General features: G+C 39.8%; 11 protein-coding genes across 24 annotated transcripts; 3 read left to right on the top strand and 8 right to left on the bottom strand.

Annotated features, from left to right (window-relative positions):
• Window positions 1-24,813: 24,813 nt before the first annotated feature.
• On the top strand, window positions 24,814-38,301 carry snx15 (sorting nexin 15). The gene is made up of 8 exons (XM_057345540.1): window positions 24,814-25,019; window positions 25,467-25,502; window positions 25,579-25,699; window positions 26,122-26,237; window positions 27,259-27,604; window positions 27,697-27,852; window positions 27,979-28,188; window positions 34,797-38,301. The coding sequence occupies exons 1-8, from the start codon at window positions 24,918-24,920 to the stop codon at window positions 34,907-34,909; spliced, it is 1,200 nt and encodes a 399-aa protein (XP_057201523.1). The 5' UTR covers window positions 24,814-24,917; the 3' UTR covers window positions 34,910-38,301.
• Window positions 38,302-39,292: 991 nt separating this feature from the next.
• Window positions 39,293-43,880, top strand: prox3 (prospero homeobox 3). Of its 4 annotated transcripts, none has more exons than XM_057345312.1 (5): window positions 39,293-39,566; window positions 40,368-41,925; window positions 42,179-42,286; window positions 42,660-42,860; window positions 43,009-43,880. In XM_057345312.1, exons 2-5 carry the CDS (start codon window positions 40,396-40,398, stop codon window positions 43,195-43,197), a joined length of 2,028 nt encoding a protein of 675 aa, XP_057201295.1. In that variant the 5' UTR covers window positions 39,293-39,566; window positions 40,368-40,395; the 3' UTR covers window positions 43,198-43,880. The 4 variants fall into 4 exon arrangements, with proteins under 4 accessions (XP_057201295.1, XP_057201306.1, XP_057201287.1 ...); XM_057345323.1 differs by having other exon boundaries at window positions 39,294-39,465; XM_057345304.1 differs by having other exon boundaries at window positions 39,294-39,541.
• A 97-nt stretch (window positions 43,881-43,977) lies between these two features.
• On the top strand, window positions 43,978-51,020 carry tmem179ba (transmembrane protein 179Ba). Its single transcript, XM_057345584.1, has 5 exons — window positions 43,978-44,257; window positions 44,953-45,143; window positions 45,513-45,650; window positions 45,810-45,888; window positions 46,451-51,020. The coding sequence occupies exons 1-5, from the start codon at window positions 44,084-44,086 to the stop codon at window positions 46,604-46,606; spliced, it is 738 nt and encodes a 245-aa protein (XP_057201567.1). The 5' UTR covers window positions 43,978-44,083; the 3' UTR covers window positions 46,607-51,020.
• Window positions 51,021-54,045: 3,025 nt separating this feature from the next.
• Window positions 54,046-61,932, bottom strand: LOC130561217 (transmembrane protein 151A). 2 transcript variants are annotated; one of them, XM_057345406.1, is made up of 2 exons: window positions 61,830-61,932; window positions 54,046-57,957 (listed from the first exon to the last, which is right to left on the bottom strand). In XM_057345406.1, exons 1-2 carry the CDS (start codon window positions 61,902-61,904, stop codon window positions 56,188-56,190), a joined length of 1,845 nt encoding a protein of 614 aa, XP_057201389.1. In that variant the 5' UTR covers window positions 61,905-61,932; the 3' UTR covers window positions 54,046-56,187. The 2 variants fall into 2 exon arrangements, with proteins under 2 accessions (XP_057201389.1, XP_057201398.1); XM_057345415.1 differs by lacking the exon at window positions 61,830-61,932 and adding an exon at window positions 61,218-61,821 and having other exon boundaries at window positions 54,047-57,957.
• A 155-nt stretch (window positions 61,933-62,087) lies between these two features.
• Window positions 62,088-67,540, bottom strand: LOC130561228 (crossover junction endonuclease MUS81-like). Of its 3 annotated transcripts, none has more exons than XM_057345442.1 (17): window positions 67,449-67,540; window positions 67,035-67,226; window positions 66,807-66,936; window positions 66,617-66,696; window positions 66,413-66,529; window positions 66,258-66,338; window positions 66,069-66,157; window positions 65,524-65,700; window positions 65,247-65,432; window positions 65,013-65,140; window positions 64,609-64,721; window positions 64,314-64,433; window positions 63,870-63,965; window positions 63,040-63,168; window positions 62,849-62,952; window positions 62,450-62,533; window positions 62,088-62,284 (listed from the first exon to the last, which is right to left on the bottom strand). In XM_057345442.1, the coding sequence occupies exons 2-17, from the start codon at window positions 67,170-67,172 to the stop codon at window positions 62,218-62,220; spliced, it is 1,839 nt and encodes a 612-aa protein (XP_057201425.1). In that variant the 5' UTR covers window positions 67,173-67,226; window positions 67,449-67,540; the 3' UTR covers window positions 62,088-62,217. The 3 variants fall into 3 exon arrangements, with proteins under 3 accessions (XP_057201425.1, XP_057201418.1, XP_057201407.1); XM_057345435.1 differs by having other exon boundaries at window positions 67,035-67,184; window positions 67,449-67,523; XM_057345424.1 differs by having other exon boundaries at window positions 67,035-67,503.
• Window positions 67,541-68,338: 798 nt separating this feature from the next.
• On the bottom strand, window positions 68,339-71,681 carry LOC130561331 (putative transcription factor Ovo-like 1). The gene is made up of 4 exons (XM_057345573.1): window positions 70,192-71,681; window positions 69,796-70,028; window positions 69,299-69,590; window positions 68,339-69,168 (listed from the first exon to the last, which is right to left on the bottom strand). Exons 1-4 carry the CDS (start codon window positions 70,208-70,210, stop codon window positions 68,831-68,833), a joined length of 882 nt encoding a protein of 293 aa, XP_057201556.1. The 5' UTR covers window positions 70,211-71,681; the 3' UTR covers window positions 68,339-68,830.
• An 879-nt stretch (window positions 71,682-72,560) lies between these two features.
• On the bottom strand, window positions 72,561-75,795 carry LOC130558075 (crossover junction endonuclease MUS81-like; the record flags this gene model as incomplete). Its single annotated transcript, XM_057340339.1, has 11 exons — window positions 75,327-75,795; window positions 75,099-75,228; window positions 74,909-74,988; window positions 74,705-74,821; window positions 74,550-74,630; window positions 74,361-74,449; window positions 73,816-73,992; window positions 73,539-73,724; window positions 73,305-73,432; window positions 72,901-73,013; window positions 72,561-72,725 (listed from the first exon to the last, which is right to left on the bottom strand). Coding segments are annotated over exons 1-11 (1,404 nt in total), but the record flags the coding sequence as incomplete, so codon positions are not given.
• Window positions 75,796-76,630: 835 nt separating this feature from the next.
• Window positions 76,631-81,630, bottom strand: ovol1a (ovo-like zinc finger 1a). Of its 2 annotated transcripts, none has more exons than XM_057345545.1 (4): window positions 81,369-81,630; window positions 78,088-78,320; window positions 77,591-77,882; window positions 76,631-77,460 (listed from the first exon to the last, which is right to left on the bottom strand). In XM_057345545.1, exons 1-4 carry the CDS (start codon window positions 81,487-81,489, stop codon window positions 77,123-77,125), a joined length of 984 nt encoding a protein of 327 aa, XP_057201528.1. In that variant the 5' UTR covers window positions 81,490-81,630; the 3' UTR covers window positions 76,631-77,122. The 2 variants fall into 2 exon arrangements, with proteins under 2 accessions (XP_057201528.1, XP_057201536.1); XM_057345553.1 differs by having other exon boundaries at window positions 81,077-81,486.
• Window positions 81,631-83,761: 2,131 nt separating this feature from the next.
• On the bottom strand, window positions 83,762-91,526 carry LOC130561192 (zinc finger protein RFP). 5 transcript variants are annotated; one of them, XM_057345369.1, is made up of 9 exons: window positions 91,414-91,524; window positions 89,866-90,113; window positions 89,072-89,740; window positions 88,567-88,662; window positions 86,903-87,136; window positions 86,650-86,797; window positions 86,470-86,514; window positions 86,332-86,358; window positions 83,762-85,920 (listed from the first exon to the last, which is right to left on the bottom strand). In XM_057345369.1, exons 2-9 carry the CDS (start codon window positions 89,956-89,958, stop codon window positions 85,382-85,384), a joined length of 1,851 nt encoding a protein of 616 aa, XP_057201352.1. In that variant the 5' UTR covers window positions 89,959-90,113; window positions 91,414-91,524; the 3' UTR covers window positions 83,762-85,381. The 5 variants fall into 5 exon arrangements, with proteins under 5 accessions (XP_057201352.1, XP_057201342.1, XP_057201361.1 ...); XM_057345359.1 differs by having other exon boundaries at window positions 90,720-91,518; XM_057345378.1 differs by lacking the exon at window positions 89,866-90,113 and having other exon boundaries at window positions 91,414-91,526.
• A 692-nt stretch (window positions 91,527-92,218) lies between these two features.
• On the bottom strand, window positions 92,219-102,068 carry si:dkey-9k7.3 (circularly permutated Ras protein 1). Of its 3 annotated transcripts, none has more exons than XM_057345340.1 (20): window positions 101,462-102,068; window positions 100,980-101,082; window positions 100,459-100,551; window positions 100,149-100,241; window positions 99,913-99,999; window positions 99,728-99,825; window positions 99,427-99,627; window positions 99,278-99,328; window positions 99,101-99,190; window positions 97,665-97,816; window positions 96,858-96,939; window positions 96,478-96,602; window positions 96,239-96,323; window positions 95,337-95,443; window positions 95,027-95,136; window positions 94,646-94,757; window positions 94,218-94,358; window positions 94,037-94,130; window positions 93,664-93,696; window positions 92,219-92,577 (listed from the first exon to the last, which is right to left on the bottom strand). In XM_057345340.1, the coding sequence occupies exons 2-20, from the start codon at window positions 101,059-101,061 to the stop codon at window positions 92,482-92,484; spliced, it is 1,932 nt and encodes a 643-aa protein (XP_057201323.1). In that variant the 5' UTR covers window positions 101,062-101,082; window positions 101,462-102,068; the 3' UTR covers window positions 92,219-92,481. The 3 variants fall into 3 exon arrangements, with proteins under 3 accessions (XP_057201323.1, XP_057201329.1, XP_057201336.1); XM_057345346.1 differs by having other exon boundaries at window positions 100,980-101,069; XM_057345353.1 differs by lacking the exons at window positions 100,149-100,241; window positions 100,459-100,551; window positions 100,980-101,082; window positions 101,462-102,068 and having other exon boundaries at window positions 92,220-92,577; window positions 99,728-99,809.
• Window positions 102,069-102,242: 174 nt separating this feature from the next.
• On the bottom strand, window positions 102,243-110,325 carry tkfc (triokinase/FMN cyclase). Its single transcript, XM_057345463.1, has 16 exons — window positions 110,236-110,325; window positions 109,833-110,022; window positions 106,300-106,592; window positions 106,075-106,153; window positions 105,912-106,001; window positions 105,788-105,822; window positions 105,609-105,693; window positions 105,454-105,543; window positions 104,995-105,111; window positions 104,701-104,817; window positions 104,015-104,152; window positions 103,819-103,925; window positions 103,593-103,696; window positions 103,402-103,435; window positions 102,810-102,902; window positions 102,243-102,735 (listed from the first exon to the last, which is right to left on the bottom strand). The coding sequence occupies exons 1-16, from the start codon at window positions 110,242-110,244 to the stop codon at window positions 102,562-102,564; spliced, it is 1,755 nt and encodes a 584-aa protein (XP_057201446.1). The 5' UTR covers window positions 110,245-110,325; the 3' UTR covers window positions 102,243-102,561.
• Window positions 110,326-117,700: the final 7,375 nt, after the last annotated feature.

The following is a 117,700-nucleotide window of genomic DNA, read 5'->3' as shown; positions in this document are numbered from 1 at the left end:
CCACCAGTAAAGACACTGATAGAGTCACCATAACCACCTGCAACTGGGAGAATATCTCAGCAGAGCAATTTTCCAGTATATGTTCACGAAAACAATGGATCAGAGTGATAGACAAGCTTATATAGCCACCAAACGTGGGAACTTGGGGTCAATTAGAGAGGACTTAATTGGTTCAAAGTCGTATCCATGAAGGTTGAAGGAGGTGCTAGGTGTTAGTGTGTGGGTGTAGAGAAGTGTGGGTGAAGGACATTCTGTTGATTTGTGAGTGTGAGGATTCCCAGTAGGAAATATGTTTGATAAGGTCACACCAAGGTATTATTTTTTGCGTCAGAATCCTTATCAATTTTGTATGATTCACTGTAGGTCAGCTGGAGTATAAATTTATAACTGAAGTTCTAATGTTGGTGAGGTGGTGGTAGTTTATTTTAAAGTCGAAAGGCACTGATGAACTAGAAGAATGTCAGTTGTGTCGGGGATGCTTATAGTGCTCTGGTGGTAAGACATTTTGTCACTAGAAAATCTCACTATGAGGTCACATTAGGCAGAAGACTTAATGATGCGAAGTGACTCAAATGTTAATTGGTCTGCTTGGCCATTGTTTTACTCCATCTTTTATCTCTCGTGATATATTGTCAAGATCATTACATGTATACAATTTAAAAATTAAATCTAATCCGCCACACTAGCAGAACCATCTAAAGAACCTCTTGGTATCTTTAAGAGTCTCAAATATCATACTTTTCATACAGTATTTGAGCAACTTGAAAATACATATTAAGTGCCCTTTAAGACTTTACATTTTGATACATTTACTGGAGAATCTCTTGACCATCGTTAGAGTTCTTGCAAGGTATCTCTGATGACATGAATAGGATTTTGTGAGACTAAGCCCCACCCTCTCTGAGCTCATATATGAAGCCGAGACTTTAAGACTGAAAAGTGCAATTACTCAGACTTTGTCATCTCAATGGGTGGCCATTAACATTTACAGGCAAGAGGTGGCATTGGCATCATGCTGGACACATAAATGAGTCATATCTTACCCACTATGGTTTAAATTGTGTTAAATAGGGGAGGTTTCCCAGACAGGGATTCATTTAAACCAGGACTAGGCCCAAGTTAAATTAGGACAGTATTAGTATGCAGTTTTTTTTACAAACATGTCTTACAAAAAAACATTACTTGTGTGTATTTTGAGACAACACAATGGGACTGATATATTTTAAATAGGCCTAAGTGACAGTGCAAGTTGTTTTCAGTTTGGAAAGCTCTAACATTTAATTTAGTCTAGAGGACTAGTCTTAAAGGTCTAGTCAGTAATATCTAGTGGCAAGGTTGCGAATTACAACCAACCGCTCACTGCACCCCTCCCCTCCCTTTCGAAACACTACGACGGTTGACAGAACATGGCGAATTACATGCAAGGGGACCCGCTGTGTATGTAGATAGAAATAGCTCATTCTAAAGTAATAAAAACAATGCTTTATTGTGTAAACTCTTTATACACCTCTGAAGACATAGCTATGTTGTGTTTCTATCAATAGATCATCCCAAAAAATTACACACTGGACCTATAATCCATGTCCGGGAAACCGCCCCATAAGGTTGTTCAGACTGTAGTGCACTTGCTGTTTTTGGTTCATAGCAAAAAAAAGAGATAAGACCTATCCAATGCAGTTTTTTGAGTTTATGGCCCATCTCTGATAAGATAATCAGAGTGACACAACAAAATGCTGGATTTATGGATGCTGCAAAATAAAAAATGGTATGGTAACATAAAAATAAAGATGAAAAACAGCTTTTTTTCTCAATTTTTTTCTCAATCATCTTTTTTTCTGGAAATGATTCCCAGCAGAACAGGGACCTTAGCACTGAACTGCAGTTATAATGAGTAACTGTCATTAGAATAATATTGCATTGCACTCTTTGGCTAGCCATAACTACAGAATGAGTCAATGCATTTTAAATGCAGAATGGTTTTGAAAAAAGAACAGATGGTTGTGGTTAATGACTTACAATCACGTCATGAGAGGGCATTGGCATTACCATGACAAGGTCCGGGCCTGTGAATGACAGAGAAATTAAATGCTTGGAGACTCAAGAACCATCGAGTTACCCTTCTATTGGTCTCCTTATTTCTTGCCATCCACTGTAATGGAGCATGGTCTGTTACTAGGACAAACTTCCGCGCTAGAAGGTAGTAGCAAAGGGTCTCCAATGCCCATTTGACTCCCAAACATTCTTTTTCCAGTGTCTAAGAGCCCTCTGGGCTTGTGTGGGTAAAGCAATTCAAAAGGGGAGAACCCTGTAGAGGCCTGGGGTACCTCCCTCACCGAAAACAGAAGGTAGGGTAGGAGCTGATCCCAGTTGTGTCCATCTTGATCAATGACTTTTCGTAGCATGTGCATCAACATTTTATTAAAGCGCTCTACAAGCCCCTCTGTTTGTGGATGGTAAACTGAGGTTCTGAGCTGCTTAATTCTCAACAGGTTACACATCTCCTTGACAACTCTAAACATAAAGGGTGTCCCTTGATCTGTTAAGATCTCCTTTGGGATCCCTACCCTAGTACTGAGGAGGAAAAGTTCTTTGGCTACCTGTTTGGCTGTGGCTTTCCACAGAGGGACAGCTTCAGGATATCGAGTAGCATAGTCTAACATCACTAAAATTTATTGATAACCCTTAGCACTCTTTGGAAGGGGCCCCACTATATCCATCCCAATTCTTTCGAATGGGGTCTCAATGATTGGCAGGGGAATTAGGGGGTTTCGCCCGGTGGGTCTCGGTGCTACTTGTTGACATTCCGGACAGCTACGGCAGTAGTTTTCTACTTCTTTGTGAATGCCGGGCCAAAAAAACTGCTGTAAAAGTATTTCCTTAGTTTTATCTATTCCTAAGTGGGCTCCAAGGATGTGTGTATGAACTGGATACAACACTGTTGATGTATGAGTCTTAGCTACCAATAACTGTTCATGAATGTCTTCTCCACTTTTGTTTACCCTATAAAAGAGGCCATTTTTTACTGCAAAATAAGGATATATTAGCTGACCCTGCTTCATATCCACCCCCTCCACCACTCTGACATTCCTCAGTGCATTAGTCAATGTTTGATCATTTAGCTGTGCCGTACCATATTGTCCTGTTAACATCATGGCCTGTGCTTCGATTCTGGGCTCACCCTAACTCTCCTGTGACGACTCTTTCTCAGAAGCTGTCTCGGTCTCCTCTGGATCATTCCTTGTTTCTGCACGAGTCTGAACTGGGAAACAACATTTGGTTATGTATTTTACACACATATTTCCTTGGTCAGTGTCCCTCCTGTCTTTGGATTTACCTCTTGGTTTATGGGCCCCCTTCATCTTTTTCCCCAATATGTCTTTGGGCAGTCCCTGCCAATGAGCACATTTACTGGCAATGTGTCCACTACTCCTGCTTTTACCTCACATTTCCCTTTGGTGGTGATGAGGGTAAGTGCAGCTGTTGGGTATGTCTGGGTGTCTCCATGCACACAAGACACAGACATTGTATTTTCCTGAGAAATTTCTGCTGGGGTGACCAGTGACTTGTGAATCAAGGTAACCATGCTTCCTGAATATAAGAAGGTCTCCACATCCTGGCTATTTATTGTCACAGGGCAGGCCATAGCTGGGAAGTTTGTGGTTCCTAACAGTGCAGCAAAGAGATTAGACTGTTGGCTCCCTGAAATATCTGGCGTTGGCATCGGTTCATCTGGTTTGTCACACTGCCAAGAAATATGACCCAGTTCTCCACATTTGTAACATGTTCTAGGGCTGGAGTCTGACCCTCTCTTTTGTTGTTCACAGGGAGTACTGTTCCCTTTTTCTTGCTAAACCATTGTGTTGGCTGACTTTTGGGAGTTTTCCTTGTCTGTAGATGAGAGCTTACTTGTGTCTGGTGATTTAACATTTGCACATTAGCTTGATATCGTTCAACTGCCTCTATTAACTCCTGTGCTGTTGCTGGATTGCTCTGGCTAACGTTTTTTTTTTTTTGCTTCATATGGAAGTGCTCTTAAGTATTTATCTACTACCACCTTCTCCACAACAGCCGCCGCTGTGTTCTTTCCAGGTTCTAGCTATTTCTTTGTCAGCCGCATCAGTTCATGAAATTGTGCCCAGGGGGGTTGGTCTTTTTGGAAACCCCATGCATGTAATCGCTGGGCCATCCCAAATGTGGTGAGACCGTTTCTGCTGAGGATTTCTTTTTTCAAACAGTCATAATCATTTGCAGTTGCAGTGTCCATATCTAAAAAAGCCTTTTGTGATTCCCCTGATAAAAATGGTGCCAACATCCTGGCCCACTGTTCTTTTGGCCATTTTTCCCTATGTGCTGTTATCTCAAAGGCGTGTAGGTATGCCTCCACATCATATGTGACCCCCATTTTTGGAATAAAGTCACTAGCTCTTATTTTGTTGCCACCTTGGCTCATTTTTAAATAGAGCTCCTTTGCTTTTAAGTCATTTGCACGTCTGTGTTCTTCTATTAATGCAGTATTAGCTTCTTGGATTCTGTTAGTTTCTGTTATCTACTGAAAGAGATGCTCCCAGAAATTATAGATCCTCTTCTTAGTATTATTAACTCATCTCTGACATTAGGACATGTGCCTAAAGCATATAAGGTGGCTATTATAAGGCCCCTTGTAAAAAAAACCCCCAACTCAACCCTAGAGAACTAGGGAACTACAGGCCTATATGGAATCTACCTTTCATATCTAAAGTTCTGGAAAAAGTTTCAACTCAATTATGCTCCCTCCTCCAAAGGAATGACATCAATGAAGAATTCCAGTCTGGATTTAGAGCATGTCACAGTACAGAGACTGCTTTGATCAGAGTTACAAATGATCTGCTATTGGCGTCTGACCGAGGTTGTATCTCGTTATTGGTGCTGCTAGACCTTAGTGCTGCATTCGACACCATTGACCACAGCACACTCCTAAATAGACTCGAAAATTACGTCGGCATTAAGGGAATAGCTTTGAAATGGTTTAAATCTTATTTATCCGACCGTTTTCAATTTGTAACAATAAACAATGAGGTGTCACGTAAATCGCAAGTCCAGTACGGTGTACCACAGGGCTCAGTCTTAGGGCCTCTGCTCTTCGCATTATACATGCTACCTCTAGGAGATATAATAAAGCGACACAGAGTTAGCTGTGTAACTTTTTATTACTGAACTCGGACAAAACAGAAGTGTTACTTATTGGACCAAAAACCGCCATATGTAACAACCAAGAATACTGCTCAACTATTGATGGATGTTCCATAAAACCCTCGTCGTCAGCTAAGAATCTTGGCGTTCTATTCGATAGTAATCTGTCATTTGAGAGCCACGTCGCCAACACCTGTAAAATTGTGTTTTTCCAACTTAAGAATATAACTAAACTACGTCATATGCTGTCAATGTCATGAACGGGTGGTGAGACAAGGAGAGAGGACCCAAACGCAGACAGTGGGTAAGGGGTATTAACAAGACATTTATTAACAAAAATACAAAACAAAGACCCACGTGGGGGTAACATTACAAAACAGGGGAATCTACAACAGGACAGGACTAAGACTAATTACAAGACTAAGATTAACATAAACATGAACTACAAATGACTAGACTAGACTAGACTAGACTACACTAGACTAGACAAGACTGACATGGAACAGGCACTCACCATACAAATGACACATACACGCACAATGAACCAGCACAGGACAGAGAACAAAGGGGCATTAAATAAGGGATCAAATCAAGAGGGGACAGGTGTGGGGCATGAAACCAATAACAAGCAATAATGAGGAGATGAGAGGGCAGGAACAGAGACGAGACCGAAGAGAGTATGGCAAGCTGAAAGGGCCAAAACACCTCTCTCCACATGAAACAAGAGGTTCTGTCATGCTTCTGCCACTAAATCAAGAAAACCAAGACAAGATGGGGCAGAACCATGACAGTCAATGTCAGATGCAGAGAAGTTAATTCATGCATTCATGACATAAAGACTAGATTACTGTAATGCACTGTTAGGTGGTTGCCCTGCAGACTTATTACAAAAACTACAACTGGTCCAAAACGCAGCAGCTCGAGTTCTTACACGTACAAAAAAGTATGAACGTATTAGCCCGGTTCTGTCAACCTTGCACTGGTTACCTATAAAGCATCGCTTTAACTTTAAAATCTTGCTTATTACCTATAAAGCCCTACATGGTTTACCTCCGCAGTACTTGAGTGAACTCCTCTTGTATTACAGTCCTTCACGTGCATTACGCTCTCAGGCGTCCTGTCAGTTGGTAATACCTAGAATTTCAAAATCAAGTGCAGGTGGTAGATCCTTTTCCTATCTAACGCCTAAACTTTGGAATAGTCTTCCCTGCACTGTCCGGGAGGCAGACACACTCTGTCAGTTTAAATCTAGACTAAAGACTCATCTTTTTAATCTTGCATACACTACACTTCCATAATATAAATCCTCTGAGGGTTTAGGCTGCATTAGTTAGATCAACCGGAACCAAAAACACAACTGATGTACTTGTGGCATAAAAGAGTGCAGAACAGGACTCTACTCTCAGCCAGTCTTGTCTCATTGTTCCAAGATTACCTCAGCGAGCAGGATGCAGTTCATGCCCAGACCTGATGGTAGAGCGGAGAATGGGAAGCGGTGACCTGACAAGAGCTGAGATGATAGAGCTGGATAAATAAGGACGCGGTGACTTGACACGTCTTCACTACAAAATTTCAAATGCTATTAGATTATTACAGTTTTTTTCAACTGCTAACTGCATTGTTCAATACTGAAGCCACATTTTCAAAACTCTTCACACATTCAGCAAAACAGAAGTCTGTGCAGACCAAACTGTGAATAATTTTTCATTGCTTTCAGACAAAATGCATTCAGTGACCACATTTTTCAAAATTCACAAACACTTTTGTCATTCATACTCCACAATCTGCAAAACACTATGAATTTACATCACATTTTTCAAATGCTAACACACTGCTTTCAAAATTGTTAAAAACACTTTTAAAACAGAATGATGACAAATGCTATGTGTTTCTGCAGTCATTATTTTATGTAAAGTATAGACAATTTTAGCTGAAATCCTACTCAGGTGATCTGCTTTAATCTTATTACCATGATTTACTGTTTTTATAAAGGGGATAGCTTGGAACTTTTGTTAGGAAATATGGATCAAAGAAGAGTGGTTCAGAGAGGGAGAGTGCATGGAAGACAAAGGAAAGGAAGACTGAGACCAAGAGCCGTAATCTCTGATGAGATTATTGAGCATGTAGTAAATCATGATCTCTCTTTGAGAGAGGCCGGTCTAAGGGTGCAACCAAATCTGCCACGTTCAACAGTTGCATCAATACTGTAATAAACATTTTCTGACAAAACAACAGGTGAGACAAGCATCCTTTGATGATACTGTAACTGAATTAGACATTCCAGACGGTATTTTCCACTATGCATGGCCAGAGAAGACATCAGATTGATGAGAATTTGTGGCCAAATGCAAGAGAGAGGGACGACTAGAACCCTCACTATACTTTTGTTGATGTGTTGAATTTATTTTTATTCTTTATTTTTTTATCATCATTGCAGCCCTGGAACTTTTTCCCTCTTTTTTCACCTTTGTACTGTAACTTTCAAAGATGAAGTACTACTGTATAAACAAAGAAAGAAAACTTACTGTATGCATATGTAACAAGACTGATTAAAAATGCTGTAGTACATTCATTAAAGTGAAAATGAATTATTCTATTTGAAAGACTGATTTATGAGACAAATAATTCAACATATACTAATAAAGTTCATAATTTCTGTAATGCTCCTTGTTGTTAATGTTTTTTAGGTCAGTATGTTATGAATGAAATGTATGTTTTCTGAATGAGAATTGTTGTCTGTGTTATGTTGGAATGAGCTCATTTTGAGACATAGATGTTGTGTTTACTTAGGCAAGTTATATTAACAACAAGTGGAGGTCACACACACGGCTTGAGCGGATCACCTCAGTTTACTATATTGTGTCACTCACTCTCACAACGCATGCGCACATCAGATAACCACATAACCTAGTGGCCGAAAACAGGACATGCAGGATATAACATCCCCCCCCTTTTTATTCAATTCAATTCAGTTTTATTTATATAGCGCTTTTCACAATGTGCATTGTTCCAAAGCAGCTTTACAGGAGCAAATAAGAAAAACACAGAAAGGTAAAACACAGCACAGTGCATGGTGTTTATAGACCAAGCAAGATCATTATAATAAATAATATCTAATAAATAAATGAATAAATAAATAAATAAATGCAGTCTCCCGGTGAGCATGCCAACACTGCACTGCTGTGGCGAGGAACCCAAACTCCAATGATGAATAAATGGAGAAAAAAAAACCTCGGAAGAAACCAGGCTCAGCCGGGAGGTCCAGATCTCCTCTGACGTGTCATAGCTGCACTCAGTGACCCCGACCAAAGCCACCGAGCAACGTCCAAGAAGAAAAGGGAGAGCCCACGAGCCGCGACCCAGGAAGCCCCACCCGCCGAAACCGTGCAGGTCCAACCCCATTCCGCGATCAACAACAGACAACAGAGGAACAGCCAGGGAAAAATAGTAATGGCATAATTAACTTTATTCCTCTGTTGTCCGACATCGACCACAAAACAAGACCAACCAGACCAGACCCACACAGTCCCAACAAATGAAACGCCCCGAACCACAACCAACAAGCCCCCCCACTCCCTACAAACACCCACCCAGCAACCTCCAATCAAAGTCACTGAGTGCAGCCATAACTTCTAACTGCTGTCATGTGATGTAAATTTAGCATTAAATACCAAGTATTGTAAATTTAGCATTAATGTGACAAGTAGTCCGTCTTTGCTCTCGGTTGGGGATGGAATTGACTGAGCTGGGCCGGTCAGATGGTCGCCTTTTTCTTGGGTGGTGATGGAATTGCCTTGGATGGAGCTGAGATGGTCAGTCAGTCCGCAGGCTCTCGCAGGAGGATGGCACGGGATTTTCCGATGTAGCTGGCATAATCTCTAGTTGGGGATGGGCATATGACGTTCATCTGGGCCTGGCGGAATCTCTCCCTACCTCGGGATGGGCATCCCAAGGCGAGGGCAGAAAGAGAATAACTAGCGTAGCTGCTGTTCATTAGCTATGTATTAGTGAATGCTTAGCTGAAAAGATGTGTCTTTAATCTAGATTTTAATTGGGAGAGTGTGTCTGACCCTCGAATAGTATCGGGGAGGCTATTCCAGAGTTTAGGTGCTACGTATGAGAAAGCTCTACCCCCTTTGGTGGATTTAGTTATTCTAGGTGTTATCAAAAGTCCGGAGTTTTGAGATCTTAGAGAGCGTGATGGGTTGTAGTGTGGTAGAAGCTCTGTTATGTAGGTAGGGGCTAAACCGTTTAAGGCTTTATAAGTAATTACGTAAAATAACTTTAAAGTCAATACGATACTTAATGGCAGAGTCGGCGCCAGGGTGCACAAAGTGAGGGGGTTGCTATGTTTAGTGGGGGGGGGCAGAGTTTAGAATGGGCTGGTGTCCCGAAATTTCATTCTACCGTTAGATTATCCTTCCAGGCATGCGCACATCAATGTTACGTCACTTTCTTGCTCTATAAAATCATCCTACTTGTTTATTTTATACTGCTAAGGGACCCTGATTATGTATTTTCGTTGTTAAATCATTCTAGGCCTACATATTTATTTAGTACTGGTAGTACAATTATAGGGTATTGCGCTGTAAATTAATCATACATGTTTCTTTTATGCTGGTAGGATAATCTGACAGGGTATTTACAATGTAAATTTATTTAATGTGTTCATTTTAAACTATTTGACAGGGTATTTTGCCTTGTAAAATCATCCTACCTGTTTATTTTGTCGATGTGGTTTAGATTATAGCCTAAATTTTGTCCTGCGGTAGTAAAAGCTGACAAGTAGGACAATTCGAGGTTGAGACACGGCACATAGGCTGAGGTCTCGCTCTGTTCTGTTTCAGTGTGCGCTCTTCTGGTGTTAAGAAGCGGCACTCCGCCATGCCCCAGTTTTCTTCTCAAGTTTAAGTTTTAACAATTTACTTTTTTATCAGAGATAATCGCGGAAAACCTGATCTATATGCAACGTGGTAGGCTAACCAAATCACACTTGTAAAAGCTGCACATTCGCACATAACGAGTGCGCGAAGAAATCCATGTCCGCACACGTCAGCCGCGCACTGCCTTTTTCATTGAGAGCCAGACATTTTTAACTATAACACAATAAAAAATCTAGTTAAATCCTGCCTATGGGTGCGCAATACCTGCGAGTTGTAGATACAAAGCTTTTCATCCAATGCGCGCTGCCGTTTTCAAGTTTAATAATTCTAAATGTCCATTTCGAGGACAGCATTGCATGTTTCACATAGCTTTTTCAAAGCTAATAAATTGAACTGAACTAAAAGACATGAAAGACACTGAAACTGAAAGGCCAATTTTTTTATATGAACTTTGAGGACAGCAAATGTTGTATGACATTTTGACAAAAGGAACTGGAAATACACCGATCATAGCCTACATAAATTCAGCGGAAGTTAATAAATGAAGATTATTAATTTAGACGCATATATAGAAAAAATATATAGAAAAATGTCAAAAGCAGGCAAAAGGTGACAGAAAAAGTATACAGGGGACTGTTCCCAAGTAGAGCTTTATGTCTAACAAAACGATCGCATCATTATAACAACACTAAAGAGCGAGCTCTTGCTTTCTGATAGACGGCCTGTATCTCCACTTCTCACAGTCTACATAATAATGCCCGTTTCTTGTTAAGCAATGCATACAGAAATGTTGCAGCTGGACGCAAGCAGCCCTTTAGCTTGTGTTTTTAACAACACATGAAAGTACAGCACAAGACAATGTCTTTAAAATCCGTTAACGAATAAATGAATTATTTTTTACCCTCTACTCTTGATGTTTCTTTAATAAATATAAACCAAATTCATTCTCCAAATGCTTTTTTTAAATGATTTCGTCTTTTATCATTTTAAAAATTGAAGGGGTACAGTGACTGAAGTGGCCGGGCCATGCCCCCTAGTGCCCCCTCGTGGCGCCGACTCTGCTTAATGGGTAACCAGTGAAGGGTTGATAACATTGGGGTTATGTGATTGTATTTTCTGGACCTGGTTAGAACTCTGGCAGCTGCATTCTGAACTAACTGTAGTTTGTTTATTGATGATGCAGGACAACCACTAAGTAGTGCATTACAGTAGTCAAGTCTTGAGGTCACAAATGCATGAATAAGCTTCTCTGCATCAGCCACACATAAAATATTTCGCAATTTGGTAACATTTCTAAGGTGGAAGAAGGCTGTTTTTGTGACATTTGAGATGTGATTTTTAAATGACAGGTTGCTGTCTAATATAATGCCGAGGTCTTTAACTGTATTTGTTGGAGTAACAGTGCAGCCTTCAATTTGCAGGTTATAATCCGAAATATTCTGCTCACGTGTCTTTGGTCCGATAAGTAATATTTCTGTTGTATTAGAATTTAAAAGAAGGAAATTACAAGTCATCCAATGCTTTATATCGTCAATGCACTCTGCCAATTTGGATAGTAGGAAGGAATCATCTGGTCTTGATGAGATATATAGCTGAGTATCATCTGCATAACAGTGGAAGCTAAACTGCATAACCTTTTTAGAACTAAACAAACTCTGTGTACAGGAACTATAAGTAGACAGAGATGGCTAGCACCTAAGCATGAAAGTAAGTAACAAAGTCCTTCAGGTATGCAGGATGAGCCCTTGCTCGGACCGGCCGACCCTCTGATGGTACCGACTGTGGCACATCCTGGGCATCCTGAGTATCAGCAATCAGTGGCCGAAGGGATCGAGACCCTACTGCTGGCGGAGATAGTTGTAGGACCTCCCTGACAGGGGAACCTTGAAACGCCCGGCCTGGCCATGGCTGCACTGCCATTGGTAATGGCGAAAGAGCTCCGCTGTGTGCGGCTCCAGCACTAGGCTCCCTCGCCTGTGAGCACGTAGATGGGGTGAAAGGGGTTGCCACCTTCCGTAGTCTACTAGCATGCCAGCGGGAGCCATCGCTCAACAAGAATGTAGCTGACGCTAATTGACGAGCCACCTGGAGGGGTTTGGACCAAAATTATGACATTTTGTTACTACGGCAGGGCCTCCGGACCCGAACCCAGTCCAGAACTGTTATCTTACTCCGCTTGACCTTATGTCTCTTGTCAAAGTTGTCCTTAATTTGTCTCTGGTTTGAAGTTACAGCAGCTTTGGCTGCTGCCCAGATGCTGCCTGCCTCTGCTGGTAATAGTTCTTGTGGTCTGAGTCTGTCCAATGGCAATTCCATCTCTCGGCCAAGCATGAGCAAAGCAGGAGAAGCCTGGGTGGTGGTGTGCTGACTAGCTCTGTAATGCATCAACGTTAGATTGAGTGCTGCTTGAAACGTGTACCCCTGGACCATGTGTGCACGAATGCCGTTCTTGAGACTCTGATTGAACCTTTCAACCCCGCCGTTTGCCTGGGGATGGTAAAATGCAGCTCGGATATGCTTAATTCCTCTACTGCAGAGGAAGGCTGAGAAGCCAGCAGAAGTAAACTGCGGGCCATTGTCCATAGTGATGGCACGGGGCATGCCCCAGCGAGTAAACAGACTCTCCAGTGTCGGTGTGATGGTCTGTGATGTCACCGTTCCAGCTGGTACTACCTCCGGCCATTTAGAGTGGAGATCATACACAACCACCAGAAAACGCTGGTGATGGGGAATGCCACGACCATGAATTTCCCCACAAATGTCTAGTTGAAGGTGCTCCCATGGATTAGATGGCCATGGAACAGGCTGCAAAGGGGTAGGAACAGGTTGTCCAGACTTTCCACTAAGGAGGCACGGTTCATAGTCTCTGACCAGTCCTTCAATGTCGCGATCAATTCCCGGCCACCAGACCAGGTCCCGGCATCTTTGCTTAAGCTTTACAATGCCTAAATGCCCCTCGTGTGCCATTGATAGGACTCGTACACGCAGGCTCCCAGGCACAATGGTACAACAGCCTCTTGAGACACAGACATCGGCCCAACATGACAGTTCATTTTGAATTTTAGCAAAAGATTTTAACTCCTCAGACAAACGCTGGCCAGCCCGAGCGTATATATTTGCGGAGTGTTGTTAGTGTGGGGTCACACTCAGACTCCCTTTGCAGCTCCTCCAGGGACTGACGCCCGCAGAGGTGCGTGGAGCATTTGAATGAGCTCTGGCTCCATTTCCTCACTGCCTGGTGAGGCTACTGGTGTGGGTGCATCAATTGATCGAGAAAGGAGATCAGCAACCACGTTGTCCCTCCCTGGCATGAATTTGAGTTGATAGTCATACTGCCTCAGACGCTCACTCCATCTGTGCAGACGCAAGGGCTTATGTCCTGAGCCAGAGGCTGACAAGAGCGTGGTCAGAGCGGAGGGTGAAACATCGACCATATAGGAAGAGATGCCATCTTTCTGTCGCTCACACACATGCGAGGGCCTCACGTTCACCCACAGAGTAGCGCTGTTCTGTGGGGGTCAAAGCTCTGGAGGCGAATGCTATTGGTCTCTCCACCCCGTCCTGCTCCTACGACAACACTGCTCCCAGGGCCTGTGTGGAAGCATCACAGGTGACAATAAACAGACTGTCAGGGTCGAAGTGGGCCAGGACAGGAGGTGTGGTCAGCTGGGATTTCAGTGTTCGAATAGCCTCAGAGCATGCTGCATTCCAGTTCCATGTCTCCTCTTGCTTCAGTAACTGGCGAAGTGGCGCTGTGGTTTGGGAGTACTGAGGCAGGAACCGGAGGCCACTTGGGAGGCAGAGGTGGGCTCTGGGATCCTATGTATCGCCTCGATGTTTGACTGAAGAGGGGTGATACCCCTAGAGGTGAGGCAGTACCCAACAAAGTCTATGGCTGAAGCTGCAAATGTGCATTTCTCTCCATCAAACGTAAGGTTATGCGCCATGAGAGCACTGGTTACCCTGCTGAGACGGTCGTTATGGGTCTGTACGTTCGATGCATGGACCACTATGTCATCCAGATATATTGCCACTCCAGGAATGCCAGCCAAGATGGTGGTCATCACCATTTGAAAACAACTGGGAGCAGAGCTTAGACCAAACGGCATGCGTGTATAATGAAATACCCCAGCATGTGTGACGAATGCTGTAAGGTCCCTGCTAGAAGGGTGAAGCGGCACTTGGAGATAACCTTGGCGCAGATCCAGTTTCGTAAAAACCGTCGAACCATAAAAGTGAGCTGTCAGTTCCTCGACTGTACTTGTAAGGGGTACTTGTCAGGGATAACAGCCTTATTTACGGAGCGCAGATCCACACAAACTCGTATCCCTCTTGATTTCTATTTCGCAATTACCAGGTTAGAGATCCAGGGAGATGCATCGATTGGCTCGATAATCCCCTTGTCCAGCATCACTTCAAGCTCTGTTGTAACTTCCTCCTGCAGAGCTAGAGGAATTCGGTGCAGTGGTTGTATAACTGGCGGCACACCGGGGTCCACCAAGGGCCTGTGGGTAAAAGTGTTGAGGCAGCACAGTCCGTTGAACAGCGATGGCCACCTCTTTTGCCAGGTGGATGTGACATGGTGGATATCAGAGCCCTTATCTTGAAGTGTAAACCCCAAGCTGGTAAATAAATCAAGTCCCAGGAGGTTTGCTCCCCGCTCGGTAATATAGAATGGGAATGATGGCAGGTGTTTAGAGCCGTAGCGTACTGAGACCCGGAGAATGCCACGCATTGCAATCTTGGAGTTGTCATAGCCACAGAGGGATGTGCAGGGCTGCTGTAGTGGCAGATGTGAGAAAAACTTGTGATACGTACTGGCATTAAGCAGTGATGCAGCTGCGCCCGTGTCCATCAGAAGTGGCAGGCTTACCTCATCCAGCAGCACAGTGCATGTCCTAAAAGCCACCTGACCAGCTGACACATGCCTGATCTCGGTGTAATCATTATGGACGGGCAGAGGTCTCCCCCGTGTTGCTTGTGTAGTAGGAGCTGACCGGCAAACTTTTGCGAAGTGTTTTTTTTAAGACACTTCCTGCATGTCTGCCCACATGCAGGACAATTTTGAGCTCTTGAATTGTGTGAACTGGACCCACAATTACCGCAACAGCTGAACTGGTTTCTCTGTGATTGTAGCGAAGGGCTACTCTGAGAGGAGAGGGGCTACTTTCAGATAAGTATAGCAGTGAACCAGGGTGTCGGTCAGAACACAGCAGAGAGCATTGGATCAACTTAAGCCGTTTATTGGGCACACATGAACAATCATCAGAGGGGAGAGCCAGCGTTAACAAGATCACGAGGAGTACGATCAGTGTTCCTTTACTGAACCCAGAGCCATGCACAAACTGAGTGCTGTTCCGTTCCTCACTCAGACTGGTACTCTCTGAATTATCCAGGTAAATTTCGCTGGCGGTTAAGATTGGCAGTATTTGCAACCGGGCCAGGTAAGATGCAGGTGGAGAGGTTAAGATGTACAATGTGCAGATGTGGTTTCCCTGGAACAGATAACAACAGAACTTCTAAGCATGCAGAGCTACACAAGGAACACAATTCCAAGCTAACACATATAACTCTATCTGTACTCACTCTTATGGGCGACACATCAGCACACTACATTATAACCTGGCTCGAAGATTCAGTTACAGCCTGATTTACGAGCCTGTGTATGCCGCACCACTGTCCCCCACGCTGTTCCATACAACTAGCGCTCTTCCGCAATCGCTCCGGATGAGCGGTGCTCGCTTTCATAATAAAAGCTCCTCTAGGAACAGTGAATATCCCCACATCATTCCGCGTGTTAACTCCTCAGCTTGGGTCTTTTGCACAGCCGCCCCAAATTGCTTGCAATTTGCCCCTGCAAAGACTCGCCTCTTAATCTGAAAAGGCCGGGGTCCCGTGCGCATCATCTCTGTGATCTGGGATAGCAGGAGTGTAATCAGCTCTGGCACTGGCGAGTGTAGATCTTGTCTTGATTCTCACGTCTGCAGATCTAACGTGACCATCTGCGCTCTGATGCACTTTAACCACTCTACCCACCGGCCAGAGGGCCCTGGGAAACTGAGGGTCCATTAGCAACACCACTGAATTGACTGTCAAATCTGTAGGGGTGTCATGCCACTTTTGTCTGCGTTGTAGGGCTGGCAAGTAATCCCTAATAAATCTTCCCCAGAAATGATCCGCCATCACCTGACAGTGCCTCCACCTTCGCTTGCTTAATCCCTCGCTCTTCTGATATACCACCGGCGGCAGTGATCCATCCAGCCGCCCCATCAGAAGTACATTTGGGGTTACTGCATCCAAGTCGGCCACATTGGATGAGGTGTAGCCCAGCGGTTTCGCGTTGAGGATGGCCTCTACCTCCAGAAGAGTAGTATGGAGCACCTCTTCAGAGACAGGTTGAGCCCCTATGACTGTATACAGAGCGGACTTCACAGACTTGATCTCTCTTTCCCACGTCCCCCCGAAGTGAGGAGCTGCAGGGGGGTTGAAGCGGAAATCAATTTTCTGTCCAGCCAGTAATCGTTGTAGATCTGAGGACATGCTATTGAAGGACTCGCGGAGCTCCTTCTCTCCAGCCGTAAAGTTTGTACCTCGGTCTGAATAGAGCTCTGCGGGAGTTCCTCGGCGAGCGATAAATCGTCTGAGGCTCATAAGAAAGGAATCCACATCCATACTGTGCAAGAGATCCATGTGCACCGCTCGGGTGGTAAGGCACTTATAGATGATCCCCCATCTCTTCTCTGAGCGCCGTCCCAACTTTACATGGAAAGGTCCAAAGCAATCGACATCTGTAGAGAATAACGGGGGCTTGTGTAGACGCAGACGGGCTTCAGGTAAGTCGGACATCTTCGGGATCAGTGGCTTGGACTTCCATCTTCGGCACTCCTCACATTGATGTTGCACCTTCCGGATGGCCTCTCTGCCACGAAGAACCCAGAAGGTACGGCGCAACTCCGCTAATACTCGCTCAGGGCCTGGATGACAGAGGCGGGCATCGTAGTCCCGGATAAGGAGCTTTGTGACCAAATGAGTGGGGTCCAATACAATGGGGTGCTTGAAAACTGAATCTAACCCCTCAGCACGTCTGAGTCGTCCTCCCACCCGTATAATATCCTCCTCAGGGTCTAACTCCGGTGAGAGGCTAAGTATGCGACTACTCTTAAGCAGTGCCTTCCCGGCTCTCAGGGAAGCACTCAGATTGGACTCTTTTGAAAACCGTCATCTCTGCCTGCTGGTAGTCGGCTGCACTCAACGGTTCTCTTCCTGCCGTCCCATGCAGCTCCTGAGCCACGGACTTCACCATATCCCCCCATGACAGTGAGTGCATTGGCAAGGTTTCTGGTCCTTCCGCGCGGTTAATCACCCCGCATGTTGTCATCTTCTTATACTCTGCCGTGTCGTGCTTGGGTTCCACGCCCGGCCAGGTGGGCCATTCATCGGGTCCTTTGAGGAGGAAAGTCGGCCCTTGGCTCCAACGATTAGACATGGCTAACTCTGTCAAGGTCTTCCCGCGTGTGACGTCATCAGCTGGGTTCTGCGCGGAGTAGGGATGTAACGATTCACTCAGCTCACGATGCGATGCGATTCACGATTCTGATCTCACGATGCGATTTATTCACGATTTACTCACGATTTATTTTTAAAAAATGAGTTGAAACAAATTAGAAATGAACAACTTCCCTTGCATTATTTCTTAAATGCTTTACGTTTCTTTGCATAATAAAATAATGTTTTATTTCAAATAACAAAAGTAAACTGCGATTTTATAACAAATTAATAATAGAAAAAGTCTCTTTAATATAAACAAACTAATACTGTCTGTGCTTTTCTTGGATTTTTTTGCATTTAAGAAATATCAACATCCACGTTTAGGTTTGCAGTGAAAATAGCTGCCCCTGCTGTTCAAAGAATGTATTGCGATTCAGTTCAAGCCTCAACCGAATTGAATCGTCACTCATTATAACCGATTTTCAACCGGCTCACGGTGAATCGTTACATCCCTAGCGCGGAGTCCACATAACGTCATGTACTCTGCTCTGTAAGCTCTTGGATTTTGGCTATGCGTGTGCCGACAAAGACCTTGAAGCGGCACGACTCTGACTTTAGCCATGTGAGCACTGTAGTGGAATCACTCCAGAGAATCGTCCCATCTGTCCTGATGCTCAGTTCCTCCTTTATCGTCTGGGCAAGCTGGGCGGCTGACAAGGCACCACAAAGCTCGAGGCGGGGAATCGAGTGTTGCCGGCGGGGGGGCCACCCTGGATCTTGCCGCTAGGAACGCCAGGTAGATTTGTCCCTGTGCATCTTCGGTTCTCAGGTAAGAGACTGCCCCGTAAGCCCTTTCGGAGGCATCACTGAATACATGAATGTGTCTGGAGACCACACTCCGATCTGCATGAGCGGGAACATATGCACGTGGTAAGGAGATGCGTGATAGCAAAGGCAACTCTGATTCCCATTCCTTCCATGCCTTCTGCAGGTCAGAGGGAAGAATCGGGTCATCCCAATCCCGGGGCTTTTCCCACATGCGCTGGATGATCAGTTTAGCTCGAGTAGTGTAGGGTGAGATGAACCCTAGGGGATCGTACTGTCGGGCTAGCACCTTATACACGTTCCTCATGGTCAGCGATCCATAGTCCAAAGGTCGGCTCTTGTATCCTAAGGTGTCTGTTTCCCAGTGCCAGCTGAGTCCCAGAGTTGGCTCTGTCAGGCCGGACTCATTGTGTGACTGCCACCTCTCCATACCATCGGACCTTGCTTCTCCGGGTAGGTGCTTAAGGACATCAGGCACGTTGCAGGCCCATTGACGAATCTCGAATCCATCCGTGGCTAAGACTTCTCTGAGTCGCTCCACCAGCCCCTTGGCCTCCTCGGCCGTGGGCACACTCTGGAGACAGTTATCCACGTAAAAACACTGCTCCACTGAATGCCTGACGCTTCCGTCTGGTCCACCATGGTCTCTTGCATGCCTCTGGAGAGCAAAAGTAACACAGCACGGTGAGCATGCAGTGCCAAACGGCAGAACTTGCCACTCAAAGATGTCTGGGGGTTCGTTGCGCTTCATGTCCCTCCAAAGGAACCTGAGGAGTGCTCGATCCTCCGGAGGGAGCCGAACTTGGTGAAACATGCTGCGGATGTCTCCACTGACCACTACTGCATGTTCCCTGAAGCGCAGCAGAACGCCGAGCAGGGATGGACCTAGCGTAGGTCCGGGAAGGAGAGCATCATTTAGGCTTCGACCCTGGAACTGATACGAACAGTTGAAGACCAGGCGTCTCTTCTCATTGTGACTCACTAGGTGGTGGGGTATGTACCACGATTCCTCGGTGAGTTAGGCTTCCTGTGGGTTTATCTTCCTGACAGCACCTGCTTCCACCAGCTTGTGGATTGCTGCACAGTACTCGTTAGCCAGTCGGGGGTCCCTGTCTAGGCGCCTCTCCAGACTTCTGAGACTTGGTAGGACGGCCTCTTTAGGTGCTCTGAGGGAGGGAACACCGCGTTTCCGCAGCAGTGGGGTGGCATACCTGAGTACACCGTCGACCCTTGTTCGCCTTGTTTTTGTCTCGAGGAGCTCAATCGCTTCCTGATCCTGCTTTGATCGTACCACCAGTTTGCTGGTCTGGTAGGGCAACACGTCCATCTTCCAGAGCTTCTCTACATCCTGTGCTAGCTCTGTCTGAGGGGAAACACTGGTGAAGAGACACTGCCTTGCACCCATTGTCCACTGTATGGGATGAGCAGGTCCTTGGAGGGCCCATCCCAACCTAGTGCAGACAGCTGCTGGTCCTCCTGGTGGTCCCAGTCTCACCGGCTCGATCGGGGTGAGTAGATGGGGGTAATCAGCACCGATCAGCAAGAGTGGTTTCACATGCTCGAAGGGCTCAAGGGGAATGTCTGCCAGATGCCTGTACTTCTTCTTCAGACAGACAATGGGGTAGGTGTAATCTGCCAAAGCCAAGTACCGAGAAGTAAAAGCTTCTGTTATTCGAAAGGTCCTCTTGGGACAAGAGGGGGAGGATATGCTGAATGAGACTGATGATCCCTTCAAGGTTTGAACCTCCTGACGGATTGTGCGGAGTGCTAGGTCCTCAGGCTTCTTGGGCAGGCCCAGTTGATCGGCAGCCTCGGCGAGGAGCATCGTCCGCTCAGAACCATCGTCGAGGACAGCGTACGTTTCTAGTGTCTTGTCCCTATTGCGCAGAAGTACCCTGACGACTTTCAGTAGGACACGGGAATGCACCGATGGTCTGTCCAAGTAGAGTATTTCCGTTCCGGAGCTCACTAGTCAACTCTCCGTCTTTGGCGGTTCGACCTTTGGGCGAGCATTGGCATCATGCAGGATCCGGAGGTGCCTCTCGTGGCACAAATCGCAGAGCTTTTTGAGGTCACATTGTACGGCTTGATGTCCTCGTCCACATTTCCAGCATCTCTTGTTCACTCTTATCCACTCTCTGATCTCCTCTCTGGTGAGTTTCTGAATGTCGGGACACTTATTCAGGAAGTGGTCGTTGTTCTCACAATAAGGGCAGTACGGTTTCACATTGCCTCTTTTGGTCGGATTGAAAGAGCTGTGACTCCCTTGGTTTCCCGCCTGACTCGGCAGACGGCCTTCTGCTCCGTGAAGCACTGTAGCTGCAGGTCGGCTGCGTCGCTTTTCCGCTCGGTAGCCTGTTGACCCTTGGGTATGGACATCTGAGATGTTGTCGTAGCCTTGACACCAAGACTCATATCTGAGCCATTCTGCCAGGTCACGCAAGGTGTGAGTATGCCCATGACCGTAGAACATCTGTCGTCTGAAGTTCGCTCTCATCTCGGTCGGAAGCTTGGAGAGGATCCGAGCTACATGAGAACCACATCTAAGCTCCACATCACCATCCGGACCCAATGTCTGTAGCATGCCCACTAGTGACTGTACATGCAGTGAGAATCTTTCAAAGGCCGCTATATCTCCTCGTTTGATCTCAGGTGAATCCATGATGGTCGCAATCCTCTTTAAGGCTACTTGATGAGGCTGTCCGAACTTCTCCGTCAGGGCGGCCATTGTGTCCATGTAAGGCCTGGGTGAGTTAATAAAGGAATCAGCTATGAGACAGGCTTCCTCGAGCTTCACATGATCCACAAGGATCTGGTACTTAAAGAGCTCAGGGGCATCCGCAGGTAACAGGTTGGTTAAAGCTAGCTTCAGCCTGGAGAACTCCATCGGGTCTTTATGAACGAAAAGAGGGATTCTTGGGGCTGGTCCCTGATATTCTCCTCTTCCCAGTGACATTGCTCCTGGCGACTGAGGTAGCCCTCGAGCACGGTGCAGATAACTCATGTCGACTCTGGTTGGGAACTGCTCCGCGTGAGACATTGGTGAGAAAGATCCTGACCTCTGGGGTCGAGGCCGAGCATCCCAATGTTCATTACGTAGTCTGTACGAAGAAGGATGGATTGGTGAGAGTGCTGGATATCATTAGCGGGTGCTTCAGACACCGCTTGGTCTCTCATGAGCTGTAGCTCCTTCATCATCCTATCTATGACGGTAATCACTCTGTGCTCCTCCACCCTCGTGGGCATAGGATGGTACTCAAATGGGGGCCACGGCGGTGGCGGTAACTCTTCAGGCTCCTCCTCTTCCCCTAATTGGAAGTCATCGGGCCTGGAGGGCGGAGGTCTCGGCCATGGTTCTGTGGGCTGTGTCCGTCTCTCTAGTCTCGGCTCCCGGGTAGAGGTAGTTGGTGGTTGTGACCATGCTATGTTCGTGTCTTGGAGGCTATCATCCCAGTCAGCGGAGGACTCATCCCTCGTGCAAGGGGTCTTATTCCATGGAACGTGAGAACGTGGGATCCACACAGCTGCTCCGGGCGGAAAGGAGGGCGTACTGTGACGTGTTGGGCTAGACCTCCTCGGTGGAGCTGCTCCAACCACGTAATCCTGTAAATATTCCGGTTGTCTCATTCGGCGCTTGGGCCGGGCTGGCATGGCCCACGCTGCTCCCTCGCTCGGCTGCATATTCCCAGCACAGCTGCTATCTGGCTCGAAGGACCACAAATGTAGCGAAGGGCTACTCTGAGAGGAGAGGGGCTAGTTTCAGATAAGTATAGCAGTGAACCAGGGTGTCGGTCAGAACACAGCAGAGAGCATTGGATCAACTTTAGCCGTTTATTGGGCACACATGAACAATCATCAGAGGGGAGAGCCAGCGTTAACAAGATCACGAGGAGTACGATCAGTGTTCCTTTACTGAACCCAGAGCCATGCACAAACTGAGTGCTGTTCCGTTCCTCACTCAGACTGGTACTCTCTGAATTATCCAGGTAAATTTCGCTGGCGGTTAAGATTGGCAGTATTTGCAACCGGGCCAGGTAAGATGCAGGTGGAGAGGTTAAGATGTAAAGATGTACAGATGTGCAGATGTGGTTTCCCTGGAACAGATAACAACAGAACTCCTAAGCATGCAGAGCTATTGTGCATAACATCCATGCAGTTAACGCATTAACAGATAACTATGGCTTCTCCCCTCATACATCTTCATAATAATATGTACTACACTCATTTCTTCACTGTTACCAAATACACCATTGACATAATGAAACAACACTCTTCATTAGCAACACGCTGACAAACAGTAACATGAGTGATTATCACAGCTATGAACAGCTGTGCAGCTAATAGCATGTTAGCACTAACAATAAGGAACACAATCCAAGCGAACACATATAACTCTATCTGTACTCACTCTTATTGGACGCACATCAGCACACTACATTATAACCTGGCTCGGAAGACTGTGTATGCCGCACCACTGTCCCCCACGCTGTTCCAACAACTAGCGCTCTTCCGCAATCGCTCCGGATGAGCGGTGCTCGCTTTCATAATAAAAGCTCCTCTAGGAACAGTGAATATCCCCACATCATTCCGGCGTGTTAACTCCTCAGCTTGGGTCTTTTGCACAGTGATTGTGCAAGTTGCACTGGAAAACCTGCATCATTATTTTCAGTCTGGTCTGTGGGTAAAGAACTGTGGTATGCGTAGCAGGACGGTCGTAGCTGCTGCGTGGGAACGTCCACAGGTGGGCGCGAATCAGCTGGTAGTGTGGAGCATTCGAGAGCTGCCACCACCTGCAGTGCGATGACAACAGCTTGGTTCAGTGTTAGCTCGTCGGGTTCTAGCAACAGTTTTTCCCGAGTCTTTTCACACAGTATCCCTTCAATAAGCTGATCACGAACGATCTGACCCTGAAGTGATCCGTAGTTGCAAGAGCGCGCCATGTCACGCAAATCAGTCACATAATTTTGCACTGACTCACCCGGTCGCTGAAGCCGTTTGCGTAGCTTGTATCGTCGGAGTATGACTCCCTGCTGGCCCGTAAAGTGATTAGCGAGAGACGCGACAGCTTCCTCATAAGTCTGCGCTTCCGCGAGAGCACGATATATCCTCTGTCCCTCCGTCCCGAGGCAGTGACGAAGCAGAGCGATTTTTCTCCGATCGGAGATATCATTATAGTCCATGGCCTCGAGATACACGGTGAAGCCATCAATCCAGTTTGCCCATGGAATCGGCGGTTCACCAGGCACGGGAAGAAAAGGTGTCGGCGGTGGTAAGCTAAACTCAGCCATCCTCGTCGCCAAATGTTGTGTTTGCAAGGCAAGTTATATTAACAACAAGTGGAGGTCACACACACGGCTTGAGTGGATCACCTCAGTTTACTATATTGTGTCACTCATTCTCAGAACGCATGCGCTAATCAGATAACCACATAACCTAGTGGCCGAAAACAGGACATGCAGGATATAACAATAGATGAAGTTTGTTGGTCTGAGTGAGTTTTGGAGGTGAGATGAACTGTTTGGCTGACAGTCATGTTGGTAATGCAGACTGTGTGAAGAGTTTTGAAAATGTGGCGTTAGTATTGAACAATGCTTGTTAGCAGTTGAAAAAAACTGTAATGATAATCTTAAAACTATAATTTACCTTATTAGTAAGTTTATTTATTTTTATTTAGCCTTGTTGTGCAAGCACTGTCGAGCTTGTGCAGAGGCAGCAGCTTTTGCCAGAGGGGAACTGGAATCCCCTGGTTGGGCCTGGGTTCTCCTGAGGTTTTTTTTCTCGATTGGAGTTTTGGGTTCCTCGCACAAGTTTGCATACAGTTTTACAGTGTGTGTGTGTGTGTGCTTGTGCGTCCGTGTGTCTCCGCGTCCGCGTGTGTGTCTATGTCTATGTGTGTTAGTACATGTGCATATTGTGTGTGTGGAGTGTTTTGTATGTGGAGTGTGTTCATCCCCCGCCGAGGCATCTGGTATTTGTAGTCCTGGACCAAGCAGCCGTCTTGGTTTGTAGTCTCCATGCTGCAACCACCGAGCTGGCACATCTTCCTTCTATAACATACCCTCTCAGGATGCCACAGTACATAGCTTTTTTATTTTCTTTATTATTCTTATTCTTTATTTTCTTTATTATTATTATTGTTGTTGTTGTTGTCAGTCATATGAACAATCACCTTATTATTTATTTATTCATTATTTTTGTTTGTAGTAGTGTAGGCAATGGGCGTCATGTTATCTATACTGTGAAGTTTCTAGGTCTACAATCTAATTCATTGGTGCGTGTCACGTTTATGCAAAAGTTCTTGGAGAATAAATAAACATATTACTCCTTGTAAAGCGACCAATGCGCGATCCTTGCATTGAGCTAACGAGACTTTAATTTTGAAGGGATTAAAAAGACTTTTGTTTTTACTCAAGATGCGCATGCGTTTGTCTGAAAGCAGGAAGTAAGTGTGCAAACTGTCAACAGTCTAATCCAGTACCAGTCACGGTCACGTGATTGTGTGTCTGTATTTATGTTAATTTATCTTTCAACACATTTGTTTCAGTAATAGTGATGTCTCGGAAGACCAAGACCGAGGAATATTACCGCTTTTTTACTGTAACAGATTCACGCACACACGAGAAAGGACACACGGAATATAAAGTAACAGCCAGGGTTGGTAGTACTATGTACATATCCTTTAAACAGAGAGAATTAATAGATACTACATGGTTATTATAGGTTCGCACTCCTAGGCGTACTATCTGACTGTGTTGACTTGGATTGGAACGGTTTGATCTTTTCACTAAATAGTCTGTTCATTAAATCTCCCCAATATTTATTTAAAACATCGACTGTAATGTACTTAGAACGAAAGTAATCTCTGTGCAAATATTAAAGACACTAAACTGCGTATCCCTAATAGAGGGTAATTGCCATTGGTATGAGGCATTCTTTATGTGGTTTGATCTGGGCAACTCGTGATATAACGCCTGTCATAAGAGACCCTTTGACTTTAGTGTCACATGCACTAATCTCCCTCATTCCTAGTAACAATCATTAGATCTTTAAAGGCTTCCATATGAAACAATAACTTGTCTGCACTTGTCTCTTTTTGCATAGTTTGTGTCAAAGACGCAGCCAGAGAACGTTAAAGAGGTGAGATAATCATTGTATATATGTATATGTGCATTTATATTGAGTGGTTTTAAGTCATTATTGGGTTTACTGACAGGTAGTGGTGTGGCAAAGGTACTCAGAACTCAAGAAGTTACATGGAGAACTGGCATACACTCATAGGAATCTATTCAGGCGACAAGAAGAGTTTCCTCCTTTTCCACGAGCACAGGTTTTTGGTAAGACCAAGAGAACTTGAAAATCGACTTGAGAATTTATCTTATGTTTATTGTATTGTATTTCTTAATTTTTTATACCCATAGGCCCTTATTTAAATCATTGTGTACTGTATTCTATTGTGTTTTGGTCTCTTCGTACTGTTGTTGCTGTTTCTGTGTTCTGGATGCTCCTGTCACCAAAACAAATTCCTTGTATGTGCAAACATACTTGGCAATAAAGCTCTTTCTGATTCTGAATTGCTGAGGTATAAATAAAGGTATAAATAAACAAAAAAGGAAATTTATCTATTACAAAGAGCAGTTTGACTTTTTTATGATGCTGAAGTTGTAAAAAATGTTGATATACTTATGAAAGTATTTTTATAAATTCCCCCACATCTGTCTCTCTCAATTTTGTTTTGTGTTTTTTATAACTCTTCCAGGGCGTTTTGATGAGGCAGTGATTGAAGAGAGAAGGAAAGCAGCTGAGACCATGCTGCTCTTTACAATTAATATTCCTGCACTCTACAACAGCCCTCAGCTCAAAGAATTTTTCAGGGTGAGACACTAAATGTTTGAGAAAGTTAACAAATATGTAAAGCTCTGGAAAAAATAACGGAGCACTCCAAGTTTGCCTTTAATAAGCATTTCTACATGTATTGGGTCCTGTGGCTCAGTGGTAGAGCATTGCGTTAGCAGCACAAAAGGTTGTGGGTTCAATTCCTAGGGAACACACATACTGATAAAATGTATAGGCTGGATGCTATGTAAGTCACTTTGGATAAAAGCTTCTTCTAAATGCATAAATGTATTGTGGCCATTTCATTCCAGTGTCTGTTGAATTGCAACAAGAGCACAACTCAGGAGAGAAATAATGTCACCCAACAGTAATGTGAACGAATGACAGCAAGACAGCAAATCAGGGTTATTTAATCAAATACACATTTTTAAACTATCCTCAAATACATGTAAAAACTTTTTTTATGACTTACATTGAGATTTATTCCTTTAGCAGACGCTTTTACCTAAAGCAACTTAGAGTTGAGGAATGTATGCGATTCATCTTAAGAAGACAATAATCACGAGAAGTGCCAGTAATAACATTTTTCAGTGACAACCTTTTGATAGTATGAGCCAAAACACAGAGAAATTTAGGAATACAATAGAGAAATTACGAGATATAGTTATTTGTAAGTTTTCTTTGTAATGTTTGTGGTCTGAAAACTCTGCATATTTTTTTGACCAGTTTTCACTTTCTACAAATAAATTAAAATAAAAACTATATTTATTATTTGGAATTTGGGCGGTAGTTGTCATTAGTTCACAGTATGAAACAAAAACGTCATTTTATCTTAACACATACGTACCTATAAATATTACATTCAGAAAAAAACTAAATGATTGGGGTGTAGTCTTTTAATATTTTTAAAAGCTGTCTTTTAAAAAGGCAGCTATAATTATTATTATGCAGGGTTTTTTTACAAAATAAAAAGTGGAATGTATCAATAACGCCACAAAACAAAAGTATTTATGGGTATACTGACCATTAGTGTCCATAAATTCCCTTTACCTTCTCACAGGGAGGAGAGGTGAGAAAACCCTTGGATACAGCCGCCATTGCCACCTCTCTGCCACCTCCTCTTATTCCCTTACCTGAGAAGGACACTGCACTACTGGCTGAAGAAGAGATGGGGAGAGAAGCTCCTATCCAGACCCAGGAACTAGAGTCCAATCAAAGACTGACAGATATAGCCAGGCCTGAGATGGCAGTCGAGGCCCTCAGTGACACGGAAAGCAGCTTAACACAAGAGACTCCATCAAATTCAAAAATACAAGAACAGAAAGAAAATGAGAGAGAGGAGGAGATTAAAGCACATCTGAACAATGACACAGATCAGTCCTCTGCTGCTAAAGACACTACAACACGTTAGTATTAGTTATAGTAATCTTTATTATGTCCAGTTTTAGTTTGAGTTTAATCATGGCTGATAGCTTCTGTCATCCTCTTTATGTTTCAGATGTCCTTTCATTTCCAGAAATCCAAGATTGTCCAGTTGATGAATCAGAGGAGTTTGATTTGCTCTTTGATTCAGGATTGGATGAACCTACAGACAAGTCCCTTCCTGTGCTATCAGATACAGACCTCGCTATTTTTGATCCATGTACCAAAGAAGGTTGGGCAATCTGCACAGTATGACTTATCCAAATATCAACATTTCAACATATACTGTAACTGTTTTTCTGTGAGATTCAGTAATGCATCAAACCTCACCTCACAAACCTCACCTCACGTCTCTCAGAACAACAGTATGGATCGCCAAGCCATGCTGAACTTCTGTCAGTCCCTCTGACCGGGACAAATGGCGCCGAGCCTGATAGAGATGGAAGCTATGTGTCCCAGGCCAATGAAGAGCTGAATGCTGCCCAGGAGCGAGAGAAAGAGGCCGATTACAGTGCAGCAGTTCAACGATACAGAGCAGCTGTTGATATACTTATGAAGGGAGTTCAAGGTAAGAGAAGAGGGCTATGTTACTAACTACTTATATTGTCATACTAATATTTCTGCATGAAGTACCTTTATGCTACATTTGTCAAAATGTGCTTTTTTCAACAAAGCATGTATATAATACTGTTTATTAGGATTGCAAAAACAACATTTGTGCACAGAATAATGTGTAGCATACTACTGTAAACTGCGTAATGCCTAACTTACAAAACATACTAGGGAGAGTGCATGTGATCCTGTGCAGTGTCTTCAGAAGTTAGTAAATAAATAGTCCATTCTAATCCAACAATGGATGAAACTTTCCACATAGTATAATAAGAGCGTAATAATAAAAGCGTCTGCTAAATGACTAAATGTAAATGTTACGCACTCACCATCTGCAGAGCTCTGGGTGGTATGTAGGAGCATAAAAGAGAGTGGTGGCATTTTGCAGTTCTTTATGCCCGTTGAAGACTGATCATGTATCATCATATACATACACATACACACACACTCAACTCAACTCAACTTTATTTATATAGTGCTTTTACAATTTTCATTGTTACAAAGCAGCTGTACATGAGACATATTGACTATAAGCAAAATAATTAAAGTTGTACCTGCAAAAACAAGAAAAGGTTGAAAACACAGAAGACAGACATACCCACATACAAAACACTCCACACACACAATATGCACACGTACTAACACACATAGACATAGAGACACACACACACACGGATGCGCACGCACACACACACAACACACGGATGCGCACGCACACACACACAACACACACACACACGTACGTACACAGACAAGTACGCACACACACACATACGCTCAGTGAGAGCACACATTTAGGATAAAGGAGAGAGAAGCACAGGTCAAATATAACAGACTATAAATTCCTATATATTAATTAAGTAAAACTTTAAAATTCTAAAGCAGCCCCCCCGGCCAGGCAAATAGTGCAAAAACAGTATGCAAACGGTGGCGAGGAACCCAAAACTCTAATCGAGAAAAAAAACCTCAGGAGAACCCAGGCCCAACCAGGGGATTCCAGTTCCCCTCTGGCAAAAGCTGCTGCCTCTGCACAAGCTCCAGAGAGCTTGCACAACAAGGCTAAATAAAATAAATAAACTTAATAATAAAATAAATTATAGTTTAAGATTATCATTAATAATCTAATAGCATTTGAAATTTTGTGGTGAAGACATGTCAAGAGACCGCGTCCTTCTTTATCCAGCTCTATCATCTCAGCTCTTGTCAGGTCCCCACTTCCCATTCTCCGCTCTACCATCAGGTCAGGCCATGAACTGCATCCTGCTCGCTGTGGTAACCTTGGAACAATGAGACAAGACTGGCTGAGAGTAGAGTACTGTTCTGTACTCTTTGATGCAACAAGTACATCAGTTGTGTTTTTGGTTCCGGTTGATCTAACTAATGCAGCCTAAACCCTCAGAAGATTTATATTATGGAAGAGTAGTGTATGCAAGATTAAAAAGATGCGTCTTTAGTCTAGATTTAAACTGACAGAGTGTGTCTGCCTCCCGGACAGTGCAGGGAAGACTATTCCAAAGTTTAGGCGCTAGATAGGAAAAGGATCTACCACCTGCACTTGATTTTGAAATTCTAGGTATTACCAACTGACAGGACGCCTGAGAGCGTAATGCACGTGAAGGACTGTAATACAAAAGGAGTTCATTCAAGTACTGAGGAGCTAAACCATGTAAGGCTTTATAGGTAATAAGCAAGATTTTAAAGTTAACGCGATGCTTTATAGGTAACCAGTGCAAGGTTGACAGAACCGGGCTAATATGTTCATACTTTTTTGTACGTGTAAGAACTCGAGCTGCCGCGTTTTGGACCAATTGGAGTTTTTGTAATAAGCCTGCAGGGCAACCACCTAACAGTGCATTACAGTAATCTAGTCTTGATGTCATGAATGCATGAATTAACTTCTCTGCATCTGAGATTGACAGCATATGACGTAGTTTAGATATATTCTTAAGATGGAAAAACGCAATTTTACAGGTGTTGGCGACGTGGCTCTCAAATGACAGATTACTATCGAATAGAACGCCAAGATTCTTTGCTGACGACGAGGGTTTTATGGAACATCCGTCAATAGTTAAACAGTATTCTTGGTTGTTACTTATAGCAGTTTTCGGTCCAATAAGTAACACTTCCGTTTTGTCCGAGTTCAGTAATAAAAAGTTGTTACTCATCCAGTTTTTTATATCGACTATGCATTCCATTATTCGATGGAACTGCTGTGTTTCATGAGGCTTCGAGGAAATATAAAGTTGAGTATCATCAGCATAACAGTGAAAGCTAACTCCGTGTCGCTTTATTATATCTCCTAGAGGTAGCATGTATAATGCGAAGAGCAGAGGCCCTAAGACTGAGCCCTGTGGTACACCGTACTGGACTTGCGATTTGCGTGACACCTCATTGTTTATTGCTACAAATTGAAAACGGTCGGATAAATAAGATTTAAACCATTTCAAAGCTATTCCCTTAATGCCGACATAATTTTCGAGTCTATGTAGGAGTGTGCTGTGGTCAATGGTATCGAATGCAGCACTAAGGTCTAGCAGCACCAATAACGAGATACAACCTCGGTCAGACGCCAATAGCAGATCATTTGTAACTCTGATCAAAGCAGTCTCTGTACTGTGACATGCTCTAAATCCAGACTGGAATTCTTCATTGATGTCATTCCTTTGGAGGAAGGAGCATAATTGAGTTGAAACTACTTTTTCCAGAACTTTAGATATGAAAGGTAGATTCGATATAGGCCTGTAGTTCCTTAGTTCTCTAGGGTCGAGTTGGGGTTTTTTGACAAGGGGCCTTATAACAGCCACCTTATATGCTTTAGGCACATGTCCTAATGTCAGAGATGAGTTAATAATACCAAGAAGAGGATCTATAATTTCTGGGAGCATCTCTTTCAGTAGATTTGTAGGTATAGGGTCTAGTATGCATGTTGTTGATTTAGATGATCTAATAATTTTAGACAGCTCATCTTGATCTACGGTATAAAATAATTGCATTTTCTCCTTAAGGGCGCTGTAGTTAGTTTGTTCAGCGGGTTTCACTTCTGATTGCATTGTTATAATTTTTTCTCTAATATCTTGGATTTTATATGTGAAGTAGTTCATAAATTCATCACTGCTATGCTGATATACAGGATCAGAAGTCACTGACGATTTATTTTTTGTTAATTTAGCCACCGTGTTAAATAAAAACCTAGGGTTGTGCTGGTTTTCTTCTATTAGTGATGAAAAGTAGGCGGATCTAGAAGTTTTTAGGGCTTTCCTGTATTTTCGAATACTATCCTTCCATGCTGTACGAAATACCTCTAATTTAGTTTTCTTAAAGTTGCGCTCCATTTTTCGGGCCGCTTTCTTTAGAGCCTGAGTGTGTTCATTATACCACGGTGTGGGGCTGCCATTTTTAATCTTCTTTAAACGTAGTGGAGCAACTTTGTCTAGCGTTACCGAGAAGGTGGAATTAAAATTTTCAGTGGTAATGTCAAGATCTTCAACGTTATTTCTCATGATTTGAGACAATTCGGGCAGATTATCGAGAAACGCATCTTTGGTAGTTGAAGTTATTGTTCTACCATATTTGTAACAATGAGTTTTATTTGCAGCCGTAGGCCAGTGAAGCAAACATAATACCAGATAATGATCCGAAATGTCTTCACTCTGCTGAAGGATTTTAACGTCGTCCACATTTATACCGTAAGACAGTATTAAATCTAAAGTATGATTACGAAGGTGAGTGGGTCCTGACACATGTTGACTAATGCCCATGGAGTTAAGAGTGTCTTTGAAAGCCATTCCTAAGGCATCTGTAACGTTATCTACGTGGATGTTAAAGTCACCAACGACAAGGAGTCTATCTGCGGCCAGTACTAGTTCTGATAAGAACCCACCAAATTCTTTAATAAAATCTGTGTGGTGCCCTGGAGGCCTATATACAATAGCTAGAATCAATTTAAAAAGTGTTTTATCTTTAGTATTAGGTGTTGAAACATGAAGAACCATGACTTCAAAAGAATTATATTTAGAGTTCGACTTCTGGGAAATGCTAAGAGAGTTATTGTAAAGTGCTGCGACACCTCCCCCTCTGCCTTTTAGACGAGGCTCGTGTTTATAATAATAATCTTGGGGGACAGATTCATTTAAAGCAATATAATCATCTGGTTTTAGCCATGTTTCTGTCAAACAGAGCATGTCTATTTTATGATCTGTTATCATATCGTTAACAAAAAGTGCTTTATTAGAGAGAGAGAGATCTAATATTTAGCAATCCGAGTCGTAACAGTTGATTATCTGTATTTTGTTACACACATACAGACGTGCTCAAATTTGATGGTACCCCTCCACAAAAAACAAAGAATGCACAATTTTCTCTGAAATAACTTGAAACTGACAAAAGTAATTGGCATCCACCATTGTTTATTCCATATTTAATAGAAATCTTTGCTTTTGCTTTTTTATTCAACATAATATTGTAAATAATAAAACAAATGAAAATGTCATGGACAAAAATGATGGGGCCCCTAACCTAATATTTTGTTGCACAACCTTTAGAGGCAATCACTGCAAGCAAACGTTTCTGTAGCTCTCAATGAGACTTCTGCACCCGTGAACAGGTAGTTTGGCCCACTCTTCCTGAGCAAACTGCTCCAGCTGTCTCAGGTTTGATGGGTGCCTTCTCCAGACTGCAAGTTTCAGCTCTTTCCATAGATGTTCGATAGGATTCAGATCAGGACTCATAGAAGGCCACTTCAGAATAGTCCAATGTTTTGTTCTTATCCATTCCTGGGTGATTTTAGATGTGTGCTTTGGGTCATTATCCTGTTGGAGGACCCATGACCTGCGACTGACACTAGGCAGTGCGTTTTGCTCCAGAATGCCTTGATAGTCTTGAGATTCAAGGCACCCTGTGCCAGATGCAGCAAAGCAGCCCCTAAACATAACCGAGCCTCCTCCATGTTTCACTGTAGGTATGGTGTTTACTTTGAAAGCTTGATTTTTTCGTCTGTGAACATGACGAAAAAAGCTGATGTGACTTTCCAAAAAGCTCCAGTTTTGACTCATCTGTTCAAAGGACATTCTCCCAGTAGGATTTTGGCTTGTCAATATGAATTTTAGCTAGCTTTTTTATGTTTTTCTTTCAAAAGTGGAGTCCTCCTGGGTCTTCTTCTTGCTCAAAAAGCAACGGATGGTGCAATCAGAAACTGACGTACCTTCACCTTGGAGTTCAGCTTGTATCTCTTTGGCAGTTATCCTTGGTTCTTTTTCTACCATTCGCACTATCCTTCTGTTCAATCTGGGGTCGATTTTCCTCTTGCGGCCGCCAGGGAGGTTGGCTACAATTCCATGGACCTTAAACTTCTTAATAATATTTGCAACTGTTGTCACAGGAACATCGAGCTGCTTGGAGATGGTCTTGTAGCCTTTACCTTTACCATGCTTGTCTATTATTTTCTTTCTGAGCTCCTCAGACACCTCTATCCTTTGCTTTCTCTGGTCCATGTTCAGTGTGGTGCACACAATGATACCAAACAGCACAGTGACTACTTTTCTCCGTTTAAATAGGCTGAATGACTGATTACAAGATTGGATGCATGTGTGATACTAATTAAAGAAACTAATTAGTTTGAAATATCACTATAATCCAATTATGTATTATCTTTTCTAAGGGGTACCAACAAATGTGTCCAGGCCATTTTAGAATATCTTTTTAGAATAAGCAATAATTCATCTCTTTCCACAGCTTCTTTGCTTTATTCTATGAAATACCAAAGGCATGCAAGTATACATGATACAATAGCTTTTAATTTCATCACTCTTCAGGAGGAATGAAGCATTATTTCAATGAGCTGTAAGGGTACCAACAAATTTGAGCATGTCTGTACATACATACTTGTACATATACTGTATATACAGTAAATTGGGTGCATGCTTGACCTTGCTGTCATAAGGACCACCCAAGGTTCCTGGGTAATCTGTTATAGTTGTGTAGCCTGGTTGGATGATACTGTTGGGGTAAACAGTTTGGTGGGCTTTGAAAATTCTATCATAGCTAGGTTGTTCTCTCATCCAGTCTTATACAGTGGTATTGTCTGGTTAGAGTAAAGAAAACATCTGTTGTCATCTTTGTGGCAATGTTAAGAAAAAAGGTGCCTAGAAAACCTAGCGATGTTGTGTATATGGACAGGAGAAGGGATCCCAGCACTGACCCCTGAGGTACGCCAGTGACCACGTGATTTAGATTTAGAGACATCGCTTCCTTCCACGATACCCCTAGGGATAAATTCACCAGGAAGAGAATCAATGATTTGGAGTCCACTTTTTCTAATGCAGAGAGCAGAGACTGGTGGTAGTAAGCCCTTGTTGAATCTAAATTAAAACAATAAACAACATTGGCATGGTTACATTATTGGAGAGGCAAGAACTTTGAATGGAATGTTTTTTCATGTAGCAGGAAATTAACTTTGTTTAGATGCAATGCAAAATATTCAAATATTCAAAAACAGGGAAGAAATTTCAAATCAACCTTTTGTTTGACACAGTTTCTTTTCTCCCTGTGTTACTCTTTCCCTCTATCTAGGAGATGTGGATTTGAAGAGGAGAGATTCTGTGAAGAGGAAGATTGCTGAAGTCCTAGAGCATGCAGAGAGACTTCTTTCCATACAGACTCCCACTCACAACCGCAATACATAGAGAACCAATTGAAACGCACACACACACACTAACTCAAGCTTCATCAAACCTCATACTCAAGCACACTCCCACTTACACACTTTGGACTTAGTTTTAGTTAACATACACATTCAAACAATTCCGCCACACTTTTAAGTGTAACTCGCCACCCACACAGTCAACATACACACATACACTTGACTCCCACACTTACATTCCAGTTTACTCAAATAGTTACTCTTGTAACACCATCCAGCAGGATGTGCCCAATTCTTGTTATGCATTGGACTACCTGCACTGCACGATCATAACTGCAGATTTTTAAATTAGTTTATTCCGACTTTAAATGATTTGTGACACTTCTTGACATGTGTAAGCAACTGGAATAATATTTCTTATTTCTTAGATTTCGATACTGTTGTGTAAATTAAACATTTGTGTAAATGATTGTCTAAACGAAGAAAGGAAGTGTTTCAATTAAATCTGTCTGTTAATCATATTTGTTAATGATATGCACTTATAAATGCACAACAGACCAGGACTGTGTGTATAAAGAAACAATTTAACTTTAAAGGGGTCGTATGGGGCGAATACGTGTTTTTCTGTGTCTTTGATGTTATAAGTTGCCTGTGCATGTATTAGACACGTAAAATTGCAAAAATTAAAGCGTCGTAACAAAAGATGCATTCTATCTAAAAGCGAATGCTCACCCAGACCTGCCTGAAACGCCTCGTGTAACCACACCCCCACAAATCTACGTCAGTTCGTGGTATGATTTCACTAAGACCGCCCAAATGTACGCAAGTAAGGTGGCCGTACCTGTCAGTACAATTGCTTTGGAACCTGATGTTCCAAATATGGTAAGAGGCGTTTCATTTCCGTCACACGCTTGCAGTATTCGACCAATCACTACGCACTGGCTAACTGGCCAATCATAGCACACCTCGCTTTTCAGAGCAATGAGATTTGTAAAAAATCCACGCGTTTCAGAGAGGCGGGGCAACGAGGCGATATAAACATGCATGTGGAAAATACATCATTTTTTAACCTTAAATCGTGTATACACATTTCATTACATCTCAAACAAACGATAATATTTGTTTTAGCCGTGTCATATGACCCCTTTAATGACATTGAGTGCAGTTTTTTTGGTACAACACCAGATGTCACTGTCCTGTGCTAGTCCATAGATACAAAGCTCAAGACATCAGCGTCAATGAATCCACATAACCTTAAAGCCATGATGTAGAAATGCTGCTGTAGATATATTGGCTCTTTCCAGAGTCAGAACAAAAGTAAGGCACGAATATAAGGACTAAAAGGATTATAGAGAGCTGAAAGAGGGAACGAGAGGATGACCACGGATCATCTCTATTGTCAGCGGATGGAAAAGATCTTTTTTCCCCTCCTACTGTTGTTTTCTATTTCTCCCATTGGGCTGGGGAATTTGCTGTTTTGGCTGCCTGGAGAGAATGTGGAATAGAGAGAGAGGTTACTGCACCTGTGTGTGTGTGTGTGTGTGTGTGCGCGCGCGCGCGTGCGTGCGTGCGTGCGTGCGTGCGTGCGTGTGTGTGTGTGTGTGTGTGTGTGTGTGTGTGTGTGTGCGATGAAGAGAGTGACAAAAAGGGGGAGATGGAGTGTATTTGGGCATTAGCATGCTGTGAGTGTCGGCTCTCAATGTCCCTCTCTCTCCCTCTCTATCCCTCATTCTGTCTCTCACTCACCAATCCCTCTCTCCTCAGTGTCCACGGCAATTATACCATCAAAACACTCCAGCCAAAGAGGATAATTGCAACCTGAGTACTGCAGAGAGACTGAGAGCGAGAGTGAGTGAAAATGTGTGTGTGCACGAGCATGTTTTCTCATGTCTGGTATCCGTGTGTGGATGAAAGTGTTAGTCGGTGCATTGTATTGTATTCCTGAGGTTCTCCACTGCGTGGTGAGAGTCATTTGGGTCAAAGATCAAAGAATCTGTTTGCGGTACTAAGAGGACAATGACAATCCATTGAAGACACATGCACACGCTCCCTGTTTTAATCATGTGCATTACCGCAGTCAGTTTTCTGAAACACAAGGTCAGAGGCCCAAACTCAACATCACTGAGCTCAGAAAGCTGTGTGAAATGATGGCTCAACAAGACCAAGCGTCCCGCGTTGCGACAGATTAAAATAGGCCCACACAAAACTTCACAGAGAATTTGAAAATATTTTGTCTAATTTTTCATGCCTCATGTTGACATTACGCACAGATTATCACCAAAATCTTTGGAGATCTTAATCTTTGGTCTGAAATTTATATAAATTTCTATTGACTATTAAACACATTTGTTTTCTATTAGTAAGGCTATATTAAAACTGACACTTGGTGACCAATTTTACCTTGCATTGCCTAACCCATTGCCAATATATCTGTTTATCACTTGTTAAAATCTCCTATAAAGTGTACACTTATGTATTATATAAACATCCCACTATGTGGATTTGTTCCCTGTGATTTTAGGTTTTTGTGGTTTTAATAAGAAAGATGATTTGATTTATTATTCTGCTCTTTTTAGATTGTATTTTCTCTAGTTGAGCATCAGTTGTCACTCACTGTCTCCCCACAGTCACCTTGCCCAAGGCTGAATGTGTGAGTGCTCGTTCTCTCATACACATTTTCCCTCAGAGGGAGCCAATGGGCAAACACTTTGCCTGCCCATTGACCCTCTCAAACGTCTATCTCCACTTCAGCTTTCTCTCTCTCCCCTGGATGCCACATTTTCATTCGCCGCATATTATGGGCTCATATTGCAATATGTTTGATCGTGACTCATTCTAATGAGACATTTTGATATGTCTCCCACCATTTGAAAGGATCGACATTCGTGTGGCATTTTTAAAACACTGCTTGCGAATGGCTGTGTCCCTTTGGTGTGTTGCAAGGCTCTTTGTTAGAATTGCTCATGCATTTTAATATTGTTTGCTGTCAGTCATTTGGCTTCAGTTCAAAGGATTCAGTGTGAGTTGTTAATGCAGTTCAAAAGCCATTCGGCTTGAGGTGTACGTTTACAGTGAAGACTGACTGTATTATCAGATAAGGATTTTATCAAAGAATCTACAATCATGTATTGCTACTAATATTACTGTATTTTTCAATATAATAAAATATTATTCACAAATGAAACAGACAGGAATCATTTAACATAAACATCACTTGTCAAAGTATATAGACCGTACCAACTGGTTGATTACCTTTGCATTTTATCCTTGCTTAATTGTTTGTTTATTCTTGTTTTGTTTTCTCTCCCTCTTTGTTCTTGGGAGATGTTATTTTTCTGTTTTTTTTTTTTGTTCTAATGTACCATGGAAAAGGAATGAGTGGAAAACAGCCGTGGAATAACTGTATATCTTGTATTAATGCTTGCGAAATGCTGGTCTCCAATAAAAAAATATATATATAAAAAGTATATAGACCGTATTACTGTCCTGTCTGTGTTTATGCAATATTTACTCGTTTTTAAAAATACATTTCTATTACATTTGTTTATTTGGATCTCTCTAGCCCCAAGCACCTTTTATTAATAAGGCTTTGTGTCACATTTTTTGTTTCCATAACAACAGTAGCCACTGGTTATTGTGAACAGTTTGGTTGGTTGAGGGGTATTTCTGTGAAGTGGGGGAGAGAGGGAGCGATGAAAACAATGAAAGAGAGAGAAAGGGTGCTATGAAGAGGAGTGTGGAGGGACCAATAATCAGCTTTCACACATTGAGTGGTGGAGGAGTCTCTGATTACAGAGGGCTCTTTTTCTGATTTTTTATTTCATATATGTTATATATTTTAAAGTGGAAACAAAATGAAGACGTGTTAAAAGTAATATTTAACACTGGCTTTAGACACATCAAAGGTCGAATAAAAACAAAGTTACTGCACAGGTGTGCTTACAGTTATGGGATGTAGGCTAGGTTTGATTGATTTGTCCAAGTGCAGCAGACAACAAAATGGGTGGATTAATGCGTTATAAACCGAATAAAATCTATAGAATAAATAAATGAAATAAATAGGCCTTTGTTCAAAGAAAAAGTATTCTTGCTTCAAGATGTTGTGCTTTTGAATTCTTAATATAATTACTCTTAGTGGTGATTCAAACTATTCACGTTATCATATGAAAAAAATAGTAATATAAAAATAAATACCGACAACACTTCTGTAAATCATTTTGTTAGTAACTAGCGAATCTTTATCAGGTAATTGCCCGAGAGAGAGTGTGTGTGTGTGTGTGTGTGCGTGTGTGTGTGCGTGCGTGCGTGCGTGTGTGTGACGTGCGTGGTGCGTCGTGCGTGCGTGCGTGGGTGTTGAAGAGGCAGGTGTGTGTGTGTGTGTGTGTGTGTGTGTGTGTGTGTGTGTGTGTGTGTGTGTGTGTGTGTGTGTGTGTGTGTGTGCGTGTGTGTGTATGGGGGAGGGGGGCAGCGGACATCCCTCCCTACTGGTTGATCACCACGCGATAGAGTGCGCGAGGATGAGAGATGGACAGTCATTGCGCGAGTAAAGCTACAGCAATAACAGGAAACTCTGTGGCGTTTTGAAAGCTGATGTTCCCGGTAAGCAGCACAGCGGATACCAGTGAGGTAGAAGAAAAATATATAGGCTGTAACACGACAGAAAAGTGACGTCAAGGTAACACTTTCTGACTGGCAGTTTTGTAAGTTATTTAATTACTTTTATTTTTTCCTTATTCGGGACATCTGTGTATTTGTTTGCCCTTGTCAAATAATGCTCATCTCTGTATCTGTTAATGAATCTGCGACACTCGGGTGGAGAGTTCACAAATGTCCGCTCGCGCGCTTGTCTGCACCGGTATTTCGAAACAAACGCAAATCTTATTTTGTAATAAGATAAAACTTTCACGGGAGTCCTGCGATATTTTTGTGGCGTTTTGTTAGTGTGTGAGTAATTACCGCATGTCAATTTATCCGTGAGGTTGTTGTCCTTCCATCTGTTACATTTTATGGCAGTTAAACGGCTTATTTTCGAGCCGTAATCTGATGACATCTGTGCTGTTTCAGCCAACGTGGAAAAGGCAAAAACGTCAGTTAAGGAGAGTAATTTATATTAATCTGATTCTGTCTGTCTGTCTTAAAAACACAAGGTCTGAGTTTCAGTGAATTACCGACTTTGTGACTATAGTAATCTCATTTAAATATTTACTCTCACCATCTATGTATTTGTGCTGTGTTCAATCAGTATGTGTGTGTGTGTGTGTGTGTGTGTGTGTGAGAGAGAAGGATGAGTGAAATAGAGTCAACAATCTGAACAAACAGAGCGTACAGCTGTCGGTGGACAGATAACGCACACATGCAGAGGAGAAAAAAGAACTGATGATAATGATAGCACCGAGAGTACTGTGTCATTTTTTAAAAAACTGATCCAAATAACTGTATACGTATATATCTGATGTACTTACATCAAGGCAGATTGGAAATTGAAATTGTTTTTTTTTTAGATTCTAAATCCGGACCAGAAAGAAAGCTATGGATTCCCCTTCAGATCGTTTCCACCAGCAGCCATCTCAGATGTGTCCCTTCGAATTGTATCGCAACCTGCCAGATTCCAACTCCACAAGCCACCGATTTTCACCTGGCAGTCTCGCCTCCCATCCCCTTTTCGGCCCTCTCATGCACCCCAGTAGTGCTTCCCAGAGGTGGGGTAGTTTCCATCAACGTCAGGGTTTGTTTCCTGAGCTGTTAGTAGATGACGATGTAAGTGAGGAGGATGTGTTTGGGAGGAGGGAGTTTTCGGTTGGAGCTACCCCATCTTCACAGTGCTGTGCTGGAGACAAGGGACAAGATTCTGCTCATGAGCCTGAAGACTGGAACCAAAATTTTGCAAGAGTGAAAAGACTGAGGATAAACTCAGCCCTTAGAAATGAAGAGGAGGTGGGTAGGGAGGGTAAAAAAGGGAGAAAAAATGGAGCTTCAGTTAAAATAGATGAGAGAAAACGAGCAGAACAAGGAAACCGGAGGCAAAGCAGGGAGGGCAGGAAGCGACAACGGCAAGAACTGAAGCTTCAGCTGGAGGAGACCAGAGGGAAACTTCTGGAACTTCAGCGGAAAGTATGGAGAGTTTATGGAGGGCAGGCAAATGAAGAGAAAGAAGGGGAGGAAGAACAAGAGGATGAAGCGTTAAATCTTGATGAGGTGGCAGACATGTTTTCTAACGATAATGAGCCTCTCATCAGCGCTGGATTTTCTCCCCCACGCTGTTCGTCAAAGAAAAACAATGAAAACATTCAGAATGGGAATCCTGGAATAATCCCAGGAGAGACCTCCATGGACCTGGACCTGGAGTTAAATGGTGATCAAGTGTGGCTGGGCTGCAGTCTGGTTAGGGGTGAGTGGGAGAGCACAGAAGGCGGGCAGAAGTTTGCTCAAGCTCTAAAACAGGAACTAGCGAGTGTTGTGGCTCAGGTTATTGATAGGGTTGTTCGGCTCTATGCAGAAACTGACCCCTCCTCAGTCACATCTGCCACTGTTCCCCAGGAAACCGGTGTGGCAATGGATCTCAATTCAAAGAGGAGGCAGAGATCCGACACAGTCGCTCGTGTGGTAGAGCAGGTGGAAGCTTTACCACTTATCACAAAGAGTCCTCAAGACAAGAGGGCCCCTATAGCTCAGAGCGGACAGAAGGACCTCCTCCTACCTCAATCAAATCCCAGCCTCGCACCCTTACCCCAGCCCCTTCTCCCTGCACTTTTCCCACCTCGGAGCAAAGACCACTTTCTGCCCTCCTATCCCCCAGATAACCCAGTGCCCCTGCCCCTACTCCACTACACCATGCAGAATCTTTTTGCACGCTCTCTCTCCAGTTTACCACTTAATAAAGACTGCCTGTCCGAACCGTTCATGGACTTTCGTTCTCACAACGCTGTGTTCCCTCCCCTTTCCCTGCTGGGTCAGCTAGACCCATCTCTGCCGGATAGGGCGAGGGATGGAGGGATGAGGGGAGGTGGAGCAGGGATGGTGGATGGAGCAGATGCAGCACTCTATCTTGCTGCTGGGTCAATATCCTTTTTCATAAAGAAACAGAATATTTGTGACCCTTGACAACAAAACCAGTCATACATAGCATGTGTATATGTGTAGCACTAAAAAAAAATACATTGTATGTATGCTTTCAGAGGATAAATCTCAATTTCGAAAAATTGACCCTTATGACTGGTTTTGTGGTCCAGGGTCACATTTTACATAACTGGTGAAAAGTAAAGCAAAAAAGAATTATATTTTGACTTTGGCTTGTTTCCTTAACCATTTACACTCTCAGGAAGGCCTGTCTCCGTGCCATTTGAAAAAAGCCAAACTCATGTTCTTTTACTCACGCTACCCAAGCTCCAGCACTCTGAAAACATTTTTTCCTGATGTGAAGGTGATGTCTTGCATGGACACAGTTAGAGCGCATTCGTCTAACAACTATCCTAATCATGTTGTTGTGTGTTGATATAGTATGTTTATGTGGGCTGTTGACTTACTGAATGAATTTACACTGACCTATATACAGTACAGATGTCGAGCATGGATTTCCTTTGAAAAGGTTTGATTCAGTTAGACAATGTAATTTTATTCATTCATAGAAATGATTACTGACATAAAATACTGTATATAGTTTGTACACTGTTCAACTGATAATGTCTCTAAAACGTGATACCAAGATGTACACAGGCGACCTACATTCATTTAATTTCTTTAAAAATAATGTGGATGTTGCTTAAAATAAACGTTGCTATTCTTTTTCTACACAGTTCAATCGTTGTGTCACTTCCCAGCTAATTAAGTGGTTCAGTAACTTCCGGGAGTTCTTCTACATCCAGATGGAGCGCTTTGCCCGGCAGGCAGCCAGAGAGGGGCTTGCATCTGCCAGGGAAAGAGCACTGCGCCTGGGCAGGGACTCTGAGCTTTACCGCATTCTTAACATGCACTACAATAAGAGCAATGATTACCAGGTCAGTGTATGTGCTTGCGTGTAGCCACATAATTGTACATCCACATTTATGCCATTGGCACATGTTTTTTAAAGGTATCAGTTTGTGTGTTGCCAATGATTCAAATCCATGATGAATTGTATAGATTAATTTTAGGTTCTCTTTTTAGGTTCCAGAAAGGTTTGTGGAGGTATCCGAGGTAGCCCTGAGGGAGTTTTTCTCTGCCATTCAGAGTGGTCGAGATGCGGATCCTTGCTGGAAGAAAGCCATTTATAAGATAATCAGTAAACTAGACAGCCCAGTGCCTGACAGCTTCCGCCTGCCTGGTTGTCCCACAGACACTTATCGAATGGGATAAACAGAGCACAAAAGCAACCCCTTACAAACAGCATAAAGTGTGCACGGATTGATACGTGTGCACAGTTAAGTGAGAACAGTGAGCTACTGCAATTAGTGGATGAATAAGTCCATGAATAAAAATGTCCAGAATTGAGCTCTGAAGATCGAGGAACCTGTATATGTGTTTTATTATTGATGCTCAGAGCTATTACTTGTTTAACCATTATACTACATTCTAGTCTAGCATCATTCCAGTTAGTGTTGAGAAATGCTCTAAAATATGGAAATAAGTTCTCATTTTACTTGCTGTTACATTATTGATCATCAATTTATCGAAAATAGCAAGCCTGGTTGGCTTTTGTTGATCTTTTTGTATTACTTGTTATTCATTATATAATGTTGCTCTGTAGAACTTTGATGACTGTGTGTGTATTAAATGTTTGCTGTAAGTCCAAACATACTAAACTAATGCGTTTTTTAAATTACACTATACAATGTTTTTTATGGGCAGTGCACAATAAAAAAAACAGGCGTAAACAACAGCACACAAGCCACATTACTCCTAAACTGAAATCAGTGACACCCAAAAGTTAGCACAACCAGCACTAGTGTGCATTAAATTGAAATAAACACTGTTGTCAGTCAATATAAAATGCTTAAGTATTTTGTTTGTTTTATATCCTTCTGATGTATTATTTGACTGTACACAAAAACCATATTCTGGTCTAAAGCCCTGCACGGGAAACCACCCCAAAAGTTAAGGTAAAAAAAAAGTTATTTTAAGGAAGCGACTACAACATAATGTTTTTAATTGGAGCGGCCTTAAAATGCTCACGAATGCGATCTATTTATTTAGCCAAAAACACGTTACATGGGAATGTGGTTAAATTCATGTGTGTGATCACATGATTATACTTAATCCAAGGCACGTTCTTTTCACATGTATCTCGCGCCTGCAAGCAGGAGCTATACGTACTGTAGTTATGGCGCTGCCGTGGTTTCTGTTGCTCGAGCTGCTGCTGTACGGTGGCTGTTTTATCTGCGGGATCGTTACAGCCGCTTCTGTTACTATCACTCAGGTATCGTCTTATTATTATTTTACACACACAAGCAGTTTTACAGACTTTTCTCCGATCTAATTTGTAGAGTTGCGGGGTTGTATGATTTCGGAAACAAGCGAAAATTTACATACAAGTTTAATGTGTTAAAATCTACAACCATATATTGATTTGGTTAGTAGTGGCGTTGTTTAGATTTGTTTGTTTTATGCAGTTTATTTACAGGATGCACGGATGTTCTTGGTGTATTCTAAGAAAACATTGCTGAGTAACAATTCATCTGCAAAGTGTGGTTTAATTGTCACGGTACCCCAAAATATTGTAAACGTCATATATATGAAAATTTCAATTTAAGGCTCAATAATATTTTCCCGTTCCGTATAAGAACTAAAAAGTTTTTAAAGTTAAACCCGGAAGTGAAGAGAAACTGAAAGCACGAAAGAAAAAGTGACAAATAACTTCCACTTCTCTACACTCTCAACACTGTTTTAATTCTGTCATATGACCAGCTGCGAATTGTCTCCCAAGGAAGTCACATGAGAGAGAAAAAGTTATGCTCAATATTCTGGAATTAAGAAAATAAAATATGTCAAACATTTCACTGTATGTAATAATGTGACCGTTGCTCTCCGTGTGTTCATTATTGTCATATCAAGATGCATTTTTGTAACACAAAAATCAGTTTTTCTCTCTCTGTGTTTACTGAAATGAAACAGGGCAGCTTTGCAGGGAAGTGTATGCTATATGGTTCGGTACATCTTAACTCCACATCCTTCGCCGTGCTTTCATCCAGTTCCCCCTCCCTCTGTTACTTTGTATCAGCCATCTCAGTGTGTGTAGCTGTCTTTTGCTTTTCTCTCACCCTCTACTGGATCTACACCAGCTTGGTCGACGGAGATGTGAAAAGGTGTGTTTAGGAATTCATTAAATGTTGCGCTTTATTAGAAGTTTAAACAGAGGTTATCTGATTGCACCTCCATTTCTGTTTCCTGTTTTTCTATACACTCCAGTATAAATAGATTGAGAGGAACTCCAAAAGTGACCTTTTGCAAACTGAAAAATAAGTGATGTAGTGCTTTTGAGGAAAAAGGAAAAAAGTATTTTTCCTAAATTTTATTTCATAAACTTTTTTAAATATTTCATTTTCCAGCAAGTAAACTAATGTATAGATAACAGGCTGAACTGTATGTTCCATGTGGTTTTCTGTCTGATAAACAGTAGTCTTTTTGAAATGCCAACATTGTGATGCATGACTGCCATCTCTGTCCGGTTTTAGAGAGAAATTGTGGTTAAACATCACCCTTGTCATGTGTGGAGTCTTCCTCTTCTTTCTTTTGGTGACGGGATGCATTCTAAAGATTGGTAGAGACAGACTGTGTGATTCGGTGCACCTAGCAGTGAGCAATATAACCAGGTAAGGCTGAGAGACCACTGTAATTTAATTTGATTAGTACATATGAAAGGACATAAAAACAATAGTAATGAACAAGACATAAATAACTAGTTTATTATGATATATCCTCATATACAGATTATATATTTAAACTATAAAAGCATATATTTACAATTACAGGTGTGAAGAAGCACAAAATAGACCTTGGATGAGCCCCATAAATGGGAAACAATTCTATTCCAGACTACACAGTGCAGAGGTACAAAGTCCCATGATCTCACATCACATGCATACAGTATTCACACAAAAAATGATTCCTTTAAATAAACAGCTAATATTAATCAACAGATCATTTCTAACACTAAAAATGTTTTTCATTTACAATGTTTGACCTGTCAAACTTTTTACTTTGATAAGTTTACAATTTATTTAATAGTTAATGCAGTTACTTGAAATAAAAACGAATGTGGTATATTTAAAAGGAAAATGTATAGCGCTATGCAAAAGTAAGTGACCTCTTAAACTTGAGCAATGGAAACCTAATTTCTAATACACACACGCACGCTCGCATCCCACAGACTTCCATTGATGATTTAAAGAAAAATACTATTTGGCCGAATTGTGAGCCTTTTTATTTAGTGAGGACCAGTAAAATGTCCTCACACGTTGGTTGTAATGATAATTCACTGTATTACTAAGGACATTTGGCCCTCACAAATATAGCTAAACCTGTACACACACTTGAGTGTCCAGACTCCAGAGGCTCTATAAATGTCATTTTTTTATTGTTTTGAAAAATTTGTTTGTATTCTTTCTCTCAGATAGCAGTGTGGGTGAATTTTTTCTTTTGGATGATCATAGCTGTTCTGGTGTTGGTGCAGCACAAAAGAGGCTCCGAATACAGGTCAGGAGAAATGGACCCATCAGTGACCCCTTCTGAAACCGAACCGTTCTTCAACCGCCCGGGATGTCCTTAGTGAATAGAGACACAGTTAATCTATGTCACTACAGACTAATGCTTCATGTGCCACTCAAACACATACTCACACACATACACTCACTCCCAGTGGCAATGCTGGCTAGCAGTTGGCTAGATGAGCAGAGAGGATTTTGGCAGCGCTGGTATACGGTCTTGATTTTGTTCACTAGCATTGCCAAGGGTTAGTTGCCATGGTTACTGATCTGCGGCTGGCAGTACAGACCTGGCAGGTGAGAGTGTGCAGTTGCCAGATTGGTGGTGTGACCTGAACTGATTGAGACACAGCTTTATGTAAAGAGATCAGTACTGACAATGTTGTTGGTGTTTTCAAGAGTGACAAAGCGATTAAAAATACCTTAGGAAATCTTTAGGAAAGATATTTGTGCACATCATAATATTTTGTTCCTGCATGATTCTGGTGTTTTTTTTATTCTGGTCAGATTTCATGAGTAAATATTTTAATGTAAAAGCATGTGTGGAGTGTCTTATAGTTTTAGAATAACAGTTGAGCTAAAGCTAACCCATGGGACTGTAAATTTTTAGGTGTCTTAATAAGCAAACTCTATATCATTGTGCAACATTTTCGCCCTCTGCTGTCTGTTAATATGTACTACACTGTAAAACTTTGCTGTAGTTTTTGCAGCAGGTTTGCCAGTAACTTACTGTCTTAACTTTTTAAATTACGATACATTTACACAACAAGAAAAGTGACCCAAGATATTAAGGCTTGTTTTATGAAAGAGAAATATATAAACTAGGTAAGTTTATGCTTAAAACAAAATTGCACATTCATCTACAGTTAGTTACTGGCAAACCTGCTGCGAAATTACAGCAAAGTTTTACAGTGTACTCTATAAACCTCATCTCTGGCCAGGAATGTCCCATAAATGACATTTTTCCCAATTCCACATTTCTCCTGATATTTTTTTGTCCTTGGAATCCCTAACATGGGCAAAACTGCTTGAGTGTGTCTTTCTGTGACTATTTGGATATTAATCTTGTGCCCGGTAGAGATGTCACTTTTAATGGGTTTTTCCTGCACACAGCCACATGAGGTAGGAGTGTGTGTGTATGTGTTTGGGATGACAGGGACATAAATCCATAATTTGGCCTGTGATGGTATCCGCTTTCTGTAGGGCAACATGCCAAAACTGAGGTGCTGTCCACAGCACTTAAGTGCTGAAAAACACAGTGTCCTTTCTATATTAACGGCATAGTGTCCATTTTTATTTCAGTCATTTAATGCTTTAGACTGCTCATCTAATAACATTTCCATCTATGCACTTAATTTACCATATTTGTTTTATAAGTAACTGCTGCTTATAGATAATGCACTTAATTTTTTGCACTGATTATGCATTGTGTTTATGAATACTAAATCTGGTGTACAGTATACCTGTTGTGCTTGAATCTATGGTTGGATGATCCTTTCAAAATACTTGGAATAAATTGTTCAACCTAGTATTTTTAAATCACACTGCATGGATTAAAGTTCTCCGTCGCTACGACGGATTTCCGTTAATTGCAGCGAGTCTACGACGGATTTCCGTCAATTGCATGGTTCCCGCCTGTCCTTAATGTCATGAATTCACTTTTCATGATTTTAACCCTTTGACGCGTACGATCACACCGGTGTGATTAGAACATTCAACGCTTTGACTGGCAGTAAGCCAGAGACCGACTCAATCCTGCTACCTATCACAACCAGGCTCGAGAGAAGAGAGAATTTTACTTGCCCAAACGGACAAGTAACTTGAAAAAAATAACACTGTGCGACATAGAATAATAAGAATATGTGCATTAGACAGAGCTACGTGCTTGTGTGAAGTTCGTTTGTCGTTGTGCTTGTTTGTGTGTGACATTAATCAATAGCGCATCGCTCGCCGACACTGAATCCTGTTATTTAATTATGTCATCTGGCTGTGTGTCTGAGGGAATGAAGTGCACAATTTAACATACTACACAAGTGTTGGTCTAGGATTTGTCTGCGTCTGCACTATATGAGGATATGAACACATGAACTTCATCTCCAGAGTCGCTAAGAGTTTATTTTACCAGCATTGTACTGTTTGAGTGAAGCTATCGTCAAAAACATTAAATCGGGGGCCGTCTTTCCGACAAGTCGTCAAAATAAAAGTCCCCTTAAACTGAACACTCAAGACGAAAAAATCCTGTAGTGTACTATAGTATGTGCTATGGAAAATTGTAGTACCCTTGTAGTAAATTGATAAACTAGAGTAAATGCATAGTATACTATAATAAAGTTAAAAAAACACTAGTATCTAGGAATTTCACTGCAGTTTACTATAGTAAATACTGTAATATACTACAGTAATTAATGTGGACAAATATACCACTATTGTATAGTAAAAAATTAAAAACACAGTAACGTTACTTAGAAATATTAAATCAAATTTAGGTAAACAAAAAGATTATATGGCCTTAATTTATCCATCTGTATGTAACATTAATGTCATTTGTCAGTTACCTGCCTATTCATGTGATGAACTGCACTTGCACATTTTTTAATGATGACAACAGACGTTTTATACTTGTGCTACGACTAGTGTTGTAGTACTCGAGACCGGTCTTGGTCTCTCGAGTCCTGGTCTCAACCATTTTGTGATGGTCTTGTCTCGGTCTCAATGGTCTTTGGTCTCAGATTTAGTGGTCTCTGGTTTTTTTTCAAGACCACAACTGTGGGAATTACAATAAAATGATGGTGCATTGTCTGATTTAAGTGTTAACATTATTAATGTGATTGGATGTAAAACTTTAATGCCCGGTTTCACACACAAGGCTTAAGACTATAGTCCCAGACTAAAATAAAAGTTTGAGCTGTCTTAACTGGAAATAAATATCCCTGACATATCTTAAAATATGTCGTTGCCATTGTTTTGTCTCAAGATGCACACCAGCAGTATTTTTATCCAAGGCATTTTAATAAAAGTGACTTAAATATCCTAATTTAACTAAAGCATAGTCCTGGCTTAAGTTAAGCCTTGACTGTTGTGCCAGATGAATGGGGGAATGTCCTACAAGAAATCTGTCAACAAAATGAATACAAAGGTCCACAATATCCAAGATGTGATTGCAAAAAAGGTACTTGTATTAGATCTTGTTTCTTTATATTATAAAGTCTGACGTGATCTGAAAACGTGATATTTTGCTACTGAATAATAGATAAGAACGCTTAGAACGCATGATTCTGTAATTATGACTTTTTAATGTGGATCTTTTAGAATTTTAGAGAGTACTAGTCTTTGTCTTGACTCGGCCTGCCTTGGTCTTGTCTTGGTCTCGGCCATTCAACATCTTGGTCATGTTTTGGTCTCGACACCCTCTGGTCTTGGTCTTGTCTTGCTCTCGGTTTAGGTGTCTCGACTGCAACACTAGCTGTTTGGCCTGTGCTACAAAACCTCTGTAACAACAGTGCTATGAAAAAGTTAACGTACAGCTCTGCCACTAATAATATTTACTGCTTGCCTTTGTTCTATAGCAATCACGGAGAGTATAACCAACTTCAGACACTAGGTAAAACGCTTAGAAGCAAACTTGAGCACTCGGAATCCGAAACAATTATACTGACACTTCATATGAAGTTTTTTTTTTATGTTCGTACAAGTAGGCTAATTTTTCTACTCGGACAAGTGAATGACAAATGTACTTGTCCGAAGGACAACCACATGACAACGCTTAATGTCAAGCCCCGAAAAACATGCCCTGAAGTTATGTAGATGGTTGATTATTTGTCAATGTAAGTATAATGTTTTCATAGATTAAAAATAGCTTTTAAAATACGCAAACTGGCAATATGAAAGCGATTTAAAACATCTCCCCTTAAAACACTATATTGGTCTTGACTATTTAAATAAAGTGTCGGTTAAAGGAATATGACTTGGCCTTATAAGAAATTCAGTCAGAAGACATTTTTTCACTTTAATCCATGACACTGTTTCTGTCTGTTCAAATTGCTTAATGATGGCATACTGCTTTAGTGATGCTTATGCAATTGTGTAACTCACAAAGAGGAGCATAGTACTAGCTGGACTAGAATACCAGCAACATGTTCTCAAATATAAAAGACCTACAGCTGCATCTAAAGTGTAAAAATAATTAATGACACTGAACCCCTGTTCTGACTTTTCCAGATAAGGAAATCTTTGAATAAGATACTGAAATATATGTTCCTAGAAGAGACAACTCTAGTTAAGGCCCACCAAAAGACATACTAGAAAGCATACAGAGATGAAAATGTGTTTTGTTTTGAATTTAATAAAAGCACTAAAATATGCTTTTACAGTATAATTATCTTGAGACTGCATGTTTGCAAAGTTTTAATAATTGAAGATTATAACAGTGGTTTTATTTACAGATCTTTATGTTCTGAACTCTTTCAATAAATAATTTTAAGTGTGGTTCTTGCTTTTCTTTTGCCTTTATTCAACAACATCTTCAGTTCTTAATATTACTGTACCTATTGAATTATTTTTCTGTTAAGAGAGATGTTTGACTTAAAGCTGTTTGCTGAGTTTATGGGTCTGTCTCTCCCAAGCCTCGAAGGCGTCCTTCATATCCAGCAGGTCAATCCAGCATCCACCACAGACGAGCCATTTTCCTTTATTTATTGTCCATATATTAATTGTAATCTGTAGTGGTTTTTAGGTATAAACAGTCTGTTACAGGTATCTGTATTTGTTTATACAAAAAAGTGGTGCTATATAGCACTAAAAGTGGTTCTTGGCCTGTAATCATAGGGGAACTTAAGTGCTGTATAGAACCATTTCTTTGTGCTTCAGTGGTTCTTAAGCGGTTCTTTGGGATGACTGAGGTGCTATAGAACCGCTGGTACATGGGCTTAACAGGTTCTTTATACGGAAGCGGTGCACCTCAGTCATCCCAAAGAACCACTGAAGAACCTCTGAAGGACCACTGAAGAACCACTGAAGCACCAAGATATGGTTCTATATAGCACTTAAATGGTTCCCCTATGATTACGAGCCAAAAACCACTTTTAGTGCTATAGCATAGTGTACATGTTTAAACTTTTTATTAGGGCTGTCAATGTTAACGCGTTAACGCATACGATTAATTTTTTCAAATTAACGCGTGAAAAATATTTAACGCAATTAACGCAGCATCCGTTTGTTTTGACATTCTTTGTCTAGCGTTACATTATGTAATCACGCTCTTATTCGTGTACAGGCTTTTAAACCACTTAAGCGCGATTTTAAACAGTTGCTTTGAGGCGTTCAATGAAGATAGACAGCTTCTAAACTGTGGGACGCGGCAAAACGCAACGCGAGGTCCAGTCTGGTGTAAACAGTCATGGGCTGAAGGCTGCGTCGGTGAATCTCTGTCAGACAGCGCATCCGTGTTAAGTTCTCTTTCGTGCTTGAATGGATAAAACCATACAAGATTATGTCAGAAAGCCCGTTTTGTCTAGCGTTTTCTTAAGCAAGACTTCAAAGTGTAAAATAAAATCTTAAATGAATGCAAAGAGTTGTGAAAATGGGAGTGCGGTGACGGTCAGTTCTCCCTACTGAGACAGCTCTTAAAGGGGCCACGTTCTTAAACGTGCTGCTGTGACTCCTGTCACTAATGTTAATCAAACAACAAAATAAAAGAAGAAATCAATGTGATTTTGTAGCTTTAATGAGAATTCTTCTGCATTTAATTTATAATTTAGCAAGTAAAGTGTTTGAGAACTTCCTTCAATTTCTGTATATTTCATGATGGCTCTCAATTATATTGCTGAATGGCTATAATTAATGTTAAAATAATCAATTTAATAGAGACAGTTACAGTACTAATATCAAAATGTTTTCTTTCATTCATAAAATGACGCTGTTAAAGAAATATGCTGTTTCTACATCAATTTGAAGATTAAATGTGAAATTATTCAAATGTAAAAGTATATTTTAAAATATTATTGTTATGTGTGATTAATCGTGATTAATCACAGAAAATGTGTGATTAATCCGATTAATTTTTTTAATCAATTGACAGCACTACTTTTTTATACATTAACATTTTTATTTTTTTTGTCCTTTATATTAAGATTAGTGGTTGTTGTAGGCTAATGTTATTTAACATTGCTGGTTTGTCATTATACGAATCTTTGTATGTAAATGTAATTTTCTTATAATTTTTGAATCTATATTTATTAGTCGGAGGGAGACTTTAATAACCCTTTTACGTTTTTGCCTCTGCCTGCACCCTGCATAACTTGTTTTATCTTTGTAATTTGTTTTCATTATTAAACTGTAATAATAATAATAATAATAATAATAATAATAACAATAATAGCCTAATAAATGTAAAATTCAGTGACATTGATAGTGCGTTGCAGCTGATGCAACAGATTGACTAATAAACAGTGCAGCTGAGAACAGAATACCAGTGAGTGACAACATTTTCTCAACTTTTAAATGCAACTTGTTGAGCTTGTTAAATTTAGATTTTTTTTTTCAGTTTGAGTAGGCTAGTAATATGTTCCTTAAGAAATGGAGGGAACTGTTTAGTTAATTAACCCAAAATTAATTTTTAATTTTAAAAATTGTTTTAAAATTCTGTTTTAATTGCAAGTAACTTTCCCTGACATACAGTATCTTTAAATATGTCAGTGCCATCGTTTTGTATCAAGATCCACACCAGTAATGTTTCTTTCTAAGGCATTATTATAAAAGGGACTTAAATATCCTAATTTAACTAAGGTATAGTCCTGGCTTAAATGGATACTTCACCCAAAAATGAAAATTCTGTCATCATTTACTCAACCTTAGACTGTTCCAACCCTGTACAAATGTCTTTGTTTTGCGGAACACACAGGAAGATATCTGAAAGATTGTCCAATCTCATCCCCCATTGACTCCCATAGTATATATTTTCCCTACTATGGCAGTAAATGGTGAATGAGATCTGTCATTCTTCCAAATTTCTTCGTGTTCAGCAAAACAAAGACATTTGTACAGGTTTGGAACAATCTAAGGGTGAGTAAATGATGACAGAATCTTCATTTTTGGGTGAAGTATCCTTTTAAGTTAAGCCTTGTCAGGCCTATTTTAATTAATTGTTTGATTAAACAACATTTTTTAAATTGAGTTTAAAATGTAAAATAACAATTAAAATCAAACATCTGAAATTCAATAACACGATGGCCATTAAGTTACACGATTAAATGTTTATTGTGAAGCTATAATACCTTTTACTTACTATTCTTTAAAATAGTATGCAGTAAAGTTTGCACAAATGTACAATATTCAGTTAGTCAGTGCAGCTAGAATTCCATTTCAAGACAATTTTTTAATCAATAGGCTACATACATCTGGCATTTCTTCACAGTGTGCATGTATAAAATTGTTTTCCAAACTTTAGTTTTGTTCTAAATAAAAGTGTATTTTAAAGTACTTAAAATTTAAATAAATAATCATTGGTGGTTTGAATGCTGAACAAGACACAAAAAAGACGATTACATTAGATGAAGCTGTATGATTTATTATACCTTTTAATTATCATCAGCTGTGAGTGACAATCATTTCACCCTTCTGCTCCAACACACATACAAATAGCTTTTTCATTTTTTTAATGTAATCCAGGCTTGAGGCATCACAACACTAGCTATATTTTTGCTCTTTTTTGCTCTATTCCCCGGGCGCTGCAGTGATAGCTGCCCACTGCTCCGGGTGTACGTGTGTTCACGACTTGCTGTGTGTGTGTTCACTCTGGATGGGTTAAATGCAGAGGTCACATTTCGGGTATGGTTCACCATATCTGACTATAGGTCACTTTCACTTTCTATATTTTACTTTATAATAACCTTCTAATTTAGAGGACAAATATAAAGTCCCTGTTCACTCTACCTGAACAAAATAAATATACTGTATCCCACAAACACCATAATGGCATTGTCCATAATTTGTGGCAAATATTGTGGCATTTGTCACAATAAGGAAATTATTGCTTCTAATTATAGTGCTACCATTAAAATTGAAATATTTTAAAGGGTTATTATAATTTATGCAAGTCTCAAAAAGAAATCTGATAAACCTCTTTCCAAACCTGCATTCTCTTCAAACACACGTTGAACAACATTCTTTTTTTGCAAAAACTCTTTTTAAAAAAGATTGCATTGCAAGAAGTGCATTACATTTCTAGATTTTCATGTCAATTTTAAGTTCTAGAAATAGTATTTTTAATTTTATAATTTTAGTAATGGGACTCCAGATTTAACACAATCTGGGTATTACCAAGTGGTAAATTAATGAAACACTGCACAGTAAAATACTGATGACATATTTACATTCTCTTTGTGATTTACATAGACAGCACATCACTGTAGATCAACATTCACATTGTGACAGAACATTTTAACACTGTCCATGAAGAACAATTTATTCATCTTAAAGGTGTTTTTGAATAATCTGCAGTACAGTTAAAACATTTATTTGCCCTGCTTAAGGATAAATGATCATGACTGCATGCTTATGTTAGGACTATGTTAGCCTGTGTACTTGTCTTGTGTAACCATGGATTTGCAGGTTGAAGCGCACCACAACAAGGAAGATTTGCGCTGTGTACATTTTATGATCTTTACAAACATTTGCATGTGTATTCTGCAATGAGCTCGCTGCTAAGATGTGTCTCACAAGAGTCCACTCATATGTACAGTTACCAGGAGATGGATGTATCTTGGCACCCTAAGTAGTCTCATCAGTGAATGGCCTATTTATACACGTGACACTTGAGGCAAAGATGAGCACAGAGACTACGGTGGAGGGCAACATGCTGAACCATTATTTATGTCTGCGAGGTGCTCTTGTGAGTCACATCATGAGGCAAAATTGGCGATATGCTGTACAAATAAACAACTGTTAAACAGTAAACAGTACAATAAGTACCAACACAAAGTCGCACTTCACAACAAGCAAGAGTTACATCTCCACATACTTTTACTCATTTTATGAGACAGGATGAAATCATAAAAATTAATGAGACTTGAGAACCTAAGAAATGGCTCTTATTTGCTAGAATTGAAAACAACTTAACACAATTGAACTGCCTGCAATAATAATGACATCCATTAGTTTTATCCAAGATCCATTTTGAATGGAATGGCAGATGCAGCCAGGGACAACAATCAGTTCAAGAAATATTTGTGGGGAAAATCCTCTACGAGGCTCTTCCCGTAGTAATCTTTTAAAAAAAACAGATTTTATTGACCTGCACTATACAGCCATACTGTTTACAGGTAACAACATTCCCCATATTTTTTCATAACTGTTTTGCTCTGAGTCATATTTGGAAGACTTTCCTATAGAGTGAGATCAGAAGAGGTGCAATATACGGGAAGTTCTTGCCTCATTTGTTATGCATGTTCCCAAAACACACTCTTCCTTTTTCTTCATTGCATAGATTTTAGTTTCAAGCCTATTTTTACATTGCTCTGTTTATAAGAAATCACTGACACACTTTTTCTGACATTTATGCAACATTCACCAGTCTTAGATTAATCTCATAGATCTGTCTTAGAGCAAACCTTAATTTTTTGGCCTTTTTCTTCAAACATTCCTTTCTATTTCAGGAAATGTCCCCACCTGAATGGCAACTCTCTTCTCCATGCACTATCAACACGGGGAAGAAGAACGCATCCTGATATGTAGGAGGTCTGTCTCCTTCCCTCACTTCCTCATCTTCAACCTCCTCCTGTTGCTCACTTTCATCCCCTTCCCTTTCACCTTCTTCCTCTCTTTGTATCTCATGTCCCACCTCCTCATCTTCCTCTCCCTCTCCTTCCAGGACTCTTCTGCTCTCTTCATCCTGTCTAGAACCCAAACCTAAAAAGCCTCCGCCGCTTCCCTCTTCTCCTCTTGTTGCTAGTCCTCCACCTACACTCCGGGAGTGGAAGAGGGAGGATGGTCGAGGAGCCTGAAGTCGCCCCAATGAGAAGCCACTCCTGCTCAGAACCATCCTCCCTGGGACTCCATGGCCTGCTCCCGACCCGCTAGCCCTCATCCCAGCCATTGTTCCATTCAGCACAGATGCTGTTGGGCCTCTCAGTCTGGAAGGAAGGGAAGCACTGCTTGTGGTACGGCGGCAGCGAGGGCAGCTCTGAAGCAAGTAAGCTGAAGCAAAGGCCACTGGAAGTGTGGGGCCAGCCATTGAGGAGTTAGTCCCTTGTCCCGCCAGAGGAGTGTTGGTGCCCTGGTTGGCACCTGAACCAGGATCCATCAACAGGGCCTCAGAGTAGCTGGGCACCATCTGCTGGTTGCAGCGAATGTGCCACTCCAGCTCTGTCATGTCCACCGTATTGACACGTGAAATGGCACGATAGCTTGACCCAATGCCTCCGCCTCCATTTCCAGGTCCATGTCCATTTTCGTTGCCCGCACCATTCTCAGTAATGTCACCTCTACTATCATCAGAGTCACCAAAAAGCTTCTCTACATGGTAATGCAAATACGCGGTGCGATACTCCGCAACAACCCGAAGTGGCCAAGACAGGAGTAGAACAGAGGCCAGCCAGAAAACGTTACGCCTGGCATACCAGGGCTGCCTGGCTGGGTCAGGAAAGGCTAGAATGTGCTCACGGAAGTCCACATTCTTCAAGTGCATACCCTCCCGTGCTTCCATGTAGTCATCCAGTCCTTCGTTTTCTCCAAAAAATCGTGCACGTTGGGTGAGGTAGGCAGCCTCTGCCCGAGCACTAGCAAAACTAAAACATTTGGTAAAGCGCAGCCGTACAGCTGGGTGATCCATCAAGCCCCTTAGTTCCTTAGAAACATCTTTAACGCCATACCGTGCATAGTCATACTCTGAGCTTGCGGCATGCGTGTTTACACGTTCATGATATACTTGTGTAGTGGTGTAAGAGTCCCCATTGCGGTAGCGTGTCACCTGTCTGGTCCGTCGCACGTAGTGGTAGCTGATGGCCTTCCACCAGATGCAGGGCGTAGCCTGCTGCAGCCTCTGCACACGCTCATACACTTCTGCAACCTCTGCTTGAGCCAGCATGGCTGTCTTGGAGTAACAGTGCCAACATTCCACCAGATAGACCACGTATAACATTGCCAGGAAAGCAAGAGGAATATAAATGTACCCATTGGAACAGGGACCGGCGAAATCCAGTTTATCTGGGATGTAGATACTGGCGCTGACTGCGGTTGTAGAAGGGTCTCCAGGTTCAACAACTGCTGCTTCTGGCTCTGTTGGAGGTAGCACTGGAACCTTGCACAGCTTGCACCAGACCAATGTACCGAAACAGCCGAACATGAGCAGAGTGAGGAGAAGACATTTCCAGTGGGACTCTCGAAACAAAGAGGCAGCTAATGACTGCTTCACTGGACACTGCTGCAGAGAAGTAGAAGGACAGAGCATTATTAGCATTATAAACATGCATACAATTACAAACTTGTATTACAAACATGTTTAAGATTTTCGGATTGTTACAAGAATATTTTAAAAAGGTTCAACTGTACATCTAGATACAACACTTAACTAGTGTGCTTTAAGCCATATTAGGTTGCAAAATGTAGGTTTAAATACCAGAGCCCAGCATGAGATTCCAAACAAGCACTTGTGCAATGAGAAAAAAATGTATGCTTACACTTCAGCTGTTATCATGAAACATTATTTTACTGTTGTGTACATTATGTACACAATGTACATTTGTTCCTTTTCGTATTCTTTGTATTTTTTTACCTTTATATTGTCTGAAGAGCTTTTGTTCTACTGCAAAATTATCTCATTATGCAAATTGCATGAGGTAATCTAAGACTGTCATTTTGCGCCAGTAAACACCCATACTTTAAACAAATCTTTCAAAGGAGAATCTGTAGCACTTTTTTGCGTCATTCTTCAATTTATTCATTCAAGCCAACCAACCACATAATAATATTCTATACTGACTAATTTCACAGTACTATTGTTAAATTAAAATCTTAATTACTTTTGAAAGATACGATCTAATGAAAGAATAAGGCAGTGGTTCCCAAACTTTTTTTGCCGGGCCCCCCTTTTAGAAACATATTTTCAAGCCCCACCACATCCCCATCACCTACATACACCCACATAATGACACTCTCATGAAACGTCCTTTACCTGCAAGTTGAAACTCATAATATTTATTGAATTATATTGGTTTGATTTCAATATAAAATTATTTCATCTGTACATGCAGAGGAAGTACAAGTGCATGGTTTTTAAGCAAGCTCTTAACAGCAAGCAGTATAAAGATAAGAAACGTATATAATATAAAATATTATTTAAAAATAATGCCATTTTACGCCCCCTCCAGGGGTCCCGGCCGCCCCACATTTTGGGAACCACTGGAAAAACTGCTGCTCTCTGTCACATGAAATCTATATAAACACACACACTCACAAAAACAAGGAGACTGTGTCGGTTCTCAGCTATGGGGTGTTTTCAAACCGGTATAGACCATTTCATCGGACACGCGCGTCGGGACTGCAGCTAACTTCTGGTCTGTGTTTGGCTAGTGTCTAATAATATAACTATTTATATTTTATTTTATTTATGTTATTATTAATTTTGCATTATTATTTTATTGTATAATAATTGTATTAAATAAACGATTTGTTGGATTTTGTTGTATGTTCATATTATTAAATAAACAGATTGCTGAATGGCAATTTTTTTGACGCATTTAAAGAAACTGTATGGTACATTGACATCTAGCGGTTTAGCTTGGTATCGCAGTCTAATTCAAAATATTGGAGAGAAAAGTTTAGTCATCTAACGTTTCTTCTCTGCTTCTTTTGCTTGTTATCAGAAATAATCTACAGGCACTCTATTATTTGTGAATGTGTACCGGAAGTTAAGGGCAGTCCACGAACACATGCGCAGTAATGTTTGTTATGTTGTCACTTTGAAACCTTCTAGGCATTCCTCTAAATCTTTTTGATTCATTTGCAAAAATTAAGTGGGCGATTCCCAATTCCCTTGCTCTGCTCATTGGATGATTGAAAAACGCCTACCCCGTTTGGACACGCCCAATGATTCAGAAACGAGCTTTTGATCAGATTGTTGAGAAATGCCCTTCCCGGTTTGAATATACCCCATCATCTTCTCAAAACAAGTCTAAATACTGCAGAGATGACTTTGGCCACCTCGGGTAAAGAAAAAATAATTTTGTTTCATAAAAGACCACGTGTTATTGTAAACATCACATCAAAGCAGGAACTATTTGTATATGTTTATCTGTATAAAAGTGGTGCATGTGATGATAAAGTTAAAAACTGGTTTCATTCAAGCTTATTTTAGGTGATGTTTTTAAAACTTATCTATTTTATTCATTTGCTCTGTCTCTATAACATACATACAAATCAATGTACTAGACATAGAGACTTTTCCCCTCCAATACTCTATTATTACAAAAGACTTACAGGAAAAAACGTCTGTGTTTCTGGATTTAAGTAAGTAGTCAGTCAGTCAGCCAGCCAATTACCACAAACCTCAAGTTACTTCATTCAAATGCTCAGTCCTGGATTTGTGGTCGTTTGACTAATGAAGGGCGGTTTCCCGGACATGATTTAAGCCTATCCCAGACTAACTTGAATGTTAGAGGTGTCTTGATCGAAAACAACTTGCACTGACATATCTTAAAATATATCAGTGCGATTGTTTCATCTCAAGATGCAGACCAGTAATGTTTTTTTTTTGTGAAGTATGTTTTTTAAATAGACTTAAATACGCCATCTAAATTAATTTATAACTGCATTTCTGATGTGACTCACAGCTTTCTTTCTTTCTGGCTGTCTCCATTTCTATTGATCTTCATGTAACAAGAGACAGGAGGTTAACTCAGCAGCACCAATGAATGAACAGCAAAAAGAGAAATGCTGTAGTTTGTTAATGGGCCTGGAGGTCAGTGCTGACTCTGGTCTTGGGGTTTGTCGCAGATTTGTTGACTAAACTGAAGTCATGATCTGCCTTGAAAAAACAGACTTCTTTTCATCAGATATTGTACCTGTGGGACAACATCTATCAGACTGAAGATCATGATGGCTGTTAAAGGGAGAGAACTAAATACAACGGTTAGACAGAGAGTAAAAGAGGAAGAGACAATGCCAAGTGAACTGGTAGTAAAACAACAGCCCCAAGCGAATCGCACTGTCAAGATCTGAAAGAAAAGATAAACCTCACTCTAGGAGGACAATAAAAAAACACTTCATATATTTCTACTGTCTGCACTGTGCACAGTATATCACAATAAGATCTACAACTATGAAAATCTCTTTTGCATTTTCCCAGAACGTTTGAACATCTCTTTTTTTCCCTAGAACTTTTGAAAATGCCTAGAAATGTCACTGTGAAGGAATGCTATGCCGAATTTGACTTTCTGAGCAGGAGCAATCTCATCAACAGACCAGTGGCAGATATACAGTATTTGGGGTAAACGACGGTCTGCAGTGTAGACAGAAAAGATACGGCAAACAGACAGATACGTTTAAGATGCCTTGATATTTACACTAAAATAACCTGCATCGTGTGGCTTTATCACGTCGTGACAAGTAAATGAAACAGTTTGACAAACGACTGTATTTACAATGTCTTTGGACCAATTTGATGCAAACACGCCCTCGTCTCACCTCTTCCCTACCAGCCCCGTTCAGAATGGGCTCTTCTCCATCTACCGTCGCGTCCTGCATCCTTTTCCCGTCACTCTAGGGACAGCCAGGGGCGGTTCAGGATGTGGCGGCCCACAACCTGCTCTTCCCCTACGGGCGAGTTGCCCCATCCACCACCGGAGCAGACACGGTTTCTCAAGCGCGGTACACTGGGCGAAGTCGCGTGATCATCGCTACATTATCCACCCGCGCTCAGTCTTTTTCTCGCCCTTCAGACATCAAGTGCACATATGTCCTCTCAAACGGTCTCTCGGTTTTGACCATTTCACTAACATCATTATCATTCTACTCTGTTGACGATGTGATCGTGGCTGTATATCCAGAAAAAAACAGAAGATGGAGTTATAATACATCGATTGTAACAACACGCACGCACATCGCTACGATGGATGCAGCCAGCAAAACAGCAAAGACATTTCCACGAAAACTATCTACTTGAATTCAGGGCGCCCTACTTGTTTTTGTCGATATGCGTGTTTCTCCTTGAGAGATTCAGAGGACGTCAGCGGAGTCCCCGCTCCACTCTCCTGCAAAGCAGAGCCACGCTGTTTTCTGAACACTGATGTCACCCACCTGCAATAAAATAATGTAACTGGTCCCAGTTCGTTGCACCAACGTCATCCTTGCAATTATTTCCCTCAATTTCATGCCAATTACGCCTTTTTGAAATGGACGCTTCAGTGATTAAAGCTTTTGCTCAGCATGTTTGCAGTAGTTGGAAGCTAAAATTGAACAGCAAAAATAAAAAGCAATACTCAAGAGGCATGAGTAAAACTTGCAGACAGCAAGTAATAGGAAAATAGTCAAGTATCTCACACATGTATATATTTTTTTACCTTAAATTCACATCTTTATTAGCACCTTTAAACATTATTTCAGAGAAAACAAAAGTACAGTAACAACAAAAACACAATTATTAGATTTACATGCACACAGTATCTGTCTTTATTTAGGTATCAGTCTATGATAGAGGTGCACGTGTACAATAAAGCTGATATATAGTACGGCTTAAAGCTGGTCCAAGATTTCTGAAAATAAATACAAAAACAAAATGATATACTCAAATGCTTTAAACAAATCGATTTGGTTTAAAACATAGGCAGACTTACTCTAAAAATTGACATAAAATAATCATAAACATATAAACAAACAAACACTGTTAAATCATGCTAGTATTTTATCAATAAACAAACCTTTTAAGTTTTCCATATTTGATGGATGACAGTAGCTTCTCTTTTTCAGTTTCACTGGAACACTGAACATATGCTTTCAATAAACTAAAGGGAGAAATACTTGTATCAAAATCCAAATTTTCAAAACAAATGTGGACAAGAAATCGTAATGTGACAACAGAATAGGTCAAATGACTCACAGAATGTCATTAGAATGCCAAATAATTGTTGTGAAACATAGGTATCTGTTTTACAGGTGCTATGCTTACTCCTGTTAATGGAACACAGTGAATGGAGGTCTGTAATAATTTAATGTGTGAGTGTCTGTAATGTAACGAAGACCATCTGTTGTGATGGAATGTAAATGAGTGATTTAATGAGTGTCTCTGATATTAGAATTGTAAACACGGTGAGTCACACCTGCTGACTGTGCCATAGAGCTCAAGTATAGCGGCCGCTTTATCACCAGAGACTCCACTGATCTGCATGAGCTGTCTTGCGAAAACTTCCCTCACTGTCTGACACTGTTTTGTAAGAAATTAGATAGTAAATAGTAGTTCAAATAACACTAAAATACGCTTTTTTATGTGTCTATTATGTTTCCACATTACCTTGTTTTTAATAGACCCGTGGTTAAATTCTGTGAAGGACATGAGAGAACAGGAGAGGTTCTCAGTTTGTGCCATTTCATATTCTCCATACCCCTCCAGCTCTCTGGAGCGACAGAACAACTTGCAATTCTGGGGATGATAAAAAAATACGTTAAAGGGTTGGTTCAGCCTAAATTAGAACTTCACCAAGGACAACTGTTTCAGCTAAAAATCTTCTGCAGATAAAAAATGTAAGTTACCATTAACCCTTTACACTTTTAAGTGAACTATTGCTTTAAATTAAGTTTCATAATAGAAAGAGAAATGGAGAGAACGGAGAGAATTAAAAGAAAACAAAATTTGCATATGCTGAGATCCTGACAACTCTTTTAACCATTAACACATCATTTGAAAAAGGGAAGGGGTATGACTTTGAGGTTTACATTTCTGGGACAAAGGTTTACATTCATGTAGTTGCTCTTGAGCCAATAACATCATATTAGACAACTTCAAATTTTTTCCCTACAGTTCAGTAGTTCATAGATGCTACCTGCAGTTAAAACATGTGGGACATATGCTTACACAGGGAGTGTGCGTAGGACGTGGGCAAAGTGGCAAATACATGGAAAATGTTTTGATCAACTTTATTGAAGAGATGTGGATGGAACAATTTCTAGGTTCACAAATAATACTATTCCGGTAATTTACTGGTAATGGTACAACTTCCCATATTGGAAAATTCCAAGACATATCAACCAGTATTCTTGAAAGTGTCTTGTTGACACATCTTAACAGTAATTTACCAAAAAAGACTGTATGAGAAGGCAACTATTGTCTGTAATAAGACAAACCTGGTAAAGTTTCTGGAGGTATCTGGTCATGATGGTGAGGTAAGCAGTAGACTCCTTTACATCCTGTACACGCTTCACAAAGAAGCCATCAACCACCTGAAAAAAAATCACATACATAATCATTGACATACTTAAGTTTGCACATGACTGTTTATACAGCCCCTGATAGCACACCTACATCTGGCAGACATCTATTTGATGTCTGCATTTTCATCTGCAAAACATCTGGCAGATGCTGTTTGCTCAACTGCCTTACATCTCTGAGACGTCTGCTGTCAGATGTCATATAGACCTCTAGAAGATGTCTGTAAGATGTGTATGATTTAGAATGGATGTACAACAGCTCTTTCTAAGATGTTTAGCAGATGTTTTCCAGATCTCTAGATCGTTAGCAGACATCTTACACACCTGTGCTATCTGGGGCCTGATGTAGTCTTTTTTTACCTGTGTATTGACTATAGCTTGTTGTAATGTGCTCTCAGGTAAACTGAGATGAGCTGCCGCCGATCCACACTCCTCTACTAGATAAATGGGCTTACGCAGACCACACCTTTTCAGTCGAAACTGTGAGTGCGGAAGAGCAAAAGAAAAACATGAAAATCTTTATGCTGCGACAAAGAGGGAAAGTATTTATAGTATTTACAAATATTTTAGTATAGCTGCAAATCAGATAAATGGACAAGGTAACAAAGGAGACCCAGTTAGACCCAAGTCCATCTTTCTTTATCACGGTTCAAACCTTTTGCTCTCTGAAGCGTCCATCTATAATGCTTCCACACAGATCATCCATCCTCTTCCTCTCAATTATGTGATCAAGGACTAGCTCTTTTCCCACCGGTGGACGCAACTGCCCTAAGAGAAGACAGAAAATGTCTTGGAAAGCTCACTACGTACATTATTTTCTTACAACAATATCTTATTATTCTGTCTTAATAATAAAAGGGCATTACTCTTATTGTATTAAAACAATTATATCACATTTGAAATTCAACTGCTTTTACACAAACCATATAACGTTTGCGGTAATTGTGTAGATTTCTTCTAAGAAGAGCAACACTGCCACCTGCTGGTCATTAATAGCATTCTAATAAAATACAATAGGCAAGTTCAAAATACAAAGCAGGCAAGTGTATGTGTGTTTACCAGGCACAGGTGTCACTTTCTCACGTGCCACCCAAAGAAAGTCTCCTACATTTAGTTTCCTGATGTCAAAGGTCACACCGTTCCTTTGCAGCTCCTTGACCAACTCTTGTTTGTGAGCACTGCTTCCCCTGTCGAGTTCAGAATATAAAATTTGACTCTTCTGTAAAAAGCACCACATTAAATTAAATCTATTTAATGGGAAAATCATACCACATGTACAACCTTCTCTCTTACCCGGTTGTCTCGATGAAGTCAACACATAAAACAATTTCATAAGAACCAGGAAGAAGATGCCAACTCATTGCTCTTCTCCCCATCTCTAATGTCTGGGATCTTCCTGAGGCATCTGAATCAGAAGTGAGATTCTTGGCAGGGTTCACAGAAAGAGCTGTGATAAACCTTTCTGTAGACTTACTGGGGCTGTGAGTCAAGGAAAGTTCACATAGTTAATATGCAAGTAAAAAAATTGGAAGGTCTCACACCAAGCAATAGTTAACCTGTGTGTACCTACCAGCTCTCTTTTACGCCCTTGTCATCCTCTTCCTCCTCTAAAGTCAAATCCACAACATCCGCCCCATCTCCAGAACTCTCCTCCTCACTCTTGTCCTCCACTGGACCTTTATCAATCACTCGCTCTTCTGAATGCAGCTTTTCAGCTAGAGCTAGACCATCATCAGTCAACAAATACCTGAAACCAATCATGATAAAAGAAAGATTCAAGCTCTTTCTTGTCATTTGTATTTGGGTATAATGAAATTCGTATGTGGTCTTATTTTTCTTAATACTGTATAGAGCTTTTGTTATTGTATTCAAATCGTATATTAAGTTTATGTTATCATACATTATTTCTTTTTTAAGGTTTTGTTCTTGTCATATATTAATAGATTTTGTTCTTTGTAATTTATTGTTTCTCATGCCCTTCTACCTTGTCAGAGCCGGCATCTTATAAATCACAGTATTGATAGGAATCAAGTGTATTATTGACATCCATCTGAAAAAAATATCATAATGTGGTCTATCGATATCGATATTAAATTTTCACTTTTTACATCTCACCTGGCAGGACTGTGAGTCTTCACCAAAAGGTCTTTCTGAATAAGTGTGCTTACCGAAGACCAAGCAGTGTACTTGCTACCAAGGTCAGGCTATGTAGGGTGAAAAGACAAATATAGGGTAAATTAAGTGATTAGAATGTAAGCCATTATATACAGTAATACTTCTGCAGATGTGTGTTTGTTGTCTTACCACTGTAAAAGACTTATCACACAGAGCTTGTGCTTCAGTCTGTAGTTCATTTCTAAACATGAAGCCTTTACTGCCAGGCATCTACAGAAAATAAAGGGTTATTTCTTAGTGCACAGAGAGATCTCAAACACCTACAGTAAGTGTGTTAGCTTTACCTGTGCATGTCTATACAGTGTGAGCAATACAGCATAACCTCCAGACCTCTTCTGGGGCACGTACTCTCTCTTTTTCTTGGTTGTGTTTTTCTTTAGCACTTCTTTTTGTGGTCGTTTCTACAATGGAACACGGTCTTCTTCACTTACTTTCCAAATAGAACCTGAACAAATAAGTGTGTGCACTCATTTCATCCTTAAACTAACCTTGTGTCCATTACTAACACCAGGTTCTGCCATGTTGCTTTCATTGCACAAAGTAGCCAGGTGGATCAGGGCATTAGAACCTTTACAGAAAAAGAGAGCGAAGAAAGTATAAGATGAAACAATAAAGAGAAATAAAGACTTGATCAGAGCAAATCCAATTTCTTCACTGTAATACAGAGAAGTCCCTCACCGTTTTCATGGCAATGCTTCTGAAGTCGCTCGTCCAAAATCTTGCAGATCCCGTCACCAAAATTCTGCAGGATCTTCGCCTCTTTCCCGTTTTTCAGTGGGAGTGGATATTTTTTCAAAGAGTTTATTGCCTGTACATGCATAACCAAGTCAGATTCCAATGTACTTATTAGCATTCAGTTAAACCACACATTGTAATCAAATACATATATCCAATGCAAGCGTTCACCTTCTGGTATACGTATTGTGTTTTTAATCCCTTTTCCTTGGCGTGGTCACGCAACTCTGTTAACCACCGCAGGAATAGAGGATTCGGGCAGGACGGTACAGCACGCTTCCGACCCAAACGCACCTGATCAGGCGGCATATTTACGGCGCTCTGATCAAATTAAGAGATGTAAATTGCATAGATACTGCCAACCTATGCAACAGACGTAATCGCATTACAAAAAAGTGAAAGACGTGGTTACCGCACGGTGGGTATAACGTTACATTAGGCAGTTTCAAACGCAATCAATGTAAAACGTGCACGCATTCTAAAGACACTGAACAAACCTCGGCACTTTTAGTTATTTACGTAATACAATTAGTCGCTGCCCTAAAAATAATCGTGCATGTAAATATTATGATCTGCTAGGGTTACCAAAGTTTATTTGTCCGTGTTCCCCGCCTGTGTGTTCGAAAGTACTGTAGTTGCGTCATTTCCGTCCGAGTCAAACATGTGCAGCGCCACTCAAAGGGTTGACGGTAGGAAAAGGATTGTAGTTTAAAACTCTATAAATAAAAAAAGTAGAAAATCCGCAGTTTGATTAGATGTTTGGATTCATTTTTGCAGTTTACAATTGCACTAAGCATTAAATCACAATTATGTTAGGCTATAATTTACCAGAACTTCCCTTCGCTTTATATTAAATTGTTGTGTAATATTTTTATTTGAAAAGGGTGGTACTGAATTTGTTGACGTTGTTTAAAATAACGGTTTTAAAGGGATAGTCGTCTCTGAGCCGTTAATGCCTGATGACCCCACAATGAGACAGCCATTGAATTCCATGAACAAGACCAAACAAGGATCTGGAATCTGCCAACATCACACCCACCCACTGAATCGTTCTTCTGTTTCTCATTCATTATCTCTCATTCAAATTCTAAAACGCTTTATAACTGTTGATAATTCTTAAGTCCTGTGAATTATTTACTAATTATTAATGTGTATGTGCTATGATGAGGTGTTTAAGTGAATGAACTACACGTTTTTATTAAAACCATCAACAAAAAACATTTATTGCGAAGGTCTGTAGAAAATACACACACTCCATTTGATGATCACAAAAAAGCCACAGATCATCATGTAATTCTTCTAACAGTGATATAAAATTAAATATTACTGTTTTTTTTCATGTAAATACAAAAATTACAAAAACTTCATGCAACCCCCAAAAAAGTTACAACAAAGCTGTTACATTTGATGTTAAATGTATAAAACCTAGCAATAAAAAATTCAAACCTACCCAAAAATATAAAAGTTCAGTAAGATTAATTTAAAATGTTTTTAATGTGTGCAAGAATATATTACAGACCACAGTAATTATCAACAAAACATGTAATCCCCTTTAAGAAATCCCCTAGAGACCACAAAACATCTCTGAAATTTCATTTTCAGCCCCTGCAGAGTTCATATAGTATTATTTTTTTAGTGTTGAAAAGCTGCTACACATATATTTATTTCATGTCACATTAATTTGTGTCTCTCCTGAGTGGTGTTTAATATTACACGTTTTAATAAAATAATAATAATAATATGTAAACTGTATAAGTAGTGCATACTAAGCAGTAGACATTTTGTATTTTCACAGGCAAAAATGTAAACCTAATCTTAGTTTACTGTTATAAAAACAGTCAAACACATAACAGCTAAAAAATACCCATTTTGATGACTTCATTCCACCCTCTCTCACGTCTGTGCTCTGAATGAAACAATAAATCAGAATGTGTAAAAAAAGTATTCCTGTTTTATCATCCTTTTCTTTATTGCCCTCCTGAGCTTACATTATCATCACTGTTAAAGGAAAGAGGGGAACTGGGTTCAGACACCTCTTCTTTGCTAGTGTTCACTGCTGCCAAATTTCTCCGCGCCCCCTTGCCCCGCAATAGAGTACTGTTTGGATGTGCATTGTGAAGGTGGCGCAGCAGAGCATCTTGGGTAGGCACGGTATGGCCGCATTCTTCACAAACATACAGCTTGTTGCGACGCTCCTTGTACGCGTACTGCTGTGTGACACCATGAATCTTTTTCATGTGGGACTCCAAAGAGCAGCGCTGGGTAAAGGCCTTCTCACACAGATTACACTTATATGGACGAACACCTGCAGGAGGAAGATAAGAGTATATATGTTTTAAAAAGGTGACAAACAAGTTGCTCCTAAGTAACTAAAGTCCATCTAAATACTTTGTCAAAAATAAAAATAATACAATCAATTGTTATTCAAATTGTACCTGTGTGTGTGCGGACATGTCTCTTGAGATCGAAGGTGTCATTGAAGCCCTTTCCACAGAAATTACACAAGTGTCTCTTCTGCTCGCTGTGACATTTCAGGTGTCTATTTAGCATGCGCTGGAATTGAAAAACTTTTTGACACACCTGGCAAACATAGGTGGCACCACCCGCATGCACTGAAGATAACTTAGTGACAGACAGGGGGCAAGGTGTTACTATAGAAACAGGTGGACCTGTTGTTATAGCAGGAACAGAGGGTGGGGCCTCTATGGGAAGCTCACCTGTGGTCACCTGCAGCGAGATAAAGAGAGAAATAAAAAGACAGAATTATTGGCATTGTAAACATTCGGACTAGAAAAGTGATATGAGTTTAACTCCCCCACACACAAAAGTCCAGGAGTGAACACAACTGAATATGACTGCTTATGTCATGACTGCAGTAACTAGATCTTAGATCAACATGATGAAAGTAAACAACTTTTTCTAGAGGCCTCACCTTTATTTTAGTGCGGACATATGTATTGTTGTGTGAGCTTCGAATGTGTTCTGTCTCTGAACCTAGAACAGTGGAGGATGGGAGCTCAGCTGCAGGAACCACTGCACAGGGGTCATGTGTGAACATCTTGCTGTTTGTATACATGCTGTGCTCCTTGCGCATGGACAGGCAGAGGGCCACCTCTGCCGGACTGGCTTCCGTCTCCTCTTGGAGAGTAAGGGGAGACATTGAGGCTGTAGCAGAGACAAAGACAGCAATGATGTTTCAAATAAACTTCTGTTGTACTTTATTACATCATGTCAAATTGATTATTTTTAATTATCCATCCCAAAGAAAAAACTGAAACATTGTTTCAGAGTCATGCAAAGTGATATACATTTAAATTATTTGCATTACATAAGCCGCATGAAGCCATTTCAACAAGAACAGGTAGCCTTTAAAAAAATCCAGTTTCGCTGTTTAAAAAAACATTTCTTCTTTTTTAAACAAGTATGGATTACATCCTAGGTATTTTAAGATGAAAGATGTGATCGCAAGACAATCAGAAACTGGGTGTGTATGTGCCTCTTGAGGCAAAGGGGGACAGTTGTGCCTCTGGGCCAGGTGTGTGAGAATGTAAGTGTGAGTGGGTGGGTGGCTAGTGTGCATGAGTGTATTGTGCTGGGTTGAAGTCAAGCCACTCCTGTTACTGCTTTACCAGTTGGACCAGCTGGGCTAGAGGCACAGGCTTGAGCTCCCTTTATACAAACCTCCATGCAACACAATACATCAGATGGATAATCTGCAAATGTTTGCTGGTAAACTATCATGTTTATAACTGGTTCCTCGGTCCCATTCTGTGTCTTTTGAAGACATCATTCAGTCATAAGCAAAAACACTTAGTTGCATGGCACCTTATTTTTAAATTTCATATGGTCATTAACAGTTACAGCAGTAGTCTGAACAAAGAAACTGTTGATTCTGGTGTGGCACAATCTACTGGGTTGCAAATTAAAATGCAAATATCTGATGTGTGCTTTAGCTAACGGTAACATGCAACAATCTAGTAGCAGTCACAACCACCATATCGTCCAAATTTAGACTCATTCACTTTACTTAAAAAGATCACACTCTGTTTCATTTCAGGAAGAATTTGAAGGTAAATTGGGTAAGACTTTTTCTTTAATTTTTTTCTTTAACTTTTCACATAAGCAAAAAGTCAAATAAAAAAGTAGCAGTGATTCCTTCTTTTTTGCTTTGCTCTGCGGTTTGTCAACCCCTTCACAGTCAACCACTGTGCTTGTGTTTGCAGCTATCACCACAGACAATAACAGAAGGATGAGCAACAAAAAACACACGGACATTATTTTCAAAATAGACCACAAACAATTTTAGCATAAAATATGGTTGATTTGAGTGAAATGTATTCTAAAATATACTTAACATAAAGCACTATCATTTACTAATTTATATATAAGCTAGGCCAACATATACATTTGGTTTACTAATACATAAATTATTTATCTTAAATGGCTCAGTTTTTAAGCCTGTTTCTTTTCATAATAATGGCACGTTTCTTGGCGTCACACTGGGGCAACTGAACAACGGTTAATGATTGGGTTTAAACACGGGTCATAAAAATGGGTAGGCAACGTGGATAAATATACAACAATGCATGTGTTGCAGGTTTGTTCAACAGATATCGAAAAGTGAGGTGAAAGGTACACTGTGTGTGTGTGTTTGCCAAGGGTGTAGCGGGAAAAGGGAGCCAGCGCGGCGAAGCCCGTTATTTCCTTCACCGCTGTAAACATTAACCCAAAACCATATAATGAGCGACAAACTCGAGGACCGCGATGCGTTAAAACGGATGTTGCACTGGCTTAATGACACAAAAGAAAGAAAGAAAGAAAGAAAGAAAGAAAGAAAGAAAGAAAGAAAGAAAGAAAGAAAGAAAGAAAGAATCACTAGACTTTTTGTTGCATTAACTTCCATTCATATGCATGGAAATGCAGCAGACTGTAAATGCAAGCTCATGCAAAGTTTCTCATTTGGTGCATTCCCGGTTCAGGTTTGGTGAACTCTGACCTGAAAATCTGCAAGAAGACGTGTGTCCAATATTCAATTTGTCTGTTTGTCACACACTCAGTTTTACACAGAATACAGCTTGCGGTGAAAAGTAGGTAGTCGACCAAAGCAGTGTCTGAACATAGCAGCGCCATCTTGGAAGACAACAGAAGATTGAGATGTGACAGTGTGATCTTTTTCGCACTATGTTGGATGCTGAAAAGCTAGTGTGACCGCAGTATTAAACTAAAAACTCTATGAGAACACATGGACCAGTTATGATTTTAAAAACATCTCCTGCTGGATTAAAAAAGTGCATGAAACTACCAAAAATCGTACTTCAATTTTTTCTTGTTTTGAGGATATGTGTTCTGTCACTTCTTTCAAATTTTTGTTTGTCTGTGATGGTGGAAATAATCTAATAGGTTTACAATAAATATGTTTTAGCTAAATTCTAGGGACTAGGAACACTTTAAGACCTTACCCTGATAGCACACGTACAGCTGGCAGACATCTATTTGATGTCTGCATTTTCATCTGCAAGACATCTGGCAGATACTGTTTGCTCATCTGCCCTACATCTCCGAGACGTCTGCTGTCAGATGTCATATAGACCTCTAGAAGATGTCTGTAAGATGTGTATGATTTAGAATGGATGTACAACAGCTCTTTCTAAGATGTTTAGCAGATGTTTTCCAGATCTCTAGATCGTTAGCAGACATCTTACACACCTGTGCTATCTGGGGCCTGATGTAGTCTTTTTTTACCTGTGTATTGACTATAGCTTGTTGTAATGTGCTCTCAGGTAAACTGAGATGAGCTGCCGCCGATCCACACTCCTCTACTAGATAAATGGGCTTACGCAGACCACACCTTTTCAGTCGAAACTGTGAGTGCGGAAGAGCAAAAGAAAAACATGAAAATCTTTATGCTGCGACAAAGAGGGAAAGTATTTATAGTATTTACAAATATTTTAGTATAGCTGCAAATCAGATAAATGGACAAGGTAACAAAGGAGACCCAGTTAGACCCAAGTCCATCTTTCTTTATCACGGTTCAAACCTTTTGCTCTCTGAAGCGTCCATCTATAATGCTTCCACACAGATCATCCATCCTCTTCCTCTCAATTATGTGATCAAGGACTAGCTCTTTTCCCACCGGTGGACGCAACTGCCCTAAGAGAAGACAGAAAATGTCTTGGAAAGCTCACTACGTACATTATTTTCTTACAACAATATCTTATTATTCTGTCTTAATAATAAAAGGGCATTACTCTTATTGTATTAAAACAATTATATCACATTTGAAATTCAACTGCTTTTACACAAACCATATAACGTTTGCGGTAATTGTGTAGATTTCTTCTAAGAAGAGCAACACTGCCACCTGCTGGTCATTAATAGCATTCTAATAAAATACAATAGGCAAGTTCAAAATACAAAGCAGGCAAGTGTATGTGTGTTTACCAGGCACAGGTGTCACTTTCTCACGTGCCACCCAAAGAAAGTCTCCTACATTTAGTTTCCTGATGTCAAAGGTCACACCGTTCCTTTGCAGCTCCTTGACCAACTCTTGTTTGTGAGCACTGCTTCCCCTGTCGAGTTCAGAATATAAAATTTGACTCTTCTGTAAAAAGCACCACATTAAATTAAATCTATTTAATGGGAAAATCATACCACATGTACAACCTTCTCTCTTACCCGGTTGTCTCGATGAAGTCAACACATAAAACAATTTCATAAGAACCAGGAAGAAGATGCCAACTCATTGCTCTTCTCCCCATCTCTAATGTCTGGGATCTTCCTGAGGCATCTGAATCAGAAGTGAGATTCTTGGCAGGGTTCACAGAAAGAGCTGTGATAAACCTTTCTGTAGACTTACTGGGGCTGTGAGTCAAGGAAAGTTCACATAGTTAATATGCAAGTAAAAAAATTGGAAGGTCTCACACCAAGCAATAGTTAACCTGTGTGTACCTACCAGCTCTCTTTTACGCCCTTGTCATCCTCTTCCTCCTCTAAAGTCAAATCCACAACATCCGCCCCATCTCCAGAACTCTCCTCCTCACTCTTGTCCTCCACTGGACCTTTATCAATCACTCGCTCTTCTGAATGCAGCTTTTCAGCTAGAGCTAGACCATCATCAGTCAACAAATACCTGAAACCAATCATGATAAAAGAAAGATTCAAGCTCTTTCTTGTCATTTGTATTTGGGTATAATGAAATTCGTATGTGGTCTTATTTTTCTTAATACTGTATAGAGCTTTTGTTATTGTATTCAAATCGTATATTAAGTTTATGTTATCATACATTATTTCTTTTTTAAGGTTTTGTTCTTGTCATATATTAATAGATTTTGTTCTTTGTAATTTATTGTTTCTCATGCCCTTCTACCTTGTCAGAGCCGGCATCTTATAAATCACAGTATTGATAGGAATCAAGTGTATTATTGACATCCATCTGAAAAAAATATCATAATGTGGTCTATCGATATCGATATTAAATTTTCACTTTTTACATCTCACCTGGCAGGACTGTGAGTCTTCACCAAAAGGTCTTTCTGAATAAGTGTGCTTACCGAAGACCAAGCAGTGTACTTGCTACCAAGGTCAGGCTATGTAGGGTGAAAAGACAAATATAGGGTAAATTAAGTGATTAGAATGTAAGCCATTATATACAGTAATACTTCTGCAGATGTGTGTTTGTTGTCTTACCACTGTAAAAGACTTATCACACAGAGCTTGTGCTTCAGTCTGTAGTTCATTTCTAAACATGAAGCCTTTACTGCCAGGCATCTACAGAAAATAAAGGGTTATTTCTTAGTGCACAGAGAGATCTCAAACACCTACAGTAAGTGTGTTAGCTTTACCTGTGCATGTCTATACAGTGTGAGCAATACAGCATAACCTCCAGACCTCTTCTGGGGCACGTACTCTCTCTTTTTCTTGGTTGTGTTTTTCTTTAGCACTTCTTTTTGTGGTCGTTTCTACAATGGAACACGGTCTTCTTCACTTACTTTCCAAATAGAACCTGAACAAATAAGTGTGTGCACTCATTTCATCCTTAAACTAACCTTGTGTCCATTACTAACACCAGGTTCTGCCATGTTGCTTTCATTGCACAAAGTAGCCAGGTGGATCAGGGCATTAGAACCTTTACAGAAAAAGAGAGCGAAGAAAGTATAAGATGAAACAATAAAGAGAAATAAAGACTTGATCAGAGCAAATCCAATTTCTTCACTGTAATACAGAGAAGTCCCTCACCGTTTTCATGGCAATGCTTCTGAAGTCGCTCGTCCAAAATCTTGCAGATCCCGTCACCAAAATTCTGCAGGATCTTCGCCTCTTTCCCGTTTTTCAGTGGGAGTGGATATTTTTTCAAAGAGTTTATTGCCTGTACATGCATAACCAAGTCAGATTCCAATGTACTTATTAGCATTCAGTTAAACCACACATTGTAATCAAATACATATATCCAATGCAAGCGTTCACCTTCTGGTATACGTATTGTGTTTTTAATCCCTTTTCCTTGGCGTGGTCACGCAACTCTGTTAACCACCGCAGGAATAGAGGATTCGGGCAGGACGGTACAGCACGCTTCCGACCCAAACGCACCTGATCAGGCGGCATATTTACGGCGCTCTGATCAAATTAAGAGATGTAAATTGCATAGATACTGCCAACCTATGCAACAGACGTAATCGCATTACAAAAAAGTGAAAGACGTGGTTACCGCACGGTGGGTATAACGTTACATTAGGCAGTTTCAAACGCAATCAATGTAAAACGTGCACGCATTCTAAAGACACTGAACAAACCTCGGCACTTTTAGTTATTTACGTAATACAATTAGTCGCTGCCCTAAAAATAATCGTGCATGTAAATATTATGATCTGCTAGGGTTACCAAAGTTTATTTGTCCGTGTTCCCCGCCTGTGTGTTCGAAAGTACTGTAGTTGCGTCATTTCCGTCCGAGTCAAACATGTGCAGCGCCACTCAAAGGGTTGACGGTAGGAAAAGGATTGTAGTTTAAAACTCTATAAATAAAAAAAGTAGAAAATCCGCAGTTTGATTAGATGTTTGGATTCATTTTTGCAGTTTACAATTGCACTAAGCATTAAATCACAATTATGTTAGGCTATAATTTACCAGAACTTCCCTTCGCTTTATATTAAATTGTTGTGTAATATTTTTATTTGAAAAGGGTGGTACTGAATTTGTTGACGTTGTTTAAAATAACGGTTTTAAAGGGATAGTCGTCTCTGAGCCGTTAATGCCTGATGACCCCACAATGAGACAGCCATTGAATTCCATGAACAAGACCAAACAAGGATCTGGAATCTGCCAACATCACACCCACCCACTGAATCGTTCTTCTGTTTCTCATTCATTATCTCTCATTCAAATTCTAAAACGCTTTATAACTGTTGATAATTCTTAAGTCCTGTGAATTATTTACTAATTATTAATGTGTATGTGCTATGATGAGGTGTTTAAGTGAATGAACTACACGTTTTTATTAAAACCATCAACAAAAAACATTTATTGCGAAGGTCTGTAGAAAATACACACACTCCATTTGATGATCACAAAAAAGCCACAGATCATCATGTAATTCTTCTAACAGTGATATAAAATTAAATATTACTGTTTTTTTTCATGTAAATACAAAAATTACAAAAACTTCATGCAACCCCCAAAAAAGTTACAACAAAGCTGTTACATTTGATGTTAAATGTATAAAACCTAGCAATAAAAAATTCAAACCTACCCAAAAATATAAAAGTTCAGTAAGATTAATTTAAAATGTTTTTAATGTGTGCAAGAATATATTACAGACCACAGTAATTATCAACAAAACATGTAATCCCCTTTAAGAAATCCCCTAGAGACCACAAAACATCTCTGAAATTTCATTTTCAGCCCCTGCAGAGTTCATATAGTATTATTTTTTTAGTGTTGAAAAGCTGCTACACATATATTTATTTCATGTCACATTAATTTGTGTCTCTCCTGAGTGGTGTTTAATATTACACGTTTTAATAAAATAATAATAATAATATGTAAACTGTATAAGTAGTGCATACTAAGCAGTAGACATTTTGTATTTTCACAGGCAAAAATGTAAACCTAATCTTAGTTTACTGTTATAAAAACAGTCAAACACATAACAGCTAAAAAATACCCATTTTGATGACTTCATTCCACCCTCTCTCACGTCTGTGCTCTGAATGAAACAATAAATCAGAATGTGTAAAAAAAGTATTCCTGTTTTATCATCCTTTTCTTTATTGCCCTCCTGAGCTTACATTATCATCACTGTTAAAGGAAAGAGGGGAACTGGGTTCAGACACCTCTTCTTTGCTAGTGTTCACTGCTGCCAAATTTCTCCGCGCCCCCTTGCCCCGCAATAGAGTACTGTTTGGATGTGCATTGTGAAGGTGGCGCAGCAGAGCATCTTGGGTAGGCACGGTATGGCCGCATTCTTCACAAACATACAGCTTGTTGCGACGCTCCTTGTACGCGTACTGCTGTGTGACACCATGAATCTTTTTCATGTGGGACTCCAAAGAGCAGCGCTGGGTAAAGGCCTTCTCACACAGATTACACTTATATGGACGAACACCTGCAGGAGGAAGATAAGAGTATATATGTTTTAAAAAGGTGACAAACAAGTTGCTCCTAAGTAACTAAAGTCCATCTAAATACTTTGTCAAAAATAAAAATAATACAATCAATTGTTATTCAAATTGTACCTGTGTGTGTGCGGACATGTCTCTTGAGATCGAAGGTGTCATTGAAGCCCTTTCCACAGAAATTACACAAGTGTCTCTTCTGCTCGCTGTGACATTTCAGGTGTCTATTTAGCATGCGCTGGAATTGAAAAACTTTTTGACACACCTGGCAAACATAGGTGGCACCACCCGCATGCACTGAAGATAACTTAGTGACAGACAGGGGGCAAGGTGTTACTATAGAAACAGGTGGACCTGTTGTTATAGCAGGAACAGAGGGTGGGGCCTCTATGGGAAGCTCACCTGTGGTCACCTGCAGCGAGATAAAGAGAGAAATAAAAAGACAGAATTATTGGCATTGTAAACATTCGGACTAGAAAAGTGATATGAGTTTAACTCCCCCACACACAAAAGTCCAGGAGTGAACACAACTGAATATGACTGCTTATGTCATGACTGCAGTAACTAGATCTTAGATCAACATGATGAAAGTAAACAACTTTTTCTAGAGGCCTCACCTTTATTTTAGTGCGGACATATGTATTGTTGTGTGAGCTTCGAATGTGTTCTGTCTCTGAACCTAGAACAGTGGAGGATGGGAGCTCAGCTGCAGGAACCACTGCACAGGGGTCATGTGTGAACATCTTGCTGTTTGTATACATGCTGTGCTCCTTGCGCATGGACAGGCAGAGGGCCACCTCTGCCGGACTGGCTTCCGTCTCCTCTTGGAGAGTAAGGGGAGACATTGAGGCTGTAGCAGAGACAAAGACAGCAATGATGTTTCAAATAAACTTCTGTTGTACTTTATTACATCATGTCAAATTGATTATTTTTAATTATCCATCCCAAAGAAAAAACTGAAACATTGTTTCAGAGTCATGCAAAGTGATATACATTTAAATTATTTGCATTACATAAGCCGCATGAAGCCATTTCAACAAGAACAGGTAGCCTTTAAAAAAATCCAGTTTCGCTGTTTAAAAAAACATTTCTTCTTTTTTAAACAAGTATGGATTACATCCTAGGTATTTTAAGATGAAAGATGTGATCGCAAGACAATCAGAAACTGGGTGTGTATGTGCCTCTTGAGGCAAAGGGGGACAGTTGTGCCTCTGGGCCAGGTGTGTGAGAATGTAAGTGTGAGTGGGTGGGTGGCTAGTGTGCATGAGTGTATTGTGCTGGGTTGAAGTCAAGCCACTCCTGTTACTGCTTTACCAGTTGGACCAGCTGGGCTAGAGGCACAGGCTTGAGCTCCCTTTATACAAACCTCCATGCAACACAATACATCAGATGGATAATCTGCAAATGTTTGCTGGTAAACTATCATGTTTATAACTGGTTCCTCGGTCCCATTCTGTGTCTTTTGAAGACATCATTCAGTCATAAGCAAAAACACTTAGTTGCATGGCACCTTATTTTTAAATTTCATATGGTCATTAACAGTTACAGCAGTAGTCTGAACAAAGAAACTGTTGATTCTGGTGTGGCACAATCTACTGGGTTGCAAATTAAAATGCAAATATCTGATGTGTGCTTTAGCTAACGGTAACATGCAACAATCTAGTAGCAGTCACAACCACCATATCGTCCAAATTTAGACTCATTCACTTTACTTAAAAAGATCACACTCTGTTTCATTTCAGGAAGAATTTGAAGGTAAATTGGGTAAGACTTTTTCTTTAATTTTTTTCTTTAACTTTTCACATAAGCAAAAAGTCAAATAAAAAAGTAGCAGTGATTCCTTCTTTTTTGCTTTGCTCTGCGGTTTGTCAACCCCTTCACAGTCAACCACTGTGCTTGTGTTTGCAGCTATCACCACAGACAATAACAGAAGGATGAGCAACAAAAAACACACGGACATTATTTTCAAAATAGACCACAAACAATTTTAGCATAAAATATGGTTGATTTGAGTGAAATGTATTCTAAAATATACTTAACATAAAGCACTATCATTTACTAATTTATATATAAGCTAGGCCAACATATACATTTGGTTTACTAATACATAAATTATTTATCTTAAATGGCTCAGTTTTTAAGCCTGTTTCTTTTCATAATAATGGCACGTTTCTTGGCGTCACACTGGGGCAACTGAACAACGGTTAATGATTGGGTTTAAACACGGGTCATAAAAATGGGTAGGCAACGTGGATAAATATACAACAATGCATGTGTTGCAGGTTTGTTCAACAGATATCGAAAAGTGAGGTGAAAGGTACACTGTGTGTGTGTGTTTGCCAAGGGTGTAGCGGGAAAAGGGAGCCAGCGCGGCGAAGCCCGTTATTTCCTTCACCGCTGTAAACATTAACCCAAAACCATATAATGAGCGACAAACTCGAGGACCGCGATGCGTTAAAACGGATGTTGCACTGGCTTAATGACACAAAAGAAAGAAAGAAAGAAAGAAAGAAAGAAAGAAAGAAAGAAAGAAAGAAAGAAAGAAAGAAAGAAAGAAGTGCATTTTTCGTTTATCAGGACTTTGTAGTGCAATTGTAGAAAACGAACTTATAGCTTACTGTTCAGGTGGCTTAGTAAAACTCCGAAACATCAACAAATGGCACAACAACATCTTGACATATAGCCACCTGTATGCATCAATGCTACATATGCCATTGTTTCAGGTTTGTTCAGTTTTTGCCCAGACGCATGAATATGCAAATCACAACACATACAAATCAAAATGGTTAAATAAGTTAAAGAAATAAATACATTTAAATAAACACACTTAAATAGATACATTAAATAAAATAATATCTTTCAAAATATGGTTCTACAGAAACCTTTGAAAATCAGTGTGTTGTAAAAAGCACTCTAGCAGACTGAGGAAAGGGGACTCATAATGAACAGGGTCTATTCCGTTAGGTGAAAGACCGTAATATGATCTGAGCAATCTGGTGTGCTCACAGAAAAAGTAAAAAAATAGGCATATACGAGGCAAAAATGCAACAGCAATGAATGATTAAATAAATGGCTACAAACTAATCACAATAACAATTGCTAAATTTATATAAAAAACGATCTAAAAAGTTACATTTTCCCTATAAAAAACTAAATAGTGCTATTTCTATTTTTTGTTATTCATCCTGAATGGCTTAAAACGACAAACGGTTTTTACACCGGCACCGCACTGTGTTGCAATGAGTTTTATGTTATAGCCTAATGAAGACAGTTGGGTCTGAAGGTCAACTAAACCTTAACACGCACTTTTTATAGGATTAAATACGTTTAGTTGTTCAGACATTTATAAAGAAATGTTGTTAATTTAGGCCAGTTCCATGTTTAATTTCATCTGATATAAAAAAGATCAGTGTAGTTGTATTCTCGAAAATCAGAGAAAAAACAACCTATATTTTATTTCGCAGCACTAGGCATACTCCTAAAATTTTTGCTTGACTAACGTTACCTGTGAATTAACTGTTGTGTTTGTTCTGACTGTGCCATTCGATGCATCCGTACCGTTATTCGGATTGTGATCCGAAAAAGGTTACTTTCTTATTTTCTCACCTGGAATATAAATGTCTCCTCGTTCATGATCTGGCAGATCACTCCAGGTCTTCTTGCCAGGTGAAATACTCGTTTTTTTCACTAGAAAAGCTCGTGGCATGGTGTAATCGCGAGGTCCTTCTACGCTATCTCAAAATTTAACTGTACTTTTGTGAAAACTGCTCAATAGCCTATATACAATTCAAACGCAAGGTCCTTTTTGATGTCTGCAGATGCGTATCCTTAAAAGTTCAAAAAATCAAAGCCGCTTCTTCACTGTATGTGCACTCTTTCTCACTCCTAACATTTGTACCTGCACAGGTTTCCGTGGAGTTTCCCACTATTGCCCGCTCCGGTTTACACCTTCCGCCGTCTTCCGCTATTCTAAGTTCGAGAAGTATTCCTTGGAAATTTGCCCAATAAAGTAAGCCCATGTGAGGCTAAATAACTTTGTCACGATGAATGGTGATGTTGAGGTCAGGTAAATAGTCCAAACTATTCAACCGACGGACAAGAAAACGAATTTCACAGGCTGATTGCAGCGCAGGTACACATTTCATGAGGAAACAGATAACAACGCGCATGCGTCTGAATATAACGGTGACAACAAACCCGACCTAGTCCAGCCTCTACGTCTTACCTGTCCAACCGGTTTTCTCCCTTTCCCCCCTCCCCTGCACAATTCCGCTTCAAGGTGGCACTGAAGTGAATGTAGAGGTAATAGCAGGATGGGAGTGACGGTTTAGAACTAAACGAACCAAAAATAACTCTCAAAACTGAATCTATGTGGTTAAGAGTTACAACGGCTAAATCGGGATAGGACCTGAAAGTCTTTTGATTAGGCTAATGTGTTTATCTCGGGAGTTACACCGTAAGATTTCTGTTAGAAAAGGACTGAAATTGTTTTTGCTTTAAATGCTTTCATTATTGTTTAAACAAGCTAATATACGCACAATATGGGAAAAGCAAGTGGTAGGCTAATATGATAATAACTCCATTAGGCCACTGTCAGCTGTGTCAATTTCAAATGCACACAGTTACTTGTTTTTCCTTAAGCCCTGAAAATAAACCTTAGGCCTACATTATGTAGTTACCATGAAACTTCTGAGACCTCCCCTCCTTTTCACACCTTATTTATGAGGCTTTCAAGGATGATAATCAAACATACACAAACAACTTAGGGTGTACAAAACAACAATTCATCCTAATGCTAATGAAACAATTAAGAAAGCACCCATAGTTTCTTGTTAGTTCACTACTTCAAAAGATTGAGCAGTTTCAAGTTATCAACCGAACAGTATCAACCGAAAAACAAGCTAACGTCTCCAAAATGTTCAGTCTGTTGTTCCGCACCTAAAGAATTCTTCCATGTTACGGATGCCACATTTTACACGAAGTATTCAGTTACGTGATTTCCTTTAATATGTCAGTATGTTAACTAATGACCCAGATTGAGAAAGCAGGGAGGGGGCACAATTTAAAAATGGAAAACAGGCTCAGAGGTGAAAAGAGCAAACAGACAGAACGATAAAAAGATGACGGCCCAATGAGAACGAGAAAAACAGTGATTGAAAAAAAGGAGTGTGTAGGTGTGCAGAATGACAGGTATGCTGTCTGGGCTGTTCGAGTGGTTGAGGCAGAACATTTGACTTACGTTTTTTATACTTCCTCATCAGCCTCTCCATCCTTCCCTCCCAGTAACTGCTCCATCAGAAATCATTATTAATTGTTATTATGAAAAATTTGCAACAATATGTCACAATACATTTGATGTGAATTAAATTTAAAACTGCTAGAATTGGATTTTAAGTATAAATCTAGATCAGTTCAGCCACAAGACAGAAGTTCAATGCACAAATTTTACTGTTACTACTATCAAGGACAAAGAGGCTGCCATGCAAGTGAACCTGGCAGGAGGACAAAAGTCAGTCAATTCACGCTTAACCTGACAGGCAGCCTACGACCATTTCTCTTTATTTGCCTCATCCCCCCCCAATTCTGTTACTCTCAAACTTGCTCAGAGCCTGCTTTGCTTCATTCAGTTCTTCACCGTAAGAATGACTGGCAGTGACTTTTGACTTAAGTTATGGTGTTTTTTCCATTGCTGGGTGGAGGTGTGACCAGATGTGCATCACTGTCACGGTATTTGTATGAAATTATTTTACCGTGTGTCACACCTCTTGACGACAATCAATTTGCGGTCTGAAAAGGGACTCTTGTATAACTCTTCTCACAGTTCCACATTCTAGAGTGTATTAGTGAGGAATGTTGCTTACTATTAAAAGATGATACTTGCAGTTACACTCTGCACATACGTGTTCTGTGTTTTGTTATGTCAGTCAAGAAGACTTGCTTAACTTGTAACACACGTGATTTCTGCAGCTCTGTCATTCTGGAACTTACAGGTCGATGCTCTTTTTGTCTTTTTCATTATCTGTTGAACGTTTACAGACACCACATTTGCTGACACTACATATTTTAACGTTGGACTATCAAATATTTAGAATTAGACATGATGTTGAAACGTTAGAAACAAAGGTTTTAGAATTACAAAAATAAACTGAAACATAATGCATACGGGTTAATTCAGGTAGAGCGGTTATACACACAATTTAAAGTCAGTTTTGGCATACTGAACATTTAAGCTATCACACATTCCTATTATTGCCCAAGAAAACACAGTTTATTGTAATTATTATAGTCTTTTATATTAAGTAGCCTAAGTGAAGTTAAAACATATGACAATGAATGAAACTGTAAAACATGAAATTAATAATGAAAAGGTACATACAAATCGAACCATTGTTGTGGGACAAAAATTATTAATACATTGAATACAATGTAGGCTATAAAATACGAAAAATATTTGACAAATTGGCAAAATAAAAATGTGACATCCTGCCCAAACATTTATAAAAAATAATGGTAAAAATACAGCTATTGGATAAACAAACAAGCATTCTGGAATACAAATAAAGTACATAATAAAGACTTTGTCTGAAAGCTTTATTATGTACTTTATTTGTATTCCAGAATGCTTATTTGTTTATCCAACAGCTATTACAAAAATATGACATTCGCGTTTTAATTAACAGGACAGAGTTCACAAAAAATTAATGCTTTAGAAAACAAGTGTTTGTGCAAATGGTACAAAACCAGATTCTGAGATGTAGGCCTGCCGAATCCTTTTCACAAGTCTTGTGTGACAGCCCCAGTCTCTGTTCTATATATAAATTGGTTAGATAAAGAAATATTTTCCTTGCCATCTTTGACAAGGAAGAAAAAGTAGGCCAAGTTTCGCCTTTAAAGTCACAAGCATGGATGTTTGTGATTTAGAAGAAAACCGTAGTAGGCCGTTTAAAACCTCCTGTTTGCGTTAGGAAAGCGCAGCGCTTCTTGTTGAACATTCCACCTTGTGGCGCCTTGAAGAAACGCAGCCTCCATTCAAAATTTCAGCCCCAAGGTATTTTATCTTCGACAGTTACTTTTGACAGGAACCAACAAGTACAGTGTACAGAGAGAAAATACCGTTAGGATTTGGTTTGGGAGTTACCGAGAGCCGTAAAAAAAAAAAAACGTAAAGACAGTTCATGTCGATTACAAATGCGTAACTTACAGACGAGTTTGTTGTAATGTGACGTAGGCTATAACAGCCTGGATTTTTATTGTGATTGATTAAAAAACAAGTAAAGACCATTTATTTAGCAGCTGTCAAGAATTAAGCAGCAATAAACCGTTTAATTAGCATGCGACTCTGGGCTACGTGTCTTGAATGATACACTTTTTTTTATTAATTCTCAAGGTCTTGAATGATACACGTCACGTGTAAAAAGAAGAGAAAGAGTGGAATGTAGTATAATAGGTTTAGCGGTCAGAGGAAAAGGAGGTGGGTAAAAGAAAGGGAGAAAATGTAGGCACTACTTGCAGTAACTTGCCATTTGCTATCTGAAATAATTGTTCATCATGCTCACAAGAGCACTCTCTACAGGTAAGGTGCAGTTTTAAAGAGTGGGAACTGGTAGGCTTAATGAAATATGAGAAAATTAGTTTATTTATTTTCTGTGTCTGACAGGAAGAGGGTATTGATACAATAGCATTTGTTGCTACGTTTACAAAAAAGTTTGTAATCTGGTTACAAGGATTATTTTGAAGCTGCGTTTGAGTGTGTGGTATGTTAATAGATTTTTAATATTAAAGCAGATTTGATAGTTTTTCCAGTGTTTTCACTTAAAATTGTGCAATAGGCTACTAAGCCAACAGACAAAAAAGCCTTAAACATTTCAGATCAGATGTTTGATCATAAAACTCTTCTTTATCTCTGTTCAGTCAAAAAAGGACAGGCGTAATCACCAGCGGAGCATCATTTTTGCCTGTTTTGTTGGTACAGGGACTGAAGAACGGATAAATAGTCTCAGAGAATTTATCCATGAAAGTGTAGATGTGTACTTTTGCGTCCACATTATAAAATGACACTTGACCTTTTTCATAGTCCACAAACACCCCTATCTTCTGCGGTTTCAGGCTGAGGGGTAGGGCAGTGGAATGTTCAGTCCTAAAAGCATAGTTGTTCTTGTCCCGCAAGCTAAGAAACCAGTAGCCGTTGCTGGGGCTAACCGTGATCTTACCCTTTCTGTTGATGGAATGAGTAGCCACCCCCAGGTCCCAGTCGGTTTTCCCACCCACCTCTACCTCCCAGTAGTGTCGACCACTAGAGAATCCCTCGTGTCCCAGTACACAGACCACACGGTCGAACCGTTCACGGTTGTTGGGAACTAGGTGGTGCCTTTCACCGCACCACACCTTCTTCCAGTCCTCTGATAAGATGAGGCGAGGATGGGCAGTGTTGGGGTCCAGGGTCACATCCACTGGTTGAAGGAGTCAAAGAAACTACATTTTCAATAGTTGTACGATTAAATAACTAAAACTGGACAACATGACCTGTTGTTGATGTGTATAATGTAAATAATAGAAGATTTAACAGAATATGCTAGATGACTATAGAATATATTTAAAATGGCAGTGTTAGATTTAAAATAATTCTAATAAGGTGTTTTATAGGTGTGGCTATTATTGTCATCACATACTAGCAGATGTAGAATCATTAAACCATTAGCTATCCATAGAAAACGTGTAGTTGAAAATCACCCCGGACATCCATAAACCACATGCATAATAGAGTAAACAAATCAATATGCCTTTTCCTTGAAGAAAAATATTTATGACTTTAGATATAAGAAAGGAGTTGTTGTCAACACTAAATATAAATGTATTCATACCTGCATACTCCTGTATTCTCTTTATTTCTGCAAAATATTGAAATAAGATGATTTATTCCAAAATAACTTTTTATACAAAATCCAAGAACTTAATAGATCATGGAAAAATAATGTATTGCTAACTGAGGGTAAACTTACTTGGGAGAGACTTCGTTGGTGATTGTTCAAGGGGCACTAAAAGGCCTAGAACAGAAAAAATACTGTAGTCAAGTACATGTGTTATTTAAAGCTGAAAGTGTTAGCAACGTGCATTAAATCTATGCATGCCACTAGATGGCGTTGTAGCTTAATGTTTCACAGTTGTCCACAAAAACCTACAGATAGCAGGTAGTTTCTGAAGTTCCTCCTTGAATCGTTCTAGTAGCTGACAGATAGAGGTGTAAACTGCTTTCGTTCCAAGGTTGGATGTTAATGAAACACCTGCCCAGTCTTTCATTGAGAGTGGCATACTGATATCAGAATAACTCTGTTAGAGAAAGTAATAATTGTTGTTTTAATTTATGAGGTTATGTTTGTAATGTCTTGCTTATTTCTTCAGTGGTGAGAAATTAACATATGACAGACTACAGACCTTTAGTCCAGTGTTGTAGTCTTTAATTTGGGCAACTTTACCCAGTGCAGCACTTCTCTTCCTTAACTGTGTGATCTCCTGCTCCAGTTCTTTGATCATCACCTCAGCCTGATGTTCTGCAGAGCAACAATTAATCTCAATCACCTCCAACAGCCCCGCCTGGCTGCACTCGATGGAGCTGATCAAAGCTCCAATAAACTGCATGCTGCGTTGCTTCTCGCGCTCGCCGAGCATCTTGAGTGGGAGGTGGAGGAAGAGTGAGTGAGACAAAAGGAAACGGAAAATGTTCAACATAAATACACTGACTAAAATTATAAACACAACACTTTTGTTTTTGCCCCCATTTTTTATGAGCTGAACTCAAAGATCTAAGACTTTTTCTATGTACACAAAAGGCCTATTTCTCTCAAATATTGTTCACAAATCTACCTAAATCTGTGTTAGTGAGAACTTCTCCTTTGCCGAGATAATCCATCCACCTCACAGGTGTGGCATATCAAGATGCTGATTAGACAGCATGATTATTGCACAGGTGTGCCTTAGGCTGGCCACAATAAAAGGCCACTCTAAAATGTGCAGTTTTATCACACAGCACAATGCCACAGATGTCGCAAGTTTTGAGGGAGCGTGCAATTGGCATGCTGACTGCAGGAATGTCCACCAGAGCTGTTGCCCATGAATTGAAAGTTAATTTCTCTACCATAAGCCGTCTCCAAAGGCGTTTCAGAGAATTTGTCAGTACATCCAACCGGCCTCACAACCGCAGACCACTTGTAACCACAACCACATCTTGCATGGCCAGCATACTCACTGGACATGTCACCCATTGAGAATGTTTGGGATACTCTGGATCGGCGTGTACGACAGCGTGTTCCAGTTCCTGCCAATATCCAGCAACTTCGCACAGCCATTGAAGAGGAGTGGACCAACATGTGTGGACCAACAACCTGATCAACTCTATGCGAAAGAGATGTGTTGCACTGCGTGAGGCAAATGGTGGTCACACCAGATACTGACTGGTTTTCGGACCCCCCAATACAGTAAAACTGCACATTTTAGAGTGGCCTTTCATTGTGGCCAGCCTAAGGCACACCTTTGCAATAATTATGCTGTCTAATCAGCATCTTGATATGCCACACCTGTGAGGTGGATGGATTATCTCGGCAAAGGAGAAGTGCTCACTAACACAGATTTAGACATTTGTGAACAATATCTGAGAGAAATAGTCCTTTTGTGTACATAGAAAAAGTCTTAGATCTTTGAGTTACGCTCATGAAAAATGGGGGCGAAAACAAAAGTGTTGCGTTTATAATTTTGATCATTATAGATGTCTTTCAGTATAAAAATCTGAAATCAAAAGTTTAGTGGTTAGTTAACCCAAATGCAATTTCTGTCCTTATTTACCACTTTCCTGTAGTTTCAAGCCCTTATGATTACTCATCAAACCCTACTCTTTTTTTCCATACAGTGAGTGTACAGTATATGGAGAATGAGAATGTCAGTCAACAAAACTCAGCCTAGCATTATTTAATCCATTATCCCAAGTCAGCTCAGCTGCTCCACAAAGCAATTTATACAAGTTTGGAACTTTTCCTGCAGCCCATTGAACATTTGTAATGAAATGTGTTTGGATGGTAAGAAAAAGCCAAGATACTATTGCTTACTTTAATTTCAGTCAGTGATTGTTTGATCTCCCCCACTTTCTGCAGTCTTTCTTTGGTCATCTCTTGTATCTCATTGTCTATGATACTAATTTTCATCTGTGTGTGAAAAAAAACAGACAACACTTTTCAGGCAACAATTTATGAAAATTATATATTTATATAATATTAAAAGTAAGGTTTTATATACTGAAACAATCATACTATGTACTATTCAAAAACATTTCAAAGGATGTGTGGCTTAATGTTTGCCTGACAGTAAAACAGCCGACTACAGTAGTACACTTGTACACTAAAACCTAACTAAACCGTACCTTTAACTGTTGAATCTTTTTACATGACATCTTGGTCAAGTGGTAGATTTAAAAAAAATTAAATCCCCAAGCTCTGAGATGACTTACAGTGTATACAAGTTTTATCAGCATGATTCCTGAGTATTAAACCCATGATTTAGGTGTTGTTAGCACAATTGTTGTAAAAAAAATCCTTATTCCTCATTTTTACTTACCTTATTACTTTGCCACTCTTTCTCAGCGCATGTTATTTTGTGTGATTTGTGTTCTGTTTGTCCACATTCCACACAAATACATTCCAGATCGGATCGACAGAACAGTTCCAGGTTTCGGTGGTGTTTTGGACAAAGAGGCAAATTCATAGCATTTTCAGCCCCACTCAGTGTAAACCTTCGCATGGAAACTTCTCTGGTTAAAACTGGTGACGGGGTGCCATCTGCACTATCTGCATTTGTTGTGACAGTTTGTGCAGGTCCTGTTTTATTTTGAGAGGTAAATTTCCGCTTCATGTCAGTAAAGCGATCACCTGGAAGATGGCCTGGTCTTTCTGTCTCATCCACTGACTCCTGTGGTCTTCCTTCTTCCTCAACTGCCCTACATCTGCCAACCCCCTTACAGGACCCTGTTTTGCTTGTCATCTGCTTGAACTGTTCGGTGATCTCACGGAGAGTTCGATTGATGTGGAGAGCGGGCTTTCTCTTGAAGTTCTGCTTGCAGAGGGGGCACTGGCAGTGCTTGGCTGAATCCCAGTATTTACCGATGCAGGCCATGCAGAAGCTGTGGCCGCACGGTGTAGATACTGGATTGTCGAACACATCTAAGCAGATGGAACACAGCAGTTGATCTTCGGACAGGAAACTACGTGAGAATGACATGGCAGAGAACTACAGGAGATGAGAGGACAGGAGTAAAGAGGTTAAAGGGCGTAATAGTTGAAGGCAAAGGTTAGAATGGTCTGATATGTTATGAACAATATTAGTAGTTATAAGAATTAAATCACAGAACTCACTAACAAGTACTGTCCCCTGCAAACTATATTTTCCCTGGTTGCATTCGCACTGGCATTAGGACCTCTAAAGTGATGTAAGTTGTCCAAAAGCATGTCATTCAAAAAAATGTAAACAACCGGAGGACGCCGTGATCAGAGCTGTGTTTTTGTTGTCTGTTGTGTGTTTTATCATAACGAAGGTGGAATGTTGCAATTAAAAGGAGGACAAGAGAAGAAATCTACTACAACAACATACAACATCATCGAGGCTGAGGAAGAAACACAATACAAAGATAAAAGCATCAGGCAAATACCGGTAACATTAGCTTCCCTTACAAAAATAAGTATGTTCAAGAATATTTTTGAACATAGTTTATGTAGCAAGTATACTAATATCAATTTACTAGTAGTAATCTTAAGTGGAATTCTATAATACTTGAAACTGAATTGTCCCACTTTTTAAATTATAAAAGTAAACTTTCAAGCAAGTGTAACTTTGAGTACACAATTAGTTTACATTTCCATAATGACCAAGACAATCTTCCATGAGCAGGAAAAATTAGTATAAGGTTTAAGACATTTTTTGGGGGCTTTATATAATGTAAAGTAAATTCCATTAGATCAGTCACAGAAACAAAAAAATAATAATTTTACAGAAAAAAACATAAACAACACTTCATTAAGAAAATTACTCCAAATGCCGTCTCACGCAAAGTATACTGGGAACTGGAAATCTCGCCCAGTTTTAACAATTTTATGTTAACACAAATGATTTGTTACAACTTGTTACATTGGTATTAATAGTCTGAGGTCATTTTAGGTATGTCTAAACAAGGTGCACTAAATAAGACAGATAAAGAAAATGGTGTTCAAACCTCAAAGCAACTCTTTCACACTGGAATGTGTCATGGTTCTGCCCCATCTTGTCTTGCTTTTCTTGATCTTGTGGCAGAGCCATGACAGAACCTCTTGTTTTATGTGGAGAGAGACAGTTTTGGCCTTCCATATACTCCCTCTCTCCGGTGTGGCGTCTCTGTGCCCGCCCTTTCCTCTCGTTATTGCTTGTTAATTAGTTCATGTCCTGCACCTGTCCCCTTCTTGATTTAGTCCCCTTTATATAGTCCTCATGTTTCATTGTCCTGTGCTGGTTCATTGTATTGTTGCGTGTTACGTTTAGTTACGTTAAATGTTTAACTTTAGTCTTGTTTAAGTGTAGTCATGTTTTATACCCTTTATACCCCAAGTTTATGTTTAAAACAAAATTGTTGTTAAATTAAATCTACAGTAAGTTACCGGCAAAACTACTGCAAATTTTTACAGTGTGGACATGCTATGTGAGTACTCAACAGTGCACTTTTTACGCTTCAGATCTGCTTCCTTCATTAGTTTCTTAGTTAGTAGTGTTTTTATGCTGTTACTCTTGTGAAGAAGCTTTGACTTTTTCCTCCAGAAATTATACAACAAAATCACATGCACAAATAAATGCAACCAATACTTCTGACATTATTTCGCCACCTTGTGTGTATATGCTATACGGAACACGTCAGAGTACAGAAATCTGTAAATTACCTCTGTAAGTTCTTCTTTTTTTATATTTGACTTTTGTTGTATCCAGATGATTCAGTAGTACAGATGTCCGAGTGAGAAAACCTTACACGTGCTTTGTTTTCAGTACACTGCTCTGCACCTCCCTTACTGTTCGCTCTCTCTTTCAAAATATACTGAGTTTAAACCTGCCAGACAAGATTCCATCAGAGATTCCATGCTTGATTATAATACGCCTTATAAGCAAGTTATGTTTAAATTAATCTTTTTTTCATGCTGGAACATTAGTTTATGTTGTCACATAGCTGACATTGATCTATTATGACAATACTGCTTACCTAAGATCATATATGTGGAGGAAATCAAAGATCTGCCATGCAAAACAACACTTCATTATGGAAAAATCTCAAGTAATTTCAAATGAGCAGAAAAACGGATGCATTTTGGAAGCCAGAACCAGATGGTAACACAAGGTTTATGGGTACATACTGTCTGCAAAGCAGCTTATCTGATCGATAGAATCACTTTATTTCAACAATGGTATTTGAGTCCAGTGCTACAGGTACCATTAATAGAGGACAAGAACAGGGAGTAGGTCAAGAGATAAGAAATCTTGAGACAAGTGATCAGGACAACCTGGTCAATCACGTACAACATTCTTGAGGTTGGTTTCAACCAGTTCTCTGCACCTTTTGTCTTGTCAACACATCTCTGGCTTTATTTATGTTTTAAAACAGCATATTTCGTTCGGACACATTTTTAATGGTTTGGCTTTAGCTTTAATGTCTGTTTCGTAAGGTGATGTGAGAACAATAAATAAGATCAATCAGTCTGACAATTTTGTTTTCATCAAATTCTTTTTATTATTACAGTACCTATATCCCCCTACCCGATTACATAAAATGACTTAAAACACATCAGCCAAAGATGCATACTGGTATGTGTTTACATAAAGCTGTGATTGCATGAAAGGCTCAGTTCTTTAAATACTAGTTATTTTACATTGCATATATTCAAAGGTGTATTCAATGTTTATAGTTTGTGACATCAGCATATTTAAAGTGAATTTTATTGTTGACATATAGGCTAAGCTCAGTTCTTTAACGTGGCAACTTTCTGTCCTTTTCCATCCGTACTCTTTGCTCTCTTCATTTGGTAGACCACTTTGGCAGCCTCATCTGAAAGACTCTGAGGAGAATTTATTTTTTACAGCTTTTATACTTGCATGATATAATCTAATATATATGATACACAATGATTGATTGGAATAATGATACAGTTATCGAAAATATTTCATATATATATTTTACACTGAACTACATGTCAACTGAACACGTATTTTCAGTCAAAGATTTGCATTATTTCACCGTCATTGTATTTTTGATCACTTTGTCTTTCTGATAACATTTCAATCTGCTTACTGCAAATATTCAACTGTTTACATGTGGTGAAATCGTAATTGCATTGTGGGTTAGGGTGTGCTCATGATGATAAAGGGCTTTCCTTATACCTAATTAAGCCCTTGAGGGCTTACAACTTTTCATGATTACACTTTAACAATCTGACTCTTCCTAACAGCAGTGACTAAGATATCTGAAAAGAATGCAATAATAAAGCGTTACCTGGCTGAATACAGAAAATACAATTAAATTGACTGTCTTGGTGGTTGTGGGTGGGTGACTGCCAAGTTTGCCTACGCCTACAGCCTTGCACTCTCGGTCACTGTGTTTATTAACTTAAAAAAATTGGCTTCAATCATTGCTAGTTCTAATGTAAAGTTATGTTCATCGGAATCAAATAAAACATTCAAATTGTTGCCTTAGGAATGACCTGAAATATGTTTACGCTGTGGCATTAAAAATAAATTAAAACTAAACTAAACTAAAAATAAATTAAACTTATATAGCAACATAATAATAAAAAAATTAACGAAAACAACGCCAAAAGCACATAACAAAACAGCTATAAATGTAACTAGAATTAACATAAAAACAACAAAAAAACAAATCTCAAACTACAATAAAACTAAAAACAAAACTACAATAACTCTGGGTGCATCAATAATAAAAAAGTTCCACACAAAAGAGGACTTTTGGACCCTCTTTCATGGTTGTATGTCATTACCTGTGAATCATTTGATATTGCTTTAATATTTATGACACATTCAGTCAAAATATAATTTTGGAAGAACGTTTGTCAAAAAATGTAGTCCCAACAATGGAGACTATACCTGTACAAACACAAAAAAAAAGAAAAAAAAGAACTTCAACTCACTGCAGTAGATGTTTTCATTGGTTCTTCTTTGTTCTGTTTAGAATGAGAAAAGTGCATTGAGTTTGTAACAAGCACTGTACCATTGGGTCACAATGATTTATTTATAATGCTTGAGGCCTTTTTTGGGCTGAGCAGGTTTCAGTGCATTACAATGAGTCAAGGTTTTGAACACGAGAGGATGTGTGTACAAGTGAAAGAGGCCTGACTGTGGTATTCTGCCTTAAATAAACAATGACAAAGGCAAAATATTTTGAACAGTCTAAATGTACTGTACGTAGATCCTATTTCATTCCATATTTCATTATTTGTTATAATGTGTTGTTTAAATTTTTGTGAAGTGTTTGATTGAGGGTGATTGAGGATGTGTTCTGACCTGGTTAACTGTGGTGAGGTCTTCACAGATCATACTCATCGTACTGATCCAGTTCCCATAGATACTCTCTTCTTTAGGGCTTGGCTTCTGTTCACTGCGAGATTAACCGAAAGAATCACAATCACACACAAAGACACCAACGCATACAACACTAATCAGAACACATCATGTGTAGCATTACCTGATGTCTTTGAGAAGGTCTTGCTGAGCTCTGAGTTGTCTCTGTGCCTCCTTTACTCTGCCCTCCATAGTCAGCCTGGCACACAGCTGGGCACAGTGTACGCCCAGCACAGACATATTTAAGCTGCCCGCCCAAACCCAACTATAGAGAGTGAAAGAGAGTTGGAGAAAAAGGGTATTTATGTCATTGTTACCTATCTGTGTCCACAATTCTATGTTTTGGCAATATGGATCACAATGGCTGTGGTTCTGTGGCATTGATTTGTATGTGATCCTGGAGGGAAAAAATGTCAAGAGAGATTTTTATGCCATGGATTCTGGGAATTAATTCTGCCATTAATAACTACTACTATGTGAAATGCCCTTGAAATTCAGTTTTTAAAGAGAGGTCATTTTTATCCGATTTAGACCAAGTGAGAAAAATTTTACCTGCTCGTGGTCACTCGTTTCTGTTGAGTAATAACTCGTGTCACTTTCTGTAAATCTCGAGTTCTAAAACTCAGCTGCAGCTGGAAAGGGACCCTGTCCTGTTTTTGAAAACCTAAAATTGTACAGATGAATTTTGATATTCAGTTTTTCATCGTAGCTTTTAATGAAATAAATTACATAATATGCTGATAAATGCATTGGATTTTTCCATATATTTTACATCAATGTTTGCTGTGAAAGACCCACTGAATGAAGATAACATTATTGCGGAAGATGAATCTGTAGAAATCTCCCAAAAATGATGATGACATCAACATTTATGTTATGATTAAACAATCTATTTTAAATCCTCTTTTGCTTGTGGCATGAATTTGTGCTTACTCTCAACTTTTTCGGGTTTGACTGCAAACTGGAAGGTGATCTCAACCTTGTCTGTAACATTACCAATCTCTCTCACTAACCGATGATCCTCCTCCTCATAGGGGAAGTACCTGCGGTAATCAGAAAACATGAACAATCGTGAGAAAAAGGCAAACAATATTGAAGCAGTATGTATGAACGCATGTATTCACATACTAGTGCATGTATGTCTCTGCATTAATAGTATTTGGGTGTGGGATTGTGTATTTAGGTTGACTGTGCACTCAAATGTTTGGTCACACCCAAGAGATGGTTACTAAGAGATACTTGCATGCCATCAGGTACCAGCAATGTTGCCATGACACTAGTTGCTAGGACGTTGTCAGCTATAGCACTCTGAATCTCTGTAGCGACCGTACCAATATTTACAATATTGATCTGTGAAGGAGGGGTGGAAAAATTTGATTAAAAGCATACTAATTATTTAATATAACACATGGATATTGATTACTGATTGCTTACTGATATTAAATTGCTTTTAAAGATATGTGTAATAGTACCCATTTGGCAAACTGGTATTAAATTTGTGTTGCATACCAAAACAAATGGCTGTTATTGCAGTGACTGATGTCAAACCTGCAAATGTATGCAGCTTCCTGTTATCGTCTTTTCAATGCACAATACTTGAACTCAGGAGGAAAAATACTGAACACAAATCGTTTTCTCTTGCGCTTTGTTAAACTGTGTGTGGGTGAAATTTGAGATAGTTTCTCCAAAATGGGCTTTAGCACAAAGTTTCTTTTAAAAACAGGTTAAGCCTCTACGGGTCATACAGGCAATGTGCATGTCTGTAGTATCCGTGTGTTCACTTTTTTTGTTTTTACTTGTATAACTTTAATGTTTTGCTTATAGTTAATCTTTTTCATGTACAGCTGCTTTGTAGCAATGGAAATGGTAAAAAGCGCTATATAAATAAAGTTGCGATGTACTTAAAGTGTGCCAGATGTAACAGAAGTAGTAAAGACAGTGTTTTAGTATAAATTCTGCTGGATAACACAGTGTGAGCATTTGCCAAATGTATGACATCATATTTTGTGAAAGAAAACACCCTTTCTGTGAAGGACTTGTGACTGAAATTCCTATCTCTTGAGTTTTGAAACATGATGCAAAATAAGACTTTACCACCTAATCTGATACCTGCGGATGTCAAGATGAGTTGTAGCAATAACTCACTCTGCCTCCGGAATGATCAGCCAGCCTTCCAACCTCTGCCAAACGACAGTCTTCTCCCTCAAAGGTCATCACTGAAACAATCACACTAGTGCAACAACAAAAAGACATGACTTAATAGCCATTTTTATAAATATTACGTATATTATTTTCCGAAAAAGATATATGATGTATTCTAAAAAAGGTCCTAAGACATATTTTACTGGACAGTTTTGTGAGATTAGTGTTTTGCAGCCCCTCACCCCTTTTCTGCAGTATAACAGGCTAACTGATTGTAGAAATAAGGGGAAGGGCCGGGGCAAAGGGAAGATTCTTGTTCTAACTGGCCCAGGCCTTTGTTGGCCCGCCCATCTGTGCAAATTATGACCTAAAACATAGAAAATTAGCAGTTATTATTCATTATAGTAATAGCCTTCACACCGCAGACATTAAAATAGTGTTTCACTGGGGACCTCAAGATTAAAAACAACATTTTACTTGGTAGAAATTGTTAGTGGAGGGCTTCAAATATTGTTGTGGATGTGGACCATGGGAAGGGCTTTAAGTCAAAAGATTGGAGATCCATTGTATTGGAGTATGTATAAATGTGTAATTGTCTGAATATTACACTATGAATACAAACCTTCGACCCTGTGAACTGTGATGCCATGGCAACCGAGATGAGTGCAGCCGGTCCCAGTGCTGTCGCTCCATGCTCTCTGAGTCTAAGGAGTAAACAAACAAACAAAAAAGAAAATAAATACAACAAATTCCATACAAAAACTAAAAATCCTAAAAAAGCATTTACAGATTTAATCTCATAAAAAGGCACATTAGCTTCATTACCATTCTTGTTAAAGAGTACATAACATGAGATCATGAAAATTACATTTTATGTAATGTTGCCGTGTTTGAAAGTAAGCAGTCTGCCAAGTTGTAAATCCGAAGGTGAATAAACAACAAAGTTATTGGCTTGGAAAAAAGGGAGTCGACTCTGAATCAAGTAAACGAGTCGTCCCTATTCCGATCCGCGAACCACCGTGGATCGTCACTACATATAGTCCCCGCCTACGTTTTGCTAAGACTGTCCGTGAAAACTTCACTCTCCTCCCCCAAACACTGTAGCTTGTGAGCCTCATTCACGGTAGACCAATCACATCAGACTAGGCTAGCGGAAAGGAGGGGATTAGACAGATGAATCGCGGAACGAATCATTTGAAAGTCGGTCAAGAACTAAGGTAAGAATAACTGCCTATTATTACGAAATAATAGTGTTTTTACACCTTCGATGTACATAAACTTGTTGTTGGACACTCCATAAACCAAAGTAGGACCTTAAAAATCCCTAGTTATGTACTCTTTAAGTCAATAAAAAAAATTCAGTGTACAGAAGGTGATGTGACCTCCGAAAAACACACAGATGATAAAGGTTGGAGAGCGTCTCACTTACTCCTTGATTTTCTGAGTGAGGGGCTGAATGGTTTCTGCAATGCAGTGAGGGGTGCTGTAATTCTCTCCTTCTTTCTTCAGATAGTCATAGTCCATCAGTGCCCAGTCTCTTAGAGAGAGAGGAGCCCCACGACCATCCCCGTACACTGTCACCTGACAACCACACAAACACACACAAACATTTACATGTAGGGAAATGGTTTCACATTTCTCTCCTACAGTAATTTAGAAATTAAAGGAATAGCTCACCTTTCAAAATGAAAATTCTGTCATCATTCACTAACCCTATATGTTGTCATTTTAAACCTGTGTGATTTTCTTTCTTCTGCAAAACACAAAGAAGATATTTAAAAAAATGTTGGTAACCAAAAACTGTTAGTCCCCATTGACTTCTATGGTATAGACACAAAACCAAAGCAAGTCAATGGGGACCAACAGTTTTCTGTTACCAACATTTTCCAAAATATCTTCTTTAGTGTTCTGCAGAAGAAAAGGTTACACGGGTTTGAAATGACAGGAGGGTGTGTAAATACTGACAGAATGTTAATTTTGATGGTGAACTACTTTAAGGACATGCTTGAAATAAAAAACAAAACAAAACAAAAAAATCAGCCTAACAAAATCAAGCGTATAGCGTTAGTTCTGGCAGGTCACATGAGTCAAGCTCGCATCAGCTGATCCTCATGTACCTATAGAAATATGACGCCATCACTGCTTCCATTTTTAAATTCATTCAGCTAACAGCAGCTTGTTGCTTGTTACTTGTTAGCTCCACTTCACATTTACAATCGGACTTATCGTCTGTTATTCCTTTTCATAAGTCTCAATTACTTTATATAATGTGTTACACTTAAATGTCATTAAGAACTAATGACATCTGTTTGTTTTGTTCTGTTCATTTTTGATGGTAGTGAACCTGACCGAACTTCACATTCTTGTGACATTATTTACCTCCCTAAATGCTTTTTATATTTTTAATCTTTTGCTACTATTTTGGTTTTGTTTCTCATGTTTTCTTTATGACAAGTTTCTCAAACCAAAAGGTGTCTCAAAACTTAAACAGGAATGAAAAATGCAGAAAACATCGGTCAAGATCTTAAACATTAAAGAACTGCAAAGATTTGGATTCAGAGAAATGTTGCTCTCCTTCATGTCTGTGATTCCTCATTCTCCAAAAGGATGAAAGATTTACAGGTGATAAAAGCCTCTATTGCTTGTGGTACTAACATGCTATGTTCTTTTGCTTAAAAATACAGGCAACTCATTCACTGCAATGACATTTATAATTATTCAAATGAAACTAAATGTATAACAGTAAAATGACCTAAAAGTCTTCCTGCTCCTCAGTGTCATAGAAGATTAGTTTAGTCACTTTTTTTTGACATCTACAATGTAATGTTTATCTCACTCTATGTCTCCTCCCACACGTGTTTTTACCTCATCATTAAACGTGACCAGTGCCACTCTTCGATGAGGTGAGGTCTTCTGTAAGGAGGTAAGCACCATCTGAAGAGCTTCCTGGACTCCCTGAAATATGGAGGGAAACTTTATTACAGGAGTAAAGGAGACAAGAAGAGTGTGTTAATAACAAAGAGTCTAAAAGTCACATTTTACCTGCAGCCGTGAAACATATGTGGGTGATCGCATGGTACTACCAGGACAGATCTTAGAGAAAAAAAGAGACATATCCAGCATATTAAAGGAGGAAGCTTACTCAAAATAATGGGACAAGATTAAAGCTAAAATACAAAACTGATCGCCACCTCAGACGTCACGCTCATACTTCCGGAAATGTCTACGCAGAAGACAATAAGCATGTTGTCTAGATTCTCATAATCCACTTCATCATCATCATCCATGTAAAGAACATCTCTGCCGGGAGGACTGCGCAGGGAGAAGCGCCCTCCCTTCAGCGCAGCCAGCGGGTAGACATTATCTTTACCACAAAACTCACAGAACCACATCTAGAAAAACAAATGAGGCAGTAGGCACATGAACCAAGCAAATGTAATATAAATGTAGATATCTGACGAACACAAAAAGCTCAACTTTGCTATAACTCACTGTTGTGTTTTGGTGTGTCTCTGGGTTGCTTGCAGAGGACATGATGGCATTGCATTTTCCACAGTGCACTGGTTTCTGGTTGCTGTGTATAGCAGAATCTAATGAGACAGTGAATGAGGTCATCAAAATTTGAATAAGAACTATTTTATGATTTTAAAAAGAGTGTTAAGCAGCATAAGCAACACCTTTACTAATGTCCACAAGGCTTCCCACTTTGAGTGACACTACGTTAACATTAGCTTTAAGATGAGTCTCTTCGTTGTTCTCCAGACCTGAGAGGAACAGAGAGAAAACAATACAGAAAGGGTAGAACCAAATCAACTAATGAATTACTGAGCTCAATATGTAACGTGACAATATTTTGCTTTGCATAATGGAACAATTTAAATGCATGCGTGTTAAGAAGGATGTGTTTTCTCACCTCTTGGTGGTATTGGTGGTGGAAGAGAGCTTGGCAGTATATGTTTCTGCTGTATATTACGGGGTGGTACAGGAGGTGGAACCAAGGATGAAGCTGTAAAAAAATTATTTAAAATGAAAACTCCTATATTAAACAAGCACACATATACCTTAGAAGCCTAATTTGTATGGAGCACTTATATATGAAATGATTTCTCAAAGATCTTTTGATTTATCAGAACTTTATATAACAACTTCATGCACTGGCTCATTTCAGCTCACATATACAAAGAGAATAAACCATTTCACGGTTTTTATCATTTCAAACTCACTTGGTTTCTGAACGGTGCAAACACGGTTGTCGTAAGGATGTTCTAAAACAGACTGAGCTCTGGACAGACCACAGGGCAGAGTGGGAGTGGAACCTACAAAATGTGTGAAAGCAAATGGAACAAAAGTCTTTATAGTCTTTAAAGAGGTAAAATAATAAATGCAATAAAAACAATACATCAAAACAATATAATAATGTCCCAAGAGTTGAATGTCCAAATGCAAACCTGACATTACATAACCTATTTCATACATTTTTTACTATTTATTACATTTAAAATTTAATTCAGAAGCAAAAATGTAAAAGATAACAAATAAAACCATTGTTTCGGCCAGCAGATATTACACTTGAGACCTTCCTGTGTGACATCTTGCCTCTGTTTCCTCTACTATACTGTATTTTTGTGTAGAGAATTTTTAGTCTCCTTTTCAGTTCTGTCCTATCTCCTCCCTACAGTACATCTTGTCAATGCCATATTACCTGTGATGTTTTTAAATGTTAATATTCAACATATATATTTACCTAGATTCGGGACTTTATTTTCATCCTCTGTTAAGCTCTCAGACCTCCAATTGCATACAACATGACTGCACGCAAACTCCATCTCTTTGGCTGACGGAAAAAACTATGCAGATTACACATTACACATTGTAGTTCAGTCTGGATTCTAACTAAAGTTTTCAAAGACTTTCATTTCCTGTAAAAATGGGTTAACTTTCTGATCTGTTGTTGATTTTCCGTTACAGCCAAGGTTAACAATACACCAAATAAACCCATTTTATTCCCTCATAAAATAATCAAAGACTAGAAAATGACATTCATCAATGTAGATTTTTGTAAATAAAGTTGTTAAATGACTTTAATGGGATTAAAAAATGATAGAAACCTCTTAAAAGTCTTACATTTCTGAGGGCAACATCCAAATTTGATAAACCTTACAGGTGAATACAAACTATAAGAGCAATGTAATTAAATGTATATAACATTTTTGAAAAAAGACTTACGTTCAAAGTGATGTGTCTGCCATTTAGCTGGCACAGAAACCCAACATTACTTTGCTTCTCTACCTGCTGTGCACATTTGACAGCATGTGTGGAGATACAGGAAGTCAGGAAACTGTGGGTGCATGACTAGAACAAAGGTAAAAAAATAGAGACTGAAACGAAACAAGATGACCAGCTTAAATGTTTTGTGCAGCTTGGGATCATTTAATGGTGCCTGGTTCATTCATTTCCTCTTTTACATATATTGGACTTTGACCCACCACATTAACCTGTAGGAAGATCAATTCTTAAATCATTGAATCATTAGCAGTAGTGCAAGGCTCCATTGTCACATTCTGAGGAATTAAAATTAGAAGCTCAGCACACATGTCAACATGATGATAAATATCAACTAAGGAGCGGCATGAATGGTCAAGTTCCTTGTAGAGATGTGTGTAAGAATGTGAATAACAGTAATGCTTGTACATTGTGTTTGCTTGCCATGCAGAAATGTTTAAACACACATTTCAATTACATATAAAACATTTTTGTACATATATTCTTTATAAATCACATACATATGATGTCATCGCAGACAATTAAGTACAGTCGTTTTTTTCCTTTATTAATTGTTTTTTATTTTAATTTAATGTTTTTAAAATTACAGGTATTAGTGATCAATACAAGTTTATGTTGTATAGACCACTTCGGAAGACGTTAACTTATAACACTACACAAATATTTATAACAGAATCAAAATGTTAAATTAATATCTTTAAGATTTAATTATATATGTGAGATTTAAAAAAATTAAACTGAAATTTCAGGAGAAGTGTTTACGTTTACTATAGATTATATGTATATAACATATATTGCATTCAAAGTCTCTATTTAGTGCCTTTAAAACATAAAAAACATCTTATAATGTGCAATAAATCCAGTAGAGAAATTGCTTGTAGTAGTAAACTAATACGATTCGGTTTGCAGACCTTTATCATTTAACACTGTTTGCTATTAGGCAGTTTTTAGTGTTGTTTAATTTTAGTATTGATTAATTTACTTGTTTAGCAGCCCCATCAATAGTCTACAATAAGTGACATCAAGTAAAACCAATGATACGGTTAGCTTTTGCTTCTTTCCCTGTCGCCCTTCAAAGCATTTAGTATTGCCTTCAAAATAATGGCTATTGCCGTTGCACCAGGATCAGGCTGGGTCAAATGTTCAGATGCAATGTAACTGGCACGTCCAGCTCTTGCAGTGAGATTGCAGGTAGATTCTGCTCCCAAATCTGCTTTCTAAAATACAGAAACAAATATTACAGTTTTTGAAACAAATGTAAACTATTATTTCATTTAATGTTAGTTTATACATCCACTGCGGCTTGCAGTATATCCATATGACCACCAGGAGGTGCTGTGGAAAGTTTCTTCAATTCTTCTACAGCAGGGCACAGGGCATCAAGCTATAACAAAAAAGCTTTATTTAAGTGCCAATTTGCTTTTAAATACAAAGAAGAAATACTAATTGTTAACTTTAATAACTAAAAGTGAATTTTTATTTAAAGTTACATATTTAGATTCTAGTATAGATTTACAATTTAGATAGCAGCCAGCATGAAATGACCTCATTATTTTATTGCACTAATTTCTCAGCACAGATAAGGACGGACCAATCACAACAGTTGCATGATAAAGTAACAGTTAATCATTTTACAAAAGCTGCTTGACATTTGTGTCAGGGGACAATCATTTGTTGCTGTCAACAAAAATGTTTAAACAAATGTTTACTTAGTTAGTTAATATACTAAATGATTCAATATTTAAAATCAAGTAAATAGAGCATATTAACAAACATGGATAGACACATAAGTATGTTTAATCATCTATATTTACTATTTTCCGATAACAACTGTGACAGCTTCATGGCATGTTGAAGAAAACAATTTTTAATCTCATTCATACCATGGTCCTGTCTCCTACTTCAGCACCTCCATACCTGTTGGAAAACAAAGCAATATTTAATTACTTTTTAAGTCACAATACAACTCATGTTTACAACCAAGCAGTTCAGACTGAATTTAAACTGCTATTTTTCTTTAACCTTTTTTAAAGAACAGAATGAAGTTACACAGCCTTGAAGTAATGTCACCAACCTCTTCATGGCCTCGGTCCCGGCATGCAATGCTTTGGCCCAGGCAGTACCATCACAGCTCTCTGCGAGATGAGGGACAGCAGCGGATAAAAACAGGCTATATAACTGTAAACAAAAAAATGACAAAAGGAGTTTATTGTAAGAAAAACAGAGCAATAAATTATAATTGAAGAGAAGTTAATCAACTCAGACACTGATGTAACTGAATCTGACAAGCATTCACATACTGCCCCTGATGAGCCACCCATCCGTTCTTGAACCAGGAGAGCAAGATTTGCCAAAAGCTGCCCAGCATTCACAGGAATGCTGCTAATGGAAAGCCACTCCTGAATGGCTGGGAGAGATGAAATTGTCAAGACCATAAAGCACTAGCACAAAATAAAAAAATCCTAGTTTTGAATCAACTTTTTTTGGAAGTTTTACCATTAGCTGCACGGGCATGTGTGTTCCCACAATCTCCATCCCCTGCTGCACGGTCCAAAGCATTGAGTTCATCTTGATACTGCAGAAGGATTCTGCACACAGACTCCAAAACGAGCCGAATACTGGATACAAGTGAACCTGTACATTACCAGCACGTCATTGTTAGTTCAAAACACCTGAATTAATGTTAACATATACAACTATTACATTTACTTTTTTTTTTAATGTTGTGCTGGGCAATATAGATGTAAATGCTCTATTCACAAACAGTCATTACAATGTATGTGAAAGTGTCTAATAATATAAGCGATAAACAGATGAAACAATAGTATTTGGCTGTGAGCTTAAAAGGTCAGCCCCTATGAGAAGACCCTTTAAAGTAAAAAAACACTTTAGCATTCAATTTAATAGGATGTAAATAATTGTATACGATTTAAATCTTTTTTTCAGGAGTACTGTTCATTTCTTTGCATAGGTTAAACACATAGAACTGTATAAGTATGTTAAAGTTTGCATATTGCCTAATGTTAAGGTATATAACCATATTTTATGGTGTAACTAATTTGGTGTAGCCCAAAGTTTTGGGGACGATTTTTAATCCTGCGTTAAATTAGAGAGAACACACATAAATTGATATTAATATAAATGTTAAAATGTACATATCACGTCATCTTCAGTCACGTTACCTTCATTCCCTTTATCTGCAGGTGCAGCAGATTTTTCTACAGGTTCCATAAACAAATTTTTCCCACTCACAGATACAGTGCTTAGATTGGGCCAGGCCGGGGCTGTTGTTTTAGCATCTAAAAGAGAAAAATTAGACACATTCCACTTCATAAATTAATTTATTTCAAATAAACTGGCATTATTTAGCATATTTAGCATCTGGTTTCAGCATACTTTACATGAATAATGTACACTAATAATCTTTAATATTGTATATTGTAAACTAAAGGGATCATTGCAAAAAAAAAACACACCAAACTGTCTGAGAATCTCCTCATCAACCTTTAATAAGGTAAGAGACATTCCCGCCATCTCCAATGATGTCATAAACGATCCTGACATCACCCTGACAATGAGTACACCATGCTCCTCTGAAAATGACCAAAGACACTTTAATTAATGTTTATAATAAAATCGTTATGTAGCGAGGAGCCGGTCCTCTCTCTCGATGGTCCGGTCGCTCGTCCTCTTATGCTCCCGAGCTCCCCTGTGAGGCATGCGGGGACCGGCGGTCGCACAGCTGACACTCATTGCCACTTACGCCGCCGGCCCCGCCTTACCCGCCCCACGGCTCTCGCCCTGCCTTCCACGCTACATATTTTTTATTACATTCAACCTCTTTATTACTGTAACAGATGGTGTATACACTGTTCTGTATTTTAAATAAAATACACGCATTTATTGTTGAAAGTATTCTGCTTTTTAATTCTCACCTAAGAAGTGTACCGCTGCTTTCGTGACCACAGCTATTTCCAAACACGAGAGAGCACCAAGATTATTCACAGATAGCACAACGCTGTCACCTGTGAGAGAAATACAGTTTTAAATAGACACGCTTTTGGAATCAACCCTGTACTGACAAATTTACCTGATTTCAGGGGCAGATGTGATTTGTTGTAGGAATCAGTCATGTGACTGATCATAGTTTTCACAACTTCATTAGCAGAGGCCACCTGAAGAACATCAATTCCCTCAATCCCAAAGAAGCATACAGTACATGCCATTGCACTTTCCTTCAAGAGTGTCTGAGATATTGAAAGAACTCACTTTTGATCTCCAAATACCTGGTTCTCCATGGATCCCTATTCAAATACACAAGCTAAGCCAATTTCAACATATATTATGTCATAAAAATAAGTAAATTATTAATTGAGACTTCATTTAGACCTACCAAGGCCCATCTCCATCTCTCCTAGTGGAAGCTGGAAGGATGGAAGGCATCCAGGTACACTGCATGGAGACAGACTTACACCCAGTGTACCTGTTAAAACAACAAAGTTCACAGCACAGAACACATCTCGTGTAGCCAGACATTCAGACTCCCTAAATCTCACCAATATTTTTTATCGCTTCATTCACTCGGGCTACAATTGTGTCCAATGGGCAGCCTTCTTCTGCGAGTGCTCCAGCTAGCTAAAAAGAAAACATGGCACTTATTAAAAAAGGAGTGAAAGTGGTCTATGATATCATCTGTTCTTTTAATCATCCTTGTCCAGCAGTGCTATTTCAATGTTTCTTGTAGACTATGACTGTAGCTTCTGAGATGATCGGTAAGTTACCTTATGAACTAACACGGTTCCACACAAGCCTCTCCTGCCGGCCTTGCTGGGCTGAGTAAAAGCACAGTCATCTGCCACAATCACCATGTCCACCTGGATGCCCTGTGACCGGGCCTGCTCTGCAGCTATGCCAAAGTTTAAGCGGTCACCTGTGTAGTTCTTTACCACAAGCAGCACTCCTGAAGCACCTCGCCTCCACAGAGCCTGAATGGCAGCCAGGATACTACCGGGAGGAGGGGAAGCAAATACTGCTCCCGCCACAGCCCCTGACAGCATTCCCATGCCAATGTAACCTGTTTTAGTGAGAGAGAAAATCCGGGTTCAGGAAATCAGTGTAGCCAACACTCTTTTACAGTGAGGTCCATAAATATTTTAACAGTGGCACATTTTTTGTTATTTTAGCTGTTTACCAAAATGTATTACAAAAGTTATAGTAGTGAATATTGGCTTAAAGTGCACACTCTCTGCTTTATTTAGAGTCTATTCACATTCACATTTGGTCTTGTTTTGTGGTCGATGTCGGACAACGGAGGAATAAAGTTACATTATGCCATTACTATTGGTGTCTGGTCTGGTGTCGATCGCGGAATGGGACCGGGTTGGACCTGCACGGTTTCAGCGGGTGGGGCTTCCTGGGTCGCGGCTGGTGGGTTCTCCCTTTTCTTCATGGACGTTTGCTCGGTGGCTTTTGGTCGGGGTCACTGAGTGCAGCTATGACACGTCAGAGGAGATCTGGCCCTCCCGGCTGAGCCTGGTTTCTCCCGAGGTTTTTTTTTCTCCATTTATTCATCATTGGAGTTTGGCTTCCTCGCCACAGCAGGGCAGTGTTGGCTTGCTCACAGGGAGACTGCATTTATTTATTTATTAGATATTATTTATTAGAATGATCTTGCTTGGTCTATAAACACCATGCACTGTGCTGTGTTTTACCTTTCTGTGTTTTTCTGTTTTTCTTATTTGCTCCTGTAAAGCTGCTTTGGAACAATGCACATTGTGAAAAGTGCTATATAAATAAATTGAATTGAAATTCAAACTGGCTGACAGCTCTTTAATATGTTGCTCCCCCCTTTTTTCAAGGGACCAAAAGTAATGGGACAGTTGAATCAAAAGCTGTTTTATGGACAGGTATGGGCATTTCGTTAAATAATTTCCTCATAAATTAAGCATTCCAACTTAATATGAAACCACTTTATTGTGACAGCATATTCAACTTTCAAGCTCTATTCAAACATATTTTCTCTCTTCATTAAGTTACACTTGCTCCCTATAGTCGCTCGCATCAAATTCTAAGCTCTGCTCTTGGCCTACAAGACCACCACTGGCTAATACTATCTTCACTCGCTAATACAGACTTATGTACCCGCCAGATCCCTACGGTCTGCAAACGAACAACGTCTTGTAGTGCCATCCCAAAAAGGGAAAAAATCACTCTCACGTACCTTCTCTGGATCTATTCCACATTTGTGGAATGATCTGCCCGCTGCTACAAGATGAGGTGATTCTGTAGCCATCTTTAAGAATCGGCTGAAAACACATCTCTTCCGTCAACACCTGACCGATTAGTATTGACTTCTATTTTTTTTCTACTCTTTCTATCCTTAAAAAAAATCCTTAGCTTTGTATACTGTGGTAGGCTATATGAGACCAGTTTTTACTGCACTTATGCTTTTTGTTGTCTTTATGTTGTTCCAATTGCTTCTATTGTTTACCTCATTTGTAAGTCGCTTGGGATAAAAGTGTCTTCTAAATGACTAAATGTAAATGTAATAGGAAAAACAGTCAATTTATTTCTATTCACTTTACATGAACATACTGCTGTGGTGTTGTGGAAAAATATGTGGTCAAGGAGAGCAAACACAAAAGACTGAAACAGTCAAATGAAGAAGGTATCTAGAAAAAAGGGTAGCCTTTACTATTGTTTGACTTTTTTCCTATTATTTTGCACACCTTCCCAACTAACTTTAGTATCTAGTAAACTGTAGTAAAATTCCTAGATACTATTTTGTTTTGGAACCTCACTGTAGTAAATATTAAGAATAAAACTTTTTTTAGTTTATCAATTCACTATAGTTAATACTACAGAATGTGTATAACACTGACAGAGTAGTAATAACTATAATAAACTACAGCATACAATTTACAGTTGACTATAGTAAGTATTAAAGTATACTACAGTATTTTTATGTGGTCATGTGTATATATCCTTAAAGTCACCACGCAATCAAACAGGAAACATGTTTTACACAGGGTTGCAGTGATTATTATAAATGATTTACCCGTGCACACCTTTTTTTTTAAAATTCATTTGCACTTGTAATATTTAATCAAAAACGTTAAAGGGGTGGTGCAACGGTGTGTCATGCATTGACTTCTTTACAATGTTAAACGTGCTGTCTTCTCATGCTTAACATTGTCAACTTGTCAAAAAACAAGTTGGGCGTATTACGTAGTATCTCTGTGCTCGATACACTCCCCCAGCGATCGTACAGGTTTCGGAAAGTTTTTTTCGAACATATAAAACTCTTTCGTAACAATTTTTCTTAGTCCCTTATTGGACAATTCTCCCGGAAAAGCACGCGGCACGCCCACGCGGCAGTAAGGAGAGCAGGAGAAGGAGCATGCGCAGACGTCACTTTCACTTGTGTGCAGGAGAGAGAGAGAGAGAGAGAGAGAGAGAGAGAGAGAGAGAGAGAGAGAGAGAGAGAGAGCATACGTTCGCGAAGTTCAGGTGTTTTTCAGGTCATTTTGTTCACTGCATTTGGGTGATGAGTGTTATATAAACGTTGGATATAACGCTGGATTTGGAGATCGTTTAAAACTGATATATGGAGCCATCCCAGCGCTAAAAGATGCCGGACATGAACCGTGTGAAACTGATGTCTGTGTTTTGTTGGCAATGGGTGCTTTACACGTGCTTTAGTTCAGCCTAACCAACCCCCCCCACCCCCGCCGTAGGCTTTAAAAAAAAATCGTACAGCTGTACCTATCTTTTATAGACGTGATCAGACTAAATACTCTTCGAAGATACCAAGTATTCAATACTACTCTATAGGTACTCAAGATTAATATGAGATTGTCAGAAACCGTGTATGTTAGGGTCACTTTAAGCTCCTCTCCCCCTCTCACCAACAACTCTTCACCACATGATGTCAGCAACCAAAAAGAACTAGGACTATACCGACTGTCCAATGGGCAGGCATTTTTAGCCTTCCCCTCCAGGCCCAAGTTACAACAAACCAATAAAAAAGGGAAGGGCAAAATAATGCCTCGCCCTACATTTTTTTCTGATTTCAGAAGCCGTTTCACTCGGATATACGTCACGATACGGAAAAGAAGTCAATCGCAACTTCCGTTTCATGGTGACTTTAAGGTAACAACGGCACAGCAATTCTCTTTATATTAAAGTAACATAATTTTTGTGTATTTTGTTGTGAAAAAGTTAGGAGCGCGCGCCAGCATGTGCGTGTCTGGGAAACAGACAGAAAGACAGCAGGTGGTAGGGGCGATGTTTATATTACGCATGTTTGTATTACCTGCATGTGCGGGTTCATGTCCAGATCCTCCTCCTGAGAGAAGTGCTACCTTTCCCCTGATGTTTTCCAGATCAGACCGGAGCACAACTCTGTGTCCCCGCAACAGCACTAGACTCGCGTTACTCCTGACCAAGCCCTCCAGAGCCTCGTCCACACATTTATCCACCGAGTTCAGCAATTTTCTCCCCACCTGAAAGTGCATGCATCTAATTATGGCACCTTATCCCACGAAAGAATCAATAAAAACATGCGCAGTTATTTATAAACCCATAAAACTTTTCATAATTTACATGCTTCTAAACCGAAGCTTTGAACTTGAAAACACGTACAAGCAACATGCAATTGATGCATTTTAGTGAAAATTGTTTATTGAGACTCATGCAGGTGTCAGACCGTTACATACCTCCATCATGCATCCACGACCTTTGATCACTTCCGCATATACGCAGAGACGACGGTGACGTCACATGGCAGATCCATGTGTGGATAGTCTATGGAATATGGAAGGCCGTTTGATCAAAAATGTCTTTAGACGTAACGTGTATAGACGTTTATGGAAGGCCGTTTAATCAAAAATGTCTTTAGACGTAACGTGTACAGACGATATAACGCATGGACGCGTTTTTGCGCTTAAAGTATGGCGTTCCATAGGGTCCTAAAAAATGACTTTGCAGCACACACTCGTCTCACTGAACGTCTCACTCCACGTCTTAACTGTTTTTGTATTCTGCTATTTATTGCATTGAATTCAAGACGCAGACGAGACGTTGACGTAACGCAGACGTCACGTAAATCACGTGTGGCCGTGAAGCGTCTATGCAGACGTCACGCGTCATTCACGTGTAGCAGTGAAGTTATTTGTTTTCAGTTTTGCTAACACGTATTGTAACACGCTACTCTACACGGCCTAATGCAGAGTGTCAAGCGTCTACTTCGTTAACTTTCACTTCACTCAATCCTCTCAATGAACTCACAGTTCACAGTCTGCCTCTGTCCTAGGAACTAATGTTTATGTTTTGTTTCCTTGACATTCTGTTAATTGTGTTGCGCACTGGCAAGGATCAGCTGTCAATCTTAGTTTATGCTGTTTGTTATGCTTTGTGTAATGTGTTTGTGCAATACATTTAAGTCCAGAACCATTTTATATCTCATTATTATATGTTGTGCATGTTATTGCTGCTTTCTGATGTTAATATGGTTCTGATGCGATCGATTATTGCTGCTGAGTTTTCCGATATAATCATTGAAAATGTACATCATTGTCCATGCTGTAACGTTGCATTCCTAGGGAATTATGTAATTGCTTACAGCAAGATTATTCAGCGCACTACTATATTATTGTTAACTCCATTGTGACTTTTGATTTGTTTGATTTGTTTACATGCAATTGTTTTGTTTTTAGCATTTGTTTTTTTCTGCTAAGCTCAGCTTTAGCATCTTTATCTTATCAAACATTATTTTACTTGTTGTTTAATGTGTATGCATTTGCAAGGTTTTACTAGGTTATTGGCAGATGTCATATTATTGTATTTGTGTTTATGTAGTCATTGTGTTGAATATAAATCGTGGTCTGATGGTTAGCCATTCGGGCTCGTGACCAGAAGGTCGCTGGTTTGATTCTTAGGGCCAGTGGTTACCGCCTGACATCTGCCTTTTTATGTAACTGATTTAAAGATATACTATAAGATGTATAGCTTGCATGTACTGTAAATCGCTTTGGATGAAAGAGTTTGCCAAATGCTTAAATGTAAATAAGTTAGGACCAGTCTAACAGAAAAAAATTTATGACTAACTTGTAAGACCAGTCTGAGCAGTTTATGCAACCTACACAAGTCTTGAAGAACGCTGAAGATCAAATTAAATAGTATGCTGTAATTATGGTTATAGGTAACATAAACTGCACAAAAACTGCACTACTGCGTGGATAAAATAAACCTTCAACAGTGGGCCAGTGAGATGTTTAAAGTTCTGCCTTTGACACGGCTTGGGGCCATCATTTATGGAATGAGACTGATTTTGACAATTTATGGTCCCTCTTGTTATTGTAGTCTCCCTTAGAATATATCACAGGTTTGTAAAAAAGGCGTTGTGTGCTTAAATTGGAAAGTTTACTGTTTTTTATTTGGTGCTGGAGGTAGGGCTGACGGTAAGTTTTTGTTTCTTACCGCGGTGAAGACGCAACAAATCATGCGGTTTGGCGGTTAATCGCACCCAACAACACACCTCCACAAATATACCATTTATAATATTTTTTTTCAGAGTGCAACATAAAAGAGGGTTTTTCTCCGCAGAAGCTGCAGAAAGAACAACAGGGTAACAATATAAACGCACTTGAAACTTGAATAATTTATCGTTTTTAACAGCAAATTATCATTAATATTATATAACTATTAATTAGGCTACATTTATAAAAACAACCTTTTTCAAAGCGCAACACAAAAAGGGAATATCGGGCTAGCCTGTAGTACAAGTGTTCGGCTGTTGTACAATTACTGGTCCGCTTTAGTGAATCGCAAGGTCTTAGTGTTTCGTGCGAGGAAAACCAACATGGTCAGGGCCGGGTTATCCAATGGGCATTATGGGCACAGGCCCAGGGGCCCATACGTGCTTGGGGCCCAAGAAAGGGGGAGAAAATGTTTTCGCTATATTCATTCTGCCGTGTGCCTCTCTGGCCGCACACACGCAAGTGCGCACACAAAATCGTGTTTCTAACGTACGCAAGTCTGTCTCTTGATTTAGTAACTTTTACAAGCCCTTTAGCAGCTTTTGTTCAGAAGCACAATGCGATAAATCAAGCGACTTTCCGATAAACTTTAGCTTTCAGTGGGAAAATGTTCCCCGCGAGCGCTAGGTCTCTCTTTCCCCGCGCAGGGATCGTCTCATTGAGCGGCAGGAAGAAGCAGCACATTCCACAGGTGACTCCTGAATAAAATGAGTACAAAACAGCATTTCCAACAACCTGTCACTGTTATCGACTGTTTGAATGTTTAAACATGAACCCATTTCGTCTGTAAATATGCACATGGTTACCATGACAGAGGCTGTGTGAAAGAATATAGCCAAAATCGCCGCTTTTTATAGAAACTGAAAATATGTAAATGAGAACGGCTTTGTTGTGAATATAAGATATAGGTTAAGTTAGAATACCCTCACGGTTGTCTTTAAAATCTTAAAAAGGTAAGAGTTTTTTTACATGTATCTGGTGTGTCTTCGCCAATAATTAATTTTATATTGATGTTGATCAGGTCTATCTGCCTTAATTTACCGATTTTTAGCCTAAGTTATTAGAAAATCCAGAGTGCTTTTACATACATTGCAAAATGTTTACTTACACAGACTCGTAACAGTATAACTAATATTCGTTAATGCCGTTTACCATTACACGCTTACATAAGAACGTGAGTCGCGAAGTGCTTGTTACACAAATAAAGTTGAACAAATTACTCTTATAGTATAATCATTGACAAAGTCTGCCCTTTTATTCTTAGAAAAATGAATATGTTTATGTATGTGGGGGGGGGGGGCGGGGGGGTCTACAAGACACTTGTGCCCAGGGGCCCCTGAATTCTTAATCCGGGCCTGAACATGGTCCGTGTATCATCTGATCATTTGACTATTCAAATGCGACTTTATCTTTGCTACTCTTTTCTCTTGGCTGTTATACTAAGGGTCAGTCGTGGTCTAATGGTTAGAGAGTCAGACTCGTGACCAGAAGGTTGCCGGTTCGATCCCCAGGGCCAGCGGGTAACGACTGAGGTGCCCGTGAGCAAGGCACCTTACCCCTACTTGCTCCCCGGGCGCTGCAGTGATAGCTGCCCACTGCTCCAGGTGTACGTGTGTTCACCACTTGCTGTGCGTGTTCACTACTCTCTGGATGGGTTAAATGCAGAGTCACATTTCGGGTATGGGTCACCATACTTGACAAATAATTGAATTGAATTAAATTAATGTATTTTATTAAAACATGGCAATGATATGCTTAATTTAATGATTAAATCATAAATCATATGCATAAATCATATATCCTATGGTGTGACAGCAAAAATATAGGAAAAAACCCAAGAATGAAGATAAATCTCTCTTATGCTATTTTATATCATAAAATCCCTGTTATGTTATTTTATATGATAAACATAAATATTAATAATATAAAATAATGTAAAACTAACCAATTTATTCGTCAACTACCAATATCCTGTGCTGTGATCCAAAAATAAAATGTTAAATATAACAGGCCTGCGTTTCCGATAATGTTGTCTCTTAGCTAAGAAGACTCTGAAGTTACACCTTAACTCAAGTTATTCCTTTTCTAGGGTATAGCCTACTTCCTAAACTATACCCATAAGAGGTTATTTTCTTACGTCCCATGTTACCAGGTGCTTTCCATGGAGGTGGTGCTGAATAAATATTGATCGTTCGACAATCAATTATTCACTCTATACAGGTACTGCTTTACTGCGTTATGTGAGGTAGCGGCGTTCTTTATAAAATAAGCACTTTAGAAATAGTTGAAGTTGCATTTATTAGGACTCATAGGATAAAAATAAACCAAATTGCAAACTAATCCAACCATCGATATTATTTACAATGTCAAGGGAATGAGATTAACAAGTATGCCATTATTGTGCAGCCCTACAATGAGGTATTTTGATATTGAAATTAAACATATTCATTCATGACAAGAAAAAGAAAAAGTAAAGTGAGTGAATGTGTGTTGTTTCCCTAATTTCTATTTAAAAGGTGTGCCATGAGATAGCCGATTATACCTGTGTTTGGGAACCCCTTATTTATATTATCATATATGTTGCTATAGTGTTATTATTTACTCAACAAAAGCGCAGAACCCGGAACATAATCAACAGCTATAGCAGGAAAAAAGAGCTGAATTTAGGGGCTTTGTATTTGAAAAAGTTAGACCAACACGATCCAAAAGCTATTTGCTGCCGTGGTAGGTTAACTTTTCTATCATTATAATTGCAGCATAAAGTGTAGCCAGGTTTTCAAGGTTTAAATGCACTAAAATGCTCCGCGGTTGGCGCCGTCTTTGATTTAGCCAAAAAATTGCAGTTTGACTAAACTTTATTTCGCAATCTTTCTCTTTAAATATACTCAAAATTGTTTGGGTTGCCAGCTGATGCACCTTATTTAGATAATATCATTAAAAAGCTAACAACCATAAGTGTAAAGACAATTATATTCTTTGCATGAAAACATGTCAACATAATGTTCTTTTTAAGTTTAGAATTTTATTTGTAAAGACTACGATGTAAATAAGCTTTTTTCCACTATGGCCACTAGCGGGATGTACTCTTAACAGTGTTAAGGTATAGCTAAGAGTGCTCCAGACCAACCTTCCGAGCGTATAACTTACAGAAGGTATACTTAACTAAGAACATTTCGGGAAACACATATTAACGGTAAGGTACAACTTAAGGTATAACATAAGAATGACGTAGCGTTAAGAAGGTTTCGGGAAACGCGGCCCAGATCATTCACACTGTAAAACTAATTTATTCATTGTCGATTGATTTTTGTCTAATAATTTTGGTTACTGCTTCACTTCTTGAAAAGGTCTCCTACAAGTCATACTTTTACAAATATTTTTTTGGCACTTAAATCACTATCCTTAAGAACATTTCTATAACTTTTTATAAATATGGGCCCTCACCTGTGTTTATGTTTGGGGAAATACCAGTAGATTTCGCGCCATGCAAGTGAGATTAGCTAGTGGGAACTGTGTCATTTCGCCATTGCGGTGACTAAAAAATCCAATTCATTACTTGCAATAAGTTTCGATATCTTGTGTAGGCCTATTTTGGTAATTGAATTAATCTTATGTTTCATACATGTGGCCGTGTGAATGTGCACTCCAATAAAAGAGACTCAAACACAGCAGCACATCTGTTACAGGATTCTTTATTTCCGACTACGTCACAAAGGCGACGCAGCGTTAAAGCCTGTTAAGTTTCCCTTTGTAGAGGAGAGTAAACAAAAACGTACAATAAAGAAAACAGGTAAAACTTAGGTTGATGTTTTTAGATCACCAGCGAAGTACAGTGTCTCAAATCAAAGAAATCCAGTTGGTAAACAAAAGAAAGATTGACCAAAAGAAAGATAACCCCAAATAAAACAACGATAGTGGCTGCGAATTCTGTCTTTTCTGAGAAGGAGAACAAAACAGAAATATTGAAAATGTATAACCATAAGCCACTTACATTTTTGAATGAGATATAACCCTGCTTTACATTCTTCACATAAACATTATCATCATTAGAAATTTACCTCCCTTACAAACAGACATAGAAACTCTAATTAACATCACCAACAAAACATATAAATACATGTCAGAAATGATTAAGATTGAATGAAGGCATTAAGCATTTAAAAAACAAAATAAATGGCACTCACTCTGAGAAACGCGGTCACAGGAAAACTAAGATGGCAGCTGACTCACGTGCGCACTCTGAGGCCCCTCTCCCCTCTGATACAATTTTAACAAAGGAAAACGAGTTTGTGTCACTCTAAACCCACATTATGTGATAGAAAAATCTGAGAGTGCAAACTTTTAAATATGTTAAATGAACACTCACGCGCTATCTCCGTCACTGCATCCTGCTTACTATCACCGCTCGGAACTTCCCCGCATGCACAGGCATATAACCGGACGACCGTTTAATCCTCGCACAGCAAACACTAATAACAGAGCGAAATCTTTCTCCTGCTGCCCGAGACACGTCTCTAATCCACTCGAGTGACCCGATCCAGTTCACATGTGCTCAAGGCAATGTAAGCGCCAGCCGTTTTCTTTCCGCTTCTGCTCACATTTTCGATTACAAAACACATATACGCAAGGGCTCCCCCTAAAGGCGGGTAGGCACCACCGCAGGCTGTTGTTGCCCTGGTTACATTCTCCCCTGCCTCAAGTCAACGTCCTCGTGGACTGCTAATTTAATTCCCACCAGCCCCCTTTAGTCTTTCAGAGGTGTACATTACCATGCCTGCCAAAACTTGAGACAAGATATCTGGACTGAATGACACCGCGTTGCAAACAGACCTGGGCAAGTTATGTGGATTATTGTGTTTACCCGCCGTGTCCCTTCGTGACCGACGCGGCACTGGTATAGGTGCTTGTGCTTCGTCTGGCGAAGCCGAACTACCTCTCGGGGCCGGGACTGGACGCCTCACAACAGCATCGGGAACAGAGCTTATTGAAATGGCGTCTTTTCCATAATCTCCTTCCTCTATGTCTTCCCCTGACAGGGCCCCTTCCACACACTTCTCTAACTCTGGCTCAACCAAAACCTCTGCTTGTGGACTAGGCGGTCCCACCAAAGGCATTGACTGCATGTTCTCATGTTGCCACGTCTGCTCCACAACTACACACTCAACCGCTGAGGGGATCGATGGCTGTTCAATCTGTGGACTAGCCATTTCTTTTACCGGGTGTACTTTACTACGCGGAGCCGGCAGCGGGGGTAGTACGGGACAGGGTCGAATATCTGACCTGTGTACTCGTTTCTGCACACCTCCTCCCCTTGGCTCCACAACATACGTAGTTCCTTGGACATCTTTTACCGAGAAAACCTCAGGACCCCATGCGTCCTGGATCTTATTTCTCCCGGCAGGATGGTACCTTAAGTACACTGGCTGCCCAATGCCGACTTCAGGACAATACACATGATTTTCATGCCTGGCAACTCGCTCCGCTGCCTTTTTCGCCGTATATTCTCGTGCTTTAGCATGAGCGTCTTGGAGTCGCTCCCTGTGAACAGACAACCAATTGAACTCAGGGACTCCCTCAGGCTCTCGCCCCAACAATGCATCCACCGGAAGGTGCGGTTGCGTGCCAAACAACATGTAATACGGGG

The sequence above is a fragment of the Triplophysa rosa genome, linkage group LG1 (assembly GCF_024868665.1).
Source record: "Triplophysa rosa linkage group LG1, Trosa_1v2, whole genome shotgun sequence".
Lineage (NCBI taxonomy): Eukaryota > Metazoa > Chordata > Actinopteri > Cypriniformes > Nemacheilidae > Triplophysa > Triplophysa rosa.
Note: the sequence above shows the minus strand (reverse complement) of the source record. Positions and strands in the feature narration are given on the sequence as shown.

Bases quoted from the DNA above. Each gene is read 5' to 3' on its own strand.
- LOC130561331 (XM_057345573.1), bottom strand. The intron at 69,591-69,795 runs GTGAGGCCTCTA...ATCTCGCTGCAG, and splicing joins ATGTCCGCACTAAAATAAAG to GTGACCACAGGTGAGCTTCC. The intron at 69,169-69,298 runs GTACAATTTGAA...TTCCTCCTGCAG, and splicing joins ACATGTCCGCACACACACAG to GTGTTCGTCCATATAAGTGT.
- tmem179ba (XM_057345584.1), top strand. From the start codon at position 44,084: ATGATTATACTTAATCCAAGGCACGTTCTTTTCACATGTATCTCGCGC. The intron at 45,144-45,512 runs GTGTGTTTAGGA...GTCCGGTTTTAG, and splicing joins GTCGACGGAGATGTGAAAAG to AGAGAAATTGTGGTTAAACA. The intron at 45,889-46,450 runs GTACAAAGTCCC...TCTTTCTCTCAG, and splicing joins CCAGACTACACAGTGCAGAG to ATAGCAGTGTGGGTGAATTT.
- ovol1a (XM_057345545.1), bottom strand. From the start codon at position 81,489: ATGGGCTTACTTTATTGGGCAAATTTCCAAGGAATACTTCTCGAACTT. The intron at 78,321-81,368 runs GTACAAATGTTA...TCTCTGCTACAG, and splicing joins CTCCACGGAAACCTGTGCAG to CCTCAATGTCTCCCCTTACT. The intron at 77,461-77,590 runs GTACAATTTGAA...TTCCTCCTGCAG, and splicing joins ACATGTCCGCACACACACAG to GTGTTCGTCCATATAAGTGT.
- LOC130561228 (XM_057345442.1), bottom strand. From the start codon at position 67,172: ATGCCGCCTGATCAGGTGCGTTTGGGTCGGAAGCGTGCTGTACCGTCC. The intron at 63,966-64,313 runs GTAAAAAAAGAC...ATTTTTTTTCAG, and splicing joins AAGCTATAGTCAATACACAG to GTGGTTGATGGCTTCTTTGT. The intron at 62,953-63,039 runs GTAATGTGGAAA...CTTACAAAACAG, and splicing joins ACGGGTCTATTAAAAACAAG to TGTCAGACAGTGAGGGAAGT.
- prox3 (XM_057345312.1), top strand. From the start codon at position 40,396: ATGGATTCCCCTTCAGATCGTTTCCACCAGCAGCCATCTCAGATGTGT. The intron at 42,287-42,659 runs GTGATGTCTTGC...TTTTCTACACAG, and splicing joins CATTTTTTCCTGATGTGAAG to TTCAATCGTTGTGTCACTTC. The intron at 42,861-43,008 runs GTCAGTGTATGT...TTCTCTTTTTAG, and splicing joins ATAAGAGCAATGATTACCAG to GTTCCAGAAAGGTTTGTGGA.
- LOC130561217 (XM_057345406.1), bottom strand. From the start codon at position 61,904: ATGAAATTGAGGGAAATAATTGCAAGGATGACGTTGGTGCAACGAACT. The intron at 57,958-61,829 runs GTGGGTGACATC...ACTTCTCTGCAG, and splicing joins GTTACATTATTTTATTGCAG to CAGTGTCCAGTGAAGCAGTC.
- LOC130561192 (XM_057345369.1), bottom strand. From the start codon at position 89,958: ATGCTTTTGGACAACTTACATCACTTTAGAGGTCCTAATGCCAGTGCG. The intron at 86,515-86,649 runs GTAGGTTTTTGT...TTTCTGTTCTAG, and splicing joins TCAGAAACTACCTGCTATCT to GCCTTTTAGTGCCCCTTGAA. The intron at 85,921-86,331 runs GTATGAATACAT...TCCTTCAACCAG, and splicing joins GAGAATACAGGAGTATGCAG to TGGATGTGACCCTGGACCCC.
- snx15 (XM_057345540.1), top strand. From the start codon at position 24,918: ATGTCTCGGAAGACCAAGACCGAGGAATATTACCGCTTTTTTACTGTA. The intron at 25,503-25,578 runs GTGAGATAATCA...GTTTACTGACAG, and splicing joins AGCCAGAGAACGTTAAAGAG to GTAGTGGTGTGGCAAAGGTA. The intron at 28,189-34,796 runs GTAAGAGAAGAG...CCCTCTATCTAG, and splicing joins ACTTATGAAGGGAGTTCAAG to GAGATGTGGATTTGAAGAGG.
- tkfc (XM_057345463.1), bottom strand. The intron at 106,593-109,832 runs GTAATACAAACA...TCACTAAAACAG, and splicing joins ACATGAACCCGCACATGCAG to GTTACATTGGCATGGGAATG. The intron at 106,002-106,074 runs GTGAGATTTAGG...TTGTTTTAACAG, and splicing joins TGAAGCGATAAAAAATATTG to GTACACTGGGTGTAAGTCTG.
- si:dkey-9k7.3 (XM_057345340.1), bottom strand. From the start codon at position 101,061: ATGGAGTTTGCGTGCAGTCATGTTGTATGCAATTGGAGGTCTGAGAGC. The intron at 99,628-99,727 runs GTGAGTTATAGC...TTGTTTTTCTAG, and splicing joins AGACACACCAAAACACAACA to ATGTGGTTCTGTGAGTTTTG. The intron at 95,444-96,238 runs GTGAGTTATTGC...CCTCCTTCACAG, and splicing joins CTGATCATTCCGGAGGCAGA to ATCAATATTGTAAATATTGG.